This window comes from Staurois parvus, unplaced genomic scaffold, assembly GCF_062004578.1.
Source record: "Staurois parvus isolate SC_StPar_1 unplaced genomic scaffold, SC_StPar_1.0 ptg000332l, whole genome shotgun sequence".
NCBI lineage: Eukaryota > Metazoa > Chordata > Amphibia > Anura > Ranidae > Staurois > Staurois parvus.
The window spans coordinates 70,952-215,130 of record NW_028318128.1 but is presented as its reverse complement, the minus strand read 5'-3'; the positions used below and the strand labels follow the sequence as shown (position 1 = coordinate 215,130).

Below are 144,179 nucleotides of genomic sequence, written 5' to 3'. Positions count from 1 at the left end.
CCCCCCCCCCCCACTAATTCTGACAAGCTCCAAGCATTGATTCTGCAAGAATGGGCTGCCATCAGTCAGGATGTGGCCCAGAAGTTGATTGACCGCATGCTAGGGTGAATTGCAGAGGTCTTGAAAAAGAAGGGTCAGCACTGCAAATATTGATTCTTTGCATAAATGTAATTGTCAATGAAAGCCTTGACACTTATGAAATGCTTGTAATTATACTTCAGTATACCATAGTAACATAGGACAAAAAGATCTAAAAACACTGAAGCAGAAGACTTTGTGAAAATTAATATTTGTGTAATTCTCAAAACTTTTGGGCAGGGCTGTAGTGAGGGACATAGTTAACCCTTTGCCCCTGATGTTAACCCCTTCCTGCCTGATGTCAGTACATTTTATTAGCACTGATCACTGTATTAGTGTCACTGGTCATGGCAGTGTCAGAATGCCCCCCATACCATCACAGTCGTGCTATAAGCCACTGATCACCACCCTCACTAGTACCAAAAATTTTTTTTTTAAATCCAGTATATACACACCATCATTTTGTAATAATTTTCATGTAAACCAATTCATATACTCAATTCATATATTCAAATCCCGTATAATAATAAATATACACTTATTGGGATTTTTTTGTTTCTCCAAAGATGTGGCAGAATACATTTTGGCCTAAATTTATGAAGAAATGTTATATTTAATATTTAAAGCAAAAAAAAATTTATATATATTTATTTTCAAACTTATGTGTCTTTTTTCATTTATAGTGCAAATAATTTTTTAAAAACCCAGTGGTGATCAAATGCCACCAAACGAAAGCTTTACTTTTGTGATGCAAAAAACAATGTAAATTTCATTTGTGTACAATGTTGCATGACCACAGCGCCATATAGCAAAACATGGCTGGGGCATGAAGGGGGTATATCTTCCAGAGGGCAAGTGGATAACTGAAAAGAAGAATGACCAGCATCAAAACACAACACAGGGCTCCCTATAGTGAAAGCTGCACACATTGTATAGCATGTAGTAGCAGGTGTTGCATATAAATGGAGAATTGAGTGATCATTCACGATTTATTGCATGCTACTTATGTAATAATTTATGTAATAATAACCCATTCATTATCTTTGAACTGCTTTTAACAGTTAAGTTCTATCAGTTTTAGTAGAAATGACCAGGGGCGGACTGATAACTCATGGGGCCCCCGGGCAATAGGGGATCATGGGGCCGCTGTGTCCTTGCCCAAAAAAGCCTATGAAAAAGGTACCAGGGGCATCTCATGGGGCCCCCTACTGACCCCAGGCCCTCGGGCAGTGCCCGAGTTTCCAAATGGTCAGTCCGCCCCTGGACATGACCTAAGTGTGGCTCCAGTCTTAGACCAAGAAGAAAAGTATTCACAATGTGACAGCACTCACCTGCATGATCCTTTTTCATCTCTTCGCACTCTTCTGGCCAGAGCCAACACTGAAGTTCATGTACATACTCCAATGAAAGTTGGGCCAAGTTTTGCATTTCAGGAGCACCAGCAAACCATGGATTGTCCTCTCCTGCATCCTCAGTTGGCTGTGATAAACCCTGCTCAGTACAATGTACCAATGATGAGCTGATCAGTAGCAGCAATAGGGTAGTAGTTGTGTGCATGACAGCCATGTGCCTCATCGTAGTTGTGAATTTTAGATTCTATCCAATTCCTGCAGCTCTCTATTTTATGCTTTGCAACTAGGAGCGAGTTTCGTTTCCCAGTGCTAAGCACATCAACCCCCAGCTATTCTCTTTCACTGCTCTTGGATTCCAGGCTTCATTCATCACTCATTGCATCCTGTTCTACAAGGTAGCTTGGCCATGTCCTGCTGTCACTAATTATATTGACTTTTTCCTGTCCCCTCCCTTTGTCACGTCATTCTTTCTCCTCCCTCATACTTCAGGTATTCTAGATTTTCTTTATCTGTCACTAGTGTATGCTGATCAGTGACACTCCCTTGTAGTGACTGTCACTTTCCCACTGCTCAGTCTAGCAGCCGATGGGCAGGGCCTGTGTGTGAGCTCAGACTAGGCTAGTGCGATATTTCTGGATAGATCTGACTCATGGTTTGTTAACCCTGCCCTTATGAAAGCTTGCTGGAGCATATTTAAAGCAGTCACATTTTCCGTTCTTTTGAATGGAATATAATACACATGCTGGGAACAGTTACAACCTGTAAATGTGGGGAAGAACAGATCATTCAGACACTACATTTAAAGAAGCATTAAACCTAAAACAAAAAAAAATTACATTATGTCAAATGTTGAACTGATACAACTCAGAATTCTTTATGCGTGTACCAGGGGCGGACTGACAACTCATGGGGCCCCTGGGCAATAGGGGATCATGGGGCCCCTGTGTCCTCGCCCACACGCAAAAAATCCTATGAAAAAGCCAATGAAAGGTACCAGGGGCATCTCATGGGGCCCCCTACTGACCCTGGGCCCTCGGGCAGTGCCCGAGTGCTTGAATGGTCGGTCCGCCCCTGGTGTGTACCCCCTCTTTTATGTCCATTTATTATGAAACGCTACAGGGAAAGGAATTATAAAAGACACCATGGGAATCTCTCTGGATTGCTGGCTATAGATGACAGAGGTCTCCCTGAGAATGACAGCCTTTGTACACCAAGGGATCCTCACTGCTGTGTGACTTGCAGAAGTGGCACACTTGGGGGCTAAGAATATGCATACATCATACATACTATGGGGGTACAACTGGGGAAAAAGTTCAAAAGAAAATCTGAGAGGGGTTTAAACCTGCTCTATTCAAAGCTGAAACAAAGCTTTAGCTACACTTTAACCTCCCATGGTCTGGGGTCGTCAGTGGTGCGTTGACAAAGTTCCCCACACACGGCTAATGTGTAAGGTAAAGTCTACAGGCTTGGAAAAATCCGTATGTAAATGGATGGAATACGATCTTTTAGCCAGTTTTCTAAGAGTATTGGTTAATGATTCATATTCTGAATGGTCTAGGGTTGTCAGTGGTGTACCCCAAGGTTCAGTGTTGGGATCCTTACTTTTTAATATATTTATAAACAATATAGGGTCTGATATTAAAAATCCCATTTCAGTCTTTGCAGATGACACCAAGCTGTGCAGTGGAATAACGTCCTTACAGGATGTCTCCAACTTACAAGCCGACCTCAATGCACTGTTTAATTGGGCAACTATGTGGCAAATGAGGTTTAATGTTGATTAATGTAAGGTTCTGCACTTGGGGGCTAAGAATATACATGCATCATACATACTAGGGGGGAGTACAACTGGGGGAATCAATGGTGGAGAAGGATCTGGGGGTTCTGGTAGATCACAAGCTTAATAATGGCATGCGATGCCAAGCTGCGGGTTCTAAAGCGAGCAAAATCCTCTCTTGTATTAAAAGAGGTATAGACTCCAGAGAGAGATATCATATTACCCCGGTACAAATCATTAGCAAGACCTCATCTGGAATATGCAGTTCAGTTTTGGGCACCAATTCACAAAAAGAACATTGGGGAACTGGAGAAAGTACAGAGAACGGCAACCAAACTGATAAGAGACATGGAGGAGCTCAGCTATGAGGAAAGATTAGAGGAACTGAATTTATTCTCTCTTGAGAAGAGGAGATTAAGGGGGGATATGATCAACATGTATAAATACATCAGTGGTTCATATAGTGAATTCGGTGTAGAGCTATTCACCCTGAGGTCATCACAGAGGACAAGGGGGCACTCTTTACATCTGGAGGAAAATAAATTTCATCTCCAAACATGGAAAGGTTTCTTCACAGTGAGAGCTGTGAAAATGTGGAATAGACTCCCTCAAGAGTTGGTTCTGGCCAGCTCAGTGGATTGCTTTAAAAAAAGGTCTGGATTCTGCTTGAGTGGTACTGGAGGTTCTGTGAAATACTCCATTAGTGAGTGGATGTTCATATCTGGTGAGTATAACGTTTAGCTGGTATATTTGTATGTGTTAAGCTTTATTGTATTGTTGATACAATTGTTTTAGGCTTGTTTAGTTGTGTGCCAGCAAGTGAAGGGCTGATCACCCTTGGGTAACTGATGTACGGATCTGTATGTTAGAGTTAGTCAATGGTGAAGGAGAAAGGAAAACACTAGTTTGATAGTGTGGTTCTCTTTGTGGGACTAAAAATCCCAGCCTAACTTTGGAGTGTGTGTGTTGTCTCAGCATCTGCTGGTGTGCAGACTGGTAAAGCAACTTTCAGTGTGAACGTAATTAGTATATCAATGGAGGTTGTTGAACATATTCTTAAGAAACATGGCTCTGCTACTTTTAGCAGTTGCGCATAAGATGTGTTGACCCATCAATTTAACCATTTTCCATCCGGCCCATGTCTATAAATGGCCGAATGGGAGCACTGCCGAAGCGGGTTGACGTTTCTAAACGTCACCCGCATTCACTGCCTGTGCATGCTCCCTGGGAACGTGCGGCACCGCGATCTGGTGGACACAGTGGAACGCTGATCGCTGTACGGGGCCTCTCTGTGAGGTCCTGATTCATGTGATCACTGATTGGCCAATCAATGATCACATGAGCAGTAGTAAACAAGATGACACTTCCTGACATCATTGCCTACTACTTGTGAAATCTGTGAATGGTCACAGAGGTCACATGGTACAAGGCTATTCACAACAGCCTTGTACCATGTCACAAGCTGTGACCAATCACAGCGCTCACAGTATTTCTCAATGGTTGCAAGAATGCAGCCAGAGAGAAATAGAAATTATTGCTTTTACAGCCTTTATGGGTGTAAAAGCAATCCGTGTAATAAAAAGAAAAAAAATCTTCATCACCCCCCACAAGATGTACAGTGTCTATGGTGACACTGTATTGCTAGGGTGACACTATGTTAAAAAAAAAATATATATAAAAAAAAAAATAAAAATGTATAAAACTATTTTGATAAATTACAATTTTTGGTTAAACTAATTTTTTTTTTTTTTTATTAAAAAGATAGCTGAATACATTTTGGCCAAGATTTATGAAGAAAGATTATTTATTTGCAAAATTTTATAAGAAAAACACTTTTTTTTCCCCCAAATTTTTGGACATTTTCATTTATATAGCAAAAATATAAAAATCCCATTGGTGAATAAATACCACCAAGATAAAGTTTTATCTGTCTCATAAAAAGCTAAAAAATTAAATATGGTTACAGTGTTGCATGACCGCGCAATTGTCATTCAAAGTGTGATAGCACTGAAAGCTGAAAATTGGCCTGGACAGGAAGGGAGTGAAAGTGTCCAGACTGGAAGTGGTTAATGATTTGTTAAAGCAATGTGAGGTTCAAAATGATAGTATGAAAAGTAAACCGCCATCTAAGAAAGGCAAGAAAACGAGAATGGCGACTGCTGTAAGCATGTTATTGAAAATGAAAGAAATTTCTGAGCGAAAAGAACTGCAATGGTTTGCTGAATGTTTGAGTGTGAGGAACTGAGAAGTGAAACTAAACAATTGGTAACTGAGAATGGAGCATTGGAACAGAAATTGGATGAATTGGAAGAAACATGTAAACTGTGGGAACAATGTATCATATCTTTTAAACAAAGGGAGTCAGAGAATGAGAGTGTTATAGTCATGCTTAGAAGGGAGCTACAGGAGGCCAGGGCTGCCATTATGGCGTTATCCTCCAAGCAGGCGGAGACTGAGCTGTCTCAGTAGTCAGCACAGATAGAGGTTCTAGAGCAGCAATCAGGGGAACATAATGTGGGTATTGCTGTAAGTAATGTTTCTATGGTTGGAATAAAGGTTAGTAATTTGGATGAGAAATATTCAAACAAAAGTGTTGCAACAGCTCATGTAACTGATTCAGGTGTAGAAATGGAACGTGTCTAACCCTTTGGTAAGCACCTCTGATGAATCCATTGTTAGTGACTGCTCCTCATCCACCACAAAATGTTAGGATGATGAACATTCAGGGGGAAAAGTGATACAAGAGAAGTTATAAACGGGCAATATAAGGCTTCTTTATTTTTTGGACAATTTTATTCTAATTCAATTTTAGAAAGACTTTGCCCATCAACAGGACTTGTGTAATGGCATGCCGGAGTCTCTCCAGACATTTATGGACACAACTGTATAATATATGCAAATAAAGTGGATTTTTGGTTAGGAGATGTACATAACCTATCCAATTCTAGAGACAGCAACACAGACATTATACTCCCGATTGCTGCTCTAGAATTGGATAGGTTATGTTCCTCCCCTAACTAAAAATCCACTTTATTTGCATATATTATACACACGTTCCATTTCTACTCCTGAATCAGTTGAGCTATTAAAACACTTTTGTTAGTAATTTGAATGAGGAATATTCAAACCTTTATTCCAACCAGAGAACCATTACTTCAGCAATCAGGGCAGCATAATGTTGGTGTTGCTGCAAGTAATGTTTCTCTGGTTGGAATAAAGGTTAGTAATTTGAATGAGGAATATTCAAACAAAAGTGTTGCAATAGCTCATGTAACTGATTCAGGAGTAGGAATGGAATGTGTCTGACCCTTTGGCAAGCACATCTGATGAATTCATTGATAATGACTGCTCCTCAGACAGTAAAAGTATGAAGTCTGTTGAGTTCAACCTTAGTAATATTATCCAGCAATATGAGTCTCCATTGCCATATGCTCAGAGTAGGGCTTATGCAGTGAGGCCAGCTCTCAGGTGTTTTGCCTGTAAAAAGTTGGGACACATTGCAAGGTATTGTTTTGGTGTTTAATAATAATGTACAAAGAAAGTCTCGGTGCCCTAGAACCACACCAAGGCGTAATGAAGTTTATTCTGCCAGATGGGGAAGCAATCCAAGGCATAGAGCCCATAGTAGTCGGAGCCGGTCCCTTTTAAAACACAAATGCTGCGATTACAATCTGAAACTAGAAAAGCTACAGTTTCTGGGGAAATTGTGTGAAGTGTTCTTGCCTCCACCAGTAGTCTACAACTGGAGTGGGCAAAGTAACTGGGTGGAGTGGCTTGTCACTCTGCTGCCTGCTCACACACCTGGGTTCCTATGGCAGCTCACTCTACAGCAAGGGCAGAGAAGAGCGGTTAAAAACAAACTGCTCCAACTTGCTCACTTCACTGGTGGTTGCCATCTTCAAACGGTTGTAGTTTAAAAATTATAAATCCTACACCGAAGAGCTTTATATTGTGAGAATCACAAGACCCAGACCTACATTTTGATCCATAGTATGTCTCTGAAATATTAAAAATGAAGGCACAGTCACAGTTTAGAAATTGCCCTTCAAATCTAGGTGGCTAGAGTGGAGTTTCAATGAATGTCTATCGGCGGCGTGAGTTGCAAACAAATGGTCATATTGTGAAAACTATCAGGACTATGGCTTAGCTGTGGACATTTTTAGTGGCAGCAGGGATAGCTAAACATTTTGATATAAGATTTGTGTAGGTGGGCTTGAAAATGAGGGAGTGGTGGCAATTTAGAAATCATGTCCTGATTTTTCAGCTCACACTCTAGTTTTGAACATTCCACCATTCATTCCTATGGGACCAATTTCACCACAAAAAGGCCGATATTTCGTGAACCATTCGGCAAAACGTTCCACAAAGTAATAGCACACCAATCGGGAACAATCTGCAGGTTTCGGTGTATTACTGTCTATGTCGTGTAAAATCTGTGGGAGGAGTTAGGGTGGTAAATTTGGCTATAATAATAATATATATGTGAGCTAACAGTAAGTGGTCTTGCCATGCAAGAACACTTAAATAGTCAGTTAAAGCACTAAAGGCATCAGTTTATGGAAGAAATGAATAGACTTAAAATGGATGTAGCCTCTTTTTCACTAAGGTACAACACTGGGGTAAACAAATCTTTTGTTAGCAGCCCCTAGTGAGCTGTATAGAGGGTGAGAATTTTCTGGTTAAAATATCTGTGCTATGGAATAAGGTTTAGATGCGAGTCTCAGAGATTTGGCCTCAGTTTTTGTTATATTATGGAGGACCTTGATACATTTTTAGTAGTTTCAAGGATAAGCCTCTGGATGTTTTTTTTTTTTTGGTTGTATATATATATATATATATATATATATATATATATATATATATATATATAAATAATAATTTTTTTTTCTCCATGTTCAGGTGGAAAAATCCAAATTCATAGGTTTAGTCCACCCGAAAGGGGAGTTATGGGCAATGTCCTAAATTAACAATTTAATCCATTTTGTTTAAGACAGGTGTTGATAGAAAGCCATATTTGCCTCTAGATTTATTGTATTTTTTCTGTTATTTTATTATTCAGGTGGAAAGAAAACCAAATTGATAGGTTTTGTCCAGCTGAAAGGGGAGTTCTTAAACCCTAACCTAACAACTGAATGGTTTAAGATAAAAGTTTGTAAAAGTGGTATTCAGGTCTCATTTTTTTCCTCCTTTCATATAATGGGGATTCATTTTTTTAGTTGGGTTTATCCTAGCAAAATCATTGTGGTTTCAATAGTTTGTAGTCGTAGATGACAGGAAAATTAAGGTCTTGGGCTCCATGGAGGTTCTGTAAGTAAAAAAACAAATTAACGAAGATATTGCAGATAAGAATTTGATTCTGCTTTTGTTCATTTCCAGTATTAATGAAGCGAGAGATTGGCAAAATCTCTGGAAGATGGTCATTTGGTTGGCAGTTCGTTTGTGCCCTGCCACGACAAAAATTTAGGATGATGAACATTCAGGGGAAAAGTGATAAAAGGAAAGGTTAAAGTAATAACGGGCAATATAAGGCTTCTTTATTTTTTGGACAATTTAATTCTAATTCAATTTTAGAAAGACTTTGCCTATCAACAGGACTTGTGTAATGGCATGCCGGAGTCTCTCCAGACATTTATGGACACAACTGTATAATATATGCAAATAAAGTGGATTTTTGGTTAGGGGAGGAACATATCCTATCCAATTCTTCAAAACAAGAACTGTGGGTTTTTCAGTGAGAGAATGGAAAGTATTGGGAAGATGCTCCGCTCTGTGTTCTGCATGGGGAAATCATTGCTGGGAAGGAAGCACCCGTGTATTATTTTGGACATAGAAGAGTTTGCTTCTTTGTCCTAAAGGATACCAATGTAATGCTAGTTATGGAATTAGGGTGTTCCTTGAACCTAACGATAACTAGAGGTGCATGGTGTCCCCCAGGCAATGTCTCAGAAGTCCAGGTGCAGGGATGGAATTATGTGGAACACTATATTGCCAATTTGTCTGCAAACATCAACTATAACCACCCTCTTAATCTGGAAGCCCTGAATCTTGGTATGGGTAGGAAGATACGGGAATGGTTGCCAGATTGGGATAGGGAGGAAAACCTTATGAGGAGACTGCAGCGATAGAGAGCTAATGCTACTATAGTTTGATACATCCCATTGTGGTATTGTTCATTTGTGCTGTGGTCTTGTCATTGGTTCAGGTTTATAGGTGTTTTTTGACCCGACATTTATATAAGAAGGTTTCGCATGTCTATGCAAGTTGAGGGTAGAATTCACAATAAAGTATCTTCATACAAAGTAGAAGCTTTGCTGCCAATTAGGAGTTCTGAACTACAGGATGCATGCAGAAATTGCAATACAGAAGGCCATACGGAGCAGACCTGCCTAATCCCGAGCAGTGTATACAGTGTAGGGTTATAGGAGGTTGGGAGTGTGGTGCTCATTTTGATGGGTCATGTACTGATAGGAACATATATATGTTGGCCCTATCATGATATGTATAGATTAGGAAAATGGGTTGATTTGTGTGCTGCTCTAGTTCAGCATACATTCAAGAGAGCGAGAGAGAGAGAGCGAGAGTGCGTGAGTGCGAGTGTGTGTAAATACATTTCTGCCCATGGTTGCTCTCTTTCTGCCCAGCTAAAGGATACTCAAATTTGAGGACAAACTTACTAAAATTTGAGGACAAACTTACTAAATGTATCATCTTTGCTCTTTTACTTCTGTATGCTCTGTAATATTTGTTTAGATTTCTGTTAGTGTTTTACTTCCTTTGTAAATAAATATGACCTTGCTTCTTTGAACATTGTGTTTATTATAAAAGCTAATATTGTCATTTATTACTTCCATCAATATTGTCATTGCTTAGGTTTACTAATTATAGGGACCGACAAGACTGTACATAATTCAAATATAAATAGGGGGATTCCAGAAAACCACCCCTATATATTTCAGAGGCAAAGCATCATAAATGCTCCCCCAAACACTGGAATGGAATGTATATTTCATATAATCGGTACCATTAGGCCAACCGTCCGAGTAGTAGATAAGATACAAGATACATGTCCCACAGAATGCTTGTACTGGAAATGAATGTGAATTTGTGTTTCCCTCAGACATTGTGCCCATAATGGCATTCGAGGTAACAGTTCTAATGCACATTTGTTGCAGCACATCACAATGCTCAGAAACACTCTACAGTGTGTTGTGGTGTGCTGTATTGCAAAAAATGTGCATTTTTTTTTTTGTTTTTTTAAGATGTTTTGGTGCATTATCATTTGAACAAGCTACCTTAATGCAACATGGGTCAGCAAGTGTGCAAATATGTAACTTACCAGGAAGCCAAAGTATGAATGGGGCCTTAAAGTAGCCATTACCTGAATTGTCAGAAGATAAGGATGTGCAAGCAGATGATCAGAGCTTTCTTAGTATATTTTAGGCTGTAGAAGAACACTGGAGGAAACCCAGCCAAAATAGTTAAGCAGATAGTAATGGAAACCTAATTGGGATGAACTAGCCACCATGCTAACTAAAATGAATGCACCTTTCAACACAACAGAAAACAGATGTCGGATTATAAAAACTGTATGCGACTAAAGAGTTCTTTGCATGGTGGCACTGGTTAACAAGAGATACCATATTTCTTTCTAGAGCCAACTTAAAGCAGTATTAAACTCAAACATGTATTATGTTGCAGCTTATCAATTCTTAGATGTGATGGTTGCATTCATTTTCTTTAGTCTCTTTCCTTTATTTTTATGTGGAGATCCAACTAGTAAGTCTGTTTTTCAACAGAACAAGCTGTCCTGCAAATGTAGCAGTTAAGAGTGTTGAGACAAACCATTTACCACTGATGGGGACTGACAACGCTCAGCTTTTATTTATTCATGTAAAACATTTATCCCAAAAGGGGGGAAAAAAAAAAAAAAAAAAAACCACTGTAGCTGCCTGTGTAACTGCATTGTGAGCTGGTGTTAGTTTATCTTATTCTGCTAGTACATCTAACAAAACACTCTCCTCCCCCTAGACTGACAATGCTGCTGTCCAAAAAGGTGCTCCTTCATCCAGAGTGGAGGCACACTAATACAGGAGGCGTTTTACTGGCCAGATCACCAGACAAAAGTAGGAGAGAAAAAAAAAATGAATGCAGCCATCACATCTAATGACTGGTAAACTGCAATATATTATTACATTTTTGGGCTTAACAGTACTTTAACTTGGCATCAACAAAGTCTGCAGCCAATATTTTTCAAGTAGATAAGAAAAGTAGTAATACCCTCATCAAAAATCATACACAATGGACCTTTATTAAAGTGTCTGAAATAAATCTGTCTGTTGCCTCATAGTATCAAATAAGATTTAAACATGTGCTTAAAGCTGGAGTAGAAATCTGATTGGCTGCTGTAGATCAGTAAAGACAGTGCATATTGACTAACGAAGCCTTCTGTCCCATTTACAAAATAACTGAACAGACAACTACTGACTGTCAATAGTTTTACTCTTACGTTTTCAACCATTAGACATAATTCAAATGCAAAACAACATGTGCAGATCATCTCATCAACTGAGGGTCACAAAATAAAAAAGAAAGTTTGTTTAAATTAGTGATGAAAATAACATTTACAGTGCCAGACTTGTACAATCGACATAAGATCATATACATTTTACCAAGCTCGCAATACAGAGCTTGGACAGAAAATATTGCTCTGTGCCTGCTTCTTCCTATTACAATGGTACGGTTGTAAAGTGTACCTGTTATGTGGACTACCAGTCACAAGAAACCAGGGACTTTATTGTGGCGTGAGGTACAGTGATGTCTGTAGTTCCTTGTGAATTGGCAGGCAGTAGTCACTGAATTACTGGCCCTTACTAGAAAAAGAATACAGTCCAAGTGTGTGCCAGACAGGTCCACTTTAACAATAATTAGTCTTTGTTTGTGAACAGCCCCAAGAAATGAAGCTTTCACAACACTGAACTCTACAACATCTTCTTTTATCTGACACCATGTTCCACTGCCACAGACTTAGATACTATGGGTGCTTTACAGTGATAGCTGTGAAAATGGGCCATAACTGGTGTCAAAGGAGAAAACTGATACAGGTCACAGCTGCATCTATGGGCAGTTTAAAGCAGAACTAAACCCAATTTAACCACTTCCCAAAACAGTTACATTCAAGGCATGGCATGAATGAGAACTGTCACAGTTGCTTGTGCTCCCAACAGCACTGTGAAGCCATCAAATGGCTGATTTCATAACTAATCACATGTTCAGCACCATGGCAACTGCAGATCAGAGACGAAGATGCCAGCTTCTTTGGCTCTAAGGGATAGGAGGGTTCAGTTCCACTTTAAGGAGGTATGGCTCTAGCACTAAAGGGGCGGTCTGCCTGAAATAAAGGCATCAGATGGATGCTTCAAAGCTAATTAACTCACCAATATCAGATCTCTCAGAGACCATCAGGAAGGTTGTGACAATTTAAGTTACCAGCCCCTGCTTATGTCATTAATAAAAATCATTCTTGTTCTCCAATTCATTTACAGTACAAAGGATTCCTTAGGCTAGATTCACATATATGTGGATTGGGGAACATCTGCAAATCGAACACATTCCCCAACCCGCAGACAAAATGCTCTGTTCTTTAACAGATGTGCGGGGCGGAATATTAATTCTTAAAGGCACTGCCACATGACAGAAAAATGCAGCTTTTGTTCTTAGATGCGTGAAACCGCATGGTGCTGCCACAATTTGAAAAAGGGCCCAGGGACTTTTCCCCTGCAGGTACAGCAGCCCATTCAAATAAACAAGCTGCTATGCTTATGCAAATGTGTAACGCAGGAACCGCACAAGTGCAAACCTAGCCTTAGCTTTACTTGAACAGCTGTGGTTTGGGCATTGGAGGAAGAAGTTAGGGTCTTAGAGCTGTGGTTCACCTGTGGCCTGATTAAAAGAAGTAAGGCCAAAGATTTTTTTTTTTTGGTCATACTGCTCTTGTAGGTCAAAGGCTTGCACTTACTTTTTCACTACTGTGACCCAGAATAAGCAGACGCCACAGAGCTGCTCCAGGCTCTGGAAGGATCCCGACCATATTGATGGAATCCACACAGCTGCCTGATTGAAAGTGGTCTCTGGATCTAAGCTGCACCTGCCCCCTCTCCAGCCTGGTGCTCCAGTGAGCGCTGGAGGGGCAGAGCAGAGAGCGGTGACTAAAAGTCACCACTCGCAGTTCATAGATGACTGGGAACTGAGCAAATCAGCAGTCTTGTGATCGCTCAGTTCTCGGTCTCAGAGCTTGCAGGTGATAAATGTAGCATCACACCAATGCTGCAACATAGAGGTTAATATGTATGCATTTTTTTGTATTTTTTTTCACACATCAATCAAAATTAAATTTCTGGTTGCCATGCACAACTGAAAAATCAGTTTTGACCAGACTTTGTAAAAATTGCTGCAAATGGGGGGGTGAAGAACTTGTGGACTATGGACAAAGACATACAGAAGTTCTCTCAGCTATAGGCCTCACAAAAAGAGAAACTAGTTGTAAAAATCTGCAGCTGCCATTAAAAAAAATTCTGGCAGTAACAAGGTCTGCAAATGTTTTAATGCCAGTTTCTAAAGACTAGTTCATCAATTTGTACGTTTCTGTATGATCTGGACTCAGGCAAAGCTGCAGAGATACAAGGATTTACCCTGCTCAAGGTTCCTGTAAAGAATGGCAGTGCCGCCCTGTGGCCACTGTGCAAACTGTACTATTGTAAACCGTAAACCAACACCCTCAAGATTTAAAGGTTAGACAAACCTCTGAGAGAAATAAAAAGAAAAATATTACAACAAGAGAATAAATTATGAGATAAAAGACAAAAATTTGCCATTTTTCTTCTCCATACTTTTAAGTCCTGAGCATCACAGGCTTGTGATGTCCCTTGAGTTCTATAAAAATCATATTTAATGTCCACATCATCCAATTTCTGATGTGGTATAGAGTTCTTCATTCTGTCCCTTGGCCTCTTATCCCTCCAGTGTAACAGGCCATAGTCTCTGGGGGGTGCTGTGCTCTGCTGTGTACTGAAACATATTCACACCAGCTCAGTGTTCTTCCCAAGAACCTCATCTCTTATAGATAGGGCTAGAGTTACACATGAGAAAGGGTCATTCGGTCTTCCACCATCACTACATCGGCGCCAAACTGGTCTAAACACTGCTGGACGGTTGATAAAATACCCTGCAGGCGGCGCTCTAGTGCTTCCAAATGAGGTTCAGCAAGGACAGGGAAAAGAGGGTCATGACTGGTGGCCGAAAGCATAGCAGAACGTAGGGTACCATGTTTCAGGTGGGAAAGCCGATTCCACGTAGAGACACGAATGCTGTCACATTAGAAAAAGAAAATGAAAGACCGGCGTTAAAAACTCAAAAAAGAGTAGAGTAGAGTAGAGGAGTAAAAGGAAACAAAAACACTTACATGCAACACTGGTACAAGGGTGCAAGAATGCTGCGCTCATCTGTTGAGGGGTTCCCGAAGCTGAAAAACAGAACAAATGTCATTGGTACAATGGACAAAAAAAACTTAAATCTAAAATTATTATTATACAGGATTTATATAGCGTCAACAGTTTTCTCAGCGCTTTACAATATAACGGGAGACAATACAGCAACAATACAGTTCAATACAAGAGGGATAGGAGGGCCCCGCTCCTTGGAGCTTACAATCTAGGAGATAAAGGTTGTTGCCCATAGTAACTGTTCAAGCTTTACAATGAATTATCCAAACACTGGGAGAAAAAAAAAAAAAAAAAAAAGAAGGATTGGTTGCCATCAGAAATTCTCCATTCTAAGATTCATCAGCATATTCAATTATTACTTTAATGGCACAATATTTGACGTTTGTGGTGTAACTTGGAAAATTTCATGACACATGTGCGCACAATCCCATGGCCATTACTGAATGACACCACGTAACCCTTGCTCATACTTGCACAGAAACTTCTTATAACCTCACCTCATGGACTTAGTTCTGAAGTGATAGCTAAAGCATCAGATACTCGTATGACTAGATCAAGGAGTACTACACCTACATCAAGATTACATTAATATGTAACCCAGGGATAGTGGAGGGGTGTGTTGCCGTTTCTCCAACGTGATCACCTCTAATATTGTTTGCAGATAAGGTATTTCAAAACCCGAAAATGTCAGCGGAAACCTCATGGAAGAGGTTTTTTTTTTTTTAAATCAGGTATTTTATTAATGGATAGATGTGTTTTATAAAATGGCACAGGGAATGGTATAGCTAGAACATTTTGCCCCATTTTAAAACCTAAACTAATAGTAAATACAGAAAAAGGTGACAAATAGAGGTAGCAGTTGGGCTACAGCATTCTCCATCTTGCTCAGTAGATTGTATTAACATAAATCATTGCATATAGAATGAGTTTGGTACTTTGTATAAGGTTCAGACGTCTCTTTTTTTTTTTGCTGACTTGGGCCATTCGTTATCCTGATTCCAGTGAAAATGACCTTCCACCTACCAGTACAAACTTCATTGTGAAGATTATAGGATAACAGAGATAATATCAGAGGTAACACCAGTATAATCAGTAAAATGAACATATACACTGGACATTTTTGCATGTTTCAGGTCTATACATGGCACAGTGTAACCTTAGTTTTATTTGTAAAGTGGACCTGCACAGCAGTATTACATATGGTTAAAGAGAGTGTTCAGGTGGATTGTTAAAGAGCTGAAATAACTTTTCAAGAGAAATGGTTACTCCAGTGCTGGTCATAAACCTGAAGGTCTGGGCACTTGGTAAATCAGAGTATAGATTGGCAGATGCTTCCCTTTATTAGAGATCACAGGATCCTTCACTAAAAGTGTAGCCAGCACTGAAGGGAGCCTGGAACAGCATTTTCTCCAGAAAAGGTAAGAATTTCAGACTATTACTCACCAAGACTGTAAACATTATTAGCTTTATATTAGCCTTCAGTACACGTCCACTGTAAAGAAATGGGAAAAAAAAAAAAATACTGTGAGGACATTGCCATTGTGCTCCTGACACAGCACAATGGCCAATTTTGTGTTTTAGCTTCAGGAACTACTTCCTTTTTGTGGTTTTGAATCGGGGCAGAATTAAAGCAGAACTCCATGGGTAATCTAATGTTAAAACTTGCATTAGGCTAGCTTGGTTATCAAGAAGTTACATCTGGAGGGTCACTGGGGAAACAAAAAAATTCCTGGTAGTAGTCTGTGCTAAATACTGTCAGTGCTTTACTGTTCTAGATGCTGCTGGAGCAACTTCTCCTTTTGTTACAATGAACTCAGAGTTTATCGCTCAGAACCTTCACTAGGCACTTCCACCAATGAATAAGATGCGTTCTCTGACTGAATGAGGTGGTGATCATGATGTCATCTATTCCTCCACACACCAGCACAGACTACTACCACAGCCATTGTGATGTGTCAGCAACACTGTCCCCAAAAAGTATTTTTTTCCCAGTGAAATTATGTGAAGTTATGGTAGGTGGGTTTATGTTTAGGTATAAATAGAGATCTATGTATTTCTTTACAGTGGACATGTATTTGGATGCTAACATAAAGCTAATATTAACAGTCTTCATGGGATGGATGAAAAAGTAAGTGACATTCTTACCTATTCTAGAGAAAATGTTGTTCCAGGCTCCCTTCAGTGCTGTCTACACCTTTAGTAAAGGATAATGTGATCTCAACTAAAAAGGAAGCATCCATCAATCTATACTCTGATCCTCGGATTCACCCAGTGCTCAGGCCTTCAGATATAGCAGTGGCGTAACCATTTCTCTTGGAAAGTTGTTTCAGCCCTTTACGAAGTCCATCTAAACAACACTCTTTTTATAACCATATGTAATACTGCAGTGCAAGTCCACTTTAAATAGAAAAGACTATACTCTGTGGCATATATAGAAATTAACTATGCAGAAACATTCAGTACATATGTTCATTTTTATTGATGATGCTGGTGTTGCATCTGATATTGTTCTCTTTGTTATACAATCTACAATGAAGTTTGTACTGTTAAGCGGAAGGTAATTCACTGGTGTCTGTAGGTTTAAACATCTAATTTTTTTAGCCACCAGATTTAAAAAAAATAGCCCAGAGTTGGTCTCTTCTTAGAGTACATTTTGGAACTCCTGGATGCATATAGCTAAGGCTGTTAAAGTGATATTAAAGTCTTGTTTATTTATTTATTTTTTTTAAATAAACAAAAAAAAAAACAAAAAACAATGTCATACTTTTCTGCTCTGTGCAGTTTTGCACAGAGCAGCACCGATCCTCCTGGCCCCTCTCTCCTGCTCAGTGCCCCCTGAGCAAGCAGCCTGCTCCGGGAGCACCTAAGCAGGTGCACTTCTGAGCTGTGGCTCTGTGTGTCTATTTACACACAGAGCTGCGGCTCAGCTAGCCCCCTCCCTCTCCTAACTGGCTGCTATTGACTGCAGTGGGAGCCAATGGTTCCCTCTGCTCCTTCAGCCAATCAAGAGTGAGAGCCCCTGGAGAGCAAAGGTTCTTATGAACATCGCTGGATGGAGAAGGGGCTCAGGTAAGAATTAGGGTGGCTTCATAGAATGCATGAAGGTAAAAAAAGCCTTCAGCCTTTAAAACCAATTTAACTGTAAAAGGCAAGAAAAATGTATTGTTTGCCAGCAGGTGAATGTACACTGACCTCTTAGCATTGTCCAGCAGTATAAGCATGCTAGCGCCCTCATCATCCTGGAAGCTCTCATAGTGATGGCGATCTGCATTTCCAATTAGGTAGTCAAAGATGGCTGTATCAATAATGTCGAGGAGCCGGGGACCAGCATCATAAGGGGGAGTCTTCTTCACCGCATCACAATAACTTTCATCATACTCCCACCTGCTAGGAACGTGTACATCTTTAATTTAAGGCATCATGAGAAGATAAACCAGAGTCCCTTACTAAACTCAAAACCTTACCTTGCCAGCTTGCCCTCACGATACGTCCTGCCCCAGGGATGTCTGTGCTTCTGAAGGGGCCACACATCGGGAAGCCAAAGAGTGATCGATCCCTCCATCACTTCCTTGTCTGCACAGGCAGGCTCAGTCTCACGGCAGTAGTAACACTTCCCATAGAAACATGTGTTATTTCCTATAGAGAGCAGATCACCCAGTTAAACCGAACCAGCTTTTGGCAAGCCTGCAAGAGGGCACTATTTTTGAAGACAACTCGTATCTCGGTGCCTCGTTATGATTTATAATTCCAACATATAAACTCTAAAACAGAGAAGCAATACATTTAGGTTACCTTCCCTCTACTGCCTGGTAAATGAACAGTGGAAGTGTAACACCACACTCATGCCTCTGAATTTTCATTGAAGGGCATTGCAGCAGGCAGACTTCCTGTCTGTGCAATGTCCAACCTTGTATGAGTCCCACTGGCCATCACAGACAAGCCACCTGGGCTACAGGGGGTGTCAATCACAGCTGTTGTGTTCTATGTGGTGCAAACGTCCATAGAGCCAGTATCATCTGGATGAGAATAACAGCTGCAGCACCCACATTGCCCCGAGTACATACTGACTCAGGAGTTCCTCTGCAGGAGATAGTTTGCACAGAGTAATGTCTCTCCAGTTGACCCAGACTGCAAATATTTGTAATAGCAATCTGGATGTGAAAGGGTCATCTACGGGAATCCCTTCCTCCACGTAAACAAAAATACTCAAAAACACAAACTCAAACAAAACACAAAAAAAAAAACCAAACAAAAAACACTCACAATGTTGAATGTGAAAATTTGTCTGGAGCCAGCAGTGTACGTTGGTGTGTATTCCATATTGCATTAGGCGATATTGTGTGCAGTAAGGAGAAAGGGATCTCAGACTAGTGTCCTATACAGGTGAAACTCGAAAAATTAGAATATATTAATTATTAGTTTCACCTTTTAAGTTGCATTACTGAAATAAATGAACTTTTGCACGATATTCTAATTTTTTGAGTTTCACCTGTATATTGTACATTGTGATCTGGATTACAAACACTTAGCATTTTGTGTTCCATCATGCTGTTCACATTTACTCAAAATTGTGTGTATTAGCTTAGATAGACATGTTGTCTGCTAAATTTCAATCACCTGACTCCTCCAATCAGCCAGTGCAAAGCAGAATTTAATGAACATGGGCGGTCATGTGACCCTTTTTCCCTTTCCAGTTTTATGGTACAGTGTAAAAATACAGATTGCTGCAATGCAGTTTTTAAAAACTAGCCCTATACGGCAATCAGCATATTTTATGGCAAGACGTGATTGACACCAAGATCAGATTACATGCAGTCTGTTCACTTCATAGATAAAACACACACACACACACACACTGCTGTAAAAATATTAATATGTCCTTTTTAGATAATCACATGCAAAACCATGCCAAATATTTATAAGAATAAAAAATATCAAATAAAAACAAAACTTGAAAAGTAGAATAACATAAAAAATAAATCATAAAAATGGATTTAAATAATTATAATAAAAATCAAGGAAACAAAAATGGACTAGATGGAGGAAATTAGTGTAACTATCATGAGTGTATCCAAGCCCCTGGCCAACATGTGCCCTCTGAAGGCTTCTAAGATTAATATTTTTATTATTATTATACAGTATTTATAAAGCGCCAATAATTCGCTCAGCGCTGTACATTACAATGGGGGACAGAACAGTAACAATACAATGCAAAACATGAGGGGATCGAGGGCCCTGCTCTTTCGAGCTTACAATCTAGGAGGGAGGGGATGGTGGCACAGGAGGAGAAAGCTGTGGGGGATGGAGTGGTAGGAAGAGTGGAGGAGGTTGGCAAGTTAGCAGGGGGTGGGGTAGGCTTCCCTGAAGAGGTGGGTTTTCAGGGTGCACCTAAAGGAGAGGAGAGTAGGTGATGATCTGATGGGTTGCAGATTTGAAATCAGCTCGGTGAGGCTGTTGATGACGAAACGCGTAGGGTGGAGCTTGTTTGGATGTGACGTCAATACATTCCTGAGCCGCTTGCGCATGCGTGTTTGAGGCTGGGATCGTTTTTTTATCTTGAGTACACACCGTCATTGCTGGTGTCGGCTGGGACACCTCTATTTATAAGTGCATTACTTTTTAAATAAAATAGAGGTTTGAAAATACTGCACCATGAGTTCTTGGTTTTTCTATACCCTATTTGGTCTGGATATCTGAGGAAAAGACCTTCCAAGAAATGAATCCATCTTGCTGAGTGGTCCCTGCAGAGTATTGCTCCTTTTGAATAGCCAGAGTCATCAACAGAGTATTACATCCTTCCGCACAACATTGCTCCCAAAGCAGAAAGAGTTTTATGCTGGTTTATAATCTAATCAGCATATTGCTCTGGTGAGTTTATTCATTTTATTTGGTGGTGGATTCACACACGGTGATTATTGTTGAATACAAAATTAATTTCTTCTTTTCAACACAGATTTGGACTTTACTAAAGATTTTTTGTCACTAAATATTATATAGGATTTATATTTTTGTCACTAAGCTTTTTTGTCACAAATATTTTTGTCACTATATATATTTTGTTTGTGATTTATACATTTGGTTTACTTAGCGCAACCTTGTTTATAGTGATTGGCACCTTTTTACAGGTTAGGTTTGCAGCTGATAATTTTTGGCGCTTCCCTAATTATTATTTCCTGGTATGTTGATGCCTTAAGAGTTCCCTTCACTGGAACGAAGGGGCCAAGCCCAACCCCTGAAAAGCAACGCCACACCATAATCCCTCTCCACCAAACTTTACGCTCGGCACAATGCAGTCAGGCAAGTACTGTTCTCCTGGCAACAGCCAAACCCAGACACGTCCATTGGATTAGCAAACAAATGCTCCTGCGCTTGGGGATGGACTCGATGCAGGCTACAACCACATTAAGTGTGTCCTGGAACATGCGCACCTTGCTGCCCTCAAATAGACCAGGGGAATCCAAATATACTGAATGAGGGAAAAAAAAAACAAAAAAAAAAACAAAAAAAAAAAAACAGAGGGAGCACAGGCCTAGTGCATTAAAATGTTTAATAAAAAATAAAGTGGGCGTTGTACTCACAAACGACAATATAGTCAAGGCACATCATAAAAGAACAGCTGGGTCAACACCACGCTGAGTAACAGTCTGCAATAGGGAGTGTAGACATCCAATAGGCTGATGCGTTTCGAGGACTTGCCTCTTCCTCAGAGCCCTTTGGATCCATTGGATTGCCAGACGGAGAAGCGTGACTCGGTTACACCAGAGAACATGTCTCCACTGCTCTAGAGTCCAGTGGCGGCCTGCTTTACACCACTGCATCCAACACTTTGCATTGCACTTGGTGATGTAAGGCTTGGATGCAGCTGCTCGGCCATCAAAACCCATTCCATGAAGCTCTCTACGCACTTTTGTTGTGCTAAATCTGAAGCGTTGACCAAATTATAGATTATGAAATATAAAATATTTCTCTGATATGATTTGGTTAACCTGAATGAGAGTTCTCTGACCAAGACTGAAAGGTTTAACACAACAACCAAAATTTATTAGTGGATAGTAGGGAGATCTAAACTAACATACCACTATCTATTTTACAACAAAAAGGAAAAGAAAAACAAAATGTAAAAGAATAAAACCAATGAATTATAGAAAACTCATATCCTGAACCCACAAACAGCAAGACAACTTATCACGGAACCACGCTTTAATTCACTGAGCTCCTGAAAGAAACCCATTCTTTCACAAATGTTTGTAGAAGCAGTCAGCATGCCTAGGTGCTTGATTTTATACACCTGTGGCCATGGAGGTGATAGGAACACCTGAATCCAAAGATTTGGAGGGCTGGCCCAATACCTTTGTCAACAGTGTGCAGGTTTTAATACTATGAGATAAAACAATTAATATCAAACTCAATATTCATCCCATTCTGGGCCGAAGTGCAAAGCTCATAAATCCATCTTGATTAACTTTGGCTCAAGACATGCACTTTGTTGCTACCTATTCGATTTTTTTTTAATAACTTTCAATCCCACAGAACTGTAATAAAGGAAGGATCCTTATTAAGGTATAAGGAAAAAAGTTTTGAAACACTATGCTTTTATGATATTCTGCACTTTTATTCGTTTCCATAGGAGTCTTTTGGTTTTTCCCACATATTTCTTGGAACATGGGCACTGAAGTACATAAACTACCCCTTCTGTCCTGGAGGAGATAAAATCCTTGATATTATACCGTTTCCCGGCAGATGTCAATGTAAAGCTATCTCTTCTCTTTTTTGTTTGTTTTCATACATGCAAAACATCTACAAATTTTCCTTGATTATTTTTATGATTTATTTTACTAAATACATTTTGCTTTTCTTATTATCGCTTTAGCTTTGTATATGTGGATTTCATACTGACAGCTTGGCGGTTCCTTCTATTGGTAGCTGTTTTATTACAATGAACTAGGTATAATGTGTATTAGATTGCCATCTTGCGGCCTAATTGTAGTATAGGGTCAGCCATTACATTGTATTGTACCAATACAGAAGTTAAACACTTCGGTTCTTATTTAAGCGAGACGATCAGCAGACCCCATCTCTGAAGAAGTCACTTGATCTATGACGCTACGCGTCGAAGGATGGAGCCAGGTGATGTCAGTTCCAGACGCGACCGAGACTGGAAGTGTGGTGTTATATCGTATCTGGAGCACAGAGAAGTGGTTTTCGATTTATTTTAATGTAAGCGGCACCATCTCTTTATTAAATAAATAATTTTATTTTAAAATACTACACTAAGGACAGCTTCCCTGTGTTCTCCCTAATGAGCATTTCATAACACTAAGGGAAAGTACAGAAGGACCCCGTCCCAGTTGGGCCCCAGACAAAAATGGGACAGGAAATGCCTCTTCATGAAGATCAAGTCATATTCAGTGGTGATTTTACCACCGTCTCTAGGACTAAGGACAGGAAAGGTACTGGAGCCAGGCTGGATTGTGACGGCTTTTTTTTTTTTTAAAAACAAAAAGCTAGAGAGGCAGGTCTGGTTGATGTGCACAGTCATTGCTGCCCAGATGACACAGCATTCACTTTTCAGAGGTACTAGTCAGAGTACAATAGATATTTTTTTTTTTTTTAAAAAAGGGGATCTCCGCCTTCTCAGCACCAGCGTGTCAGGCGGTGAAGTTTTCCGATCACTGTATTCTGTCTCACTACGAATAGCCCCGATACACCACCTAGTTGGAGGGGTACCTGGAAGCTGAATTTGGCACTCCTAGACAATGAGAAGTGGAGTCAATCCTTTGAGGATTTTTTCCCAGGCACAGGTATCAATCATGGACTTTTGCAGCAGTAAGTCAGAGTGGTGGGAGCTTACAAAATGAAGGATCATTGGGTTTTTTTAAGGCCATAGGAAGAAATAAACAGCTTGACAAGTATGTCACATACCAGCGACTGCGGAGGAAGCTGGATAGGCTTGTCTCGAATAATGGAGATCAAGGGGCGATCTCTGAGGTTAGACTCTTGTTCAGGAAGTGTCAATATGACAGGCAAGGGATTATGGGAAATATCACTCGCCTGACCCTTATCAGAATTGCAAACAAGGTAGAGCAGTTACGTCAGTTGTAGGCCTGGTTGGCGGTACGGGTTGCTTGACAAAGTCTAAGTTGGGGATCCTGGAAACCTCCAGGTCATATTATGCTGACCTCTTGGGTAGGAAGGACCTCGATCGGGCGAGCATGTCAGGTTTTCTGGACTCTACTCCAGGACTGGGAAATGGCAGTTCTCCTGTGAATTTGACAGAGAACATCAAAGCAGATGAGGTGGTTAAAGCTATTGATAAGCTTGCCATTAAGAAGTCGCCTGGGCCAGGCGGATTGACAGCAGCACTTTAAGGTTACTTTGGCCCCATATTTGGTGGAGGTTTTCAATGGCTGTCTGAGAGAGGGTTTGCTTTCTCCCTCCATGAAACAATCTGCAGTGATTCTTCTGTCAAAGGGTAAAGATTCTATAAGAATTGAGAATTGGCAGCCTATTAGCCTTCTCAATGTTGATAGGAAGATACTGGCAAAGATAATTTTCTGGCATTTATTGTCTGTTGCAGGCAATTTACTTTCTCACCATCAGCACTGTTCGGTTCAGGCTAGAAGAACTTTTTCAGCAGTGTTAACTCTCTGGGAGGCCCTGGAACAGTGCAGGGCTGCAGGCTGGGGAAGGTTACTGCTGGCATTGGATCAGGCCAAAGCGTTTGATCGGGTCAATCATGAATACCTATGGCTGCTTCTTGGCAAGTATGGCCTGGAACAGGGCTTTATTGATTGGCTGAAGATTTTATACAAGGGTGCTGAAAGCTTCATACTTGTAAATGGTTGGATTGGACGGCCCTTTGGGGTTTGCTCAGGTGTGCGTCAGGGGTGTCCTTTGAGTCTTTTGCTATACCCGTTTGCAATCGATCCCTTCATTCGGAGGTTAGAGAGCAGACCGTTGTGTGGAGTTGCTTTGGGCATTCCTGGGGAGCCTCCTCTGAGGGTTGTGGCCTATGCGGATGATGTGTTTGTTTTCATGTCTGGGACACAGGCGGCGGAAGAGGTGGGCTCAGTGATAGAACAGTATGCTGAGGCATTTGGCTCAAAGATCAATCAGGATAAGAGTGAGGTTTTCTGGATGGGAGAGGAAGGCGAAGGCTTTACCCTTCCGGACGCCTACCCAGAGCCCCGGCAGCGAAATTAAAGTTTTAGGCATCACATTTGGTCCCGGTGATTACGGCCTTGCTAATTGGGTAACCAGGCTACAAGATGCCGATGACAAGGTTGCTAGCAGAAAGGATTGGAAACGCTCTTAGAGGGAAAGGATTGACCAGATTAAAAAAAAAAAAAACAAAAAAAAAAACAAACTTACCTGATCCCAGTATTTCTGTATGTCAGCTTTGTTTGTGTTTTTCCAGTCTCTCTCTATGCGAAGATCGACAGTTATTTCTTCCAGCTGTTAAGGGGGAACAAACTGAACCTCATTAAGAGGTCTGTAACCTACCTTCCCAGGCGGATGAGTTGCCTAGGTAGGGTCAACCCAGTGGTTTTGTTTTTTCTGATATTTTTGAAACATAATTTTGGTAGCATGCTGGCAGAGGAACCGCCTGGGTGGGTTGGTATTTTTCAGTCCTGGTTTAGGCCTTTTCTGTGGAGCTGGGAGAATGATGGGCCAGTGAAGAACATGAGGGTCCAACATAGTAAGCTCCCGACTTATGTTACCCTGTGCCTGAAAATGCTTCAATGGCGAATGACGGCGGAGGAAATGAAGTCTTTTCTTAGAAAAGCCCTGAAAAAGGAGGCTTGTTGAATCCGCCTTTAGCAAGCCATTGGCCTTGAGGGATTTCCCAGGCCCTGTTATGAGGGAGGGTCTGCGTTTGATGCATCTGGAGAGAATCCCTTTAAAGTTTCGGGATTTGGCCTGGCTCTCGTTCCATAGCAGACTATGTGAAGCATCGCTTTGTGGAGAACCATGGTTGTTCAAGAGTAGAGTGTGGTGGGGTGGAGGAGCTGATGGACCATTTCTTGCTTCAGAGCCCCTTCAATATAGAAGTCTACAAGCGGGTGGGTGGGGCTCTGTGTATCCTTTTACTTTCCAGCTTGAATTATGCAGAATGGTCTTACGGAGCCTTTCAAACTCACCGGAGCTTTGATTTTAAGATACTTTTTCTAGTTAGCTTAGTAGTCTGTCACTACACATGGAATGCACGGTGTCAGGTTTCCATTCGCAAAAAAGTCCTTTCTGTTGAGGTGGTGGTGCACAACATTCTGGGTGAGGCTGGGATGTTTTGGGGTCTTAGGAATGACAGGTGGTGGCCGGGAGCCTGGACAAAAGGCGTGGAGGAATGTCAGGTCCCGTAACTGCTGTCTGTCAGTCTCTGGGTGTGTGGCGCTCTCTGTCCTTTCACATCTCCTAGATTTTTGTAAGATCTGATTTTTTAAAAATGGCTGCATGCATGGGATAAATGTTTAATCGTTTCTTAGCCTGAGGTTGTGTTTAGGTGGAGTTAGGGTATGTTGAGATACAATATAAAGATAATATTAAAATATATCATTGGTTCTGTTTGTTTTTTTCCCCCGCCAAAAAAAAAAAAAAAAAAGGAAAAGCAGTTTCCTACGCTGAAGATAGATATATATTTTTTTTACATTTATTCTGTATCCATGTAAATAGGTTTATTATGTTTGTAAGATTTTGAATAAAGAATTTACAGAAGGACCCCGTAGGAGAGACATATAGTGTGGAGTGACAGCATCCTAACAACCTGAGGTATGCATTTTTGACCTATATGAGAGTATGGGTCTATCCCAAAGGTAAGCAGCCACTTCTCTGAATTTCTGCTTGAATATCATATTTTTATATGTGGACTTTTTGCATTATATAAGTTTTATTATTATAAATATTTGGCATGTTTTTGCACGCGATTGATTATGTAAATAGGACATATAAATATTTTGACAGCACTGAGGTTTTGGTGCCAATACCCTGATTGGATCTAATTTGCACTATTTAGCAAATTCATTCACTTTCTAAATTTGTATTGTCAGATTATATATGTTCGTGTTGGTTTCTGGATTGCACTGCACCAATGTTATTTTAATTTACTTATTGTGGTGTGTTCCACAATTAAGTGTTATATATATATATATATATATATATATATATATACACACACACACACACACACACTGAAAAAAGTATACCATTTGTCAACCATATTTGTCCAAGAGCTGTAAACAAAAGTACATTACAAATGGCAATAGGCAGCTAGAATAGATTGCTATGCATTCATTAGAAGAATGAAAAATTGAATATTCTTCTAAACTCACACTCACCCTGCTTCAGAAATGTGCTAAGCAGCTGCTCAGTGGCTACTGGTTTAATCTCTGTGATAAGGTTTACATATCGACCAACCACCAAAGGCGCTCGTCTGAAGCCGAGGATCCTGGAGGAGAAAGCACTAGTCAAACTTATGCCACGGAAAGAAGCTGTGAAATACAATGACATACACAATTCTGTATTCAGAATACACACCTATCTAAATGAAAAGCAGCCGCCTCAGCATTGTGACGATCGTATCCCGCATAGGGCTCCCCTTCCACTACATAATCCCGGCTGTATCTGTAACAACATGTAATTCATCAGTACAAAGCAAAGGAAAAAAAAAAAAAAATATATAAAAAAAGAGTCTGCAGCCCACAGACAAAAGAAAGATAAAAGAATGTTTCCTCCAGGAGGTCTGTTATTTCCACCTACAAGTGGCTTTAATTATTCCATAATCTCCCCAATTATTCTATAATCTCACTAATGTTTATGCTATACTGTGTAATCTTAGACAAAATCTTTATTACATAGCATTAATACAAGCCTTGGTTTACACATACTGTGCATCTAAAAGCTTTGATTATTCAGAAGCAGCCAAAGCCTGTATAAAGCAAAGTCGACACAGAAACTCCTGTGACTTGGAGGCTGCTGTGTAATTAGCTTAGCTACCATTATAATCTGTGAGAAGATTCATCAAGTTCGGAAATGGAGTGTGAGGTGTTACAGGATGAAGCTATCAATATTGAAATGCTTTTCTCAGTTGCCATCCTTTAATTCTCTTTAGTTCTCAATACCCTTCGTTGAAAAAATTGCAAAGAAAAACCAAGAGGCCCTCCAAATGTATAACTGCACATATGAAGTAAATACAGAAAAATGCAAGCATCACGCATGTCCAAGCACAAGCCTACAAAACAACTAAAATACCAATACCATTTATGATTCACGTATTATAATTGGTGGTTGCAAAAAAGGAGTGGATCTCCCTTAACACAATCTTGGGCAGTTTGTAGGGGATTTAAAAGCATACTCCATAGGGAAGTCAAAAGACTAAAGCCAATATGTTAAGTGAAGTAACCAATGGCAGCCAGAACAGTGAATGATACGTTCAGATTGGTGGCTAAATTATGCTGGTTCCTAAGAGAATAATTTGGTTATCCTTCCACAATGTTCTCTATCTGCCCCTGGGTGTCTCTTTAGTTGGTAGTGCTAGAACACTTACATCATCTGTAAAAGATGGACCCTAAATAGGTGAAGGAGGGACTCCTTCCCTTCAGATATGCCCCTGCCCAATGAAGTGAGCAATGCTAGGAAAAGGAGCGAAGCAACTGAAAAGAAAAATAAAAAAATGGTAAAGGACCATAGACGCATGATAAAAGCCCACAAAAGTCACAAGTCTACATTAGGGCTCCAGGACATCTCTGCCAAGTAACTGCAGTGCAAGGCTCTTTGTACGGGTGACGCAAGGATTGATTATATACAGTTCACCGAGTTAATGCTGACAATGCAGTCTCGTCTTCTGAGCCTGGTTCTTCTGCATTCAAATGTCATGACATTTTCACAGGGATTCTTTTCAGTATTTCTCAGATTAGAAAACAGTCAGGTACAGATGTAGCCAGGGGGATCTTTGAGACTTTAAAGATCTGTGAAAGGCTGCTTTGAGGATTGCTAAATCATCAACATGCTAAGGCGGACCATGCAGGATAGAGATAAAGAACTGCTGATATGGCAAGGGAGAGAGAAATCCAGATTGGAAAACAGGAAGAGTCAGAGGAGACAAAGCCTTGACAAATAAGACGTGTATTGAAGATTCCCCCAGACCTGGAAATGTATATGTGCCATTCATGGTCTGCCAAGGGCTGAAGTCCTGGTGAAAATGGCAACAAAAAGCAATGTTCCAGGAGGGGTACTGGGGTGGCCAAGTGGTGAAGGGGCCTAACAGAAGGCAGAAGTTCTATTTGCTAGGTTAGCTACAATAAGGAGAACCCAAAGAGGCACAATTTCAGAAAAAATACAGCTCAGAATTATTACCTAAAGTGAATATCTGGATCTGTGGGTCTTGTGTGACCTTGTTGGTTAGTCAACTAAGACTTGGAGTATTTCTGTCAGTGAATCACTTGATCTGGGGTCCCCTTGTGACACCAAGGGAGCCATGGGAGACAGATATACTCCTGTAGCTAGTCCAGATTTGAATAAAATTAAGGGGCAACCCTTCAAGAGCACAGAATTCTCTTTATCTGTAATGCCTGATAAAGAAATAAAAAACAATAACAAAAAAATTAGTTTGTCAATACTGTGACGGCAATAAAAAAAGCAAAGTAGAACTCTACCCCATGAATTTGCCAGTTCGTTAGTGCTGGCTGTGCTCCTAAATGGTAGATTTTTCTTCACCCTCCCACATTATCTTGGGGTCACCAACCCATAGTAAATTCTCCACAGAAAAATATACAGACCTCACTCCTGAAAAAACAGCAAGTGCATGTTCTGACTGACAAAATATGCAGACCACCGTATATCTGACATTCATACGGAGTAGAGCATTAATTAAAGTGAAACACTGCTGTAGCAACCCTTTCCTAGACTCTCACCTTTTTGGTTTGAAGACCACCTTCTGTCCACCCTCCAGGACTAACAAGGCTTTGAGCTGCGTACCTTTGTAGCCCACGTCAGCTCTTATGATCTTCTTTGTAGCCATAGAATGTAGGACTGCTCCCATTTCTGGGGTATCTTCAGGATACACCTCTCTAGGCACCACCCACTGAGATGCTATTTCCCATGGGGACTGTAGCGTATGCTCCAACCGGGAGTCCATGGTCAGCCGTAGGCTGGACATCATGCGCTGGAAGGAAAGCTGGTCCTGCCTCTGTGCAGCAGACGTCTCCAATCTGTCCAGCAATAGAAGTTTAGTGAGGACCAGAATCACCAGTAGTAAAGCCAGCACCACAACCCGCTGCTTCAGCTTCATGATGACCCAAGGTGTAGGTTAGCACTGATAATAGGTAACGTCACACAGACATGGCATAACTGTGCTGGATTCCTGTTGAACCTTTAGAGAAAACACAGATAGAAGGTTTCCAGGTTCAAAGTAATATGCAAAGGGATATACAAAAAGCATATTTGAAATGTTATTTTATATTTCTTCATTAAGCATTTTCAGTGCTACCAGATGAGTTTCTTGTTCAAAGGGATCTTACAATCCAATGTAATTTATAATAGGTGAAAGGTAATTAAATTATCAATAAAAATCAAATGGTTGTTATGGGTTACTTGCATTTCTTTACCCTGTAGGGAGAGAAATACATAGGTTGCCACTGCCGACTTATGCTTCTAGAAATAACTGCCTTGCTGTTGTGCTGAGCAATGGAATCATTACTTTTTGATTCACTGTCCAAGAGTAAGGATGCAACCCTTTTCTTCTGACTTCACTAGCTGAAATTATGGGACAAGAATACAACTAGTATTTACAGAAGGTGGTCAGTAATGGTAACCTATATGTTTATCCCTGGCAAGGTTTTCTTTAAATAAGTCTATATACAATTATGTCCTTCCTTGACTGCTGAAAGCTTCAGAATCCTGGCTATATCTCTGACCTTAAATGTTTTGACCCTGATAGTGGGGATGCTTGGCGCATGATTGAGATTGACATATATATATATATATATATATATATATATATATATATATATGTGTCAAACTGGGACTTTTACACAGGAATGACACTGCTATGGGCTGGGAACCACCATGGCCGGGATCGTCACTGACCGATGTACGGCCATCTTTGAAAGGTTTACACCATTCAAATGTCTTACTGTGGCTGAGGGTCTCAGCAATGTACTGGGCTTGAAGACTTCAGTAGATATCTACATGTTTTACGCCTTAGTTCACAAGTAACTTCATCACCACGCACTGTTCCATGCACACACTAACACTGTTCTCTGCCAACTTGATTAACAGTCTCTAGACTGGCCCGCGACATGTGCATTGCCTATCAGTAATAGGACACACTGGGCACTTACTATGTGTAGTACTGCCATGCTATCATTCCTTTATATACCTGTAAAATTATAAATTCTGGTTTGACTTAAACGCCCCTCGTAGATTTAAAAACCATTGCCATTTATTTTAGACATTTGCAAACACCATATAAACTACACACACACACACACACACACACACACACACACACACACACACACACACACACACACACACCTATCTATACACACACACACTCAAAAGTTTACATACCCTGGCAGAAATTGTGAAATTTTGGCATTGGTATTGCAAATATGACTGATCTTGCCAAAAAATGCTCTTTTATTGAAGGATGATGATCAAATGAAGCCATTTATTATCAAATAGTTGTTTGGCTCCTTTTTAAATCAAAATAACAGAAATCACCCAAATGGCCATGATCAAAAGTTTACATACCCTGGAATGTTTGGCCTTGGTACAAACACACAAGGTGACACACGGGTTAAAATGCCGATTAGAGGTTAATGTCCCACATCTGTTGCTTTTTAAATTTCAATTAGTATCAGTGTATAGTAAATGAGTTTGTTAGCTCTTATGTGGAACCACTGACTAGACTAGATACTGAGCCATGGGGATCAGAAAAGAACTGTCAAAAGTCCTGCGCAACAAGGTAATGGAGATTTTTAAAGATGGAAAAGGACATATAAAGATGTCCAAAGCCTTGAATATGCCAATCAGTACTGTTAAATCACCTATTAAGAAGAAGTGGAAAGTTCGGGGATCTCTTGATACCAAGCCAAGGTCAGGTAGACCGAGAAAGATTGAAGCCATAACTGACAAAAGAATTGTCTGGGATTCAAAGAAAAACCCACAGGCAACCTCAAAAGAAAAACAGGCTGCTCTGGAAAAAGATAGCGTGGTTGTTTTTAAGGATTACAATACGGTGATACTTGAACAAAAATGAGCTGTTTGGTCGAAGTGCCAGAAATAAGCTTTTACTGCACCAATGCCACAAAAAAGCCCGGTTCCAATATGCCTGACAACACCTTGACATGCCTAACCGGGCCTTCTTGTGTCATTGATGCAGTAAAGGCTTCTTTCTGGCGCCTCGACCATGCAGCTCATTTTTGTTTAAGTGTCTTCATATTGTGCTCCTTCAAAACAACCACAATGTCTTTTTCCAGAGCAGCCTGTATTCTTGTGGTTACCTATGGGTTTCCCTTTGTATCCCGAACAATTCTTCTGGCAGTTGTGACTGCAATCTTTCTTGGTCTACCTGACCTTGGCTTGGTATCAAGAGATCCCCGAACTTTCCTCTTCTTAATAGGTGATTTAACAGCACTGATTGGCATATTCAAGGCTTTGGACATCTTTATATGTCCTTTTCCATCTTTATAAAGTTCCATTACCTTGTTACACAGGACTTTTCTGATTCCCATGGCTCAGTATCTAGCCCAGTCAGTGCTTCCACGTAAGAGCTAACAAACTCATTGACTATTTATACACTGACACGAATTGCAATTTAAAAAGCCACAGATGTGGGACATTAACCTCTAATTGGCATTTTAACCCGTGTGTGTCACTTTGTGTGTCTGTACCAAGGCCAAACATTACAAGGTATGTAAACTTTTGATCCGGGCCATTTGGATGATTTCTGTTATCGCAAGACCTCCTGCTCTCTAGCTCCCTTGTCGTCTCCTCCTCCCATGTATGTCTCCAGGACTTCTCCAGAGCTTCTCCCATCTTCAGGAACTCTCTACCCCAATTTATCAGACTATCGCCTACTCTGCTCACTTTTAGGCAATTTCTGAAAACCTCTCTCTTCAGGGAAGCCTATCCTGCCCTCAGCTAATAATGGAATCTTCTACTCTTCCAACCAGTCCATCCCCCACAGTTACTACCTTTTGAACCACTAGCCCTTCCCTTCTAGATTGCAAGCTCTGAGGAGAAGGGCCCTCCTATCCCTCTTGTATTGAACTGTACTGTTGCTGTATTGTCTCCCGTTATATTGTAAAGCGCTGAGCAAACTGTTGGCGCTATATAAATCCTGTATAATAATGATTTAAAAAGGAGCCAAGCAACTATTTAATAATAAATGGCTTCCTATGACCATCACCCTTCAATAAAAGCATTTTTTGGCATGATCAGTCATATTTTCAATATCAATGCCAAAATTTCACAATTTCTGCCAGGGCATGTAATGTATATATATTAATGAGCCCTGAAGCGTGATATGTGCTGAAATTTGAAATGTTCTATATTGTACATGTACTGTACAGCTTTGTTAAATTTTTAAATGTAATAGTAGTAAAATCTATTTTTTCTCACTTTGCTATACAGTTTTTATTCTCCAGGGACACCAGAACTAATGCCCCATGGGAAGATTTCTCTATTCCTCTTTTGGGGACAAGCCAAAATTTGAGATTTTCTTTCACTCTTGCCTTCAGTGATAATGGTAAGTAGGAAAAATATAGAGGGTGAACCTCCCTAATGGGGAAACCAAACCTGACGTGTTCTAATCCCTCGCCACTATATCCAAAAGAAAAAAAAAAAAAGAAATTGCCATTTGCTAAGTGTCCAGTTTTTTTTTTGTACCTGTAGACTTTTTTGTGATTGTAGCACACAGGAAATACACAATTAAGAATCTATGCCCACCCCATTACATATGAATAATCAAGCCTGCTGAAAGGTCAGTACACCAGAGCTCTATCATATTGTATAAAACAGGAAGCAGCTAGAACCGATTTTACAGTTTAGATCCTGTTAAAAAGCATTCGTTCCCATCAATGAGCTATTAGCTGACAATCAATTGAATGTCCTTGGTATGCAGAACAGAAATATATTTCTCCTTCTTTGACCACTAATCTGTTACAAAGAAGCAAATATTGTGAAAAAAAAAAAACAAACAAAAAAAAAAACAGCCTCTAGCTGCTATTTGGGGTTGGCCATGCTTTCCCTATAAACTGGTATTCTCACATTCCGCATTTCATTAAAGATGCAAGCTCCGGGTGTTTCACCCAAATCCTTGTTTCCTAACCAATTTTATGACCTGGCAAATGCAGGTCGGGACTTCTGACTTTACCAGCTGCATGTTTGCTCCAAGACAGGATAGGATTTCTTACATACGCAGTCCAAGCTTATGTAAAGTGATTGTAAAGCTTCTTTTTTCCCCAAAATAAAAAAAACACATTATACTTACCTGCTCTGTGCACTAGTTTTGCACAGAGCAGCCCCGAACCTAATCTTTTGGGGTCCCGTCAGCGATCTTGGTTCCTCCTCTTCTAACTTGTGCAGGCTCAATCCCAATCTGGGTTGTGTGTATCTATAGAAACACGCAGCAGGACCCTGCTCCTTCCTCACAGGATTGGATGGACAGCAACAGGAGCCAACGGCTCTTGCTGTTGCCGAGTCTCCTGTGAGAAAAGAGATAGTGGAGAAAAGCTGCTGCAGATGGGAACAGCACTGGATTGAGACCTGGCTCAGGTGATTAAGAGGGGCTGGGGAGAGAAACTTTTGAAAGGTTTTTTTTTTAAACCTTAATGCAGAGAATGTAAAGTATATGTATTAAAGTATATGTAAACCCTCACTTTCTAAAGATGAGGGCATTCAGTTTAAAAAGGCAGTTATGTATACAAATAAAAAAAACATTATAAATACCTTTCTCCCCTTTTTATAAGTGATCTGTTCTCCCCAAGGAATGGCTGTGTGTGTGGAGGGGGGAGGCTGTCAGCACAAGTCTGATAATTGGAGAACAGTCTGAGTTCTCAGCACAGCTAGATAACGGACCATGGTGTACTCTCAAGCCTAGTATGGTCAGTTTTATTAGGAAATTAGTGGGACTGGCCGGACACAAAGGAAGCAATACAAAGAGAACAGGATACTTTTTCATGCAAGTACATGGCACAGCAGACAAATATCAAGAATATGAAATGTTTGGTTTTGGAACTCTAAGGTAAATAAACCTTTTTTGCCTTTATAGCCACTTTAACACCAGCTTGCAATACCCAGTTATTGCTAGGCAATTTTCAGTGCTGTGATAATTTGCCAGTTAATCATTTAGTTATGCAACACCCAAATTAATTTTATATCATTTTTTAGATGGATAAAAATTCATTTGGTGGTATATAATAACCACGGTTTTTACGGTTTGCTATGTAAAGAAAACTTTTGAAACCAGTTTCAATTACTTTTAAAAACAAAACATATCAAAAAATGTCAATAATGTATGACCACCTCCAAAATGACACATTGTTGGAGAGTAAACACCCCAAGGTGATCCAATTTTTACCACAATTTGTGGGAAATTTAGAAACCTTCTGGTATTGAGGGGATTAAAAAAATGTTTGTTACATACATAGAGGAGGTGGTGAATGGGCTAACATACAAGTCACATACAGTGGGAGGATGAAGAAAGGTTTAATGTACACATGTGCAGGATAAGGGAATTTAAAAGGTTAATATGCAGGCCGAATAAGGCTGAGATATAGAGGAAGGTGGGGGTAATAGGGTTAAAAATCTCAAAACCTTGGGATACCCAGATACTCTGATCTGTAACTAATGAATGATTCATTCATTAGTTCCTCTTTCCTTTGTTGTAAGAGGAAGGGGCAGGCCCTGCAATGTAAACACTGCACTGTTTACATTTGTGATTGCTGTGATTTGTCATAGCATGATACAGAGCTTGATTGGCTCTGTACACTTTGTCTGTGAACCAAGCCATCTGATGACAAACTCAGATTACAGCCATTAATAGGCGCATTGGCTTCCAGAGGGTGGCATGATTTTATAACAGCAAAGCTGTGAACATTTCTTATCCAATTTTAAGCTCCGATCTCTCACTCCTTCTGGAGCGGCTTGCTAAAGATGGAACGCTTTCCACCACAGGGTGGGTGAGCGCCCCTAAATGCATAGTGTTTGCACGGTCTGACATTATGTAACAGCACAATGATAGGCTTTAAAGAATTGGCACCTAATTTTTTTAAAAATCTACAACTCCCCCAAGGGATCAATTGCACTTAGCATTTGGTTCTGTCCTGAAACCATGGCTTCCTTGTGCATCAAAATAGACACACTCTCCCTCTCCACCCCAGGCTGAAGCCCAATTTACGTGTGTTCCTATCAAGGAATCACAGCCACTTATTTTAGGTTTCCAATGTGAACAGTCCTACAACACTGACTTTTCATTCACAAAGTTAGTAAAACGATCTGTCAGCACTGCAGGGCTGTGAGATCCATCTGCTGGCTGCTAGTAAACATACACTGACTGGCAGACAAGCCACACGTCTTGTATTGTGAATGGAGCTTACCTTGGTGTGCTGATGGCGGAGCTCATCTCCAGCATGTCAATCTGCCCTTGTTATGTATTCATCTCCTTGGTTCAGACAGGGGTTGGAGTAGGGGGGGTGAACTGTCCAACAACACTGCCAGCAAGGAGACCAGTACATAGCAAGCAGGACATATCGGAACGGGATCAGGCGCTACATGCACTTGGTCTAGTTTACCATTTAAAAAAAGATTTTTAAAAAAGTAGAGATACTACTTCTTTAATTCTGAGCTCTCACATGTACAACCACCGACCCTTGTTTGTACCAGGATTGCGGTCACTGACAATTCCAGCTCACGGTTTACAATGAACCAGTGTGGCAGCCGATCACAGTGATCACATGACTGGAAGCTAATGTAAAGTGTTTGCTGTTACAAATCTTTAAAGGGCCGGCTGGAAAGGCTAAAGGATAAGTTCACCTTTGTAACAAGTTACATCTGTATTTAGGGTGTAACATGTAACAATAATGCACCTCCCTCATTGTGACAACAGGTGGGGGATCCTCTCCCTGCAACCACTGTCACAATTTGAAACCAATGTGGCTGTGCAGGGCTACGCCGACATAGCCATGTTATTCATTCACACAGATCTGTGAAAGAATGAACTACAAATCCCATCTGCCACCGAAGCAGCCAGTTTGTATTTCTAGATGAACTACGAGGGCGCGGATAAGCATTCTTGTAGTTTGTTGATTCTTCCTGGACTTCAGCAACAGTCTGCCTGTATGGGAGGTATGGGCAGACAGCTGAGAGTCAGCAGGATCCTGGCACTACACCCATGATCTGCTGATTGCAAGTGAAAAGTTTACAGATTGCAGAGTTAAAAAAAAAAATAAATGCACTTGTTTTACCTGCAAAATGATGTGTAATTGTTTATTTTTACAAAAACTGTGAACTTTTTCTTTAAAGTGGAACTAAAGGGAGCAATACTCACCTTTCCTCCAGCGGTCCCTGTCCCTCGCTGGTGCCATATTCTGTGTGCTGGTTTTTGTCCATCTTCATTGAGCAGAGCATAAGCAGGGGTTATTCATCCCAGCACACAGGGATCAGGCGGTGCCGTCAGCTGCACATGCACAGCTCAGTTTCCATGCTGGAGATCGCTGAGAGAATGCAGGTAGGTGCACCTCCTGCAGCAGAGACAGTGCCTGCTCACAGACTATGATAGTGCAACTTTAGTTCTATAAAGCTGGACCGCAACAGATGACAACAAACTTTCCTGACACCTTCATGGCAACTCACATATGGTGGGGGCTCCGCCTCAACTCCAACCGCGCGGCCAATAATTATTGTAGAAACACTTGGGAAGAGGCCGCCCTCCCCATCCTCAGGACCAATGCTGACCTCTGACATTCACCTGCTTTGGCTCCCACCATTCAGGGCCAGGCACTCCTGAACCAGGTCCTACATCTCCAGCTGCTATCCCACCATTAGGATGAGGAGCCCATTATGGTGAGGGTCCTTTCCTCGGGTCAGAGGTGTAATGCCCCCCTATAGTCTGGGGTGATGCTGCTGCATCTCATGTATTCCACATCACACTCCCCCCCGATGTCTCCGTCTGTGTTATGTCACCCAGGTTAATACAATCACCTCTCTGCTCCTGTGTGCTTCCCCCGTGATGCCTTAGCGGGGCGGACGATTCCCCCTGCCTCTTCGTCTCCCCTCCATGTACGAGTGGTTCATCCTGTTGCCGGGTCACTTCCGGCTCTGGGGACGTATGCACACGTAGCACGATGGGACTGCACGTGCGCAGTAAGCATTAAGTCGCCAGCGGCCATATTTGTCAGGGGCACTCGCTACGCCGGATCCGGAAATTGGGACTCTGTTGTCCTCCTACGCATGCGCGTTGGCGCTGATTGATGCTGGCAGCCATGTTGTCATGGAACGACCTATGAGTGTCTTTTATGGGTAGGACTAATAAGGAGGCGGCTTATTTAAAGGCGAATGTGGCGCCAGGATTGAGTGTGTTTTTCCTGCAGGTTTTGGCTTTGTGTACACAGCTGGTTAGTATGAGTCTTGAAGTAGGTGACTCAAAGGATTAAAGGAATACTTTTTAATCAGAGTATAGTATCAAGTCAATTAAACTCCTGAGATATTGGTCTGGTCAGGTAAGTAGCAGAGGGGGCTGTTATTAAGTTTCAGCTGCTTTGATGTTAATGAAATCAACAACAGGTGCATGATACTTACTTTTGTTCTTTCAATAAATATATTTTTAAACGGTAATGCACTAGGTCGGTGCGCCCTTTTTTGCTTCTCCGTTTGCACTAGATGGGCAACAATGAGACAACCCCCAAAACAGGAATGGTTTTACAGGTGGAGGTCACATTTTTTTCTCTACTCATCTTTTCTGACTGTTTTTCACTAGACTTGCATTTGGCTAGGGACAGTGTCACTACTGGTAGCATGAGGCCATACCTGGACCCTACAGAAGTTGCACAGGCAGTCCAAATCCTCCAGGATGTCATATCAATACATGCCATTGCCAGAAGGTTTGCTGTGTCTCCCAGTACAGTCTTAAGAGCATGGAGGAGATTCCAGGAGACAGGCAGTTACTCTAGGAGAGCTGGACAGGGCTGTAAAAGGTCCTTAACCCATCAACAGGACTAGTATCTGCTCCTTTTTGCAAGGAGGAAGAGAATGAGCACTGCCAGAGCCCTACAAAATGACCTCCAGCAGGCCACTGGTGTGAATGTCTCTAACCAAACAGAAACAGATTTCATGAGGGTGGTCTGAGGGCCCGATGTCCTCTAGTGGGCTCTGTGCTCACTGCCGGCACCATAGAGCTTGATTGGCATTTGCCATTGAACACCAGAATTGGCAGATCCGCCACTGGTACCCTGTGCTTTTCACAGATGAGAGCAGGTTCATCCTGAGCACGTGACAGATGTGAAAGGGTCTGGAGAAGTCGTGGAGAATGTTATGCTGCCTGTAACATCGTTCAGCATGAACGTTTTGGTGGTGGGTCAGTGATGGTCTGGTGAGGCATATCCATGGAGGGACACACAGACCTCTACAGGCTAGACCGGGTGTCGGCAACCCGCGGCTCTTTTTCACCTTTCCTGCAGCTCTGGAGCACACTGCCCACCAGGTGACAGGCAATAGGGTCGGCAAGCCGCGGCTCTTTTAATGCAGCTCTTCTATGTGCCGGGCGCCCGCTCCCCTCCCTCCTCCAAACATTGGCTGTCAGGATGTAGGCGGGGCAGCGTGATGAACTCCTCTCCTCTCACAGTCCGCCCTGAAGACCAGAACGGCGCGGGAACACAGCTAGAGGAACGCGCGGAGCAAAGGTAAGTGAATTGACACAGGGGGGATGAATTACTATGGGGGATGTATTACTATATGGGGGATGTATTACTATATGGGGGATGAATTACTATATGGGGGATGAATTACTATGGAGGATGAATTACTATATGGGGGATGAATTACTATAGGGGGGATGTATTTTCAGTTTTAAAAATGTTTCTCTCAAAATAAATTTCAATCGTGGTTTTGGCGAGATTTGGCTCAGTTGAAAAAAAAAGGTTGCCCACCACTGACCTAAGGCTAAGATTGTGATTATGACGATACACTGTGGCCCTGATTAACCCTTTGCTTACTGGGCCCTTAAACCCTCTTCATGACCAGAGCACTTTTCGCAATATATGCAGTGTCGGATTTGTTTTAAATGTTGCAATGGTTTTGCGGCTCCCAGTCTTTTTTTCCCTCTCGGAAACGGGTCCAAGTGGCTCTTTATGTCTTAAAGGTTGCAGACCCCTGGGCTAGACAATGGCACCCTGACTGCCATTAATTAGGTATAGGGATGAAATCCTTGGATCCATTGTCAGACCCTACGCTGGTGCAGTGGGTCCTGGGTTCCTCCTGGTGCACCACAATGCCCAGCCTCATGTGGCGAGAGTATGCAGGCAGTTCCTGGAGGATGAAGGGATTTATACCATTGCATGGTCCCCATGCTTGCCTGACCTAAATCCAATAGAACATCTCTGGGATATCATGTTTTGGTCCATCCTACGCCGCCAGGTTGCCCCTCAGACTGTCCAGGAGCTCAGTGATGCCCTGGTCCAGATCTGGGAGGAAATACGCCAGGACAGTGGTGTATTTAGGTTTTGTGCTGCACTAGGCAACACAAAAATCGGTGCTCCCCCACCTGCAGAGAGAGCTTGATATTGACCAACAATACCCTTGCCCCCCACCCAAGACAGCCTTCCACTATCACTGCCCCCATACACCAGTCACCATCCCCCACGGCGAGAGAGAAAAAGATACTCACCTTCACAGCTGCGGACATCCCCGGAAATGAGAGTCAGACTGTGCATACACTGTCATAAAACCCACAGCCTCTCTCTGAACCCACCAGGTCCCCATGCCACGTGTCCCTTCTTCTGTCCCTTCTTCCGAGGGGCAGTGCTGCCCCCCTGAAAGATGCCGCCCTAGGCAAATGGCTTGTTTGCCTTGTGGAAAATACACCCCTGCCCCAGGACACCATCTGTTGTCTCATTATGAGCATGCCCCGACATTGTCAGGCATGCATACAAGCACGTGGGGGTCATACAAACTATGGAGTACCATTTTGAGTTGCTGCAATGAAATTTCAGTAACATGGACTAGCCTGCTGCATCATTTTTTTCATTTTGATTTTAGGGGTGTCTTTGAATTCAGTCCTCTGCAGGTTGATAATTTTCATTTCCATCAAACGATGGAGCATCCTTACATTCCTAACACATTACCCCATCCATATCAGTATAGATATTCAGCATGAAATTTTCCCCCATTTTTTTGTGCAGTGTACTTAGGTTATTATTTGGGGATTTTGCACTATCACGTTTATTTATCGCTTGCATCATTTATGATTTACTGGTCTTGGAAGTGTGTCATCTGTCTTTAGAAACTTATTTGAACCTTATCCAATCTGGTTCCTGATTCCATCAGGTACAGCCAACTAATTTGGTCATCCTTGCCGAATGTCTGCATCCCTGATCTAACACTGAAGCCATTAACGATCACATCGGCTGCACCTGGGAATTGGGTCTCAGCATTTGCTAGTTGCTGCAAGTTGCTGCAAGTTGCATTCTGAGGAGGTTCTGTATTAAGCACTGCTTGTGACAGAAGTCAGGGGACATTGCTGCCAAATTTTGGAAGACTATGGAACAGTTGTTGGAATACCTCCGTCTGGCTCACTCTCTTGTTGATCAGGGCACAGGTTTGTTCAGAGGAATTCATCCGCTCATTGAAATCTGTGCAGAGTTGGCTTTGTCTAGTATCCCTAAGGGTGTTTGATGACTACTCCCCTCCTTTTAGTGTGTCTCAGGTGGAGTCTCTGGTGCGGCTGTTGGAAAGTGACAAACCTGGAACATTATTCAGTATATTCACTAAAGGCTCTTCTGGATTGTACTATAAACAGAAGGGGAAATGTAAAGAGCTCTGATTGCCTGATCACTTAATAAATGTTGCTGACCAAACCATATACAATTACAAAAAACAAAATAGGTCACACGGGTATATTCACTAAAGGCTCTGCTGGATTGTATCATTGCTGTACATTCTCTAGACAGACAAGGGAATTGTAAATTGAGTTTTGTTCAGCCCCTCCTCCAAGCTTGGACAGATATTTCCTATTCAGCTTTGGTTAACATGCACCATTTCATTTCTTCCTCTAAACACCAGTTTGCTCAGAGATTCTTCCCTCCGTTACCCGTACAAACCACAGCTGCAGTTCAGTATACTTTGCTCCCAGTTGTAGGTCAGTATCCTGTCTCCACTACCTGTATATTTGCTGCATTTAAACCAGTGAAACCCCCCTCCACTACGCCATTGCCTTTGTCAGCCACGCAGAAATGGTCTTCTGTAACTGCTCCTCCTTTCCCACCATCTCTCAGTGCTGCTATTACCCCTCCATCTGCTGCACAATATGTTCTAAGTCCTGCAATAACTTGCAAGATTCCAGTGTCTAAACCTAAAAATACATTTTTCCCAACTCATAAAATTCTGCCTCTGTCCTTTCCTGCCTCAACACATGCTGCTCTGATCCAGTCAACCTCCATGCCAGTAATTCCAGTGCTGCCTGCCACACTGCCAGCTGCTCTGTTCCCGCCTGCCACAATGCAACTTGCTGTGGTTCAGCTTGACATGACACCACCTGCTCTGCTCAAGTCTGCCACCGTACCAGTTGCTCCGGTCAAGCAGTAACCTTGCCAGATTTTTTTTATTTTTTTTTTAAGTCCGCAAATGTACGAAAAACCCGTAAGTGTTCACAAAAAAAGTGCAAGTGCAAAACACCACACGAAAAAGTGCACTTAGGGGTGTGCTTTGTCCTTCCCCCGAAGGGGATGGACCACTACCCTGATCCCCCGGGGCACGAAGCTCCTGACAGGGACACGGTTCCCATTTGGTCCTCCTGGCCAAAAGGCCTGGTGGACCACCGTTCCTTGTGTCCAGCCGAAGCCGGACACCCAGTACTTGGTCAGGGGGCTCTCCCGAAGAGAAAACCCCCTAGGGACAGGGGAGGAAGGAACCAAAAGGCCACACATCCTCCCCCTAGACTTCAGGGCAGGCCCGAGGACCCACACCCTCCATCCTGTGAGAAAAACACACACATAAGTAAAGAAAAAGTGACAAAACATGGGAGCTGTTAAATTGAATAAATAGAAAATAAAAAAATGTTCGTGCCAAATAGTGCACAGACCAGGCCCTGAGGCCTGTAGCAAAAATTGCCCTGGTCCTAGCCAAAAGGCCTGGTCCCAAGGGCGCTGTGCAGAAAAAGTTTGTAAACAAGTGACCATGTGCCATTTTCACACAGTGGGGTCCCACACCCAGGTGCTACTAGTGGCATCCCTGAGGCGACTACTCAGGGGGCACTGGTTTGCGGACTCTCTGCCTTCCCGACCCCTGGCCAGACAAGGTAGATCCGTCCAAATCAGGAGGTACTGGGTCCTTCTGACGTTCCAAAGGGGAATTACTATCAGGCCCCAGCTACGTGTGGGCATCCCGGGTTCTGTTCCCCCCGTAAAAGCCATCTAGACCCCCATCATACCAGCAGGGGTACTATACAAACAGTCATCCCCGCAAAGCTAGAATGACCGTGGAGCACCCCTACTGGACACTGATAAGAACAGATACTACACTTGATCTTAGCCAAAAGACCGAGAAGTAACCTTGCCAGATGCTCCAGTCAAGCCTGTCACGCCAGTCCAGCCCATGTTTGAAATTTCTGCTTCAGACCTCCCTATCACTACCTCAACCATGGGCCAGTCCATTCCTGATTTATTCTCAGTCCTGCCTTCTGCCTTTTCATATCTGGGATTCTCAGCAACCAGGCCTCACCCTATGGCAATTACATCTGCTCAAGCCTGTCTTAAGTCCTGTACACATGATGCAAATATCAGACGATTGATCGTCCATTGTTTTTACATGCTAGGCAGGCCATAGACGGGTCGTTTATTAGCCGAATTTTCGTCCGCACGAAAAATCGGCCGATATTCACGCCGTTAGTGGGGCCAGCCTGTCAGCCGTTTTTCGCAGATCTTCACATTTATTTTTATCGGTCATGCTGGAAAATCCACGAAAAATGGCCGTTTTTCGTGGTCATTGGTGGCAGCATCGGCAACGGGGCCGACCGATTTTTCGTTTATCGGCCGAAAATTCGGCCAATAAATAGCGCGTCTATGGCCGACCGATTTTTCGTTTATCGGCCGAAAATTCGGCCAATAAACAGCGCGTCTATGGCCTGCACTAGTCTCCTATCAAAAGTGAAGAGGTTACTAAAGTTACGAAACCCCCCCCATAGGAACAATATATGGTTCTTTCAATTGACCAAGCCCCAAGCTCCCAGTGCCACGTTTGGCTTTTCACAGCCACAAGACACCATGCTGTCTGCATTCCCTGCTGGGATAACTCTCACCTCCCACCCCCTGCGGGGCACAGGAACTTCAAATTATAAACAAAGCAGACAAGCTGACTGTTGGCCACACGTGTTAACAAAACACAAAAATAAAATAATATTTCTGCTGTCCGTCACACTTCCATGTTGTTATAATATCACTAACAGCTGACTGTGGAATATTTAGTAGCCAGGAAATTTCATGGATGGACTTATTGCACAGGTGACAACCTATCACGGTACCATACTTGAATTCACTGAGCTCCTGAGAGCGACCCATTCTTTCACAAATGTTTGTAGAAGCATTCTGCATGACTACTGGTAGGTGCTTGATTTTATACATCTGTGGCCATGGAGGTGATTGGAACACCTGAATCCAATGATTTGGAGGGGTGTCCCAATACTTTTGGCAATATAGTGTATGTTACATAGTTAGGAATTTAGATTAGGTTGGATGTATCTCTCTTTGCTTTCTTCTAGGGTTCTGGAATGGAGAATGAGTAAAGCATGTCATGCCTATTAGGGACAATGTGTTTTGACTATCAGTGTTAGAGGGAATATGGACTTTTGGGGATACCCTTTAATAACTGAGTAATAGGGTTCTGATAAACTGTGTTGCTGGAGGGCTATCTTCACGAAGACAGTGCTCCAAGACTTTAATATGCTATTTGTGATTGTACATTAAAGTGGTTGTAAAGGCTCAAGGCTTTTTACCCTCATGCATTCTATGCATGAAGATAAAAAACATTCTATTTACAGCAGCCCCCCTAATACTTACGTGAGCTCCATCATAATCCAGTGAGGTGCATGAGAGCATCAGCTGTACAGGGACTCTCCCTCCTCATTGGCTGAGACAGCAGTGGGAGCCATTGACTGGGTGCTTGTCTTGGAGGCTGCCAGCTGCAACAAGCTAGATGAACTCTGGAGACAAAATGTGGAGAAAAGGGGCATCTAAGTACAGCACATCAGAAACATTTATTAAACCAAATAGATAAATAATGAGTAAATGGGTAAATGACAACTTTACAAAATATATAGCTATAGTGTACATATAAAAGCAAAAGATAAAAACATTACACTGAAAATTTGTTTATACCTAATAACCTACGGAACAAGCTAATCTGTATATGTATGTATGCGATAATGTGTTGTGGAACTGGTAGGGGAGGGTATGGCTGATAATTAATATACCCGAGTGTATATGGAGACTAAGGTCAAAGACTCATATTATGCTACTGATTTCTAATCTTTCATTTAGGCCTCCAGGGGTCAGAGTACCTAGGATGTATATCCAATATGTTTCTCACAAAGGCATTTGAACCACTCAGCTGTGGGTAAATTTGGAGATATAGATTCCATGACCCAAACCCTCAGGTCTTGGGAGGATGAATTGTGGCATTCAGTAAAATGTTGGGGGCACTGTGCTGGTCAGAACCATCTTTGACCAGACGCCTGTGTTCCCCAAATCTTTTGCAGAGGGTCTGGATGGTGCGTCCTACATAGAGAAGGCTGCGAGGGTAAGTGAGGCAGTAAATAACAAATTGAGTGGAACATTTGAAAAAAAATCAGGTATGGTATATCATTTCCCTTTGGTCGTAAATCTTTTTGCCGTGGTTGATGTGGTTACAGGTAAGGCATCTCAGTTTTCGGCATTAGAACATGTCCTTCATATTGAGGAAGGTTAAGGAGGTGTGGACTGTAGTTGAGTGCCTTGATTTTACTGGGTGCTATTTTGGACTTGCCTGCCTGTAGGAGCATTTAGGTTTGTCATTTACGGTGGATTTTAAGTATGGGTCTTCCTGTAATATGGGCCAATGTTTATGGAGTATATGCTCCATCCTGCAAAACCGGGTATGAAATTGGGTGGTGAATCTGAGGAGTGGTGGCTCATGTTTAGACGAATCACCATTGTTGGTTGGGGTTTCATGGGTTAGCTAAAAGGAAAAGGCGTAAGCAACCAATGTATTTAGATAACCCTTTTCTACAAATTTAATTTTAAGAAGTTGACTGTGGGTAATGTAATCTTATTCCCTAGTACAGTTACAGTCAGGTCCATAACTATTGGGACATCGACACAATTCTAACATTTTTGGCTCTATACACCACCACAATGGGTTTGAAATGAAATGAACAAGATGTGCTTTAACTGCAGACTGTCAGCTTTAATTTGAGGGTATTTACATCCAAATCAGGTGAACGGTGTAGGAATTACAACAATTTGCATATGTGCCTCCCACTTGTTAAGGGACCAAAAGTAATGGGACAATTGGCTTCTCAGCTGTTCCATGGCCAGGTGTGTGTTATTTCCTCATTATCCCAATTACAATGAGCAGATAAAAGGTCCAGAGTTCATTTCAAGTGTGCTATTTGCATTTGGAATCTGTTGCTGTCAACTCTCAAGATGAGATCCAAAGAGCTGTCACTATCAGTGAAGCAAGCCATCATTAGGCTGAAAAAACAAAACAAACCCATCAGAGAGATAGAAAAAACATTAGGCGTGGCAAAAACAACTGTTTGGAACATTCTTAAAAAGAAGGAATGCACCGGTGAGCTCAGCAACACCAAAAGACCCAGAAGTCCACGGAAAACAACTGTGGTGAATGACCGAAGAATTCTTTCCCTGGTGAAGAAAACACCCTTCACAACAGTTGGCCAGATCAAGAACACTCTCCAGGAGGTAGGTGTATGTGTGTCAAAGTCAACAATCAAGAGAAGACTTCACCAGAGTGAATACAGAGGGTTCACCACAAGATGTAAACCATTGGTGAGCCTCAAAAACAGGAAGGCCAGATTACAGTTTGCCAAACGACATGTAAAAAAGCCTTCACAGTTCTGGAACAACATCCTATGGACAGATGAGACCAAGATCAACTTGTACCAGAGTGATGGGAAGAGAAGAGTATGGAGAAGGAAAGGAACTGCTCATGATCCTAAGCATACCACCTCATCAGTGAAGCATGGTGGTGGTAGCGTCATGGCGTGGGCATGTATGGCTGCCAATGGAACTGGTTCTCTTGTATTTATTGATGATGTGACTGCTGACAAAAGCAGCAGGATGAATTCTGAAGTGTTTCAGGCAATATTATCTGCTCATATTCAGCCAAATGCTTCAGCACTCATTGGACGCCGCTTCACAGTGCAAATAGACAATGACCCAAAGCATACTGCAAAAGCAACCAAAGAGTTTTTTAAGGGAAAGAAGTGGAATGTTATGCAATGGCCAAGTCAATCACCTGACCTGAATCCGATAGAGCATGCATTTCACTTGCTAAAGACAAAACTGAAGGAAAAATGCCCCAAGAACAAGCAGGAACTGAAGACAGTTGCAGTAGAGGCCTGGCAGAGCATCACCAGGGATGAAACCCAGCGTCTGGTGATGTCTATGCGTTCCAGACTTCAGGCTGTAATTGACTGCAAAAGATTTGCAACCAAGTATTAAAAAGTGAAAGTTTGATTTATGATTATTATTCTGTCCTATTACTTTTGGTCCCTTAACAAGTGGGAGGCACATATACAAACTGTTGTAATTCCTTCATCTGAATTGGATGTAAATACCCTCAAATTAAAGCTGACAGTCTGCAGTTAAAGCACATCTTGTTCGTTTCATTTCAAATCCATTGTGGTGGTGTATAGAGCCAAAAATGTTAGAATTGTGTCGATGTCCCAATATTTATGGACCTGACTGTATGTTTTAACCAACAGCATTAGCTGTTGGGGATATTCTCAACCCATCATGGGTGGTGGCAATAACAGGTGCGAAAATGTGGTTCCCTTCATGGCAAAGTTCAAGATCTAAAAAAGGCTGATTTGTCCGGGTCGCAAACAGATGTGAATGACAAACCCATATTGTTGGTATTATAATGTTAAACAAATGCTAGGACCAGTGTAAGGGGGCCACCCCAGATGATAACAACATCATCTATGTAGCACCCATAGAAGACTAGGTGATTTTGTAACGTCATGTACCCAGTTACTCATTTATTTATTTATTTATATCCAGGATCCTTATGGTCTGTTTAAACACATTGAACATCAGTACCAGTAAGTACAATCATTGTCATATTTTAAATTGTATACATTGTAGAAAATATAGGCTTAGGATCATGCTTGTTTAGCGTGAGAAGCGCATCTGTTTGTTTGTTGTTTGGCATTTCCATTGACACAATGAGATCGTGAGGAGTGGTCTCTGCCCTCTCCCTTCCCTTGTCCTCCATAAAAGCCTATACAAAGATGGCCCCCATCCTGGCCTGAAGAGGGAGCACGCATGCTCCAAATGTGTGCCATCCCCCTGCTGCCACTTGACCAGACATTATGTCAGTCTTTTCTTTCTGGTGGACTTGTGTCCAGTGGAAACGCTAGGAGCCACCAGCGCAGCCGCTAGACATCGACCTTATACCCTGGATTGACCACACATCCCAGACCACAGCAGATGACTTGTGCTACACAAGCGCTTTATATCAGCTATATTGTGAGTTGCTTACTTTTGGTTTAATAAATGGTTCTGATGTGCTGCACTTAGATGTTGCCGCCCCTTTTCTTCACATTCTGAGACACACACCTGCATGGCTGTCAAATTGGGACCAGTGGCTGTACAGCTACTACATTTCAATAGACAGGAATGAGACTGCCTGCACGCCGATGCACAGAAATCCTGTGCATCCCTTAGGGCAAACACAGAGAGGTATGCTAAATGCTGGTCTTAACCTCTCACTCTGGCCTCCAGATAAATTTGACCATGCAATGGGAGCCCCTTCCCCCCTAGTGCATGGGTTAAAAGGCCTTTTGGCTAAGGGGAAAAGGAATAAATACAAATACCGTATCCCTCATAGGCTTCTTCCTCTCCGTGCCACTGGTCCCCTGAAGCCACTGTACTTTTCTGCCTGGCCAAATCACAGCTCCCTGACATCACATACAGTGTAGGACTAGCAGTCCTTCATTGTAGGTGATGGCGGTAGAGGACCATTCACAACTCAGTAGCATTGGACACAGGAGGGGAGTGAAAAATAAGGCCCTTTCACACAAGCTATCCGATCAGGTCCGCCTGTCAGTTTTTCAGGTGGACCTGATTGGACGGTCCATGTATCACTATGGATCGGTGGGTGTAAATAAATGTGTGTCCATTTACACCTGCTTACAGCCGATCCACTAAAAACATATGGAGGAATATCCATCCTCTTCTGTGTAAGCTGATCAGATCTGAGGTAGTCAGTAGACTGCATGTCTGTTTACACCCAACCACTCATAGAGCAAAGTTGACTCAGTCTGTGTCCGCTCTGCATAAACTGAGTGGACACAGACCTGTCATCTGCCTGCTCTGCTCAACAGGGGATCAATGGACAGATGACCTGCTGAGCAAGGGTATCTGTCCTGTGTAAACTGGGCCTAATGCAGTTGTACTTATATCTATCCCCACTAGCCAAATGAGCATTTAACCTATGAAATGCATGGGAATAGTATTTATGCTCCTAGATTGTAAGCTCCAAGGAGCAGGGCCCTCGAACCCTCATGTATCACACTGTATTGTCATTGTACTGTCTCATGTATTGTCTCCCATTGTAATGTACAGCGCTGAGTGAACTATTGGCGCTAAATACTGTATAATAATAATATGCATTTATTACACATCAGATTTCTAAGAGAACACACATTTGTACTGTGCCCTAGATTTTATCAATGGTCCCCTTTGCTTATGGAGCCAGTAGCGTTTCCTCTTACATGCTGGCCCTTTCAGAAGTGCACAGCTGAGATTGGTGCCAGGCCTCATTTAAACTGACTCGGCCATGATAATTAGGACTGATGCAATTAGCACTTCATGCTGGATTTCACACTGGTCCTGCTGCATTCTTGCACATGTGAAAATGTAAAAAGAGCTACAAATATATTCCTTCCCTGTGGAGTTTCTATTTATATGTCTTCTAATTCAGCAGTTTATGGAAATGCTTCCCCATAGTAAATTGACTAAATTACTGCATTGAATCATCAAACATTTAGTTTACCGTGTATCTGCAGTTTTTGTGTTACTGAGGTTGAGGACATTTCTAAAACCTGTGCAGGCAAAAATCTTGGCAATTTCAGGACTTTTGGTACATTGTTTGTTTCCGTTAACACAATTCATTATTTTTTTTAAACCTTGACAATATAAATCTACTGCAAAGTTACATATTTCTAGCAACCCGGACAAACTAAAAGCATACCAAAACAATTTATTGCAAGATGTATAAAACAAATACATAAAACATGAAGGAATAATTACTTATTATTCATTACATTTTTAGTGTGTCAACATTTTACAGAAAGAGTAGATACAGGTAATTATACACATAAATAGGATACATTCAAATGGGTGATTAAGGGAGCCCTACTCCTATAGGTCATGTCAAAGTGGTTGTAAACTTCTAAAATTGAACAAAGCATATCCCTCTACAGTGTGTACTTGCCTCAATAAAAAGGACTTACTGTCATTTCTGTCTGCTATCTCCTTCTTTTGCTCTTTGCATGATTTTGACAGTTAATTCGACACCAACAAATCCCAGGAAAGGGTTGCCCCCTCCAGCACACAGCAGGTGATTTCTTCAGCTGTGCATATGTCCTTATGAGAATACATTGAGAGAGGTGGTGTGTCCTCCACTCAGGTCTCAGATTACATGCAGCTCTCCTCTCTATGCTGTGCTGTTAAGTAAAGTTATGTACCTGTATGAGGGTTTCATCTCTGTGTATCACATCAAATGGCCTCTGGAATATCACTTTGTGGTAATATTAGGACTTGGTCTATTACATGACCCCTTGGCCTCATTTACACATGAGCAATTTGTAGGCATAGGTTTTTGAGCATTTGCACAAGTTTTACATGTGTACTTAATCGCTTCCATACCGCTGTATGTATGTACATACGAGCTCATATTGAAGCAGTTATATTGGAATTTAGAGACAAAACTAGAACAATCAGGGCCCTGGTGCAAGAAACCATGAAGCCCTCCCCCGACAACACCCCCTACTCTCCGAGTCCAGGGCTTTTTTTCCCCCCATTGCGCGGTTCTTTATTATGGTCCCGCAGCAGGCCCCCTTCCTACTATCTTGGGTAAGGTTGTCACAGTTTCTTCAAGCCAAACAGAAACCCTCTAGTGGAGCATTGCAAATGTGGTTTTTTTTGTAGTATACCCATGTATTTTGTTATTAAATAACATTTAAAATCATATGGATTAAAATCACAAGAGTCCACAGAGTTCCCCGTTACACCTGAATCCACAGAGTTTCCTCTTACATCTGAATCTGCAGAGTTCCCCTCACATCTAAACTCACAGAGTTCCCATACACTGTAAGGGGCGACTCTGCAGATTCAGATGTAAGGAGGCAACACTGATGTAAGAAGGAACGCTGCAGACTCTGGTGTAAAAGGAACTGTGATATAAGGGGGTCTCTGGTAATCACAGCCCCCACTTACATCAGGGTTCCCAGAGCACCCCTTGCATCAGAGTCTGTCAAATTTCCACTCACACCATAAGGGTGTACTCTGGAATGTAAAGGGGAACTCTGATGTAAGGGGGTCTCTGCTCACCAAACCCGCTTACATTAGAGGTCAAAATGCACTCCTCACATATGAGTCCCCCTTACATTAGTGTACTCAGAGGCAGGAAAGGGGAGGGAAGGGGGCACTTCACTCACAGACAGGGGACTGAGGGTGAGCTCACTCACCCACAATGGAGGATCAGGTATCGGCTATTGGCACCTTTGATCATCCAGCTTCTGGGCTTCACATTTCCAACCCACACATCCCTTTTGTCTGAGGCACAACACTTCTGGGGAGTGTGGGCAGGGCAGGGGGCAGACACAAGAGAGGGCAGGAGGAGCATAACTGTCTCTCTCTCTCCTCTCCCATCAATGCAAATGGCGATTGGGCGGGTCACAATGCGCTTCTGAGGCTCTGCCTCCTTTACAAGCAGGCCCGCCCATTAGGCAAATGAGTATAAATAGGCAGTTAGATAGGAAAGGACCAATTAGAAAGGGAGGTGGGAGGAATATAGAAGCAGGAGAAGGAGGAAAGATCGCAAGGGGATAATGTTTAAAATCTCTAAAGATCTAAGCCAAACTGGATCAAAAGAAAAGGAAAAAGACCGCACAGGGGCAAGAATTAAAAATCAAATTTAAACAAGATCAGTATAGTGACAGTCAAATAGTTCGGAATGTGTTTTGAAATTGATTGGCCGAGGGGATGGGAAAAGGGGGGGGGGGGGGAAGCAATGCAGCTGGATGGTCGAATCTACCTTATATATAATCATAAAGAACAGTATGTATAAAAAACAAATATAAGGAAAATTAATAATAAAAATAATTCTTTAATAAAATGACTGTATAAAAATGACTTAAGATGTGCTCAATGTACCTAGTGAATGGTAAATGAATAATAGAGATAACACTTGACTATTGTAACTCCCTCCTCATTAGCCGACCTCATCGCAGGCTATCACCTCTTCAGTCTATCATGAATGCTGCTGCCAGACTCATCCACCTTACCAACCGTTCTGTATCTGCCATCCCTCTCTGCCAATCCCTCCACTGGCTTCCTATTGCCCAACAGATAAAATTCAAAACATTAACAATAACATATAAAGCCATTTATAACTCTGCCCCAAATTACATCACCAATCTTGTCTCCAAATATCACCCAAACCATCCTCTCCGTTCCTCCCACAACCTCCTGCTCTCTAGCTCCCTTGTCTCTTCCTCCCATGCTCATCTCCAGGACTTCTCCAGAGCTTCCCCCATCCTCTGGAACTCTCTACCCCAATTTATCAGACTATCACCTACTCTGCTCACTTTTAGGCGATCTCTGAAAACCTCTCTCTTCAGGGAAACCTATCCTGCCCTCAACTAATAATGGAATCTTCTACTCTTCCTACCAGTCCATCCCCCACAGTTACTACCTTTTGTACCACTAGCCCCTTCCTCTTAGATTGTAAGCTCCAAGGAGCAGGGCCCTCCTATCCCTCTTGTATTGAACTGTATTGTTACTGTATTGTCTCCCTTTATATTGTAAAGCGCTGAGCAAACTGTTGGCGCTATATAAATCCTGTATAATAATAATAATATGCCCTTTCCTGATAAACTGCAAGTTTGGTCATATTGTATTCAGTGAATATTGTTACTATTTCACTAACCCCTGTGGACTTTTTCATTAGTGCATTAGTATTGAATTAAAATTCAAGGAGGTCCGGTCACTAAAAAATTTTTCCCGCCGAGGTCCAAATAGGGTGTGCCTGTCAGTGTGCCCCCTTTCATAAGGTGTCGCCAGAGTGCTCCTTTACATCAGGTATCCCCATCGCATTGCCACCTTGCATCAGGTATTCCCATCAGAGTGCCCCCTTACACTCAAAGCACTCCTTTCTATCCTATCTCCCCATCAGAGTGCCCCTTTACATCAAATTCCCCATCATATGTGCCCCTTTCCATCACATGTGCCCATTTGTGCCCTCTTAACATAAAATGGGCCCATCAGTGTGCCCCTTAACATAAAATGCATTCATCAGAGTTCCCCTTAACATAAAATAAGGGGAATGCTGATGGGCACATTTTATGTGAAGGGGCACATTCTATGTTGTGCCCATCAGAGTGCCCCTTAAAATGTGCCCAGAGTGCCCCTTAACATAAAATAAGGGGCACTCTGATGGGCACATTTTATGTTAAGGGGCACTCTGATGGGCACATTATATTAAGGGGCACTCTGATGGGCACATGCTATGTTGTGCCCATCAGAGTGCCCTTTAACATTCAATATGCCCATCAGAGTGCCTCTGTAAGCTTACACCCCACCTTGAGGGCAGATAGGAGCTGTGCCGCGATCCTTGCTAGATACTTCTGTACAGGCAGGGAGCGGGAGCCTGAGAGACAGTGAGCTGAAAGGGGCGGGGTGCACGTGATGTTATGTTGCAGTGACGACCACCCTGCTCAGCGGCAGATCTGTCATTGCGGGCTGGGGCCGCCTGCGGAGTGCAGTCCGCCATTTAGTGACCGCTGATCTACACCATATTCCATCATATTGTGAGTGCTGGATATGCTTGTCATTTGTACAAGGTGTTTTATATGCCAGGGTAGGGGGGAAGAACTGTGAGTACTGGCCCTGGACTTTGACAGAGAGACTCTCTCAGCTCAGAGCTCTTGCAGCCACTGAGGAGCCACAGTCCAAACTCTTGGGGGGGGTGGGCCCACAGTGGCAGGACTCCAGGGCCCGGTTGCAAGTGCGACCCTTGTGACCCTGGTAGTACAGCCCTCGCCTTTACTGGGCTCTCTGAAGCAATCAGGGAGCACAGTAAGGATGCACCGGAAGCATCTGCTTACCTGAACAGTTAGAGGAAATGATATTGTTCCTTGCACTATGTGACATCAGAATCCAGAAGCGACAGGGATTTAGTCACTTACAGTTTTGGTTTCTTTGTTTACAAGCTATTTCTGGCTTGGGAAGCAGCTGATCTTGATTTGATCTGCTGCTTTGGAGGCCAGAGGAGAGATATAGGGTCTAATAGACCCCACATCTCTCTATAAGGAGGACCTGTCATTGCCCATGCTATCAGAAGGAATGTTAAAAATATATATATATAAAAATTAAAAAGGTACATTGTAAAAATAAAAAAATAAAGTTTCAGAAATTTTTTTTTAAAGTGCCTCCCGGTCCACCCATGCAAGGGTGAGGGAACAACGTCAGTCCCAAGCGCATATGTAAACGGTGATTACACCACACGTGAGGTATCACTGTGAACATCAGAATGAAAGCAATCATTCTAGCACCAGCCCTTCTGTGTAACTCTAAAACTAGTAACCCGAAAAAAGGCTTTTAACCACTTGCCTACCGGGCACTTATACCCCCTTCCTGCCCAGGCCAATTTTCAGCTTTCAGTGCGGTCACACTTTGAATGACAATTGCGTGGTCATGCAACGCTGTACCCATATGACATTTTTATAATTTTTTTGAGACAGATAGAGCTTTCTTTTGGTGGTATTAAATCACCTCTGGTTTTTTTATTTTTTGCTAAAGAAACCAAAAACAGAAAATTTTAAAAAACAAAGTTTTTTCTTGGTTTCTGTCATAAAATTTTGTAAATAAGTGATTTTTCTCCTTCACTGATGTGCCCAAATGAGGCTGCAGTGATGGCACTGATAGGTGGTACTGATGAGCATTGACAGGCATCACTGATAGGTGGCACTGACTAAAAGCACTGATAGGTGGCACTGAAAGGCAGCTCAGATGGGCACTGATATGTGGTATTGATGTGCATTGGTAGGCACTGGCAATGATGAGCACTGACAGCTGGCATTGATGGACACTCACAGGTGGCACTGATGGGGCTACACTGATCACCAGTGTACATGTCCCCTCTGAGGAATGCTGATTACCGGCTCTCCTCTCCTCACGAGCTGTCAGCGTGACAGCTTGTAAGGAGAGAAATGCCGATAACCAGCATTTCCTATTTACATGCGATCAGCTGATCACGACAGAGCAGACATCTTCGGCTCTTTCCATTGGCTGGTGATCCGCTGTGTCCGAGGGACACAGTACACCACCGATTGCTGCGCACTCACAGCTAAGAGTGGGATGTCGAATGACCTCCTCCCAGAATGCGAGAACCGCCTTGCACCTGTCATTTCCTTATATGACGGGTGGGATGCGGTTAAAGCATCTGGATAAGTTAACGTACTATAGTTCGGGGTAACATCATCTTTTATATTTTACAAAAAAATTGGGTGTTATTCTGTTTTTGTGTTCACTAAAATTCATTATAGTGTTTTTTTTTCCCCAAAATAATTTGCATTTTAAATACTGCTGCAAAATACTGCGTGACATAAAACATTTCAAGAGCCACCATTTTATTCTCTAGGGCTTCTGCTTAAAAAAATATGTTTAAAATGAAAAACAAATGCAGGCCAAGACTCAGGATAATCAAGTATGTTACATGACAGGGTCTTTAACATTTAATAGCTGATTAATGGGCTGTAGAATACCCCTCGGTCTCCATGCTTGCAGATCTGGGTTATTTGTTTTCCCTCTTCACTTAACTACTCAGGAAAACATCTGTGTTTTGCCTTCTCATTTTCTACATACCGTCAGTAGACACAAGTAGCTGGAGCATGTCTCATGTGTAGAGGATTAGAGGCACTGTGAGGTAACCTGTCTCTCAATATATTTTCATGGCCAACACTAAAAACATGGAAGTGCAGCTGCTGTTTTAGACCACAGAAAGATTTATAGGTTGGACAAGAGTTACTGATGACTTAGCAAGGACCGGAAAGAGGAAAATTAGGGCCTACTTTGTAACAGATCAGTAGCTCAGCAACTTGTAAAAACAGACTGTCCAAACAGTTGTTCCAGTTGGGCTGTAAAGTATTCCCTTGTTTGTCCTGGAAGAAGCAAGACATGATCAGTCTGCAGAGAACAATTGCTGAGATCACAAATGGAAATACTCAAGGCTGTTGATTTTCAGCATGCAGGATAAGACAGATGCAGATGAGTGATATGGATTGGACGAAGGGAGACCAGTTTTGTGATGGTCTGGCATTTCCCACTATAAATATTAACAGACAGTTCTTGTGAAAGCCAACAAGGGGACAGAATAGTGTATATGAGTGGATGGGTCTCATCTGACTCATAAATGCTCAGTCACTATTGATCTTCACAAGTACTTGCTGTTTTGTTAGGTGGTAAAGTGGTTGTAAACCATTACAAATACCCAGTGAAGTGATTAGCATCAGGTGATACACAGAGATGAAACAAATCCTCCTACATAAGTTGTACCTGTTTATATACAGTCATCTTTCCCCTACATCCAGAGTGCACAATTTACACAGGATCTCTCAGCATTGAAAATAAGGGGGCGGAGAGCTGAAGTTGTAGTGTGAGAGAGAGTTCTGAGTGCTGATTGGAGAAAATAGACACATTCCCTTCACACAGCTCACAGGAACAGGACTGAGGCTGTCAATCACAGGCTGTGCCCTCTCCTGTCACCATTTTTCTCTTGGTGTCAAGAAAACTTATGAGAAGTGATTCATGCTGATAGCACAGGAACAAGGCAGTAGACAGTAATGACACTTGGTACTCTAGATTGATAAATATCAGAAACAGGCTGCGCTTAGATGTATACAAATAAATATCAACAGAATAAAATATAAATAAAGTCCAGCAAACAAAAAAGTCCAAAGTATTAGTGGTATTCAAATAATCAATTGTGTCCAAAAAAATATACCACCAAGTAAATCCACCACCAAAAACAGTTAAATAAAACTCACCAGAGCAATATGCTGATCATATTATAAACCAGCATATAGCGCTTGTTGCTCTGGGAGCGATGATCTGTGTGGAAACTAATAAGGATGAGCTCCAAGGAGTAATGATCTGCAGGGCTGAATATCCACTTCAAAGGCTTTAGCATCCACACTAAGAGATGTTCAGACCGCCACTCAGAAGAGAAAAATAAAAGCTCATGGTGCAGTATGTAGTAAAATCATCAATTTTTAATTAAAACAAAATCACAAAAAATGGTGCCCAAACCGACACCAGTGTAAACAGCATATTCAATAGACAAGATAACGCAAACCCAGCCTAGCTAGCACATGCGCCGTACAAGCGGGCCAGGGAGAGTGCTGACATCACATCCAAAGGCTCCTCCCTACGCGTTTCGTCGACGTCCTCACGGAGCAGATGGACGTGAGACATCAGCGCTTCATTAAATATTCACTGCACTCAGCGGACAGATGATCTATAATGAGAGTGGATTCCCCGCGCAATCCAATCCCAATAGCCAGCTATCGCATATAACAAATTTATACAAAAGATGGGAAAAGTATAACTATATAGTAGATGGCAAAAAAAACTATAATTGTCAGGCAAAAAGTATGAAAATCTCAGACATTTAAAGAGACAGTATCAAGTGAATATATATAACATTAAAGGGAAACTCTAATGATCACACTGTTTGACTCATAATACATGATGTTACATGGATTCCCCACACACAATCCAATCCCAGTAACCAGCTATCGCATATGACAAGTTCAAACAAAAAATGGGAGAAGTATAATTATATAAAAGATGGCATAAATGACTCTATAATTATCAAGCAAAAGGTAAGTATAAAAATCTCGGACATTTAAAGAGACAGAGTCACAAGAATACATATAACCTTAAAGAGAAACTCTAATGTTCAAACTCTAAGAACCATTGTACATGATATTATATCAATTCAGCAATTGATACGGTCTCTTTAAATGTCCGAGATTTTCATACTTACTTTTTGCCTGACAATTATAGAGTTTTTTATGCCATCTACTATATAGTTATACTTTTCCCATCTTTTGTATGAATTTGTTATATGCGATAGCTGGCTATTGGGATTGGATTGCACGGGGAATCCACTCTCATTATAGATCAGCTGTTCGCAGAGTGCAGTGAATATTTAATGAAGCGCTGACGTCTCACGTCCATCAGCTCCGTGAGGACGTCGATGACGAAACGCGTAGGGCGGAGCCTTTGGATGTGACGTCAGCACGCTACCAGTCCACTTGTACGGCGCATGTGCTAGCTAGGCTGGGTTTGCGTTATCTTGTCTATTGAATATGCTGTTCACACTGGTGTCGGTTTGGGCACCATTCTTTGTAAGTGCATTTTTTTTTATTAAAAATTGATGATTTTACTACATACTGCACCATGAGCTTTTATTTTTCTCTTCTGAGTGGTGGTCTGAACATCTCTTAGTGTGGATGCTAAAGCCTTTGAAGTGGATATTCAGCCCTGCAGATCATTACTCCTTGGAGGTCATCCTTATTAGTTTCAACTATTGCCGTTACCACACAGATCATTGCTCCCACAGCAACAAGCGCTATATGCTGGTTTATTATATGATCAGCATATTGCTCTGGTGAGTTGTATTCAACCATTTTTGGTGGTGAATTCACTTGGTGATATATTTTTTTAGACACAATTGATTATTTGAATACCACTAATGCTTTGGACTTTTTTGTTTGCTGGACTTTATATTTTATTCTGTTTGATATTTATTTGTATACATCTAGGCGCAGCCTGTTTCTGATATTTTGCATATCCTATATATATATATATTATAGGTTAGGTCTTGCAGCTCATTTTTGATTAATATTTTATATACTTATTTGTGGTGCTATTTCTATATACTATATTTACTGTGGATTGATAGTACACACTATAGATGGATAAGCTTTTTTAATATTTCACGTCTGAGGTTTACAACCACTTTAAGCGAAAAAAAAAAAAAAGGGGAAAGGATAGTAAGGAAATGGTATAAAGAACTTCAAAGGGTTAACAGTTTATTCCTTGCAAGGCCTCATTCACAAGGGCGTACTTACATGTACACCTATGTGAGAGCTGTGTCTTGCCCGCACAGGTCTTCTGTGCATCTTGGTGCAGGCAGTCCCATTCATGTAATTTGGGATGCAGCGGTTGCACTGCACAACCGTTGCTCCCAATTTGACAGCCATGTGCGGGTGGACGTACATATACGCACACAGTGTGCATTCAGCGACACGTACCTACACAAACACAGATGTCAAATTGGGAGAAGTAGCTGTGTCCATTCAGTCGCTGCATCCCAATTGGAAGCAATGGAACTGCCTGCACGCAGATTCACAGAACACCTGTGCATCCCATGCAGGCAAAACATGGCCCTTACATGGGTGATGATTAAGTATGCCTATGGAAACGAGGCCTTAAAGATAATCCTGTTTTCATCCTTGAACATTACACATGACTTCCTGTGTTTTCTAAAAATGTAGTCCAGACTGTGTGAAACTTTCTGCAGCTATTGTTCTGCAAAGCAACCATTTTCTCCATTGAACATTGCAAGTATAAATCAGCTATTACCTCTTTCATACTAGAGGGCTGGCTGCCTTCCAGATTGTAGTTATACTTAGTTTTGTAGCTGACAATTATATTATAAAAGTTGTAAACGTAAGTGAGAATTGGTCTATCCCTGTCTAAAAAGGCTAGATCAGGGGTTGGGGTTACTTGGGTTGTGGCAATTTCAGATAAAAGTGTCTTTTCAGTGTAAAAGTCTCTCAACCACTGCCTCCTCCAAGAAGACCCAGGGTGCTCAACTTCTCCTTCCATCTCCATGTTGCTTCGGCAGACCATCTGTCTAGGTCAGTGGTTCTTAACCTTTTTGGAGGTACTGAACCCCACCAGTTTCATATGCGCATTCACCGAACCCTTCTTAATTGGAAAAATAAAATATGATTTTTAAAATTCAAAACATAGGTATATATTTATACATAGGTGCACAAAATGAACAAAACCATTAAGAACAAAGAACAAAACCATTAAAACGTGATTTTCACACAAAAACAAAATAATGAATATTTACCGCAAATCAGTGTGACTTCTGCTGTTGTCTTTCAGAGGCCAGTTCTGAAATGCGCGGCCTTACCTTGGCAAGTGCCACTCTCATGTCATTTTCGCAACAAAGTCTGTTCCTTTTCTTCGTCTTTATGTCCAGCATCCTCGAAAAGGATTGCTCGCAAAGATATGTTGTAACAAACGGTATGAAAATTCATCCCCCATAGTAATTCATCCCCCATATAGTAATTCATCCCCCATATAGTAATTCATCTCCCCATATAGTAATTCATCCCCCCATACAGTAATTCATCCCCCCATACAGTAATTCATCCCCCCATACAGTAATTCATCTCCCCATATAGTAATTCATCCCCCCATACAGTAATTCATCCCCCCATACAGTAATTCATCCCCCATATAGTAATTCATCCCCCATAGTAATACATCCCCCATATAGTAATTCATCCCCCATATAATAATTCATCCCCCATATAGTAATTCATCCCCCATATAGTAATTAATTCCCCATAGTAATTCATCCCCCCTATAGTAATTCATTCCCCATATTAATTCATCCCCCATATTAAGTCCCCCCTGTGTCAATTCACTTACCTTTGCTCTGCGCGTTCCTCTCGCTGTATTCCCGCGCCGTTCCGGTCTTCAGGGCGGACTGTGAGAGGAGCCTAGCTCCTCTCACGTTCGTCACGCTGCCCCGCCTACACACATCCTGACAGCCAATCACTGGCTATCAGGATGTGAGTGGCAGCGAGACTGGCCAATCATTGCATTTGAGTCCCTGCCGCCCGAGAGGAGGGAGGGGAGCGGGCGCCCGGCACACAAGAGCCGCGGCTTGCCGACCACTGGGCATGTCATCACAAATCATGAGTCGGGTGTGGGTCACCTCCGCCGAACCCCCGAGACTGACTCACCGAACCCCTGGGGTTCGATCGAACCCAGGTTAAGAACCACTGGTCTAGGTTTATATATCCAATATGTGATAATAAAATTATACCCACAAATAGTGCTCACAGAATATACTCAATAATATATATAAATAATAATTATAATAATAATATTACTCCACCACCAAACCAAATAAAATGTGTGGAAAAAATATTTAAATTAAATAATAGATCCTTATTAAATGAGGATCTATTATTTAATCTAATTATTTTTTCCACACATTTTATTTGTTTTAGTGGTGGAGTAATAATATTATTATAATTATTATTTATATATATTATTGAGTATATTCTGTGAGCGCTATTATTTGTGGTTATAATTTTATCATATATTGGATATATATTTTTTGGGTTATTGCTGTATAATAGCAGCTCCTGTATCAAATAATTATTTCTTGGTACTACATTCCTAAGGCGCGATGATGTAGACCTTGGAATAGATTGATTTGTTAATATAATTTACCAGGGTTTATATTATTTACATAAAATCTTTATGTCTAGGTTTATAGTCTCAAGGATCGGGTCCCAACCTTTTCTGTCAAGATGCACTGTAATATATCTGCAAATGCTTTTTCAGCATTGGATTTACAAGCCAAGCAAACTGGCTATTTCAAACATTCTTTAAAGTTCTACCAGGTGAAAGTTGCAACCATTAGATGCCATTTTTGAGTGTAAGGTTCTTCAGATGGCTCTTTGAGCTGTAGGCAAAAGCAGTTCTGTTTTTTGGGGCCGGTTAGCATTGGGTTGCTGTGTTCCCCACACCTTAGTTGGGCAGCTTTTTGATTTTCAAAGGTTAAATACTTTGTGTCCCTCAATGGTCAAGTAAGAATATCAAATTTTTCTACTCACCAAAAAATCCTATTTACAGTGTGTACAGAAATCCTATTGTTATAGCAAGTTATTTGCAAAAAAATTTGATTTACAGTAACACATTTAAAATGGAAGCTAGTCATACTGGGGGGGGGAGGGGGGAATTTATTTCTTGTGTTTTACTTCTAGGTTTTGTAAGACGACAATACTATAAAAAAAATTGTTTTACTGGCCCAAAAAACCCCCAATATGAATCATTTTAGTGTAAAGACAAAGTTATTGCTGAACAAATAGGTCTGGAGTCCAAAAACTTTTTTTTTTTTCAGTGAAAGCGATAAAGCAAAGGAAAAACATAAAAAAAAACACCTTACACTCTGATGCACTCACCTAGGTGAGGGTGGTTTCAGTGTGTCTTCTTACATGATCCTGGGAGAACCATTGATCCCAAATCTCACAAGAATACATTCCTTTACAATGCTAAAACATCTTTTCACCAGATTTGGGATCAGCCTTCCAAGATCCTTGTAAGGACCAGCAACATCAGCAGTGCCTACAGGAGGCTACTGGGGATACTGGGGTGTAAGGCGAATAGTTTCAACACTCTCTCTCCAATGTTTTATCTCTATTTTTACATGGTGGGGTGAGGGCTGTAAGAGAAGTTGATCTTCATGCCCTTGCACTGATTAATGCCCAACTCCAGAAAAATGTTTTGTTTTCATTTCCTTTTATAGAATTAGTAAGTGTCAGAACCTTTGCAAACTGTCTTTTTTATTACTGCTATGTCCCTGTTCAAGAGATTAATATCTATTCAATGGGTGTGAGATGGAAGTGAGGGAAAATCCCCCCAAAGGGCACAAAGGCAACAGACAGAAAATCTAGGTCCCCACTCTTTGAAAAGATATAGATTGGATTTTAATTGGAGTTGGGTTATCAACAGAAATCCTGGTATACTTACCCACTGCAGGTCAATGCTAATCAGAGATCATGTGGCTGGTCTATAGCGGGATCCCAGAGCAGCAACCGCAAGAGGAAAGGCAAGTATTTAGCATTTTAAGAAAGGGGAAAGGAGGTCTGCTTTAGAATTAGTTAAAAGATGTTGAAATAGGAAAATGCTCAAGTTGAAAAAAGGAAGCACATGGTGTCATTTTTTTCTTTTAATTTTCATTTTCAGTAGGAAATAAACCCAAGACAGCATATTTTAACATATACACATTCTTAAAAGTGCTCACACACAAATATATTGAAAGAAAATGTGAACCTGGGGACTAGCACATCACTACAAGAGGTCATAATGCAGCATCCCCACATCAAACAGCTGCCAAGGGACACTAACACTTCTGCTCATAAAAGGAATGAATTATGTAAAACGATGGAGGATTTATCCAGACATCAGTGTGCTGCTTGTACATATTTCCCGCTTTTCTTTTAATTGAAAAAATATGACTAATATTAACAGCAATACTTACACATTTCATCACGGCACCATTGTAAGGAGTTCATTTTATAAATTGGTCAGTCCTCCCAAAAATTACCATTTTAGTTTTCTGGGTATACAGGTGGGTTAAAACACATGATTTTTCTGTCTGCAACTCCAGCAGTGAAATTTCTGCCAAGATTTGCCAGTTCAGTTTTCTACTGCAGGTACTATAAAGCTAAGCAACAATATCTAAGTGCTGGTTCACACTAGTGTGACTTCTGATGCAACTTGAGTCGCATGACAAGGGGAAAATATTATTTTCAATGGTGCCCATTCTCATCAATGCAACTTTGGAAAAGGTTCCTGTGCTACTTTGGTGTGGTTTACAGCATGATTTGGCCCCATAGAATATACAAAGTCGCAATACATAATCACACCAAAAAAAAAAATTGCATCAAAAAGGCATCGCGGCAGTGTGAATCAAGCCTTACTCCCCCCTGCTGTATTCCCTGTAATGTACAAACAGTGAAACTGCAACTGTATTCCCCTTTGCAATGGCTATAACAAGTGGAACCGGGAACTCAGATGAAGAAATTGCACTGCTAGAGCCTGAAGAAGAAAAACCTATGAGTTATTAAACCTGCCATCATTTTATATACCAGTTTTGGGTGGACATGCCTATTAGGAGCCAAAATATTTATGGTCTATGTATAATGAAGCAAATTCACCAAATGACTGATGTCACCCTGTACAATAGACTGGTTAAGGCACTGGTGTTAACCAGGTTCCCTCTCACCAAGCAGATGGAGCAAGCTCAATGCTCTATGGCATGGTCACTGCCTGCTCCCAATATGTTTCTATTCTAGCATCAGGTCCCCATCATTACTGTTCCAAAGTAAGTCAGTACACACTCACAGCCCTACACTCTTCTGTCCTTCTATAGGTACACATTCTCTATGAAATTTGTTGCCTTAAACATACACAACACGACCTTTAAGATGAATGCAAGTCATCAGAAAGACCACAATGTTTTCTTAAAATCCATTCTCCTCCAATGCAAGCACTATGATTGAAAAAGAAAAAAATATATCCTTGCACTACGAATTAGACCACATTCTTTTTAGCAGTACCAGCTGCCTGAATCCCAACTGGGGACAAGGAGTGATGGGAAATGTCTCCAACGGGACAAAGACAAAAATACATCTTTTGTAGAATGATGACCTGTTACAACTGTTGAAAAGGTCTTTAAAACTGTTCCCCCCAATGCCCTGGTGTCAGTCAGGAAGTGAGGAAAACACTCTGACATAAATGGAAACTCCGCCCCACTCTATTCAAAACTACAAAACTAAAGAAAAATGGCTGGAGTTGGCCTTTAATTGGTTGGAACTAGTTACCTGAAAATGTTAAAACGTAAGTGTCATATCAACATTGGGACAGTATTAAAAGCTTATGAATGTATTTTTTGTTCCCTGTACTGAAAATGCAATATAAGGGTCAGTTTAATAAAGCATGATTTATGTCAACACCAATTTTTACTTTTAGTTTTTTTTAACTCATAAAATTTAACGTCACAGACATTGCATAATTGTGCATGAAATTTGTATTCATTAGGCCTCGAGCACACTGGGTGTCAAAAAATGCTGCTTTAAAGGGCATTTGACATTTTGTCTGTCTCTAAACAACCTTCCATATTAGCCTAAGTGTCCAAGCACACAAGTGTTTAGAGGCAGAAAACAAAACATCCTTTGCACATTCAGGAGAGGGGCACTTTAGCAGAAAAACTGTCAGACGCACCAAAATGCATCTAAATGCGCCCATGTTAGGTGCGTTTAGCGCTTGAGCATTCATTTCATGGCCAGGATAAATGAATATTGTGGCCAATGAAATGAATAAACACTCAAATGCTTGACAAGCCTAAATGCATTTGTAGAATGCGGCTTTATACTCTTATTTTTTACCCTAGTTTTCTCCTGCCAAAAGAAAAGGTGTTTAGAATAGCTGGGCAATCGCCTAGTGTGCATAAGGCTATAAAGGAGAAGTATGGTCAAAACTTTTTTGGCTCTAGTTCTCCTATGGATCACAGGAGTGCCATTTGTTCCACACTCCTGTGACCAATCTTCAGCTGACAGTGGGGTAGAGCCTGCTGTCAGCCGACTTCAGCTGATCCAGGCTCTGGAATGATCTTTACAGTTGGGATTCACCCAGAAGCCTGCACCGGCAGCTGGCTCAGCCTCTCAACGAGCCACTGAGAACCTGAGCCAGCTGCACCTGCCTCCTCCATAGCCCTTCACTCCAGTGAGCACTGGAGGGGCAGAGCCAAGAGCTGGCATGACAGTCACAGCTCTCTGCTCAAAGTGGAGGGGAGAACTGAGTGATCAGCAGTCTTTGATCGCTCAGTTCTCAATGCAGAGCTGGCAGTGGACAGATGCAGCATCGGATCGATGCTGCATCTGTCCAAGGTGAGTATAATGGGGGGTTTTTCCAAACCCCATACTTCTCTTAAGTTTTTATTGCTCACAAATTGGTATTTTAATTCTTGGATAATTACTTCATCGCTACCTGGAATGGCTCCTCCTGCTGCTGCCCACAATAAATGCCACATATAAAGTCACACCTTTTATTGGTAAGAAGCTAACGGTAATTTTAAGGAACAAGAGCTTAAAGTGGTAGTAAAGTCTTTTTTATGTTTTACCTACAGCTAAGTCTTTAATAAGGATTACCTGTAGGTACTGGAAATATCTCCTAAACGTGCTCTGTTTAGGAGATATTTACTATAGTAGCGCCGATGATGCCACCGGCACATGCGCTCTCAATGAACAGCGTGCCGTCCATTGAGAAAGCCGTGCCGTGGCTTGGCCAGTCAAATGGCCACAGCCGGGGGAACCCAGAAGGAAGACCGGGTGAAGATGGAAGCCCTGGGGAGCCGTGACAGTGCTCCGCTGGAGGGCTTAGTTTTCAGGTACGTTTTTCATAATGTGCTAGTATGCGATGCGGGCAAAACAGTTATGTTTAACGGCTCTGCTATTTATTTCAGTTTCTGTAAATCAGCTCCATGTGCTGGTTATTTGATAAACCTACACAAAACCTCTGCCTAGAGGATAGTTACTGGCATGGTAGGTACCAATACATTGTACAAGGAGTTTTATAGCTTATCCTAGAAAGACTAGATATTGGGGAAAAATTAAATACTACAACTAAGTAATGTCTGTGTTTGCTTCAGTCACACGTTTGCTTAGTAAAATATCTGCAATTATTTACACATATACAATCAAAAGCAATGTGCTCACTTTGTAAACTGATAAATGCAGTGCATCAATGAAGAGTCAGAATGTAAAGCCAGGAAATTGTGGCTTATCGCTCAGGTAAGTACCTCCTGTACTAACACAAGCAATGTACATTAGATAAATTCATGGACAGGTAGTCTGCTTTCATTTATATAGTGCAAAGAACATTATTAACCCTAAAGCAAGATGAAACTGATTTCTGCACACTGGAAAAAATACAGTCTGTCACAAAATCGGTGAAATGTAAATGACTGTGTGTTTTTATTAGATTTTATAAATGTCCCAAGTCGTCTTGGGTATAAAAAAAAAAAAAGTAAAAAATGTAGGTGTGAGCCTCAGCACCCAACTGGATTCTTTTTCTTTCCAAGAACCAGCAGGAAAAGTTATAGATAGAAATCAATTTATTATGGACACCACCGTCACTGCATTTTTTCCTGGTTTGGAAATCCTATTAAATATCTGCAACATAAGGTGAGGTTAACTCTGGTCTTGCAGTATGTTCTGGAGGACTGCTGTACCTCATTCGTATACATCATGTCCTATTTTTAAAATCCTGTGCTGATGCAGAATTTAGTCAGATTGTGCGTTTTAGAGGAAAATGGCGTCAGCTACACTTACCTACTGATGCATTCCTGCTTGCATCGTAAGAGCAGAAATCAAGTTAATGGGAATTGCTCTGATTTTACCAAACATACAGTTCAGCCATAAGCCCTTTTGTCTGACAGGATTGCACATGCAAAAGGACTCGCATGAAAAAGTCTCATGTGACTATCACTGGAATGATCCTGAAAGGACTGGGCCTTTTGGGGCTAACCTATGGGTATAAATTGGCTGCTGTGAATGACAAGGCTGATATTTCCTTTTTCTGCATGGGAAACATTCTTGGGGCTGAGGACCATCCCTGTCTTCTACAAACAATTGCTCCCTGACAGTATACAGTATCCTTCACCTTCCCTAGACCATGAAGAGGGAAAAGAGAGACTGAAGCAAACACAGTTTCTAATGGCACAGCTAATTATATCTCTGTGTCTATTCTATTGAGTTTGTTCAGTTTCTGAAGCCAGAAGGGAAGCAAACATAAAAAAACCCAGGATAATATGTTGTCTCTGAAGATCATTGCCAGTGGTGGAGCAGGCACAGGCACAGACACAGCTCACCTCTCAAATCTCACTGGCTTCCAGCCATTATATGCTGGCTCCCAATTTATGTGCAATGACTATCAGAACAATGGGGTTTGCAGAAATAGTTTTTTTTCTGAAATTGCATTTGAATATTATGTTGTACATTTTGATACAAGTAGAGCTTAGCATGGTTCTTCTTTAACAGAAAAAAACAATATTAAAATCAAAAGAGGAATAAAACAATTTAAAAATAGATAATACTGCTGCTATTGTGTGACTCAGCTAGGTACTAGGCTTGGGCTAGAGCACGTTTTCCACGTAAACACAATTCTTAAAATGTAGTCACCACATAAGTACAGGGGACCATTTTTTGGAGTGGACAAGAGGAGGCAGCCTACCAATTCTAAGGATCATCACTTTACCATGAAGCACACAGCTGGATATTGACTTACAACATATCTGCCTAAATCATCTACAGGTACACTTTAATGGCAAGCTGTTATTTGTACAGCCCAACCAGCTACTGCTGGAAAAACAAACCTACCAAGTGTATTGTGGGTGCTTATATAAAACCAAGTAAACAGCATGTTTATGGCAGCCAGATTGCTGCTCTTACTTTGTAATTTTCCATGAATACATGACAGATGGAAGCGGATTGACAGCGAAGGACAACCCACATTCTTTAGCTTATCTGAGTACCTGCTCGTGTTGCCTTCAACAACTGGTTTCTCTCTTTCAAGTTTCAGATTTATGAAAGGGATGGTTGGCTGGTATTGGCAACACAGGCAGTTTTTCCTTCAGCCATTTCCATATGTGAGGACTATTATGTGTTTTTTCTTTTTGTGTCTCCAGCCGTGGTCTGACGCATCAGCCTATCACATTGATCTAATATTAGAAAGTGATGTCCCCCTTCACCAACACCATCCATTCATATCTCAACCCTACACTACGACATCTCATCCCTAAGTTAACACTGTTCTCGCTACTCAATTTTTTTTTCATTGTTTTGGTTTTCCTAAAGAAAACTCTATTTCTGTGTTTGTATATACATATATAAAAAAACCCCAAAAAAGGGCAACACTTCTTTCCCCGTAACAGTGAGTTTGACAATTAATAAACGCTTAACAAAACATATAGTCACAAAGGACTGTGTAATACACTCGAGTGAATCCACCCAGACTCACACACACACACACAAACATTTACGCACACACTATTTGGTGTTACATTTCAACACTCACATTTTTGTTTTAGTTTGTCTTTAAGGCAGTGGTTCAGTGAACAATTAAAAATAAGAAAAAAGAAAAAAAAAAAAAGAAAATGTCTAGGCCTATGTACATAGGCAATCTCAAAAATGAGGTCCATGGCTGTTCCTGTCCACATCTGCAAGATCATGTTTTGTCCTGCGCAGGATCATTATAGATGTATTGCAAAGAGGTGGATCACGTTCCTTGTCCTCTTCGCTGTCAGTGCTAAAACCTGGATCTGGTTTGTTCATTGCTTTAAGGTGCTGCTGCCCGCAGGTGGTGAGGGAGCTTTACTCTCATCATCGTTCACAAGCCCCTGAGGGACTGACGTACAGTTGAGACAAATCTGTGACAAAAAATGCTGGATAGATCACTCGAAGGTCATCAAGTTGGCAGGAACCTAATAAAACAGAAAAGTCACAGATCCATGTCACTGGATATGATTAAAAAGACAGCATACAGGTAGGCATTAAAGTCATTTTTTTTATTTCCACAACTTTTTCTCCAGTTTGATAAAGAATGTAAAACATTCTAGATACAAATATGATTAGTAATCATTATGTCCACAAGCCTGCAGTCTGTATAGTATCATTCTTGGGCATAGTTTTCTATGTCATGAGAAGGTTTATGTCATAGATAGGTCTGCTTCTAGTTGAGAGTGAGCTGTCACTAACAGCTGCAAGTTACAGATGAACATCAGGAACCAATCAGCATGTTTCCTAATCATGTGACCACCATGATGGCCATTAGTGATCATGGGTCATGAAGGGATTGATAACAAGATACACTTTCCAACTTGCTAGGAAGTCATTCTCTTTCAATTACCTTTTTTTGGAAATGGTGTTGTAATTGTTTTTTCAGGATAAAAGGCAATGATAAAAACCAAATCCACCGATGTTATACAAAACATAATGTAACATATTATTGCAATTTGTCATTTATGATGAATAAAATCTTACGAAAAATCACTGACAGCAATTATTTCTGCTGCTAGAGGCAGGGACTGCATGGTGTTTTAGAACCACCACCATAGATGGTGTGTAACGTTTTGAAGTGTCTCAAGAAAAGATATACCTCAGGTCTGCGCTGTTTCAGAATCATCTTTACTGGGACAGGTATAAATTTAGTATCAGTAGATTATTAAGACTCATCTGTGCCATTTCAGATCAACACACCAGTAGCTACACAAAGATCAAAGTGTCTGAAGTAAGAAATGTTCCCCTTGTCTATTGCAACTAGAAATTGAATGTTACTTTTCTAACGAAAGATAAAGAATGACAGGAGAGACTGTTTTTGCTGAGGACCAGAAAAACAGCATTGCACATATTTTGCCTGTGAGATCCACTGAGGTTTGGGACAGTTTAAAGTGAAGCTAAACTCCATGATACAGTAGGTATAGAAAAGAATCACCTCCCTTTAAAAGAATCACATTTTGTTGCTATGCAGCCTGAAATGAAGACAGACACGGTTTTTGTTTTATCCAGCTGTATTTAGTGCAACTTATAACATCCAAGTGAGAGATACAACACAAACAAAATTCAAAAACAGAATCACTGAGTTGGAAAAAGGATCACCCCTAGATGTGCAAAGTTAGCACTCTTAACTGCTAAAGTTCAGTTAAATTTGATAGTGACTGTCTGTGGACTGCAGTCTTCAAGTCATTCCACAGCTTTTCAATGGGGTTTAAGTCTGGGCTCTAACTAGGGCATGCAAGGACATTCACTTTTTTCTCCTTCAACTACTGTGTGGTCTTTTTTGCTGTGTACTTTGGGTCATTGTCATGTTGAAAGGTAAACTTTCTTCCCATTGAAAACTTTGATTCTTTTCTATACCCACTATATTTAACTCCTGTCAGCGGTCCAATGTTCCTCGCTAACATCTTTTACCCGACTTCTTCTGGGTGCTGGGCTTCAACTGTTCTCATTGGGTGGTGCCGGATGACATCAATCGTGCACATGTGCAGTAATCCCGTCACACAGTGCTGTGCCTGAATGTAAATTGGGCTGCGCTTGTGCAGCTCAGTGCACATTCCACAGAAGACTGCAAACAGGCAGGTAGGATTCTTTTATTTCAGAAGAGATACTGCCTGCCTGTCTGCTCAAAGTTTTCACTAGTGGGACTTTAGTTCTGCTCTCAGCAACAGCAGGATTTATTCAAAATGCCTAGACACAAAATAGTGAGGAAAATTGTAGGGCAACAAACCTTTACATACTATGAAGTGCTGATCAAATTAACTAACATATTTACATTTGGGGAATTCCTGGATGTACACACATCAAGGAGTGAGTCGGTGGCATTTACCTATGAACTGTTTTTACATTTTCAGTTGTACTCAATTAAAGGTTATCTAACCCCACTTGTAATGCAAGTTCTCTTACCTGTTGTCTGTTGCTTTGGCAGGCTGCACTTAGATGTTTGAACCACAACATGGCATTCGAACGGTTCCCAGCCTGAAATTTGTAAGAGTTTCCTGATGGCAAGAAAAAAAAGGTTATTGGTTGTCTACATAAATGAGACCACTATAAAAGAAATACAGGTTAACCTTTCTTGCAGTATATGAGAACATTTTCCACATGTTCTTTGAGCTGTGATAAGTACGTAAAAGCTAATTCCACAGCTCACTCCTGTGACAGTGTATGGGGGTTCTTCTCTCCCACAGCTGCTTTCACTTTTAAAATCAGCATGGCTGAGGGTCTTCACCCGCACAACCATGTCATTAATTCACAGGGATCTATGAATGAAGTAGAAGTTCTGTCTGCCAACAGGTCTACACAAGTGCACTGAACAGTGCGCTTGTAGTCCACTGACATAACTGAAAGTCTGGACAGATGTACAGGCAGAGAGCCAGGATCATATCTTTGCACCCACAATCTGACTAAGCCCATGATTGGATAAAATGTGTTGATGGTGTGTGGTTAGGGAGGGGACAAGCCGAAGCAGATTTGTCTCTCCCAGTGTGCGCTTCCAGTTTTGTTGTATTTACAATTTAAAATGATTAATTCCTGCAGTTTATATTTGACACAGGACTAGCGGCATACCAGTACGTAGCTGGACTTCAAGTGGTTATACCGAGATAATGCCTGCAGCTGTAGGAATAATCCCGGTGCCGTTATAGAGCCAACGATCAGCTCTCTTGTAAAAACCTAACTAGCCACTGGATCTCTTTTACAAGCAGCGGGAGGGATGCACCCCCCCCCCCACTTCTGTGGCATTACCAGGATCTCCCATCCCACCAGGACACCTGATTGACGAGTCGGTGTTTCTGCCAGCAGATCACAGAGACAAACAAAGACCAGAACTGCTCTGTTCGCCTCTATGATACAGGAAACCGGAAGCACTGAGCAAACATCACTTCTGGTTTACCTGGATGTAAACGGCACCATTTTTAAAAATGAAAAGCATCTGATCACACCGATCTTTATGTGATAAAATGCTTTTAAGGGCAGAGATGGGATCTGGGGTCTTACAGACCCCAAACCTCTCCATAAAGTGTATTTGTCACTGCCTATTGCTGTCACGAGGAATGTTTACATTCCTCGTGACAGCAAGTGATTAAATAAAAAAAATTAAAGTGAAGTGTAAAAGAAAAAAAATTAAAGCGACAGTGTAAAAAAAAAAAAAAAAAAAATTTTTTTTAAAGGGCCCCACTGCGCATGTGTTGGTCCTGCATGCATGGAAACAGTGATCATCCCACACGTGTGGTATCACCACAAACATCAGATCATAGGTAGTAATTCTAACACCAGATTCTTCTGTGTAAGCATCATCGGTGGAAAGTAAAATTTAGGTTTGTCGCCGCTGCACACGTGTGTGCAATTTTAAAGCATAACATGTTTGGTATCTATTTACTCAGCGTAACATCATCTTGTATATGTTACCAAAAAATTGGGTTATGTATGGTTTTTTTTTTTGCATTAAAATTCAAAAAAGCGTATTGTTTTCCAAAAAATTGTATTCGAAAAACCGCTATGCTAATTCCCTGTGACAAATTGAAACAACCACCAATTTTTTCTCTAGGGCCTCCGATTTAAAAAAAAATATAGAATGTTTCGGGGTTCTTAGACATTTTTACCAAAAATGATGATTGTTACATGTAAACAAAAAGTGCCAGAAAAGGCTTGGCCTTTAAATGGTTAAAACACAAAGTCATCACAAATTATATTATGGCTGTGGTGTCACAAAGACATAAAACAATCAAATGCATGATCTAAGCAAGACAGCATTCAGCCCAAAATAGATCACAGATTTTGAGTGGACTTGCTTTGTATCCTTGGAAGCTAGCAGTGTCAATCTTCTACAATCACTTTCCTTACACTTCAACACAGTCAGTATATGAGCTTTTCATCAGTGAAGAAAGGCAGGGTTTCCCTTTCTTTCTGAGACCAACTGATTCTCAAATCTTCATGGCCACACTAGTATGACTTACCTTTTTCAGAGTCCGTGAGTAGAAAGAGATCAAGGTGTTCAGGGTCATCAGCCATCATCACCATCCAGCCCACAACTGACACATTTTTTGTAGATGTAGACTTGAACTGAAATGGAAACATTGGCATAAATACTGTAACTTCCTGGCTGGTACTAAATCATCTTGATAACTGGAGCTATTCCGTACATTTCCTCTCTAAGCACAAGCACTATGCTATACTTCTCTACCTAAAAAGCACCAAATCATTCCTTACGTTTAGAAATGTAGAAAAACAAAACTCTCCCCATAACTATAATAAGCCTTTAATTTGCATTTTGAGGAATGCATAGAAAAGACCCTCTCAATAACAGAATTTACGTCTTGCTAGGTGTTCTGGCTCAGCAAAGGCCATGTGATGCCTTAAATCAGTAGTAGGCAGAGCATTTACTTACAGCCCTGGCATGTTAAAAGGTATTACACTGTATTTTATTTAGATATTTTTCCCAGGTAATTTTCCCTACCTATACTTATACTATGACATTACGGCTGTGTTATTTTCAGATTGTGACAGTCCGCAGAGAGATGTTACAAAAGGTGAACTTATCCTTTAACTGTCCAACAGTGGAACACATGAACATTTTCAGTGCAACGGCCTCATCAGGAATTAGAACTGAAGCACCTTTAAACAGGCCACAGATTATTCAACGGAATGAAAGGGGAAAAAAATAAAATATATATATAAATAAATTTCCCCATCAAAACAGTCAGCATTGATGGGGGAATCCCTCCTGCTGCGCTATTGTATATTCTATTAGATCAATAGACTGACTTCAGTACAACCAGCCTGCCCATAGCTGAATAGAAATTTGTCTGGTCCCTGCTGAAGTGGTCAACTCTCAATCTATGGCCGACTCTAGTTTCAGTTGTCAAATGCAGGCCATAGATGGGTCGTTTCTATTCACGCCGTTAGTGGGGCCAGCACGGAGGCCGTTTTTCGCGGATCTTCTCGTTTAGTTTTATCGGTCATGCTGCAAAATGTGTGAAAAACGGGCGTTTTTCGTGGACATTGGTGTCAGAATCGGCAACGGGGCCAACCGATTTTTCGTTTATCGGCCGAAAATTCAGCTGATAAAACGGCCCGTCTACGGCCTGCCTAAGAAAGACACCACAAGAAACACTGGCTTTTGTGTTCAGTATATATTTTGATAACAAACTCCTTACTGTAGGTTGGCAATGTAAGAAGGTAAAAGATAAAAAGTGATGCTGTAAACTCTGTGATGGTAAGTTAACAACGGAGTAAGCTTTGGAAAACACAAGGGGTGAATTTCCCTAAATGTAGTGATAAAAGCAAGAATTTGGAAAAAGCTGCTATATAGGAGTCTTTGTAGCCAATAGCAATAATCCTTCAAGTCATAGTAAAATAACAGTTGTAATTCTGCACAGAATTAGACCAGCACAAGACAGTAGTTGTGTATCCATCTGTTCTCAATAACAATGAAATTTATTGGATCTTAAAAGAGTGACTCACTCATTCTGTACATAAATAAAACTCTACTGTATCAGTAAAATAACCCCATATTTACATGTAAAATCATGGCTGAGTTATGACAGATTATAAAAATCTCATTCTGTTTTGTATTCGGCATATTCACCTATCTGCACAGTATGGACCACAATATAAGAAGGATTTTTTAGCAACTTTGTCAAATACTTGAACATCCAGTTCTGATTATCAAGTTTCTGAATAAATATCAAAGTTACAAGGAGGTTCAATTGGAATGAGTGGCTGAAATGATTTAAAAAAAGGAAGAACTAGGATATCTGTAGTATAAGCTAAAATACTGTCTACAGGAGCCGATCCAGGTTCTAATACATATCTGGTTAGTTTTAGGAAATAAAGAACTAGCCCAGTTTCTGCTACAGTCTTCATTAATCAGCCCGTGCGTCTGCTCCTTGATGTACTGGACATAAGAACTTGCCTGCTGGCTGGTGAACAGAGTAATAAAAAGGGGAGACCTTCAACCATTTCAGTATATCCATTCAAAAAAGGCAGCAGCATGGTTAGATCTTCCAAAAATACAAAAAAGGTTTATTTGCACATCATAGACAATCCGACATAGCAGACCTGTTAACCCGTTTCAGCCACACTGGCCTTAGTCATAACTGTCATAATCTATGACTAAGGCCACGGTAACTGATCAGATTTTACGGATGCAACATTTAAACATTTATAATTTTGGAAAATCTAGCCCTGCTGATGCCTTTTTTGAATGGATCTCTTAATGTATGGCTGAAAGAAGCAACAGCTCCTGCACCAGCATCTCTCATTGTTAGGAATGGGTAGAGAAGCTGAGTGTGGCTAAATATCTATCATTATTTTAGTCTATCCATACCTTTTCATTAATGCTTTTACAAAATCTTATGTTCTCTAGCATAGTCACAGTTACAAGATAGATCCCCAACTGTTTCACTAACTTTACATATCTTAATAATGGTAATACACTATATATGTTAATAATATGTCACTCAGGCTCTGAAATCACCTTTGATAACCTGAATAAAGATGATCAGATGAGAGTCTAAAGCTATACACTGACAGTTTTTTTTTTTTGTTTCATTCAACCAGTGGGTTGATACAAAATAAAAACTGACAGATTCCTGCATCCACACATAAAATGTGGATGTGGGAATCTCCCCTGCCGTGCTATTGTATTCTGACAGCAGGACCACCGGAGTACACAGATCAGCGCTGCAAACATTAGTTGCCTACGCTGATTGAATCTAAATTTGCCTTCCATTAAACAGAGAGAGGGTACACACGGGCCAAAATTCGTCTGGTCCCTGCTGAATAACCAGCTAAAATCAGAGTTGGGTGAGCCATGGCTCTGTAGCTGTAGATGAAATGTAGATTTCACCAAAGGCAGTCACAGAGGAGGATCTCACTGTTTAGCTGTAGAAGAGCCTGCACACAATTGTCTGTAATCCAGCAGAGAATGCAATGTGCCCAAACATATGATTGCATAGTTTACTTTCTTTAATCATTTTCTTTAAACACTCCCACTCATCCCATTCTTTGTTCTCAAACACTGAATGCTTTCATATGAGCTGATTTTATTAACAACAGACTAGTCCAATAATGTAGAAAACAATGGCTTGATACTATGAGGAAGCCAAAGATCACTGCATGGCCAAGAATGGTCAAGAATATGTAAATCATCCAGTTAGGCCTTGTTCACATCGGTGAACAATACTGTATTCCCGAGAGAGGTCCTTGTTTGCCTGCACAGGTGTTCAGTGTATCCCCATTCATGTCAATTGGGATGCAGCGGCTGCATGGACACAGACAGTGTGCATGTGAACAAGGCTTTACAGTGCTGTGAAAGTATCACTCAAATAAGTAGCAACTTAGGGGTTATCAACTCTCCGTTATGCACCGCAGCTTCATGTTACACCCATTCATAAAAATTAGGTGTTCTATCTCTGTTCAATAGAGACGAGAAAGTTCTGGGACTGGAGGAAAGCCCATCATGTTTACAGAATTTTAATTCAGCCCTGCTGCTCTCTGCTCGTTTCAGAGTGCCAAAACTGGTGGAGCACAGAGCAAATATGTAAGTAAAACCACTGAAGTTTATAATTGTGCAGTATTTATTTTATGAGCCCTTTACACCCTAGACTCTTTTGGTAAGTACTACAGAGCTCTTCCATGTCTCATGAATATACCTGGCATTTCATTAAAGCAAAACTTCATGTAAATATTTTTTTCTCCCATGCAGTGGGGCTGTGCCTACACTGCATGGGTTAACTGCTTGTTTTGTCTAGGGGCACAACGAACGGCTATACTTACCCGATCCTTTGGAAAACCATGCTCCCCCATGTTCAGTGGTGGACTGTTCCTGACGTTTTCATGTCCAGAGTTGGTCTATTGGCATGATGATGTCAGGAACAATGCATTCACAAGACCACTAGTGTGCAGGGAGAAGAGAGGGCAGGGAGGGCAGGGGGGGCAGGAGCGGCAGGGACCGGTCTTGTGCTCGGAGGATCAGTGGATTAGGCAAGTATATCTTCACTCTGAAATCCCCTAGACCAGCGGTTCTCAACCTGTGGGTCGTGACCCCTTTGGGGGTCGAACGACCCTTTCACAGGGGTCGCCTAAGATCATCCGAAAACACATATTTCCGATTTTGTCTTAGTAACCGAGACACCGCTCCTCTATCAGTCTCCAGGCGGGTCCACCCACATGCAGATACGCCCACATACGAGTAAGAGAACAGTCAGCAGTGATAACACATGACCCCTCTGCCCCAGCCTATCATCTCCCACAACATCCGCCACTCCCATTGTCTGCACTGCTCCCCCAATCATCGCTGATCGGCGACATCATCTCCAGCTCTAAATGCGGGGCAGGGCTTATCGGGATTGAACTTGAACCAGACGAGGTGATGTGTCAATGGGAAGCGCCAGTGAAAAAGTTTTGACGTCCTCAGATCGGGTGTGGCCTCTGTCAGGGAGCCGGCTAGCTGGGGACTGGGTGAAGGAGGGGGGAGAGCGGATCCATGATGGTGGCGGGGTGGAGGTGAGAGCGGGTCGTGTGTGAAGAGAGCTGGCTGCTCTGTGTGGTGGGGATGGGGGAGGTGTGACGCCTTGTATGGCGGGAATGAGAAGAGCTGCTGTAGTTATGAAGTAGCAACGAAAATAATTTTATGGTTGGGGTCCCCACAACATGAGGAACTGTATTAAAGGGTCGCAGCATTAGGAAGGTTGAGAACCACTGCCCTAGACAAAAACGAGCAGTTAACCCATGCAGTGCGGACACAGCCCATAGGAAAAAATGAAAACAATTCTTGGAATTCTTTTTTTTAACATCACAACTTACACATGGACTCTGTTTAGTTAAATTAAGGAATATGGTGAAGTCCTCCATTTTGCTACACAGAGGTATACTTCCAAATTAACTACAAAAATATATATGAATTATAAAAAAAAAAATCAATAAATATCACAGTAAAAAAAACTCTTATTCATATCAGTGATAAAATAAAATACCCATATACTTCATTTATACCAACAAATATTACCACAGTGATTTTCTTCTATAGACTTAATACAAGTAACTATAAATAAATATAAAATGAACTGTGTAAAGGCAAATTACCCAAGTGCAAAGTTCACTTTATAGAAACAGATTGCCCAAGTTCTTCAAACGTTCACTACTGTGAAAATTCTTATGAAGTGCCTCATCAAGTGAACAACTTTTAACTTCTCCCAAGTTGCCCACTTCACTCCATTACACCACATGATTTACAGGTGTACCCTCACCTTCTTGAGTGGCCCCCACAGTTAGTACGAGATCTAATACAGCTTTAAATCAAGGCTTCAGGGTCCCTTCACAATGGCAGTGATCATCTTCACCTCAACCAGCAAGGGTTAATGCTAATATAAGGAGATATATGCAGAGCACCAATAGTGTAGTATGTTACTAAATTTATTGGCAGCATAAAGGGTTACATCAAAAATCAGGGAAAAAGGAAAGGGGAAATGCTGGGGAGTTCACACACAGTACCTGAGGATAAAAATGAGGTGCCCCCAGCATATCTGGAAGGGTGCTACCTAATCAACTATAAAAATAAAAACAAAAGAAAATAAGCTGCACACCTAATGGGCTAACCTCAAATGAATTTTATTATAAACCAAAAACAATAAATGAACATCGGAGGTATGACCACCAATCCTACATGTCAGAGCACGCTACCCCCTCAGGGGAATCAAGAGGGGGGAGGCCCTCAAAACCGGACCAAGGGATGGAAAAATGTCCACTGGGACTAACCTATCCCAATGATAACCCTGCAAGATTCAACCCCTAACACTATCCACCCCACCGATGACTCCAACCCCCCAAAACCAAAGCCCCCCGAGAGAACCCACAACACTCCCCTCCCCCAGATGGAGAAACCCACCCGTCCCGTCACCCCCTCACAGTAAGGAAAGAGGAGCTGAGGGGAATAACGCCAGTCCACCAACACCCCCAAGCCCCGCTACATGGACAGCTGCGGCAACTACACACACCGGGCCACCTAGATAAATGATGCAGATAGATAGAAATAGTACTAAACAGCAGCCATATAATGCAATAGCGTAAACAATAAAGTATAATGCAATCAAGTAAGGCCAGTGTGACCATGGCCAATGGCCAAAAGAGGTAACGATGTAGAACAAGTCAATATACAGGGCAATAGCCTCAGAGTCCAATCAATGCATGATATTAGTAACCTCTATATGGCCAGTGCCAGATGGAAAGAGGCAATAATGGTGGTAATGTAGAAGGCAATCCATGCAATTGCAGTAGAATAATAAATGACACTAATGTGTATATCACCAAAAGTATCCGCCCTTACTCCACTTAAAGGAATCTCAACTTTTTAATGACAGTCTGTCATCCACTTAACATTAAGCGGATAGGAACATGAAGGGAACACAAACCAAAAATGGAAAAGATTCTATATCATGGCATTACCTTGACCATTAGTCATGAAAAAATGTATATACATCTAAAAATAAGACATGAACACCAGTAAGTATGCATATCTAACCGTCGCCGTTCGTACCAGGTGAAGCCCACGGCAGGAAACAGCAATGCATATAGAGTAAGGGTTGCCATAGTGAATAGTGACCCCACCTCAGCCAACTCATTAAGAAACACTTACACAAGGCTCCCAGCCAAAATTGGCCACATAAATAATATCCCAAATGGTACTTAGAGCGACCGCCTATAAGTCACAAAGTCAAATCAATATAGACAACTGTCCTAATCCCAATATATGAGACATATATTGAGGCGGATCAGAGAAAACATTGCAGGGACAAATCACTATTAAATCCTTTAGTGATAATAGATTCTAACAGAAAGAGCCACATGGCTTCTTTCTGGAGAAGTATCCTGTCTCTATCTCCTCTTCTTTCAGATAACTCTAATTTAAAAATCACCATACATTTGACTCTCCGCCATGTTCATCTCTAAAGTGTATGGCCACTGGTGATTTATCATCAGCAGTGGAGATACTAGTAAGGTATTCACCCATCCATTTTCTGAATTCTCTATGCGTTTTACCAATATAAATTTTGCCACAAGGGCATATAATCTGATATACAACAAAGCTAGAGGAGCAGTTGATAAATGAACAAATTTGATATTTCTGGGTTTTGTTTGAATTTTCAAAGATTTTTGTTTTTACCATATATTTACAAATGCTACAATGTCCACACGGGTACATGCACACTATTGGCTTAAAAAAGATAACCTGGTATTTCTTTTTTTGGTGGGGATGTATTCATTGTGGACCAAGGCATCACCAATAGCTGGAGCTCACCTGGCTATTAAATTAGGTGTTGGACCTAAAATTTTCTTTAGCCTATTGTCCAACAGTAATATATGCCAATATCTACCCAGTAGAAATTGCAACCGATCCCAATGGGTTCCATATGTGGTAACAATACCTATTTTACCTACATCATTCTGTATGGATTTTGAGCGTACACCTTGCTTATTCAGGATATCCTCTCTACTTTGATGCCATCCCTTACTATAAGGTTAGGATACCCTCTGGCTTTGAATCTCTTACCTAAATGGATAGCTTTCTCATGAAATTCCCTAAGATTCAAGCAATTCCTCAGAATCCTAAGGAACTGTCCTGTAGGAAGCCTTCTAATCGGATGCCAGGGGTGATGGCTGATGGCATGAAGAATGTTATTGCCCGCTGTTGGCTTTATGAAGGTTTATGTAGTCAAAGTAGATGTGGATTTGCTAATTAGCAAGTCCAAGAACTCAGTCTGATAGGGATCTACTTTATATGTAAGGAAAATATTTTTATCATTCCTACTGAGTTCAGTAGTAAAATTTTCAAACTGTTCCACAGTATCCTTTCATACCACCAGCATGTCATCAATGTACCAAACCAATAACTGTACATGTAGACCAAAGGCCACTTTAGTGTAGACGTCCTCCCTTTCCCACCATCCTAAATGTAGACATGCGTAAGATGGTGCACTTGCGGCTCCCAGTGCAACTCCTCTAATTTGCCGGAAATACCTCTCATCAAAAATAAAGAAGTTGTTCGTAAGTATCAATTCGAGTAATTCAACAAGAAACTCATATGCGGACCCGCTAATGGATGGCGAATATCAAGCCATTGAGCAACCACATGTATCTCAGTCACATGAGGGATGGAAGAGTAGAGGTATTCGACGTCCACCCAGCCAGAATACAATCCTCTGGAATAGACACATCAGAAAGTCTGCATAGGATATCGGTCGAGTCAAGGACAAAGGAGGGAAGTTCCTTCACAAGAAGTTTAATTCACTGATCAACATATTTAGCTAATCGTTCCAGGGGGCTACCTACCCCAGAGACAATATGTCTTCCCAGCGGTTTTTTAATGTTCTTATGTACTTTAGGGGTAACATAGAACGTCGGGATATTGTATTCCTCCACATCGAGTTACTGATATTCTATTTTAGTGAGCAATCCCACTTCATATGCTCTGTCAATCCGATAGTTGATATCACCAACAAGCCTCGGGAAGGGGTTACTGCTACATTTTTCATAACAGGCTGTATCAAGTAGTTGTCTGTAGATCTCATCCACATAGTCTTTCTCCTGCCACAGAACTACATTACCCCCTTTATCACTAGGTTTAACCAGGTAACTTTGCCAATTCCTTCAGGGCTAGTCGTTCCCCCGACATCAAATTATCTGTAGTTGGTTCAATTGATTCCCAATCCATTGCTCGCATCTCAGCAGTCACTGACTCGAGAAACAATTGAAGATATCTATTTGTACCAAAACTAGGGAATAAAGTGGATTTATTGGCTAGACCTGAAGGAGGTGGGGATTCAAGTAGGTCCGAGTCAATCCAGGTTTTTAATCATTTCTTCCTCATTTAGGCCATAAGCCCCCTCAGGGGGTTGTTGGGTTTTCACAGGGTCTGTCTTTTTGCCAAAGAACATCAATTTAAAGTTCACACGTCTTACAAATAGACAATGTCTTTATAAATCTCAAATTTATTGCCCTTATGACATGGTGAAAAGCCAAGGCCTTTACTGAGTAATGATATATGATTAGGTCCCAGAGGGAAAATCAGTCAAATTAATGACATTTAGGTCTCCTTTTTCCAATTCCTGGTATTCCTTTTGTTGTCCTGGGAAATGTAAGCTTGCATCTTGGATTGACTCTGATCCTTCCCTGCTGTCGTTCCACCTTTTTCTAAATATTTTTCGCTTTCTCTTCTTATTCCTTCCTGTTCCTCTCTGTTCACTCCATCCTGCGATGTCCCTAAAAAGCATAAAGGGTTACACTCACATTGGAATAAATGAAAATTGGCTTCTCAACATAGGATTCACTTTGGTAAACCTTTACATCTCTCTCGCCTGTCACGCTCCAGCATCTGCTCATACTCAGAGTTTCGCCCAGTGTGGTGGCATCATGGCTCCGCTCTATAGGAGCCATATTGTCACCAGTTGGGCAAAACTCTCCGTGAGTACGAGAAGATGGAAGAGAGATGTGAAGGTTTACCAAATCTTATGCTGAGAAGCCGATTTTCTTTTATTCTAATGTTAGTTACTTACAGTGCCTTGAAAACGTATTCACACGCCTTGAAATTTTCCACATTTACATGTACTGAATTGGAAGGAAAATGATAAATGGTTTTCAAAATTTTTTTAGAAATAAATATCTGAAAAGTGTGGCGTGAATTTGTATTCAGCCCCCCCCCCCGAGTCAATACTTTGTAGAACCATCTTTTGCTGCAACTACAGATGCAAGTATTTTTGGGGATGTCTCTACCAGCTTTGTACATCCAGAGAGTGACATTTCTGCCCATTCTTCTTTGCAAAACAGCTCAAGCTCTGTCAGATTGGATGGAGAGCGTCTGTGAACAGCAATTTTCAAGTCTTGCCACAGATTCTCCATTGGATTTATTATATTAAGACTATAGAAGAAAATAACTATGTGGTAATATTTGTTTGTAAAAAGGAAGTATATTGGTATTATATTTTATCATGGATATGAGTAAAAGTTTTTTCAGTGTGATAACATTCATTGATTTTTTTTTATTCATTTATCTTGTTGTAGCTTTGATTGCATTATATTTAGAAGGCAAAAACACTATACTATTGATATTTATCTACAGTATATATTTTTTGCATTGGTGATAAAACAGGGGTGTGAGCAGCTTTTCCAGAGTTTGGAAGTGATCAAAGCAGCGTGGGGATATATCTGTATTTTATATGCTTACAAATGAATTACCTTTAAGTAAAAGGCTATTACTTACATGCTTCCTTTCTGTGGCTTTTATGGATTTTGCTGCATAGTATATAAGCTGTGTACCGCACAGTACTGCCCAGTATTTGGTCCACGATGCCACCTGCATGAAAACATTATATCATGATATGTAGCTTACATTACAATATACACCTAGCTTCTAAAAAGGGACAATATTGCTGAATACGATAGCCATCAGCTAACATTCCTCTATCCACACTGCTTGGCAAAGATGGGGGAACTGATGGTTTTCTCCTATTCAGATCACAAGATTAAGAGAGAAATTTGAAGCATGTAGGGCAGCTTAAGTTGCTTCATGGGGAACATAATGATTCTGTACCTTTAAATAACATAGAAATATGGCATTATTTATGTAATAATAACTTTTAAAAGGACAGTAAAAGGCACATTTGAGCAGTGTCTTGTTTTGCTTGGCTAGCAGGTTTAGCCTGCAGTCTTTGTTAACATTGTCCAATTAATAACAGAAAAGCAAGATTTCTGGAAATTTGGATCATGACACCGAAATACTTTCAGATATGTAAATGTCATCCAATTTTAAAGTGATTTCTCTTTCATTCAGTTCCCATTCCCATTCATTGTTGGCTGATATGTCACAAAGGAGACATACTTTACTAAAGTATTTATTTTCCTAACAAACTATTTAAAAACATTGCTCATGTGCCAGGTACCCATCTGAGGCTATTCTACCCCACTAGATGGCGATGATGTACAAAATGTCATGGCATAACATGTAAGAGGAATAAAAAGGACACATACACAGGTAGAATAGTGGGGACTGTGTACAATACACATACAGACCAAAAAGGCAAATCTGGCATTATAGAGCAACAAATGAGTGCAGGGTATTAATACTGGCATATGTAAATGAGAATTGTGGGCTTAAATCCCTATTTGCTGTGCACCGAATGTGGACTCCAATCATACAGTGAGACTGAATACAGCAGGATTATATAGAAACTTTGGGTTAATAACAGCTTTCCATTGATAAAATATGTTTAAAAAAGCAGTTTGTCCTTCCAATACCGGTAATTTGAGTGTTGTAGATTGAAGGTGAAAGTGGGTAGTAAACATGCTTGCAATCATCAAGAGACGGGGGGGGGGGGGGGTTAAAACTCCTGTCAGGTCTTTACTGCTGTCTGTACATTTGTTACGGAGATTCAACCTATTTGTCTAGTTTATTGTCATCCCTGAAAGTAAGAAAATCCTAAATCTTAGGTTATCTCCAGAAAAGGAATAGAAAGGAAATCTTCCAAATGGGGACACTAGTTATGGAGACCCTGGTGACAAACAGAGATTCCCTCACTTTGGATGGATTTCCTATCTTTTTGGCTATTGGACAGGAAGTGAGGGGAAATCTCCCCAATGGGACACGGATAGCATAAAAAAAAAACCTGTCGGGGATTACATACAACTCTCCCTTACTCTATTCAAAATGAATATGAATAGTTTTTCCTTTAGTTCTACTTTGTTAGGAGTAGTTTAAAGCAGAACTCTTGGATAAGCAAATATTTTCCAAATACAAGAGGAATGTGTATTCTTACTTGAACTTTGTGTACTTTATGCATTTCTTCCAGATCTATGCAGTAATCCACTGTGAAACTGTGTCTGTGCAGGAGCTTCCTGTAATAAAGACCGCTGACTGCTGCTCTCTGTCCTTGTGCAGAGTAGGCTGGTCTTGTATCCGCCCCTCCTGTAGCTTTCTGCAGGCAGTCTGTAGTGGGTGGAGCCTGATGGATCTCTTCCAGAGCTCTGCAGCTTTAGGTATAATGTGCTAAACTAGCTGAAATGAGTGCTGGGTAATTCTGTAATGCTCATAGTATAACCCCTGCCCACCCATGTGCATCCCTTTATTACTAGTTATAAATTGATTTGAGAAGCTACTATATCCATTTTATCTTCCCAATGTAAACATGGCTGGCAATAGAAACCTTCTAGAGGTTTTACCATTACCCACTAAGAAGTTTCGGGTTAATGTCAATTGTCCTATAGCCCCTAACCTAAAACACGAATATTTAACCTAAACACAAACCTAATGCCTAAGCTGGAATAATACTTCAATAGCCCACTAATTGCCACCTATACACCAACTACTAAATCCATCAAATTAAATGAACCCTTAAAAGTGCAGATGTATATTATTGGGCACAGGTACTAGCATGATTGAAAGCACACATTCCTGTGCAAAGATTTCAATGCCAGAAAAAAAACAGTGACTTATTGTATTTGCAAAGGCAGTATAAATATGTTTTATTGATAATTACTTCAATATACAGATACTTACTGTTGGCTTTTTGCCCTCTTTTAATAAAGTCTTCCGTCGTAAGACCCCTTGTATGGTGACTGGTGCAGGATATAAATGCATTGCTAGTTCCGCTGAATCTGCAGAGCTGCAAAGGAACATTACATTCAATCGTCAGAGATTACCCCTTGCAGTAACCGGCATTGAGTGCCCGCATCATGGAGCACAATGCTGCCAGGCTCCTGGGGAATAGTACAAGCTGGCGGAGGGGAATGAAGCTTAATAGGTCACACATCTGCATGAGACAGACATCAAAGGAATGAAGAGGAATTTGATGTGTGTCACAGGCAGCATTTAATACACAGCACACGGGAAACAAATGTCAGATCAGAAAACCAGGCCATAGGGGGTCACATGACATCAGTAAATCTGGGTTCTCACATTCTGCAGGAACAAATAATATTTTAAAGGGACAGTTCATCTAAAATCAGCCATTATTCCTGAATATTTTTCCCCAGACACACCCCTGCTGCTGCATTCTCCATAATGTAATGTAATTTTTTAGCAAGTAGAAGGGCAAAATGTGGAGAAGTTTTATCAAATGTTTAAGGTATTCATTGCAAACCTGAAATTAAAGTGGGATTCATTGATAAATCTAACTAAACTTAAAAATGTGCTCTCCCCCTTCTAACACCTATTCTAACCTGTTCAATAAAGTTGTGTATACTTACCTAGTTTCAGGACACCGCGGTCACGTGATCGGGCTCTCCTGTGTCAGTCAATGGCCGCTGCAGGGGAGAGGAGGGAGTGCGGTTAAGGACGGGCCATAGGAGACTATGGATGATGTCAATGCTCCAGGCTTTACCAGCTGTGATTGAGCGCTCTCCCCTGCAGCTGACACAGGATCGCGTGACTGGACTGGAGTGGCCTGAAAATAAGTATATACATTTTTCTTTCACAGGTTAGTCAGCATCAGTGTTAGGAGGGGTAAGAAGCATTTTTAAGACTACTTAGGTTTAGTCTGAAATGCTACTTTAATGCTGAAACCTGAGTCTGAGGTAATGTTACACCTCTAAAGCGTACAAGTTGTTCTGTAGTCAGTTCTGCAGATCATTTGTGAATTGTGATTTGTTACATCCATTTTCTATAGGTGTTGCATGTGTCACCTGTATGTTAGCAGCTGGAAGGTTAACCAACACTTACTGAATATTACAGGTCATCACAAATGACAACTAGAACTGGGCCATTTTACATGGGATGATGTCAGGTGATCCGCATGGCTCTGGTAGATGAAGGGAAAAATACAAAAGCTCACTCAGTATTAAAGTTTAGCAGGAATACTGTTTTAATGTGTGTTACTAATGAACCAAACACAAAAAGCAGCAAGTCAGAATCTTTTGTTAATGATCACTGTGAATGGGTGCTAATAGAACAAACTTGCCTGGAACTGCGCAGATGTACGCAGCTCCTAGTAAGGGAGGAGATCCGGAGTCTGCGCATAGATAGTGTGTGCGGTCTCCTGAAAAGGAAGGGAGCAAGGACATCTCAGTATGCCCCCCCTTCCATTCATCACAGTGGATATCCAAAGGCTTCATTACAAGAAAAATGCACAACCAAGGAAACCACAGAAAAGTTTGACTTGGCAACATTCTTTATACCTTCTTTTATAACTTCACAACTGCAGTGTGTGTGTCTGTGTGTCTGTGTGTGTGCGCGCGTCTGTGTGTGTGTGCGCGCGTCTGTGTGTGTGTGCGCGCGTCTGTGTGTGTGTGCGCGCGTCTGTGTGTGTGCGCGCGTCTGTGTGTGTGCGCGCGTCTGTGTGTGTGCGCGCGTCTGTGTGTGTGCGCGCGTCTGTGCGTGTGCGTGTCTGCGCGTGTGCGTGTCTGCGCGCGTCTGCGTGTGCGCGCCTGCGCGTCTGCGTGTGCGCGTCTATGTGTGTGTGTGTCTTTCTAGGAACATAATACACTTTCAGAAATTCAGTCTTATGAGCCAGCAATGAGGAAGGTCATTTTAACACTGATCATACAACATCCTTGATAATATCACAGATTATGTGTGCATGCTCTTATCCCTTGCCACCTCTTAAATACTGTATCTCCATTATTCAGTAAGGCCATTGACTACATTAAAGAACCCATGGGGAGGCTGGGAAGGGTAGGGCTCAGCTTAGCTTCAGCTGTCTGCCGATTGGTTTTATTTGCAGTTTTTTTTAATTACACCCAATTCCAACCCAAACTTTTTTTATGTTTTGTTTAGACTTGGAAACATTACCATGTCTTTCAAGTTTTTATTGCTGTCTATGTGTTGATTGGGGAAATTCCACCTTAATTCTCTAGTAACAGCAACATATGAGGAAATGAGGGGAACAGCTGACAAGCTGATGAGGCAGGCAAGGCTTGGTCCCAAAAACACATTGGCTTTTGTTTACAGTCCTTCAATAGATGTTGCAATGCAATACATTTGTATCTGGACTTGACCATCACGTTGTGACATTTAAGTTTCTAGATTCAGTAATAACCTGACAGAGGTTCTAACCCTTCTCCATTTTGCTGAAAATCAGTGTTTTGTTGCCAGCTGTGTTCCCACTGGAGATATCTCTATTTACTTATCTTTATTGAAATAAGGACAAATCTCTCCAAAGTTGTCAGAAATCCTAGTAAGAGCCTGGCAGGGCGTCTATCCCTGTCCCCACTATTTTATGTGCAGAGTTGTAGTACAGAGTTGCTCTGAGTTTTTGGACCTATATTTGGATACAGGGGCACTATCCCACATACATGCATCAGTTACATCCACTTTTCCTATGAGGAAGCAAGGTGATCACAGCTGATGCCAGGTACACATTTTGGATTTGACCCCAGAAGGAATTTATCCTTCTGAGGTGGGAAGAAACAGAACAACAAATATGATATCTAATGACATTTGATCAGCTACAGCTGCATCTGATCATTGCTACCACCTACAATTATTCAGTAATAAGACACATGCATTAAGACACCATTAATAATGTGAAAAACAAAAGGCTGCACAAAGAATTCTGAATAAATAAGTAAAATGATGACAGAAGACTGGATGGGGATACTATGCGACCGCCACACCATTTGTAAAATCAACACTTTGGGTGTATTTGCTATAAATTCAAGGAATAGCTAAAGCTTATTGTGTGAAGAAAAAAATACAGGGCAGCCTCCTTGTATTCAAAGATGTAAATACGTGTCGGGGTGAGCTTTAGTAAATGTTATGGGCAGGTTAAATTTTCTGCTGCTTTAACAGTTGCCGGATCAAACAATCCCTGTGGTAAACAAGGCAACTCACTTCAAAAAGGCAAAGCATAGTGGTTGTGTAAAAAATATATAACAGTAAAGACTAAAAAGGGAAAAAATACTACACACACAAAATATTGCCAAAAGTATTGGGCCAGCCCTCTAAATCATTGGATTCAGGTGTTTCGATCACCTCCATGGCCACAGGTGTATAAAATCAAGCACCTAGGCATGCAGACTGCTTCTACAAACATTTGTGAAAGAATGGGTCGCTCTCAGGAGCTCAGTGAATTCAAGCTTGGTACCCTGATAGGTTGCCACCTGTGCAAAAAGTCCATTTGTGAAATTTCCTGGCTACTAAATATTCCACGATCAACTGTTAGTGGTATTATAACAAAGTGGAAGCAACTGGGAACAACAGCAACTCAGCCACAAAGTGGTAGGCCACGTAAAATGACAGAGCGGGGTCAGCGCAGCGCACAGAAGTCGCCAACTGTCTGCATAGTCAATAGCTAAAGACCTCCAAACCTTGTGTGGCCTTCAGATTAGCACAACAGTGCGTAGAGAGCTTCATGAAATGGGTTTCCATGGCCGAGTTGCTGCATCCAAGCCTTACATCACCAAGTGCAATGCAAAGCGTCGGATGCCATGGTGTAAAGCACGCCGCCACTGGACTCTAGAGCAGTGGAGACGTGTTCTCTGGAGTGACGAATCATGCTTTTCTGTCTGGCAATGCGATGAACATGTCTGGGTTTGGTGGTTGCCAGGAGAACGGTACACGCCTGACTGCACTGTGCCAAGTGTAAAGTTTGGTGGAGGGGGGACTATGGTGTCGGGTTGTTTTTCAGGGGCTGGGCTTGGCCCCTCTGTTCCAGTGAAGGGAACTCTTAAGGCGTCAGCATACCAAGACATTTTGGACAATTTCATGCTCCCAACTTTGTGGGAACAGTTTGAGGATGAACCCTCCTATTCCAACATGACTGCACACCAGTGCACAAAGCAAGGTCCATAAAGACATGGTTGAATGAGTTCGGGGTGGAGGACCTTGACTGGCCTGCACCTGACCTCAACCCAATAGAACGCCTTCGGGATGAATTGGACAAGAAAGCCTGGCTTGCAGTTTCTGCTCTGACATCAGTGCCTGACCTCACAAATGCGCTTCTGGAAGAATGGTCAAACATTCCCATAGACATACTCCTGACCCTTGTGGACGGCCTTCCCAGAAGAGTTGAAGCTGTTATAGCTGTAAAGGGTGGGCCAACTCAATATAGACTGGTGTGCCATTAAAGTTCATGTGCATGTAAAGACAGGTGGCCCAATACTTTTGGAAATGTTTGTGTGTATGTATGCATGTATATACACACACACACACACACACACACACACACACACACACACACACTATACAAAAACTCTACACACCCCTATAAAAATGCCAGACCAAGATAATTACAGAAATTTTCACCTTATATATGTGACCTACAATTAAATTATAAAAACTGAAATAGTTTAGTGGGAAAAAATAAACGAAGGCTGGCCACACAATATGCAATTTTCTTGTACAATTTTCTTTTAGGATAAATTTTTTTTTTTAAATATGAGGTCAGCCCTACACAACACTTTCAATTGTATCCAGTTAAGCAGGCCCTTGTATTACATAGCTGAAGGTAAATCTGAAGGAAATTGTACAGAAAATTGTGTAATGTATGGCCAGCCTAATTGTACACACCCTCTTAGGGATGTGGCTGTGTTCAGAATTAACCAAGAACCCTCAAACTAATGTTAAATAGTAGTCCGTACACACCTGCCCTCAATGAAAGGGACTCTGATCAAGTCCATGTCCAAGTTTAGCTGTTCTAGGATTTTGCTGACAATTACTCAGTTGTCTCTTATAGCAAAAGCCATAGTCTATGAAAAGCTTACAAAGCATTAGAGAGATCTCATTGTTGGAAAGTACAAGAACAATTCCAAGGCATTAAATATACCATGGAATACAGTAAAGTCAGTCAGAAAGTGGAGAAAATATGGCACAACAGTTAACCAAGAACTGGACATTCTTCCAAAACTACTGAAAAAAACAAGAAACTGGGCCAGGAGGCTGCCAGAAGGCCTACAGCAACAGAAGGAATTTCTGGAAAGTACTAGTTGTGTACATGTGACAACACACTTCCCTATTCATATGTCTGGGCTTTGGCAAAACAGAAGCCTTTTCCTATTAAAAAAAACATCCAACCTACAATTTGCAAAAACCTACATCATGTCTGACAAAAGCATGTGGGCAAATGTTATGGTATGATGACCAAGATTGAACTATTTGGCCATAATTCCAAAAATTATGTTTGGCACAAAACCAATACTGCACATCAACAACCCCCCCCCCCCCCCCAAAAAAAAAACCACACCATACCCACAGTGAACCATGGTGCTGACAGCATTATACTTTGGGGCTATTTTTCTTCAGCTGGAGCTGGAGATTTACTCAAGGTGGAGGGACTTATGAACCGTTCCAAATATCAGTCAATTCTGACACAAAGCCTTCAGGCCTTAGCTAAAAAGCTGAAGATGAAGAGGAATTTACCTTTTAGCACAACAACGACCCAAAGCATACCTCCAAATCAACAAAATAATGCATTCACCAGAAGGAAAACAGAGTTTTGTAATGGCCCAGCCAGAGCCTGGAGCTGAATCCAATTTAAAATCTGTGGTGTGACCTGAAGAGGTCTGTGCACGGGAGATGCTCTCGCCATCTGACAGATTTGGAGCACTTTTGTGAGGAAGGATGGGCAGAGATTCCCAAGACAAGAACTGGTTCATCAACAAAATATTAGTTTGAAGGTATGCATATGCATGGTATACAACCATGTTATTGTTAGTTTTTTTATATTTATTTATTCCCACTTTTAACTAAAGGTTTCAGTTTGTTTTTAATTGAATTGCACATATTATACGTCACATTAAAGTGATTCTAAAAGCTTATGTTTGTTTTAAAGAACAAAACATGTTTATACTTACCTGCTGAATGCAGTGGTTTTGCACAGAGCAGCCCAGATCCTCCTCTTCTCGGGTCCCCCATCGGCGCTCTTGGCCCCTCCCTCCCGTCGGGTATCCCCAAAGCAAGCAGCTTGCTGTGGAGGCACCCACTGCTCCGTGTGTCCATTCATGCAGGGAGCAGAGGCTCGGCCCTGCCCCCCCTCTCTTCTCATTGGCTGTGATTGACAGCAGTGGGAGCCAATGAGGAGAGGGAGTCCAGGGATAACCGAGACTTCAGTGCACATCGCTGGATCGAGAGGGGGCTTAGGTGAGTATTAGGGGGTGCTGCTGCACAGAGAAGTTTTTTTCACCTTCATGCATAGAATGAATAATAGAACAAAATAAAAATGGAAAAACTACATGATTTGCAGGTATGAAAGTGACAATGTTTTGCGTTAAATGCAAAGTGATGTAACACTCTGCTGCCGTTGTGCGATGAGACACCTAGCTAACAGGAGAGAAGACTCATTTTCATCAGTCACTGTGTGCGCTGCTGGTAATACAGAGTCATGTCACAGCTTATTGAACTTCAAAGAGGGCAAATTGTTGTGCCCGCTTAGCTGGTGCCTCTGTGACTGTAGTTAGCAATGCATATGCAGTGTCGCGAGGTACAGTATCAACGCCTATAACAGCATCTACAGTTTCCAGGAAACCGTCGTCTGATAAGCATAAGCGTGGTCGACATGGTCAACTGACCAAAAGACAAAAACACTGCTCAAGATTGTGACCCGGAATAGGAAAACCGCTGCAAAAGTGACTGCAAAGCTCAATCTCAGTCTTCATGGGTCCCCACCCACGGCCTGACAGATTCTAACCATTCCCCACCCTGTCCAAAATTTAACTTAAACTGAAGTCTATGTTTCTGGACCACTTATTCTGAGCAACAACATGTTATGGATTAATTGATCACAAGATGGCAGTCCAGAGAGAATGAACAGACTTAAATACTTGAGGCTGAATTTGTAAAGCAGGGATAGAGTGAAAACACTACTTCTACAACCAATATGATTTTGTTTTAAAATAGAACCTATACTGGGTAAATATAGCAAAATATCAGGACTGGGTGGCAAGAATAACACCCTCCAATTTAGCATAGTATTTCATATACCAAAGGATTCGCTTGCCTTCTGCTTACTGACTAGGAGCTTAGAGCTTCAGATATATTATAAAATCATACAACTTTGTAACAGATGTTGCAATAAGTGTAAAAATACCCTTTTGTCAAATAACTTAGGAAAATTAATACAAAAGAATTTAGGCCATGCACTTAATTTTGTTTTTCTTATTCTATGCACAGCTGTTCATTTGCTGTGCAAAACAAATATAAGGTGCAATTATATTGTGCAAAGGAAAAATCATCATCTCTAAAAGCTTATGAACAAACAGAAGATTTAAGTAGGTGGAAATCTGAAAGAATCAGCACACACCAAAAAAAAAAGAACATCCCCAAAAAGCAGAAGAAGAGTGCCCAGCAACCAAGACAGAATAAATTAATATAGCCGGTGCCATAACTCCACCATCACCATTGTGCTGGCATAATACCTGCTGGCATTCAATGGGCCTCGGTAGCCATTCCACGCCCCTCGTGTCATCGGCCCCAGAGAATGGTACAATCTGTTCCTGTTGGATTCCATTACAGATTGGCAGTGTTACATACAGATTGATACCACAACAGGATATAAAGAACAGGCAGAGCACAAGCTGGTCTATTACCACCAAAATGCTCAATTTAACCCCCTTCAGAAAACAAAAATGTTAAGTCTGTAACTAATTTAATTATATACAAAATAATCCTCCATGAATACTAGTAGCATATCTGATGCATACCATTAAATTTGCTCTGTCCCTCTATAAGCAGCAGAGATGGCAAAGTGCAAAGGCAAGTGGGACTTCTGACTTTCTCATAACTAACTAAACTGGTCAAGAGAAAAAAAAAAGAATGAATTTGTTGCTATAGACAACAAGAGCATTCTTCCTTTAGATATCGTCATGCCTGAGGCACACAGATTTCCTTTTCTTTTCTTGGTTATACAGAAATGTATGGCTGGAATTTCCTGTGTGACAGACACAAAGAATGTATTCACTCTTCCACAGTGCTAAGATAACAAGGCCTCTAGGTAGCTGCACTTTTCATGGCCACAAGCGTAGTTACTTTTCATTATAAAGTGTTTTTGGGGACCATCAAGAGCCATCCCTATGACAATCTTATTTTCTGTGATAAGTATCCATGAGAGAAAGAGAAAGGTTACTTTACCTATCGTGATCATACATGCAATTGCATTTGACAACATTCACCTGGTGGTGGGACTTAGGTAGAGTAGTATAACTGAACAGGCCTACAGTATAAAAAGTGGGCTAGACATTTTAGAAATTGTACCTGGCAGTGTGCCTCAGAACAAAGAGCTGGACTCAAATGTATAACTCATCAAAAAGACAACCTGATGGTTTGAGATTGGCAGTCAAAAACCAGAAATCTGCATATAAAAGTAAACCAAAATGAGCACCATGCAATTGTCTTGAGAGTCCACAAATCTCTTATTCTTGTCATAAATAAATGTCACGTCCTGATGATTGGTAGGGGGGGGGGGTCTTCAAGCCCCTGAAACACGTTGGCTGCTTTTGCTTTCCTGTGGTTTGTGAAAAATAAAGGACTTTTTGGATTCTCAAGACAATCGTTTGACACACTCTGTTTCCTAAAACTAAGCTTCACTAGGGCCTATGGATATTGAAAAACATGACACACATCTGGAGAAGAGCAAAATGGACCTGTATTCAGCATGAATGCCCTTATTTGGCCAACTGTAGATTCTTTAGAATGTGGTTACAGTAAATACTTATGAACAAGAAAACAACCCGCACTGCACAATTTTGTATATTGCAAGTATGGCCTTTAGTCACAGGATATGCATCTTCAGTAAATGTGTTGGTAATTGGCATATGGATACTAAACATAATGACTTGTTCAAGGCCTTGTATACATGGACCTAAGCCTGGGTAATATGAGCAGTGTGTACAACAGGTTTTTTTTTTTTTTTTTTGAGAAAGGATTTGCAAAGCTTTCAAACAACTTTCAAGCAGTTTTCGTGAAATTTTTAAAACACCCTTCAGTTATAAAATTTCTAATGCCTTCAAATTTCTAATGCCAATGATGTGAACAGAAACAAACTCATGCTTTATTGTAGCTGTGAGCATTTTTTAAAACAAAAATGTACCCCTGGGATCTGATCTGTATGGAATAAGTGATTGGGGTGGCTGGAGAGGTGCTTGACTACTTCCACAGGCAGAGGTGACAGAACCCAGAAATCTCTATAAACAGAACCTGTCGCCTTCAAAATGCTATCACATGGGGACATGTAAAAATGTAAACATTTTACAGAAAAAAGAAAAACTGAATAAAATAAGCGTTTGTAAAATTTAAAATGCACACTTAAGGTGCACTCACATATGTGAACTCATATTGCACAACATATATTTGTTACCACCGCACAGGTCAGAGTGAGAGGAATTATTCTAGGACCATCACTTCCTCTTAACTCTAATCTGATAGGCTATCGTAACCATCGTCTCAGTAAAATTTTAATTATAGTAGTCTGTTGCTGTTTTGACAGTGTGTTCAATTTTCAGGCCTGACATTTTTGGAAATCTATTTACTTGACACAATTACATATTTTACATTTAACAAACAAAATTGGGATTGTACTTTGCGTGCACTAAAATTAAGCTCAATGTATTTATCACTGAAAATACAGGCTTCATATACAGTTGCACAAATATAACATAATGAGTGCATAAGAAAAAAAAAAAAAAAAAAAGATGAGGCACTTTTTCACCTTCTAGCACTACTTGACATGCTAGCAGTTTGTTGAGATTAGCGGAAAGCATCACAACTTAAAAACCTTTGCTAAATCCGCCATGGGACCAGGGCCATGTGGCACTTGGTCTCATTTTGGTCTGTACTGGGGTTGCAGTCATTCACAACAGCAGGGGGGGGGGTGTTGGCCCATCATGTTTTCAATCCAGGAACTCTGCTAAACGAATAAGAGATGATCTGGTGGATTCAGGATATGTTATACAAGTTTCTCGGGCTGTAGAAAATCACAACTAGACCTAACTCACATATCTGTAAAAAACAGTTACAATCGTTTGGTATTTACGATCTGAATTCAGCTGCGCAATTCAAATGAATGGCCTGAAAACCACTGCACTCAAATCGCACAGGAACACAAGAGTGATTCCTGGTTGAACTGATCTATTTACTGATCATTTGGCAGAAACTTTTGTTTGTTATTTTATTGAAGTGCCTGTGGTCACTTGATGGACAGACTTGATATATGGTAAGAGGGTCTAAATTAAAAAAAGGTGAATTAGCTGAAAGCATAAGCTATTAGCACATATTTCTTACACTCACTGTCAGAAGCGCTCCCTCTGTTGACCCAATTGCTGACTGTGAAAAATTAAACAAATATTCTTCCTTACAGCTAGTACACTGAAGAGAAGAGAGGGGGCAGTGGTTAATGCCAAGCTGTAACTTCCGCATAGGAACACCCATAAATTGGGCTTTAGCTTGGGGGAAAATGACAGCCAGCAAAAAAAAAAAAAAGTCTGGCTATGGATCAGAACACAAACAAGTGTTAGATGCACTTTGCCCCCTCCGGAATTCAGCAATGATTTTTAAGTAAATGTTTAAGGATTTCATAAAAACTGATGGAAGTTTGTGAAAAGATTTGCAAACACTAGAGACTTGCTGTACACATATTTCTTATAAAAGCTGAAGGGCCTGTGTACAAGGAATATTTGTCTTGAGAACAACACATTCATGGTGGATGGCGGAATCCTCCGCACTGCACTATTGTATTCTGACAGCAGGGACTCCTCTGTGGTCAGAATACACTGATCTAGGAAAATTTTTCCAACATTCCCCTTCATTAGAAGTGGATTGAAATTTGGACGTCCCAGCTGAACAAGCTGAATTTCGATCCATCTATGGCCAGATTTAGTCATGCTGCTTCTGTATGCATTTTCCTTTGAACCAAAACAAAGTTGCGTCCAAACAATTAAAGGTTGCTAATGCCTGGCTGTTTCCTCAAAACATCAAATATCTAACCATTTGAAAAATGCTTTAGGCCTCATGCACACAGGACGTTTTGCAAACTCTCCTAGAAGCCTTTCCTCATGGCAATAGTGTTTTGGTAAAAAAAAAAACCTGACGCTTGTAAAAGAGTGTAATGCATTTAAGAACATTTACAGGCGTAAAGTGTTTGTATGTTAATTTTATTGCCCAGAATAATAAGTTATGGCCAATGAAATGAATTAACACAAGCGCTAAACGTGCCTAGTGTTAACACACATTTAGGCGTGTTTACTAGAGTTGTTTCTGCCAAAACGCTGCTTCTCTTGGGCGCACTGTCAGCGGGATTTTTTTCTATCTTTAAAAGCCCCCGCTACTAAAAGCCTAGGATAGGCTTAGAAAGAGGCTAACATGCAGAAGAGTTTAGAGGCAGGAAAAAAAAAGTCCCTAGAGGAAGCTGCAAAAATGTGCAGTGTGCATGAGGCCTTATAGACTAGAATATGGTTTGCAAATGTTTTTATCATCATTTGACTTGCTGGCCTCTTTCTTGAGTCTGTACTGTTCTCCTTTTGTGAGTCATATTGTTAAATGTAAACACATAATTAGGCATTATTGGGCAATATTAAAAAGAATATTTAACAGAAAAGTGCCCGATATTACCCACTCAGCAGCACTGCTGAGTTGTTTATGACGTCTGCAGGAATATTATAAAATTGATTTCTAAAATCAGGTCACACTGTCCTGCTTCCTTTTTCAGAAGATGCAGTCTAGCGTTGTGGATTGTTACAGAGGCTCTTGGTAGCGTGTGATGTAGACACCTGAAGATCTGCTCTGCAAAACACTATGCATAGAGGTGTTGTGTTGTCAATCTACCTCTATAGGCAGAGGTGTAAAAGTACAAATGTTACCATGCCACTAAAACAGCTTACAGAACTATAACTCATATTGGGCCTAAGATATAGTTTCTGGCATCACAAGAATGCTGAAAGGAAAGCAAAAGTTGTAAAAAGCAAAACCTACTGTTTGGGTGGGTGGGGGATTGATACAGAAGAAAAAAAAACAAAAAAAAAACCAACAACCTTGACTTCTCTTTTACCATGATTAAACAGAAAGATATTGAGACACGGGGCAGTAACCGTACAAATACAAAATCCTCCAGTCTGGTGCTCTCTGTGGGGTAAAAAAGAGCATACTTGCTTACCTTTCAAATGCTGGCCATGACATATCCTCACTGAGCTCAGAGCCATCGCTGCTCCCTGCAGATCAAAAGAAATAGAGGGAACAATCAAAATGGAATGCAAGTCAGTGATGAAGAACAGAATTAAAACAAAATCACAATGAGTGGAACAGATTAAAAGGTAAAGTCAATTATGTAAATATGTTTCCTACTTTTCAAAAACATTCCAAGGGCATAACAGAAAAACAGAACAAAATGCAATGGAACAAAATTTAGCTTTCTTCAACGTTAAAGTCCCATTTTATATAGCATTGGATGGATTAGCAAAACAAAGTAAACCTGGCCGACTGAGATTGAATATATGAGAGAAAAATGCATAAGGAGTTTGCTTTCAGTCACAATGATCATGTAATTGCTGCTGTGATGTGGAACTCCAGCCTCACCTGTTTCTGACCTTCTGATCTCCTCCTGATGCTCGATACAAAACTGCTGATTTTTACCTTCCTCCCTTCTCCCCACTGTGTGAATCTGAATTGTCATTGAAGGGCATTGTAGCACACACACCTTCTAAGTGCCTCCCACAAACCCCACGGACCATCAGAAATGTCCCCTGGACTACAGGGGGAGTCAATCACAGCTGCTGTTTGGAACACACACAACTTCCAAAAAGCCAGCTTATCTGTATCAGTAAGGGTTTGTCTACACATGCAGCAGCCCTTGCTGCCCCTGGGGTGGATCCCTTTTTAGAGGATGGTTGACAGGGCAGTTTGGAGGAGAAATGTAATCTCATCACAGTCTAGTTTAACCCTGAACAAAATCTACACCATTGCACTGAATTACACGCAGTTGTGGAATGGCCCTTAAACTTGAATGGGTTGTTTTCACCAGTGCTATTGCTTGCCGAATGCAACGGAATGTATAATTGTTGCTGTGGCATGTGTACAACCTCTTCTGGACACTGTGTAACGTTGAGGAAATAAAACCATGGCTCATCCACCTATTTTACCCCCCCCCACCCCTGGCCAAAGGTGCAAACAAACCCTAAAGGTTAGCTGAAGGCCTGAACATCTCACTGTGCACATTGAATCCCAGGACTCAAATTCCTCTGCTACAGCTGGTATGTTCTCAGACTAGTCTTTGTAGTGTGCTCTAGACTGCATGCATATGAAACAGCATCTTGTTTCATCTGGATGAGAGCGAGTTATCTGCAGATAGCCTCCTCCTCCTACCTGTATACACAAGTGCCAGACATACACATTCCTCTGTAGCTGACCTTGTACTTTATGTTGTGCTGCTTATGTATGAATGCAGTATTTTACATTAGGGGACCATGTGTGCTTCATTATTCACTTACAGCAAGCAGTATGAAAGTGTCTCAGACTAGTGTCTCATGCTGTGAATTGTGATGGACTGCACAACAGAAGACAAAAAAAATGCTTCATATAATGAAGGAAAAGTGCCTCTAAGTGTAGCAGCCAAAAGTTTTATCGAACAAGAAACAGATCAAAAACACTCACAAGCATGTGCTTTAATAGAGCCTATCAGCAGGATAAAACCGCTAGGTGTGTGGTCATCAATTTGACAAAGGAGCAAACAGGGTATGCTTTGAAACGCGTAACTGGCCATTCCATTGTGACTTCACTTCCGGTTTGTGCTCCACGCTGGTCCCGGCAGTTGCCAAGCAGCCATCTTGCCGGCTCATGGATCCAAAGCTGCTGGTCAGCTAAGAGGATTTGGGATACCATTGCTGCTCCTGCCACAGTTGGAGGGCACACTCCTAGCGGTTTTATCCTGCTGATGGGCTCCTATTTCAGCACATGCTTGTGAGTGTTTTTAATCTATTTCTTACTAAATAAAATTTTTGGCTGCCGCACTCTCTTTCATTATATTTCTTCCAGAGTTTACCCTACTCTTGATAAACTGCCCAAGTGCTTTGATGCCTTCTGGCCTATTTATATATATATATATATATATATATATATATATATATATATATTGGTTACATCTTCTTTCTGTAAATATTTTTACTGCACCCTTTTAACCTTTTGGTAATAAATCTTACTTTCTGAAAGTGTTGAACTGTTTCTATAGCTCTTGAATGTAACTTACGAATCCCTGCCACTGAAGGGCGCTACTACGAGTGTTTAACCCTTTGTATAACCTGTCTGTAGAGATAGCGGGATACTGATGATTAACCAATCATTCTAGTGTATTGCTGAGTTTCCTCTTTCTCTGTATAAAAAGGAGGTGGTGGCAGTGTGAAGGGTTAATTGTGTAATTAACTTGACCCAGTAACAATCGCTCAGGCTGCCTGTACGTCGATTGTGGTCCAATTAGCTGGAAAATCGGTGTGCAGGGTGCAGCATTGTTACGCACGTGACATTGCGGTTTTGGATTGGCTAGTCCTTTGGTCACGAGTTTGGTGAGAAGGGCTGGGGTCTGACGCCACGCCCGTCACATCCCCCACAGTGACTACCTACTGTACTACTGTACACAGACTTTATTGTCTCTCACTATAATGTAAGGCGCTGAGCAAACCGTTGGTGCTAGATAAATCCTGTATAATAATAATAATAATCTTTGCTAAAAAAAATCTCAATACATGTAAATTAATTGGTTTACCTGAAAGTTACTGCGTCTACAAATGGCAGTATAAATGCTGGAATTTTAATTATACTAGCAATGGTGGCGATCAGCGACTTATAGTGGGACTGCGGCGGGCATTCTGACACTGGGTGAGAACTGCCACTGACATCCCAATGACACTAATACATTGATCAGTGCTAATAAAAAGCAATGACACTGTACTGACACTGGACAGGAAGGGGTTAACATCTGGGGCAATCAAAGGGTTAACTGCGTGCTGTGTTACATCATGTGCTGTGTGTTTTTTACTAGGGAAACATGCTGCTGTGTATTTCTCTGCTGTGCAGAAAAATACACAGCAGCATGTCCTTGCTGGCAGGAGAGAGACCTGTATGCAAACCCTATCAGTTTTATGCAGCGTTCACCGGCATGGAATCTCCGACCGGGAACCGGTGGTTGACAACCCTAGCTGCCAATGGCAGCGTGGGTAGGGCGGTGTGTGTGCCCCCCCTACCTGGAAATGCAAATCACATATATATATGTGATTCTGTGCAGCCCTGCAGCAGTAGTTCTACTACAGGTTGGCAGGCAAGTGGTTAAAGTGATATTAAAATGAAAAGCAAACATTATATTGCAGCTTACAAATTCTTGGATGTAGTGGCTGCATTAGTTTTCATTTTAAGCTTTCCTTCGTTTAATTTTCACCAGGTGACCTGGCCAGTAAGTCTGTTTTTCAAAAGAACAAGCTCTCTTGCAGATATATCAGTTACAGGGATGAGGCAAATCATTTACCACTGACAGGGGTGCCAACAATGATCAGTTTTTTATGTAAAACCTTTATCCCAAAAGGAAAGAAACTGTTTTCTGTAACTGCTTAGAAAGCATTAACTGGAGTGTGGCTTCATTTTTAATTTTTTTTTTTTTTTTTAATCTGATAGTCCATCTAACAGTCCCCTCCCCCTAGACTGACAATGCTGCTGTCCACAGGTGCCCCCCAGTGCTCCTTCATCCACAGTGGGAGCACTCTAATACAGGATGTGTGTTACTGGCCAGATCACCAGGTGAAAACCGAGGGGAAAAGCCTAAAAAAAAAGAAAACTAATGCAACCACCACATCTAATGATTGGTAAGCTGTAATATAGTACATTTTTGGGTAGGGGTTTTATAATGCTTTCATTTAATGTACCTATAAAAGGACTTTGCTCAGGTCTTCACAACTTCTATATTTCGCAATAATGTGAAGTTGGGGAACTGGGTAATCCAGGCACTGTGAGGCAGCCTTTGAATTAAAAACATCTGTTACTTCATGCTGACACATCTGTTTACCAAAAAATAGTGGTAAGGGGAATTTAATTTACAATTAAGCATGTTTGTGTCTGCACTGTATCTGCAGACCAAAACTAAAAACAAAGATGTCATTGCTCCATACACAAATTTGGCTGACCGTTTTCAGTGCAAGTGGTCACAAATGGTGATTATAATATTGAAATGGACTCAAGTGATTTAAAGTGATAGTAAACACCGCTTGTTCACTTATACCTACAGGTAAACTTATAACGAAAGCTTACCTGTATGTAAAAGGAATATCTCCTAAACCTGCACTGTTTACTACTGCTGCAGCCTTTGACGTCATCGGAGCATGCACACTGCACTCTGAAGGGACAGTAAGCTGTTCCTTCAGAGTGCTGTGCTGTGGTCGTGGCTCTTGTGCCCATGTCTGCGAGTGACACCATTGCGGTTTGGCCCTTCAAACAGCCGGAACCCGCAAACCCGGAAGGAAGAGCAGGTGAAGATGGAAGCCCTGTCAGTGGTGAGGTAAGTCTCTCATATCGTGTTAGTATCTGATGCATACTAGCACATTATGACATTAACTTGCACCCAACAAATAGATCACCCAAAAAATAGATCTCTCATTGCTGAAAAAAGGTATTCCCTTCATGAGTTTAGCAAAGACCTGCCTATCTCCTCCCATCCCTTGAGACTCCAGAAAGCCAACTCTGGAAAGCAAGTTGGACAAAAAGGAACCCCTGATGTAGTCCTTGTATTGGTCTGCAGGAAAGCTGCTCTCTATATTGTACATTTAAGACTGCAGACAGGCTGATTGCAAACAGAGGTTATACTGCTCTGGTTTGTGATGGAGTATGTTTCTCTTGTAGAAGTTTATTGTTGTAGAAAATTTGAACAAGGTGTTGTGTACTAAAAGAAAACTGATTCTTTGACAGCCATAATGGAGGTCATAAGCATATTCATTCAACACAATACAAGATCTCACAGTGCATTCTATACTTTTTGTTCTATATTAACCATTAAAAAAATTCAAAGATTCTAAATACATTGGAAAATATGACCACAGAATACTATTCACAGATATGGTCTTGCAAATCCATTCAAATAAAAACAGTCTGACATGTCTACCTGGAGAACAGGGAAAGTGGCTGTCAAGGCTCAAGGTTTTTTTTTACCTTAATGCATTCTATGCATGAAGGTAAAAAACCTTCTGTGTGAAGCAGTGACCCCAGCCCCCTCAATAATTATCTGAGCCCCTTCATGATCCAACGATGTGCACGACAGTCTCGGCTGTCCCGGGTCTCTAGCTCTTCATTGGCGGAAACAGCAAACTGGCGGAAACAGCAAACGGGAGCCAATGGCTCCTGCTGCTATCAATCACAGCCAGTCAACCAATAAGGAGAGGGGGAAGGGCCAAACCGCAGCTCCGTGTGTGAATGGGTGCCCCCACAGCAAGCTGCTTGCTGTGGGAGCACTCGACAGGAGGGAGGGGCCAGGAGAGTCTGCGGGGGAACCAAGAAGAGGAGGATCCAGGCTGCTCTGTGCAAAACCACTGCATACAGCAGGTAAGTATAGACATGTTATTTTCCAAAAACAAACAAAAAAATTAACCTTTAGACTCACTTGAAATTCAGATTTTCACCAACAAACAGAACACTGGAATTTGTTATAATACACTGAATTAATTCTAAATCTGTTTAAATGGGCATTACAGAAATTTTGCACAGCACAGAGGGGTTGATTTACTAAATACCTAGAGACACTGAGCAAAATGAACACTTCCTGAGATTGGTAAATAAAGTTGTTTTAACTTTGCATTCCCAAATATAGACATGAAAAAAATGAAAAGAAAAACTGTAAATTAGTAAATAAACCTCAGTAAGGCACTGTTGACACCTATGCAACTTTGGACACAAAAAAAATGCAGGAGGGGAGGAGTGAGGGTTTCAGAGGATAGCAGTACAATCGGGCATGGTTTTCTAGCCTACCCGAATGAAGTTCCTCCCAAAACCTAGTCCATGGTAGTGCTTAATTCAGCCTAAACATGTACTGCAATATGGGTGAACTAGAAATCCCTATTTTGCAATGCAAAGTTTGCTGGAAAGGGTAATTAGCAGTGTGTAGAGGGTTATTTCAGCATTTCCAGTGTTAACATGCAGTTATAACCCTTTAGCACCTGATAGATAAATGTATGTACAAGCTATTGGGATTTGAGCACAGGTATATCTCGTTTGTTTGATTCAGGAAAATGTCATGTTATTTGTACGAGTTGCCATTGCTGACCCCCTTCTGAAAATGCTAGTTTTCTGGATGGTATGCAGAAACTCCAGCTTTTGTGTATCTGGACTCCCCTACTCAGAATGAGTATAAAATTTAGGAAAGTCAAAGAATAGTCAACATTCCTTATCTGCATACTTGTTCCAAGTCAGTAACATAACCTACTGAAACAAGAGAGTCAGTACAAAAGCTTGGAAGCCAACAGCAGAGGTCAGTAATGGCAGCTTCCATATTTTATATGATGGCTTTTTTTTTTACTGTATTATCTAAATCCAAAAGTTTTGTTATTTTGTATCATGTACAGTTATTTGCCATCTGTGTCACATGAAGGATATTTCTTGTCAGGCCTATCCTACAGACACAACAGGAAGTGAAAGGAAATCTCTTCAAAGTCTGGGTAATCCCCTAAGGCACTTGTCACTGGAACAAGCATCCCCATTAGAAGATTTCCCCGTGGTGACAACTCAAAATTTTGGATTGTTTTTCACTTTCAAACCCTGTGACCATAAATCTCTCTAGCAAAAACACAAACTGCAGTAAAATCTGACAGGGATTCTACCCCACACATCTAAAACTGAAATATAAACTTTTGCCTTTGGATATGGCTCATTGATCTGGCAGATATTATTTCTAACCAGGAAAAAAAAAAAACTTCTGTACAGTCACTAGGGACAGGCTTATCACTAAAACAGCAAAAAGATTAATAAAGATAATAGCTGCTTCCTTTTAGCTACAAGTTAAAAGCTAACTCCAGCTTTAGCAACATGTTACATTCATATTTAGGGTTTGACAAGTAACATGTTGCTAATTAATCCCCAATTTCTTAGAAATGCAAGTTATGGCGTTTAATGGTAATGTATTTAAAATGCACATAAAACACATCTAAAATGCATTACACAGGTGTTAACTGGGCCTAACTGTGAAGGTTCCAGGAGCTGAACACCTTGACCTTCATAATTTGACAGCAGAACTGTCAAAGATGTTTTGAAAGTACCTCTTTGCTATGCCCCTTACTGTCGGAGCTGGTCTACTACACTCCATACAAGTACTTTTGTAGCTTCATGTAATAATAATAATAAACAGAGGCACAAAAACCATCACTGGTCATTAAAGGGTTAACTACATGTAAATCCAGAACCTTTTGTTCTCACTGGAGATTTCCTTCAATCCCTTATTGCATGACAATTGTAACAGTTTAGAATTTGGACAACAGTCATCAGTACAGTTAAAGAGGGCCTATACCCCTAGCAGAGACACAAAAAATAATTTAAAAAAAGTAATTAAAGCCTGACATGGGTTATAACCCTTCCTTACTCCAACCAAAAAAAAAAAATCTGGTTTTAGATGCACTTCAATACTATACTGTAATGCTGCAGTACAGCACTCAGACTGAGGAAGAACTGAGATATTTAGTGATTAAAAACACGTCAGCCATTATATTTGGCATCTAAGGAATAATTGCAGACATCTTCAGGATGTGATTATTTATTACTCCCTTGAGATGCCAAACATGTGCAGAGCATAAACAGAGAAACATATCACTCGTCAATGCCATGGTGAAATGAGGACAAATGTGTACCATAACCAATATTGGATTGACTTCATCCCTCAAAATCCAGTAACAAATGTTTAACCACTTCTACCTGCATCCATCTATGGATCAGGGAACACCCAGTAACAAATGTTTAACCACTTCTACCTGCATCCATCTATGGATCAGGGAACACCCAGTAACAAATGTTTAACCACTTCTACCTGCATCCATCTATGGATCAGAGCAATGTTTACACTTCTGCTCTGGGTCTAGTTGATTTGGAAATAACTGTTATTGATGACCCATATACAATAAGTAGCAAGTCAGCATTCTTATCAACAATCACTGTGAATGGGTGCTAATAGAACAGACTTGTCTGGAACTGCAGCTATTAGTAAGGAAGGCATTTTGGAGTCTGCACATAGGCAGCGTGTGCAATCTGCTGAACAGGACAGGAGAAAGAAGGTTGTACACTCTCGGAAACGCAGTCTGATGAGTCAGCAATGAGGAAGCTTGCTTTAACATTGATTGTACAACATTCCTGATATATAATTTTTTTTTATTTGCACACTGTCTGTATCCTCAATTGCAGACTATGTGCGTTTGGGGACCCGCACTGATGTCAAATCAGGAGCAGCGGCTGTGCATAGTGACAGCTACTGAGTCCCACCTTTTTGAGTGATGCACTTCTGGTCCGCCCAGATCCCTTTGCACTGCAGGCATTGATTGTGCATTCCAGCGGCTCATGCCTGGGTCGTGGAAGCCGGGGGATCAGTACATTTTATACATGCATAGTGATAATATCTGGTGTGATAGATAGCACGAAGCATGGAATTTGCAGACCCCAGGAGGGATGTATCACATCCTTATGTCTCGAACCGTGTGTGTATATGAATATATATATATATTTAAATCATCACACACATTATATTGCCAAAAGTATTGGGACACCCCTCCATATCATTGGATTCAGGTGTATAAAATCAAGCACCTAGACATGCAGAATGCTTCTAAAAACATTTGTGAAAGAATGGGTCGCTCTCAGGAGCTCAGTGAATTCAAGTGTGGTACCATGATAGGTTGCCACCTGTGCAATAAGTCCATCTGTGAAATTTCCTGGCTACTAAATATTCCACGGTCAACTGTTAGTGGTACTATAATAAAGTGGAAGCAACTGGGAACAACAACTCAGCCAAGAAGTGGTAAGCCACATAAAATGACAGAACGAGGTCAGCACATGCTGAAGCACACAGAGCGCAGAAGCCACCAACTGTCTGCAGAGTCAATAGCTAAACACCTCCAAACTTCATGTGTCCTTCAGATTAGCACAACAGCAGTGCGTAGAGAGCTTCATGGAATGGGTTTCCATGGCTGAGCAGGTAAAACGTATTGAACGTCACAATTTTTCTCAGTAAATATATTTCTGAAGGTGCTATTGACATGAGGTAACCAATGCAATCCATACATACAAAGAAACCTAAACAAATAGGTTCAGAAATTAAGTTACGTGTAGTAAATGGAATGACAGGGAAAAAGTATTGAACAAACGAAGAAAGGGAGGTGCAAAAAAACCATGGAAAGCTAAGACACCAGCTGAAATCTATCAGTAATTAGAAAGCAATCCTGCCCCTTGTCAGTGCAAATTAATATCAGCTGGTTCAGTCTCTTTATAGGCTCTGATAGCCTATACAAAGGTGTCTCATTGCCAAGGTGGGTAAAAGCAAAAAGCTCTCTCAAGACGTTCGCAACCTTATTGTTGCAAAACAAACTGATGGCATTGGTTACAGAAGGATTTCTAAACTTCTCAATGTTCCAGTGAGCACTCTTGGGGCCATAATCCAGAAGTGGAAAGAAAATCATTTCACCACAAACTGAACATGACCAGGTGCTCCTTGCAATATTTCTGACAGAGAAGTGAAAAGAATTATCAGACTGCATTCAACCGCCATAGCCTGTATGCACACACCGCCACGCAAGACTCCATTGCTGAAGAAAAAGCATGTTGAAGCTTGTTTAAAGTTTGCTGCACAACATTTAGACAAGCCTTTGAAATACTGGAAGAATATAGTCCAGTCAGATGAGACCAAAATTGAACTTTTTGGATGCCATAATACACACCATGCTTGGAGGTCAAATGGCACTACACATCACCCCAAAAACACCATACCAACAGTGACGTTTGGCGGTGAGAACATCATGGTGGGGGGCTGCTTTGCAGCCTACAGTACTGGGAAACTTCATGTCATTGAAGGAAGGATGAATGGAAAAATGTACCAAGACATTCTTGATAAAAATCTGCTGCCATCTACCAGGATGATGAAGATGAAACGAGGATGGACATTTCAGCAAAACGATCCCAAACACAAAGCCAAGTAAACTCTCAAAGAAAGTTTCAAAGAAAGAAAATAAAGCTGCTAGAATGGCCCAGATTGGAATCCAATAGAAAATCTATGGAAAAAAACTAAAGATCAGAGTTCATAGAAGAGGCCCAAGGAACCTTCAAGATTTGAAGACTGTATGTGTTGAAGAATGGGCAAAAATCACACCTGAGCAATGCGCGCGACTAGTTTCTCCATACAGGAGGCATCTTGAAACGGTTATGATCAACAAAAGATTTTGTACGAAGTATTAAATAAATTTAATTTAGCATGTTCACTACTTTTTCCCTGTCATTCCATTTTATTACACAAAACTTAATTTTCGAACGTATTTGTTTTGGTTTCTTTGTATGTATGGATTGCATAGGTAGTTACTGACAAGTGGTGAAAATTTCATGTCAGTCGCACCTTTAGAAATATATTTACTGAGAAAATGGTGACATGTTCAATACTTATTTTACCGTGTGTATTTATTTTTTCTGTACAGTGGAGGTGCCATTCATTACGTGTACTTAATGGGAAGCTGTGTTGTTTTAGATTCATTTTTCACATTATTTTTTATGTTGTTTTGATCATGGCTATTGGTCATACAAAGGACTACTTTTTGACAGCTGACCTAATAGCTGATTTATAGTGTTCCAGGCCCTGCCCACTGACTCGTCTTGGAGGAGGGAGGACTTCCTTAGATCTGGAACCTTTTAAATCGTGACTTGGTACGAGGTTGGTTTAGCTCTGAGGAAGGGGGCCAGTCCCAGAAAATGTGTCAGCCTTCCAACCACATGGTCCAAGGATGGTTCACACCACCAACGGCTGAATCATGTGTGTTACATGCCTGATGTTTTTACATGCTTGTGAGTATCCATTTGACTTGGTTGATTTAATAAATTTGTTTACAATAATGCACAAGGAGATTGCGCCATCCTGTGTGTTTTTTTTACCTGCCATTTAATGGTTTGACAGTTTGGTTGAGAACACAAGCAAATGTGACAGTTAGCATTCCCAGCATGCCTGGAATGTACTGTTTTTAGAAACCGTTAAAATCAATGGGTTTAGTTCCGCTTTAACTACACATGTGTGAACAAGGCATAATCGTTAATGGTGAAGGGAGGGAAGGGAGTTAAAAAAAATATGAAAACTCAACATTTCATATTCCTGATAAGTGCCTGCTGTACCATGCACTTGAATGAAAAGTATCTTGTTCTCTTTGTATTGGTTTCTTTGTGTGAAATCCCTGGTATTCCTGCCAGTCCGTCTGCTTTCCTATTAAAACGGACCATACTGGGCAGGAGAACATATTGTGGTCAGTTCTCCAGCTGTGCTGGAAACTATGTATGCTCTCCAATTAATTTTTTTCTTTTTGTCAGGTTCATTTAACTGACTTGTACAGATTGAAGTACATCCTTTTGATAGGCAGATGAATGAGACAGAGATAATGCAAAAGTAACAATGTTACTTTGTACAGTATCTCTCTGTCTCACATTTGAACAGTGATAAATACTGCATCAGATGTTCTGTTGCTTGACAGCAGCAGCTATTACAGCTGCTGTATTTATACAGCAACTCCTGGCCCTCATTTTTACAGTTAATTGCTAGCTAGTGTAGTATGTCCAGTGTCCAGAAATGGTTAAAAGTGATCAAACTATGATGAAAAAAGGACAACTGAGCTTTGCACAAGATCTTTCTTTAGTAAGGCAAGTTCTGTGCATAAAGAAACAATTGTCTTAAAGGAGTTCTATGGTCACAGCGATTTTGATAATCCAATAAAATCTTACTTGCAAAATCTCCTTTCATGTTGTGAGTTCTGCCTGTCTGCTGGCTACCTTTTCCCACAACTTCCTGGATTTGCAGCTTCTTCTCTGCCGTATACTTTTTAATTTTTAGGAACTATATATCCCTCCTGAAACTCCTCTTTTCAGCACTTCTGTAGTTCATAGGGCAGGCTCTGTAAATTCTGTGACACAGCAGTGCCTAGTCACAGAGCATAGTGAATATGTGTCAAAGGGTTTAAGGAAGTAAAAGTGTGGGGATCTTCACAATGAAAGTTTACAAACTACAAGATCGTTCATATTAATGGAAGTCAAATAGAAATAACTGGTTAATCAATACTGAAAATTCAGTTCTTAATGAAAAAAATAAATAAAAATAAAATAATACTACCTCCTGGTCTTTTTTCATATCAAGTGCAACAAGCTAGCTAAATGCAAACAGATTTAATAACTTTCAAAGAAATATAAATGTAGAGTAAAGGTATTCTAAGTTGTACTTTTTGAAACACATGCATCCACATGGAGAATGGAGGGTGACCAGTCAATTGCAGAATTCCAGTCTTACCTATGGATATACCACTGGAAAGAGTAGAGCTTTCTGCTTGCCCTCGGGAAGGTGTATGGGGCTCCATTACACTGTCATCTAATAAGTGCCGTGGTCCTGCATTTGGAAACGTTGCACTTTTAAACTCTGCTGTATTCATTTTATGGATGAAGCTGTAAGGAGAAAAAAAAAAGAAAAAACAGTCACAGTATATATGTTGATCTAGCCATATTCTTAATGTTATCTGCATTTGGCAAATGCTTACAGGGAAACAACAACTGTGCTCATCTTTCTGGCATTAGTACAAGGCAAATGTCAAATATTAATTTCCAATGTAACCAATAAGTGATCAGAATGCATGAAGGCATAAATACCACCATTATGTACATGAACTAAACTCCAAGAAGAAAAGCAGCTTACTTGTATCCCAAACTGTGGCATTTGCGGTGCCCATGAGGGATGAGATTACGAGGTGATGGTGGTGTTGGTGGTAATAACACACCTTCTACTGCAATACTTTTGCGAGAATTCTGAGGTGAAGCTCCTGTTTCAGAACCTGCAAGTCATTAGGTAACATTTAGCATCAGCGTAGTAAAACTTTAGAAAGACATTTTTAATATAGTTTAACATATTAACATAGGATACCGTTTTGTATGCAAAAAACAAGCCTACGCAATATATTAATTCTGCTCCACTACACAGCTACAACATATTGCTACAAAGGTTTACAGATAACTATGAACCAATCACACCAGCCCCTCTCCCCTACCTCGAGTAGCTGTCAATCTAAGGCTGGCAAAAGACTGCTTAAACTTTGGTCAATTCCAGCTAAATCTGCCAGAATTTGAGCCATGGGTGATCTTGCAAGTATCACTCAGCTCAACGAACGTTAATAAAAAGAATTGAGGAATAAGAATGAGGACTGAGCTGGGTGGATAATGATCGGCTGAACAGTGACCAGATGCAGCAAATGCAGGTGTATGTCTACCTTAATACCCAAACACAACAGCCATACAGAGACACATAGAAGTCAGTCCACCTGCCAGTACATTTTGTTTCTTTTAATCATGGTGAACATACAAACTTTTTACAGATAGTTTATCTAGTGAGTATTGAACTTGGGACCCCAGATTATCACACACTTTATGCATTTCTGTGTGGCAGAAGTCAAGGAGATGTACCTGCTTAATATTTCTGCATTCGTGATAGATCTGTCTTTTTGCATACACATCAATTTGTAAATACTAGGAACATATTTACTAGAACTGGGCTGAGTACAGACACCTACAAATCCTCTGAATAGCAGCATTTTACAAAGTTAGGGATACATGGGTGACCGTTGGCTTTTGGTGTGATTATTCAAGGAGGAATGTTGTGTGGAGTCCAAGATTTGTTGATGAGAATAAGGGACAAATTGGATTATTCTAGGACACTGGTGAGGAAACCATACCATAATATTCTGCAGTACCACATTTGCTACAAGAATTATACAATAGAATTCTTTATGTCTCATGCCACATTGATATCTGGCTGCATTATAAATTGGCCTGCCCCACAAAAAAAAAAGCTTCTTCTGTTGGCAAGGGGCATGTTATTAGCATTCTATGCTGACCACAATTTTAAATGGGTATTATAAAACAAAGGGGAGAATTACAGCAAAATGATGGCAATATATATTTATATTAACTAGGAATATCTTGTATTACCAGCTAGATCCTCACGAGACGCTGTAGTGCGCGGAGTGCTGCTGCCAGGCTCAATTTTCAAGGATAACCTAAAGAAGTAAGAACACAACACATACTGTCTTGAGAGAAAGATCACATTCATCAGCACATAATGTAGCCCAGCACTTCTGAAAATGACTTGTTTCCAGCCCTGGAAAACTCTGGAAATGTAAACTGAGTCAATGTGACCAAATCACATTTATCATCACGCTAAATGACTGAGACAGTTAAGGATCCAGAGAAAAGGGAAGCAATGGTCTGGATTCCATTAAATTTAATATTTCTAAAAACCTGGTTGCAGAACTGTTTATAAAGGACAAAAACACAGCTTTTGTTCTATGTTGAGAGAAAACAGACAGTTTCCAGAGAAGCAGCAAATGTGAAAATGTATGGTTGAAACACATGTAACACATTATGCGTAATGTGAAGTTACTTTCTGTACACTAATGTACGCATACACAAATATGCCACCTAAGGTACAAGAATACTGTCTGCTCCTTGTACCAGGTTTAACATAACAAACTAACTACACTGGCCTAGAATAGAGACAATTTTATTTTTAAATTCTTTATTTCCAAAAGACAAAAATGACATTACATCAAAGCTCAGTAAATAATCACGGTACATGGAAACTGAATAAGGGCTGGTTTACACTATCGTTTTTCTTTGAGGAGTAAACCACAATTGGAGTGCTCTTCACAGATCATTTGAAAGGTAGCGAGGAAGCTTTAGCCCCCTTAAACCCTGCACTAGCACGCTGCAACCATTTAGTTAACTGGGTTGAGTCCGGCAGGTGGTACTGGCCATTGAATGCCAAAGCGCAGATAATGTTTGTGCCCCCCATGATGTAAAGCAATGTGCAAATGAAGCCTAACAAAGACAACATACACTCTGTGCACAATTATTAGGCAAGTTGTATTTTTGAGGGTTAATTTCATTATTGAACTACAGTACTCTTGTTCAAACCAAAAAGGTTAATAAACCTCAAACCTGAATATTTAAGAAAGTCACTGAAAATCTGTGTGCACAATTATTGGGCAAATATTAGTGTGCAGAATTATTATGCAACTAAATGAAACACAAAAGATTACCCATCTCACTTGTTTATTTCCATCTTTTAAAGTGGGAATAATAAAACAGCAAAAAATTTACAAATAAACATTTCTGACATTTAAAAAAAAAAAAAAAAAATCAAGTGACCAATATTGCCATCCTTTTCAATAACAGTCATAAGCCTTCTATTCATGGAGTTTGTCAGTTTCTTGATCTGTTGACGGTCAACTTTTTGTGCAGCAGCAACTACAGCCTCCCAGACACTGTTCAGAGAGGTGTTTTACTTCACTGTAAATCTCCCATTTAAGAAGGGCCCACAAGTTCTCAATAGGATTTAAGTCAGATGAGGAAAGGGGCCATGTCATTCTTCTTTAAGGCCTTTACCGTCTAGCCACACAGTGCATGCAATGGAGCACTGAACTGCATAAATATCATTGTCTTCTTGAAAGATGCAGACTTTTTCCTGTACCACTACTTGAAGAAAGCGTCTTCTAAAAACTGGCAGTAGTTTTGGGAGTTAATTTTGAGTCCTTCAACCTGAAAAGGTCCAACTAGTTCATCTTTAACCTCCCTGGCGGTATGATTATTTCAGATTTTTGGTGCTGAAAGCGGTACCATTTTTTTGCATGGAAATATGTATTTTTTTTATTGTAGGCTGTAATATTTAGGAAAAACTCACTGAAATCTGTCCGAACAAGAGTCTAGTAAACATCCCGGGTAGGATGAAATTTGAAACACAAAATCATAAATTATAATTTAATAAATAATCATAAAAATAATATAAAAATAATAAAAAATTTAATTCAATAATATAATCAAACCAAAAACACTGAAATGTGAAATAGAGCGCCAAGTTCGCACATTGCTGAGCTCAGTCGCAAAATCGTTTTCAGTTTCTGATGACGAATTTCCCCCACGAATCATTATCACTCAATTCTGTAAGTGGTTCTGATTTACTATCGCTGTTCTCTAGCTGATCTAAACCGCTTTTGACCTAAAGGGACACTTTTTGGACGCCATGGACATTTCTCAGTTTCCAGGCAGAAAGAACAGACAAAATCCAGGCAGGGCGCAGGACAAAGCACTAGGGACAATATGTATGTGAAATAGGTTAAAACAGCAATGTTTTACTGTGTAAAATGAAAAAAAAAAAAATGACATTTTTTAAAATTTTTAAATTTCCTGCCGCCGGCGGCGCCCGTACGTCCCGACGTCACAGGGACAGGACACAGAAGCCGGATGCCGGCATCGGCCGGAGGAGATGGCCGGGGACGCTGCAGGGTAAGGTAAGTGAAGAACACATGCCGGAGCAGCGCCGCATGGTATTCCCGAGTGTAGCTCGGGGTTACCGCTTTTGGTACTGAAATGTTACCCCGAGCTACACTCGGGAATACCGCCAGGGAGGTTAATAATACCAGCCCATACCAGAACCCCCATTACACTTTGCTGGTGCCCGAGTCGAAGTGAAGCTCTGTGCCCGTTTTACTGATCCAGCCATGTGACCATCCATCTGGTCCATCAAGATTCACACGCATCTCATCAGTCCATAAAACCGTTGAATAATTAGTCTTGATGTTTCAACTTGTGTCCTGTTCAGTGGTTGGGTTTCAGCCTACCTTACCTTGGCCATGTCTCTGAGCACTGGATATCTTGTACTTCTGGACACTCCAGGTAGGTTGCAGTTCTGGAATATGACAGCAGTGGAGGATAATGGGTTCCTGGTAGCTTCACGTTTGATTCTTCACAAATCTTTAGCTCAACACGTTTCTTGCGACTTAGTTAAATATTTGCAACAAAACGTTTGATGGTACTGTGATCACGTCCCGATATCTTAGCAATTTCAAGAGTGCTAAATCCCTCTGAAAGACTTTTTTTTTTTTTTCTACTTTTTAGAGTCAGTTAAATCTCTTTTTTTGGCCTATAATGCCTGAGGAAAAGCAACTGCCTAATAAATTAGGCACACCTTGCTATAAGGTGTTGGCCTCCTTAGGTCACACCCTCCCTCTTTACACAAATACACATGATCTGAGAAGCATTCAAGTTTCTACAGCTTGGAGTTGGACAATATTCTTAAAGAAAATGATGATTTGGTCTAAATACTCACTTGCACACAGTGTTTTGCTATTTTTCATGAACAATGGCTTGCTGTGTACATAATACAGTCTAATAAAGCCCATTTTATATTTAGTTTAGGTTTTTTTGCAATTTATTGCACATGGATAAGGAAAATCTTTCACAATGCCTCTGACTAGGACTGTCTTGTATTACATGATTCACTAAGAAAAAGCTGCAGTGCAGGCACCAGTTAGCTGCCTTTACCTGAGCAGCCAAGCCATGTTTTTTCCTGTACACATCTCCACTCCCCAGTCATGGCTCTGTGCTGAAACTGGAACCTGAGCAAACACAAACCTGTTGACATTTATATGCAAGGCCTTTGTATTCATTCAGTGTAGATATCGGTGGAGAAAGGGGAATAACTAAAGACTATTTCACAGTTACTCCATTAAAAATACATGGTGCATGCACCTGTTTACGTTTATTCCAAACCATTTGTACGTTTGTAATTTATTGTATTGCACTTCCTGGTCTTTAGTGGCACTGGTGATGTAGCCAGGGCCTCACATCTACCCCCGTGGAATGCGATGTCACCAGTATATTACAGACAGACCTAGTTTGCAAACTGCAAGATCCCCAGGAGATTTCAGAGACAAATAATTTTTTAAAAAACAAAAAGGCTTCTGAGTAAAGCAATGAAGGCACAGGTGCGGGAGGTATGGGAGTGACTGGAGAGAGAATCCCCTGCCCTGAAGAACACTTTAAAACAGCAAAAGGTATCGGTCACAACAAAAGCCTGCATTTATGAGTAAAAATGTGTTTAGCTGCCACTTGAAAATGTTTTAAAAGTGGGTTTTATTTTATTATTTGATTATCTAGGAAGGTCCACTTTAAGAATGTGGAAAGCCAGGTACAGACTTACTGATAACATTTTGAAAAATTCAACAGTTAAGAAAAGTTAAGAAGTGTCCACTGAGAAAGTTCTGGAGCAAAACTTTTAGATTTGACTAGAACACCGATAAACATTCTCCCAGAAAATCTGGGAATCATTAAATAGCTTTGAAAGAAGTAGACAAACCCAGACTAGACTGTAAAGAATATCCATTGGAGGGAATAACTTGACATAAATTCTTTATTAGGTTAAAAAAAAAAAAAAAAACACATTTTCAATTTAAAAAAAACTGACAAACAACAGGGACATCTGCTCACAAGCGCTTGATGGGGGATGAAGAAAAGGACAAACTACATGGGTGATTTTCAGCTACAAAAGGTGTCTAATTAAAATCTTCCTCATCTAGATATGTTTGCTATGACTGTACCAAGGCACAGCCTATCTCTGCAGCATTGTGGGCAGATAGTATGCTGTAGTAAACTGGCTTCTATTTACATTTTCCAAACATAATTCTGTAAACTGTTCCCATATCATCTAAATCATTGTTTTAATAAATATTTAAACTGGGAGTAAATGAGACTAGATGAATGAGGATAAGAAAGAGCATCACTATCATCTGGTAGGAATATAACATTGGCACAAAAAGCTTTTCTTAGTGTATTAATCATTGCGTTAATGGACTTTTAAGCAACTACTTTAAATGCATACCATCTAAAACAGATTTTAGTACTATTTGTTTTAAAGGAAATTAATTTGATGCCTCTAGAAATTATCTGGGTTGCACGTGTTACTACAACGCTACCCCTCCTCCTAATTAAAATCCCTAGAAAAATCAATGTGCACACCTATATGATAATTATACCTCTTTAAAGTGCAGTGTTGTAATCCCCCTATTTCATCATCTCCCAAGAAGGTGCAAATATGAATTCATTATGTAATCAAATATAATTAAACCGTTATTTCTTCACATATAAAGTGCATATTATCCAATAAAGCGCAAAGTGACTGATGTTTTCAAGATCGCTGTTGAAAACATCAGTGTATGATGAAAAGCATCGAATGAGATTACAGTACAGTGGCATCATTACACAAGAAGGGGCATGCATGCAAACATGAAAGTGTAGCTTGGGGTTTAAGAAACTCTACATACCTACTCTGTGATCCTTAACACTAGGTGAGCACTTGCTGAATAGGAGTTTTTAATCTGTGATGTTTTGTACATATATTTTAATTGATTACAGTTTAGTGCTATGATGGTCTCCTGTGTTGCACTTACATCACTGGAACTGCTGAGATTGAAGGAGATTGTGAGGACAAAGCTCTCAGGTTTACAAATAAACTTTCATAAGAGAAAAGGCCCGCTTGATAATTTAAGAGGTTAACACTATCTGGTAAGACATATGAAAACTGTCTGGTCAAACATATGAAAAGAGGACCAGGTGGCAGCCTTGCAAATCTGAGAATCAGACACCTGGGGGTTTATTTACTAAAGCTGGAGAGTCCAAAATCAGACTCCCTTCTGCATAGAAACCAATCAGCTTCTAACCTCAGCTTGTTCAATGAAGCTTTGGCAATGAAACCTGGAAGCTGATTGGTTTCTATTCAGAAGGGAGTCTGATTTTGGACTCTCCAGCTTTAGTAAATAAACCCCCTGGTGTCAAGGGCAGATTGACCATTCAGGCACTGCCTGGGGGCCCCATGAGAGGCTCCTAGCAGAGAAAAAACTAGGGCCATCCTGCAGCAAGAGGTGCCAAGGAGACCTATAGTGTAGTAAGTGCAATTTATTGAGATAGAAGCAATAAATATGCACTCACAGATGTGGAGCTAGGCTAGGCATATCTCCATAATGGAAAGTCCAGGACCAGGGTGGGTGGATGGATGGGGTGGCTGTACGACTGCAACCGCTGGCGCAATTGATGCTGTAGGGCAGCTGGGACAGAGATCAACAATGGCTGGAAACTGCCAAAGTTGATGAAGGAAGTAGATTGCTCTTCAAAAATGTGTTCCTAGTTTTATCAAGCCTCTTGGTGGTGCATCCAAGGTGGGGAAGCCGCTCTGATGGTGGTTTCCAGTCATTGATCCCGGTCCCAGCAGCTCTACAGCATAAGTGGTTACATTGCCCAAGCGGCTCTGTATTCTGTGTTCATACAGTCGCCCCATCCATCCATCTCAGCCCTGGAATTTTTATTATGGAGCCATGCCTAGCCCCATATTTGTGAGTGCATATTTATTGCTTTTTAATCTACCTTAAATAACCTGCTCTTACTACACTATAAGGCTCCTTTGGCACCTCTTTCGTGTGTTCTATTGTCTTTCATCTGATTGGTTCCCCATGCCAATTTAGGAAAAGGCAGCCTAGCGTCACCCAGTTTTAGCTTTGCTGTGTCTAGCAGCTAAACCTTCAGGATTACTGTAACTTTCACTATCTTCTTATTGTTACATTTACAGTTATTTTATTGTTATTCAATGTTTTCTTTTACTTTCCAAACAATTTCGTTTATTTGCTATCTGACCTCACCAGTTTCCTGGCTCACTTGCCAGTTAGCAATTACACCTGGCTCATTAGGCTCACTGATATCCCACATTTAACCCCCATCATTCTGGAAAGGGAGAGCGTGCCATAGACATTTTTTCTTTTTTCCATCATGCAGCAATCACAAGGACAGCAATGCTCATAGGAAATTGCAGGGAAGGAAGCTGTGCCTCTGTTGCAAACTGCATATATATATATATATATATATATACACACATACATACATATATACATATACATACACACACATACAGTGAAGGAAATAAGTATTTGATCCCCTGCTGATTTTGAATGTTTGCCCACTCACAAAGGAATGATCAGTCTAAAAATCGAATGGTAGGTGTATTGTAACACTGAGAGACAGAAAAGCAGCTAAAAATTCTAAAGCAATGCATGTCTAACAAATGATGCACTGATTTGCATGTTCATGTGGGAAATAAGTATTTGATCCCCTTCACAAAACATGACTTAGTACTTGGTGGCCAATCCCTTGTTGGCAATCACAGAGGTCAGACGTTTCCTGTAGTTGGCCACCAGGTTTGCACACATCTCAGGAGGGATTTTGGCCCACTCCTCTTGGCAGATCCTCTCCAAGTCATTAAGGTTTGGTGGCTGACGTTTGGCAACTCGAACTTTCAGCTCCCTCCACAGATCTTTCAATCGGATTAAGGTCTGGAGAGTGGCTAGGCCACTCCAGGAGCTTAATGTGCTTCTTCTTGAGCCACTCCTTTGTTGCCTTGGCCGTGTGTTTTTGGTCATTGTCATGCTGGAACACCCATCCACAACCCATTTTAAATGCCCTGGCTGAGGGAAGAAGGTTCTCACCCAAGATTTGATGGTACATTGCCCCGTCCATCGTCCCTTTGAGGTGGTGCAGTTGACCTGTCCCCTTAGTAGAAAAACACCCCCAAAGCAGAATGTTTCCACCACCATGTTTGACAGTTGGGATGGTGTTCTTGGGGTCATAGGCAGCATTCCTCCTCCTCCAAACACGGCAAGTTGAGTTGATGCCAAAGAGCTCGATTTTGGTCTCATCTGACCACAACACTTTCAACCAGTCGTCCTCTGCATCATTCAGATGTTCAGTGGCAAACTTCAGATGGGCCTGGACATGTGCTTTCTTGAGCAGAGGGACCTTGCGGGCCCTGCAGGATTTCAATCCTTGTCGGCGTAGTGTGTTATCAATTGTTTTCTTGGTGACTGTGGTCCCAGCTGCCTGGAGATCATTGATAAGATCCTCACGTGTAGTTCTGGGATGATTCCTCACTGTTCTGATGATCATTAACACTCTACGAGGTGAGATCTTGCATGGTGCATAGTTTGGTAACCCAGTCCAGCCTTGTGTAAGTCTACAATCTTGTCCCTTACATCCTTGGACAGCTCTTTGGTCTTTGCCATGGAGAGTATGGAATATGATTGTTTCATTGCTCCTGTGGACAGGTGTCTCTTATACAGGTAACAAAATGAGATTAACAGCACTCCCTTTAAGAGACTGCTTCTAATCTCAGTTTGTTACCTGCATGAAAGACACCTGGTAGCCAGAAATCCTGCTGAATGATAGGGGGATCAAATATTTCCCTTATGAACATGCAAATTAGTGCATCATTTCTTAGACATGCATTTCTTTTAAAATTTCTGTTGCTATTCTGTCTCTCAGTGTTACAATACACCTACCAATCGATTTTTAGACTGATCATTTCTTTGTGAGTGGGAAAATTACCTGGACACTACAGAGGTTGCACAGGCAATCCAACTCCTCCAGGGTGGAACATGAATGTGTGCCATTGCCAGAAGGTTTGCTGCGTCTCCCAGCACATTCTTAAGAGCATGGAGAAGATTCCAGGAGACAGGCAGTTACTCTAGGAGAGCTGGACAGGGCCGTAGAAGGTCCTTAACCCATCAGCAAGACCGGTATCTGCTCCTTTGTGCAAGGAGGAACAGGATGAGCACTGCCAGAGCCCTACAAAATGACCTCCAGCAGGCCATTGGTGGGAATGTCTCTGATCAAACAATCAGAAACAGACTTCACGAGGGTGGTCTGAGGGCCCAATGTCCTCTAGTGCGCCCTGTGCTCACTGTCCGGCACCATAGAACTCCATTGGCATTTGCCATTAAACACCAGAATTGGCAGCTCCGCCACTGGCGCCCTGTGCTTTTCACAGATGAGAGTAGGTTCACCCTGAGCACATGTGACAGACATGAAAGGGTCTGGAGAAGCTGTGGAGAACGTTATGCTACCTGTAACATCATTCAGCATGACCGTTTTGGTGGTGGGTCAGTGATGGTCTGGGGAGGCATATCCATGGAGGGACGCACAACCACTACAGGTTAGACAATGGCACCCTGACTGCCATTAGGTATTGGAATGAAATCCTTAGACTGATTGTTAGACCCTATGCTGGTGCAGTGGGTCCTGGTTTCCTCCTGGTGCACGCAATGCCTGGCCTCATGTGGTGCGCGTATGCAGGCAGTTCCTGGAGGATAAATAAATTGATACCACTGAATGGCCCCCACACTCGCCTGAACTAAATCTAATAGAACACCTCTGGAATATCATGTTTTGGTCCTTCGACGCCGCCAGGTTGCACCTCAGACTGTCTAGGAGCTCAGTGATGCCCTGGTCCAGATCTGGGAGGAAATACCCCAGGACACCATCTGTTGGGTCATTAAGAGCATGCCCTGATGTTGTCAGGCCTGCATTCGGAGGGTAGGCGGATTAGGTAGTGTGGGCACAGCATGGGAAAAAAAAAAGTTTGCCCATAGTTCTTTAAAGTTTTCTATTCTGCTCTTTCAAATTTTCCTTTCACTGTGGTCAAACACGAATGTCGATCTGATCCCACTAACAATTAGATATTCAAATGAACGTTTTTAAAACAAAAATTTTAAACAAAAAATTTGTTTGTGTATGGCATAAGTGACAGCAGGTGCAAGCAGCTTGTATCCAGTTACCTGTCTATGACAAGGGAGTATTATAGTACAATCCTGTCTAAAAATCTGAAAAACAGTGTTTAAGGTCATTTTGAAAAAAAAAATATTTTTTAACAGCTTCCCACCTGGCCACTGCACTTAAACGGCCAGGTGGGAGCTTTGCTGTTCTGAGTGGACGTTCCCGTACGTCCCTCAGAATGTGGTAGCATGCGTGGCCGCATAGCTGCGCGCTCTCGGTGTGCCTGTGTCCCTGGGACACAGCACAACACCACTTGGCAGAAGGGCTCTGTGATTGGCCCTTCTGATCATGATGGCTGTGTCCAATCACAGCCATCATGTAATGAAAACATGGCCACCAGTCAGCTGATCAGCTCTGCTTCTCCTCACAAAGAGCCCGCCAGCGGGGAGATGCAGAGCACACACACTGATCACCCAGATTGTGTCCCCCACACGTCAGAGTGATCATCTACATCTGTCAGTATACCAATGCCATCTGGCATTTTTTGCTGGCTGATCTCTAAAAAGAGTGGGAAATTTTAGTGGAGAGTGATAAAGTTTTACTTTTGATTAATGGTGCTTGTAGTTTTATTTTCTTCTTTGGGTCTTAGAAAAAGTAATTTAAAAAAGTAAAAGCTTTTAGCATCACTTTTTAAATAGCATTTTTTTTCTCTTCCTTTCCTTGACTTCCTTCAGTCTGATAATTAAGGGGAGGGGTTAATGGGTCAAAGGTGATACAGGTCCTATATACCTTGCTGTAGAGCTCACTCTGAGCTTGCCTGTATTTTGCTTGCCGGACCTTTGACCAAGTGGACATTTGAAAAGTGGAATTAAAAAACCGGAGTGGAAAACAAGAGATTATAACAGGAGTCTACTAATCTTTAAGTGACAACTGATATTTCCTATTAATATGGTAACTGGGATAATGTGTGCTAGCAGTGTGGAAGGTTTTGTGCAGTGCACAGTGTGCCGCATGTATGCAGCAATGGAGCAACAGCTCCAGGATGGAAACCGCTGCGACAGATGTAAGCGGGTTGCCCTTCTGGAAACTCACGTTACAGATCTGGAGGAGTAAGTTGCAACACTGGTCATAATCGACAACCTTAAAAGGGGTCTTCTACTTCTTGAGCAGGTAGCTAATGGGATTGATGTAGAGGGCAGAGGGACTAATCAGGATTATCAGGCAGGAAGATGGGTTACTGTATCGAAAGGGAGTGGTAGGGGCTCACAGAAATTTTTTTTACACCTAATACAGGACAATTTTATGGTACAGTTCATAGAGGCCCCAACTAGGAATGATGCTCTGCTGGACCTGGTTATCTCAAACCATGCAGAGCGTATTACGAATGTCCATATAAGAACATCTGGGTAGCCATGACCAGAACATGATTTCATTTATTGTTAGCTGTAAACAGCGAGCACATATGGGAAAAATAAAAATGCTCAATTTTAAAAGAGCTAATTTTCCAAGGCTGAGAGATGCTCTCCAAGATTTAGATTGGGAGGGAATATTGGCATCAATTAACACAACACAGAAATGGGAATTCTTCAAAAAGACTGCATGTGAACACACTGCAAAATATATTCCCATGGGCAACAAGTTTAAAAGGCTAAAAATCAAACCTATGTGGTTTACGGCCAAATTTAAAAAAGCTATAGATAATAAAGAGCTTTTATTAAATATAAAAAATGAAGGAATGCTATCATTGTTTAAACATTACAAAGAATATAACAGAATATACAAAAAGGAAATAAAGGCCGCAAAAATTGAAAACGATTGCAAAAGATAGGAGGACCAACCCCTAAAAATTCTTCAAATATATTAATAGTAAAAAGGTCCAGTCCGAGCATGTAGGCCCTTTACAAAATAATCTAGAGTGGGTGACTGGGGACAAAAAGAAGGCAAATTTGTGAAATACCTTCTTCAGCTCTGTGTATACAAAGGGGCATGGGGGAGCTCTTGTCCATAATAGGCATGGTATTGGCACAGCTCCAAATGATACACACTGGCTCACAATTGATATGATCCAAAAATATTTAGAGTAAATAAAAGGTGAATAAAGCACCTGCACCAGATGGCATACACCAGGGGTGGGCAACTGTGGCCCTCCAGCTGTTGGTGAACTACAAGACCCATCATACCTCTGCCTTTGGGAGTCATGCTTGTAACTGTCAGTTTTGCAATGCCTCATGGGACTTGTAGTTCTACAACAGCTGGAGGGCCACAGTTGCCCACCCCTGGCATACATCAACGGGTCCTTAAAGAATTGAGCTCTGTCATTTCAAAGCCATTGTTTCTAATGTTTAAGGGACTCTTTAATGACTGGCATAGTACCACTGGATTGGCGTAAGGCCAATGTGGTGCCAATATTTAAAAAGGTAAAAACCTTTACCAAGTAATTATAGTCCTGTTAGTTTAACTTCTATAATTGGGAAGATACTGGAGAGTTTAATAAAAGACCACATGGATGAGTTCTTGCTGGAAAAAAAATATTTTAAGCAACAGACAGCATGGATTCATGAGAGATAGAAGTTGTCAAACAAATCTGATTTCTTTTTATGAGGTGAGCAAAACCTTGGACAGAGGGGTGGCGGTGGACGTGGTATACTTGGATTTTGCAAAAGCGTTTGACACAGTTCCCCACACACGGCTAATGTGTAACGTAAAGTCTATAGGCTTGGAAAAATCCGTATGTAAATGGATAGAAAACTGGCTAAGAGATCGTATTCAGAGTAGTGGTTAATGATTCATACTCTGAATGGTCTAGGGTTGTCAGTGGTGTACCCCAAGTTGTTTGGACCCTTACTCTTTAATATATTTATAAACGATATAGGGTCTGGGATTAAAAATACTGTTTCAGTCTTTGCAGATGACACCAAGCTGTGCAGTGGAATAACGTCCTTACAGGATGTCTTCAACTTACAAGCCGACCTTAATGCACTGTTTAACTGGGCAACTATGTGGCAAATGAAGTTTAATGTTGATAAATGTAAGGTTATGCACTTGGGGACTAAGAATATGCATGCATCATACATACTAGGGGGGTACAACTGGGGGAATCAATGGTGGAGAAGGATCTGGGGGTTCGGGTAGATCACAATCTTAATAATGGTATGCAATGCCAAGCTGCAGTTTATAAAGCAAGCAAAATTTTCTCTTGTATTAAGAGGTATAGACTCCCGAGAAAGAGAGATCATTTCACCCTTGTACAAATCATTAGTAAGACCTCATCTGGAATATGCAGTTCAGTTTTGGGCTCCAATTCACAAAATGAACATTGGGGAACTGGAGAAAGTACAGAGAAGGGCAACCAAACTGATAAGAGGCATGGAGGAGCTCAGCTATGAGAAAAGATTAGAGGAACTGAATTTATTCTCTCTTGAGAAGATGAGATTAAGGGGGGATATGATCAACATGTATAAATACATCAGTGGTTCATATAGTGAACTCGGTGTAGAGTTATTCACCCTGAGGTCATCACAGAGGACAAGGCGGCACTCTTTACGTCTGGAGGAAAAGAAATGTAATCTCCAAACACGGAAAGGTTTCTTTTTCAAAATTTATGAAGAAAAAAACTTATTTGCAAAATTTTATAAAACCATGAAAATGCGTTTTTTCCCCAAATTTTTAAGAACGCAAAAAAATGAAAAACCCAGTGCTAATTAAATACCACTAAAAGAAAGATCTATTTGTGTGAAAAAAGGGAAAAAGTTTCATTTGGGTACAGTGTTGCATGACTAAATAGCATTCAAAGCGTGAAAGCACTGAAAGCTGAAATCTGGTCTGGGGAGGAAGGGGGTGAAAGTGCCCTGTACTGAGGTGGTTACATACAAACTTTGATCTCTGAGTATGAGGATATGTGCCACATTCAACCTCTAATAGTATATACAGTATATCTCTTCTGTCTGTAAATCTCAGAGTAGATTAGATATTTTGTTACCCAACTACATAGGAGGTTATTTATAGTTACCACTGCATATAGATATTCAAGAATACATTACTTTACATGCTGTATTAACTATACACCAAACTTTTGACGTTTTTATTGGATTAATTGAAACAAATGGGCCAACTAGTCAATTTTGAAAATAATCGTTAGTTGCAGCCCTAAATAGACTCCAATGAAAATTATAAATGACATGATTACATGCAGCACATGGCTAAAATGTTTGTTAGAAAAATTACAACTTAAGACAACTGGTAAAGGAGCTTAGTATAATTTAGTTCTGTGCAATTAGCCATGCTGGTTATGTAACCTTTTGGCTGTAGTAGCTTTTACAGAAAACCTACAAAAAACAAAATTATATATAAAAACATATTTACTACATTTTCTGGACTACAGCAGTCATTGAACCACACACATGTACTGTTAAAGCCTGAGGGTCTGTTTACACCATCATGTTTCAGCAACATGCAGCAATGCATGCTAAGGCATCAAACATAGCACAATGACTTGCAGCACCATTTGTTTTTTCTGGCATTCCAAAGTAACTATGAAAAAAATATGTGGTGAACAAATTTAGCACATGATTATTGTGGCCTACCTGAAATCAAGTGCATTGGCGTGTGTGCTACACCACAACCAAGTGTTAACAGGCCAGGCCCTGAAGGTAAACCTGTCACAAACCTGGGCAATCCATGCTAAATTTATAGGAAATCCACCATTGCTGACCACTCCAGAAAAGTGCTAATTGCATGGATTATTTGCCAATTCAATAACTTTAATACTTTTTGAGCTCTGTTTTTTTTTTAAAAAACATCAAGATTGGGAGTTCTGATGTCACCTACTGCATTGTTTGTTGACCAAAAGTATTAAAGACAGAGACTTCCAGGTATCTACTATTAGAAAGAGATGGAGTGGTAGTGTAGATGTTTCTCCACATACTGATGTACTTTACACAGGTGAAATCTGTTCATACATTTTCATCATATATTTACTTTGAAATGTCCACGTTTGACAGCTTAATTTTAATAGCAGTGCTACAGAACCATTTATAGTTAAAGGGCAAGGACATCACCACAAATGCAAATTACATTTATGTTATTTACTTTTACAAATAGTGAGAACCACCTATCTTGCTAGTCTGATCAGTTCAGTCTGTTCACCACATGGAAGTGTAATTGTTTGTTATATGTGCGCCTAAATAGGAAGCAAATGCCCCCCCCTTGTGCCTCCTATGTCCATTACTTCTTCCCATTTTAGTTTTATAAAGCCTATATGCATTTTTTCATTTCCAGGCATCCGTTTACAATTGTACAAATATGACAAATCTTTCCTACTTTCTTTCATGCAAAATAGACATTTTGCAATGCATATACACAATTGATTCCTGACGCACAACATAAGCAGTCAGACACTTTCCGTATGGTATTTTTTTGTCAAGAAAGATCAAGTGGAATGAAGTTGAATGGTAGCAAAGTGAGCACCATGAAGTTCATCAGTGTATGAAATATAAAAATGTATGTCCAGCTAAAACCCCTGTCAGCTTTTTACTATCAGGGACACAATTAGACCGATATACCTCACTTATTTCCCTACTGATGGTGTTTTACCAGACAGGAAGTGAGGGGGAACCTTTTCTGTATCCCTGCTGAAGATTTTCCCTCACTTCCTGTTGAATCCGCTGTCAGCAAGACATGACGTTAGGACAGTGAAAAATATTCTTGGCAGAAATATTAATCCTTCCCCACCCTAACCAAAACAAAAAAAAAAAAAAAAAAAAAGTGGCTTGACCTACACTTTACACAAAACACAGTTATAGTGGTTCTAAAGGCTCAAGGTTTTTTTACCTTCATGTATTCTATGCATGAAAGTGAAAACCCTTTTGTGTCCATCACCCCCCCCCCCAAGCCTAACCTGAGCCCCCTCCAATCCAGCAATGGTCACAATAGCCTCAGCTGTATGGGGACTCTACCGCTTCATTGACTGAGGAGACAGCAGCAGCAGCCCATTAGCTCCTGCTGCTGTCAATTACAGCCAGTGAGCCAATGAGGAGAAAGAGGGGGGAGGGGCTGAGCCATGGCTCTGTGTGTCTTATGGATGCATAGAGCATTGGCTCGGGAGCAAGCATTTAGTAGTGCCCCCAGGGCAAGCAGCTTTTTTGGGGGGGCACTGCTTGAGCCAGAGTACCAGCGGGAGGACCCAAAAATAAGAGGATCGAGGCAGCTGTGTGCAAAATTGCTGCACAAAGTAGGTAAGTATAAATGAAGCTTAAGTATCACTTTAAGCATACATATGAAAGTCTGAATTACTGTGGAAGTGAGATTAGTCCTTCGCTAAATTCAGTTAAAAAGCAAATTGATTTCTACAGAACATGCTTTATCCATAGCACCCAACGTTTTGAAATGATAAAGAGGGACACCTTTTAGCAAACAGAATGTAGGCAAAGGGCATGTCCCTGCCATGGCCCCAGTTGTACAGACCACAAAGGTCTATTATGCACAAAATGATTGGCTAAACCCATGCAAATGTTTTTTGGATTACTATTTTTCCGTTATATGAGCCTTTCAAAATAACACATGTAATATAGAAGATAAAAACATTAGTAAAGCATAACACTTTTGGTAGTAAAATAGTACATTTTGTATGGAAATGTACCCATCAGAACAAAAAAGGACAACTGAGGCTACACAAGGGACAGTCCCTCCAAATGAGGACAGTTGGGTGCTATGCATTACCTACAATAACCATTATTGTCTTTAGCGATGAGGTCTTTTCTCAGCTCTCATTTTTAAGCATAATAAATCGTTCAAAAAATGGAATCTCCCATGCTACCACAGAAAATGTAAAATAATGTAAATATAGAAACATACAGAATTTTTTTTATAAATATATATATATATATATATATACACACACACACACAAAAGCAACACTTTTTAATCAGAGTATAGCATGAGCATTTTTTGGCTGGAAAAACCCCCCAGAAATAGTGGGTTTGTAAAAGTGTTTTTTTAGCAGTAAAAAAGCTCTAACACTGAAAAGCGCCAGAAAATGCAGCAAAATGGCGTTAGGGGCTTTTGTTGAGCAAAAATATTTTTTTTCTGTGTAAAAAAAAAAAAAAAAAAACACTAAATAAATGCTAAAAACTGCAAACATGGAAAAACGCGGCTAAACGCTAATGCAAAAACGCTGAAAAACTCACGTTTGTAACAAGACTTTACACAGCTAACCCTACCAGTGTTATTAGAAACGCTCCGTGTGCATGGAGCCTAAAATGCAAGGACAGTACAGATATCCCCCAAATTACCCCTTTTTGGAAAGTAGAAAGTCTGAGGTATTCAGTAAGAGGCATGGTGAGTTTTTTGACGTTATAATTTGTCATAATTTTTTGGAAAATGAAGAAATTTAAAGGGTTTTTTTTTTCCCCTCACAATTTTTTTTCCCCACATACTGACAACAGTGCAGTACAGCGTCATCATATAACTGGTGTGGGGGTGATCAGGGAAACTGATTGGTGACAGTACAAAAAATAAGATTTGTTTACGATTTTTTTTATAACACACTGTGGCCAGAGTACTATAATGTTACCACAGTAACATTGTGCTACTCTGGGGAAGTGATCAGTATTTTTTTTTTTACGGATTATGATTGCTTATAGCACTGATTTAATTGCTATAAGCAAGCATTTCACTAAATGACATTGATTCAGTTTGTTTTGTGGTGACCACAGCTAAACACATGACACAGATGGGCTGTGATTGGCCCAGTTTGTACCATGTGATCACTGTGACCAATCAAAGCTAGCAACACAATTGTATACAATAAGTGGCATGAGACAAAGCCATCCACTGTTTACAATTGTCATGTGACCTGCTGTGATTGGTCACAGACTTCACATGGTATCGGCAACGGGCCGTTACACAGATCAGTCATCGGCTATGTCAAATGGACACAGCGTGGGCTCTGCACAAGGTGGCGATCCGCGAGGAAGTCATATGATGTCAACCCGGAACAACAAAAGTCCTGCTCACCCATCATTTTACTATAGGCTGGGCAGGAACTGGTTAAACAAGCATTTCCCCCTTAAGGTAAAACTTTGGCTTCCGATTCCTATCCAAGATGGCTGAATTCCGGTTCCACTTAGCGTAATGACGTCGTCCAGCCACACCCTTGATGCATTTCATCATCCAATCATGACTGCTTCAGAAGGCGATGGCCAGGAATGTCCAATTTGGATGATATATATTGATATTTTGTTTGATTGTGCTAAGTTTTATTTTCATTCTCATAATAATAATAATCACTATGTCAAATAAGGAGGGTTATAGTATCAAGATCTTTTACATTATCAGAAACTTCTACAAATGGTTCCTGCCTTAAGCAGAAGCATCCCTCTATACTGAAAAGATGTTCATCAATAGTAGACTTAAAGCTTCCCAGCACTATATTGGTCAACACAGCACAGTGAGGCAGTGGAAGGAGCAAGAAATGTTAAAATAGTAAAAACCCCTTAAACATTGCACTGCACTCTAAAATAAGAACAAACCTCATCAGCCAGAACACATTAAAGCAGAAATAAACCCTCTTATCCTTACAGCCAATGAACCTGCCATCCTAACCTCTGTTTGATCTGCAGTAGCCACGGTGCTATACATGTGATCAGTTTTGATGGCTTGACTGTTTGACAGCAGAAGCAAATGTGACAGTTCTTTACAGTATGCCTTGAATGCAACTGTTTTTGTAATCCGTTTAATCAATGGATTTAGTTCCACTTTTATTTCCTTAAGCACAACACTGTTCACCTTGTTTCTACTTCTTGTTGGAACTTCTGTGTATAAAACACTTCAACATTGCATTATTTGTAACATACCCAAACCTTGCCTGTTCCATGCAAAATACAGTTAAGATGCACCATGTTTACTGTTTAACCCTTTTGTCGCCAGGTCCAAATTTTGTACGGACCTGACAGCAAAGGGTTTTATACAAAATCTGGTGGCTGCAGCCACTGGGATTGTGTATAAAACTGACAGGCAGATTCCTGCCTGTCAAGTGGAAGCAGTAAGGCGGTGCAGCTGCCCGATCACTTCCACAGCCTTTGGTACCAGTGCCCCAAACACCAAACCCCCCCACTTGTGCACTAGTCCGCTCTACTCTCCTTCTGTCTGTGACTCGGAAGGTAACGTGTATGACATCATTTCTGGGTCATGACTGTCACTTTTCCCAGCTAGAATAGCCAGGGATACATGTACTGCAATGCGAAGCTAAGCAGGGTCAGGCCTAGTTAGTACTTGGATAGGAAAATATCATACATTCCATTTTACATCCAAAGTCAGAGGCATCATGGCTTGTGAAAAAAAGAAAAAGGGTATGATGAAAAGACAGATGGCAAATGAAAAGAACCTTACAGTGAAAGCGTAGGTGGGGGAATTATGGTAAACAGGATTAAAAGTATTATTTCATTTATAGAGGCATACTATTCATATTACAATTCCTACACTTCTGTTTTGTCTATGCCCTAGTTTAAATAAATCTGGAAAGAATAAAGAATGAAATATTTGTCAAAGTTAGCATAGAAAATAGCTACAATGAAAAGCACCACATTTTCAGTGGTGCCTGGAGTTCTCTTTTAGGTACATATTGAAGAACAAGTACTACAAAATGTTTCTACTGGCCCATGTGGACCTCTGTCATCCATACTAAGTCTCCAGCAGATTTCAAACATCTATTTGTGGCTTGTGTTAAGAAGGTTCAACAGTTATAATTGCTCATGTCTGTTCAACTATGTCTATTAAAATCTGATGAAACATGATGCATGCAAAACAAAGTATGCTATTCATTAATTAAACCCAATTCTGACTTTGATCAAATCGATCCCATGGGGGATTCTAATTTTCATCTGAAGCTATTACCTCTAAGTCTAATTAGCATAACCAAAAAGTTAGCCATAATATACTTTAAAACCGAGTGAACACAATGATGTATATCAGCCTGTCTTGAAGCAGACGGAATGTCTGTATTTAACTGCAGAAAAAATTATTGAAACAAAGCTTGAAAGTGACGTCATTTTGACTGCAATGTACAACTGCCAAGAAACCAAAGCAGAAATCGAGTGAATTCATACATCATGACAACATTCTTCAGTCTGCTCAAATGAATCATTATTAATGACTGAACATGAATTCCAAAAAACAGACATGAAAACTACTGCAAGTCTACGAAAGGAAAACATTTGCTAGGAAAAAAAGGAAACGGCCAAAAAGATACATCCATAGGCCATTCTAGTCAGGTTGGGCTGTTTTCCATTTAATTTGCATATACTTTAATTTATGCAGATATAAGGTCAAGCAGCTCGTACCTAGACCTTGGATGTCCAACTGGATATGGTGAAAAACATTTGTATGAGAACCACGTCTACGCCAAAAAGCGGTCAAGCAACCAAATTTTATGAATTCTGAATATGAATTGGTCACAAAGACCAAAAGTGCAAAAAATCACCTTCACTGCGTTGGTATAGCATGCTACCAGAAAAACCAACTGAACTACTAATGCTAGTCAGGTAACACTGCACCTGATGTAAAACAAACCATAACTGCTATCCCCATTCTTGAGTAGTGGGTTACACTTACTAATGTGTTACACCAGCAACCCAGTACTAGGAGAGAATCTGGAAAATGATAGAAAATGGCAATTCAGAAAATAAATGGAAATGAGGTTTCCAGTAGTTATTTAAAAACATCTGAAACTGTAAACTTACTTATAATTATCATCCTCCACAAATTTTTGAAGCTCCTCAATGTATCGCACAGAGTTCAGGTATTTCTGTACATGAGGCAATATGGGAATATCTGTGAAAAACAAAAAGGAAAAATCTAAAGTACAACTGCAATGCTTCCAATGTCTACCTAAGTAAACCTGTGCTGGGAGAAGTATGAAGGCTGACACTGCTCACATTTCCTTCTCAAAATGCCTCCTTCCCATCATGTGGCTTCTGTGGCTTGATAGCTTTCTGAATCACTGACCCAAAACAAGTATGCAGATCAGGTGTGTTGACTCTAAGCGGACTTCACTTTCTGCATATTTTTATCTGGGTCGGTGATGCAGCATATTGCAGCCAGGGACAGCTAGACAACATGTATTTTTGTAAGCTGGTCAGCAATGGCTGCCCCCATATTTCTCTTGGCAATTTTTTTCAATTCCTCATTTAAAATGAATTTGACAGCTGTATTATGGATGAGGCGAAGACATTAAATCTTGTAGACCAGGGGTCTCCAAATTATGGCCCTCCAGCTGTTGAAGTACTACAAGTCCCATCCTGCCTCTGCGAGTCTTGCCTGTGGCTGTCAGAGTATTGCATGGCCTTGTGGGACTTGCAGTTCCTCAACACATGGAGGGCCATAGTTTGGAGACCTCTGTTGTAGACCTTCTAAATAGCGGTGGCACACTCAAGTAGGCCATAAACTATTGCACTCCACCGATGCAGTGTTTTTTTTTTTCAATATGCTAAAGCTGGCTATACACATACTGAAATAAATTTCAGTATGTGCATACCACTGTCTGTTCAACAGAAGCCAATCTAATGACCAGCTTCTGTCGAGGGGTCCTGCTGGAAAACCAGCAGTCAATGGCTGCTGACGGTGGATGAGAGGGAAGCCCCGGCTGTCCACTTGTGTGGAAGCAGGGATCTGTCCTATTTTTTTTTTTTCCATTCAACCCTCTAGTGCAGTGGTCGGCAAGCCGCGGCTCTTTACACGCTTTAATGCGGCTCTTGTGTGCCGGGCGCCCGCTCCCCTCCCTCCTCTCGAGCGGCAGGGACTCTGCAGCGTGATCCAAAAAAAAACAGCCAGGGCAGCGCGCTCAAATGCAATGATTGGCCAGTCTCGCTGCCACTCACATCCTGATAGCCAGTGATTGGCTGTCAGGATGTGTGTAGGCGGGGCAGCGTGACGAACGTGAGAGGAGCTAGGCTCCTCTCACAGTCCGCCCTGAAGTCCGGAACGGCGCGGGAACACAGCGAGAGGAACGCGCGGAGCAAAGGTAAGTGAATTGACACAGGGGGGACTTGGCTTACTACTTGCTACTTACTTACTACTACTATATGAGGGATGAATTAATATGGGGGATAAATTACTATAGGGGGGATGCATTACTATAGGGGGGATGAATTACTATAGGGGGGATGAATTACTATAGGGGGGATGAATTACTATAGGGGGGATGAATTACTATAGGGGGGATGAATTACTATATGGGGGATGAATTACTATATGGGGGATGAATTACTATATGGGGGATGAATTACACTATGGGGGATGAATTACTATATGGGGGATGAATTACTATATGGGGGATGAATTACTATATGGGGGATGAATTACTATATGGGGGATTAATTACTATATGGGGGATGAATTACTATGGGGGATGAATTACTATATGGGGGATGAATTACTATAAAAACTTATTGAAACTAAAAACAGTGTACCATCCTATGTATTTTCAGTTTTAAAAATGTGGCTCTCAAAATAAATTTCAATCGTGGTTTTGGCGAGATTTGGCTCAGTTGAAAAAAAAGGTTGCCCACCACTGCTCTAGTGTATACCCTGATTAAGGCTCCACCCAAAAGGGGAAGTTCTGCTTTAAAGTGGAACTGCACTGCATCTGAATACCGCAAACCAAAAATGCTATTTAATTCTTTATTATTGAAAGCAAGCTCACCCATCCATCCATGTCTTTATGCTTTATATTGCTGAAAATTAATTTTGAAAAACTCCCCCTGGTATTTCTGGCAGTGATCATCTTGAGTAAGGGCAGATGATTCATGTAGCATTTACTGTACTTCCTGAAATCCATCTGTCCTTAGCTCAGGCATTGGCTGAGCTGGGAAACCTCCCTCACCTCCTGAAGGCTCCTGGTATGTGTGACATCATTTGACTAGGCACAAAAACCAGGAACTAAAGAAATGTTAAAAAAAATAAATAAAAAAAGCTTATAATAAGTAAATATGATATACTTTCCTGTTTACTAATGCTAGCAGCATTTTTAAGGATTAAAAATAGTCAATGTTTATTGAGAGAGTGAAGTTCCACTAGAAGGCCTCGTCCTCTGCTCCTCGTGAGGAATTGGCACCTTTGGGGGGGGGGGGGTAGTACCTGGCTATGAAGCCTCAAGCTGTCACAGCTGGGTGCCCACACTTAGGATGCCAGGGCGGTGGAGTGAGGACGGCCGGTGACAGGGACTGCAGTGAGTATACAGCTGGTTCATGGGACAGATGAGTGGCTTTTTTTTTTTTTTTTTTTTTTTTTTTTAAGTCAGCAACCAGTTTTTGTAGCTGCTGACTTATTTTTTGTAGGTTTGACTGGAGCTCCACTTTAAGTCCCTTCTCCCTGCCATTAAAAAAAAAAAAAAAATCAGAGTGTCACCAAACAACAAAAGTTTAATGTGACAGACTCCTTGACCTCCCGACTGCGTATCTCTGCTAAACTACAGCTTCCTCCACTCTGGAACCTGAATATAGTGAATTTACCCCAAGCATCAGACAGAACCAATGTTGAAGCCAAACAAAGACTGTTTTTTTATTAACAAACAGCACAGCATTTATACACAAAAACCTTCCCCCTAGATTGGTATGGCCCACATTACAAGTCCCAGGAGAAAATTACATAAACAAATAAACAATCAAACAAACACAAGAAACCAAATGTTCCTACTGAACCAGCCAACATCCGGTGCGTGTTTACCGAGATTAATAGCTGATCTATCCCCATTTTTTTTAACAAAAAAAAAAAGTACACAGTAATCAATTGTGCTATATTACTTAATTTAAAGATGTCTGGAATAACAAACAACTAGTATATAAAGTATATACTTAGAAAGAAACAGATATATTGCATAAATCTTAAAAAGGGATGACAAAAGATATGAGGGCAAAATATGAAAGAAAATTATAAGATCTACACATTTCATAGAAAAGTGCATCTAATGTGTAAATGACATACATCAGACTCATACCATTGAGATCTGTTATCCAAGCAAAGGGGGCCATGCTAGATCTCCTTTCCTCTAGTAATGTGGCCAATCTTCAAGGTTGTGAGACAATAAAACCAACTGAATACACATCAAATGAGGCTACTGTGTGAATGTTCATGATCAGGTAAACCCTGGTGCTGCCAATGCAGTAATTTCCATTATCGCCTTAGACTGTGATGAGGACAGGTAACAGGTTCTTTCTAAATGATCAAGTTTGTCTATGACTAGCAATGCCCATACAAATCCACCAAAGAATCCTTTCAGGGGAAAATACTCACCATATTCACAGGACTGCTGCAAGTCAGAGATTATCCTCAGGATATTGTTCATTAGATTAGATCTCTGCTCATTTTCCAGGATGCTGCCAGTTGATGGATATGCAGAATCTATATAAGTGAGGTCAGAGAGGTAAATACCTGAAAGGAAACACAGGATATAAAAAAAACATTAAAAGACAGGCTCTCTTTGCAACATATGCAAGTCATACATTATTATTGCAACACAGTTTAATCCCATCCTATGGGGATTCATTTGAGCCTTTTGATGTGCGTAACTGTACTCTGCACTGGCTGGAAAGGCTTTCACACATGCGGATAAGTTTATACAAAAACGTCATTCAGATAATGAAAACAGAATTTTGAGTGTGATGCACGCCGCAAGAGCAGACGGGGGACAGAATATGCTCACGGGAGTAACTTGAGATAGGAACACAAGTCTTCATTCATGCATTAATATCTCTTGAACCAATTCTTAGTATTATACAGGGAGATATGTAATTATCTTGCAAATTAAGATTCTCCAAACAAGAGAGGCTCATTTATAAAGATGAGATGTGATTTCTATAGCAGTCAATGAAATAACATTTTTATATAAACATTAGTTAATATATAACTTTAGTTAGCCATCCTCTAAAGCAGTGGTTCTCAACCTTCCTAATGCTGTGACCCTTTCATACAGTTCCTCATGTTGTGGTGACCCCCAACCATAAAATTATTTACCCAGTAATTATAATTCATGAAGTGTCGTTTTACCTCCAATACTGCTGCTTTCAGCACAGTAGCCGCTTTCAGCACAGCAGCCGCTTTCAGCACAGCAGCCGCTTTCTACACAGTAGCTGCGCTTTACACATCAGAAATATGCGTTTTCCAATGGTCTTAGGCGACCCTGTGAAAGGGTCGTTCGACCCCCAAAGGGGTCGCGACCCACAGGTTGAGAACCACTGCTCTAAAGAATTATGTGAGGATCTGGTGCCCAACCTGCACCCTAGGGGCCACATGCAGAGCTGTGGCACTTGTGTGGCCCTTGAGACCCCTACAGACAGTAGTCTATGCTTTTTCTTACTTAGGTGCTTATTCATGCAAGTAAAGGAAAACACATTCTTTAGACAGGCTTCTAGTAGTTAAAATTGCTTGGTTTATTTATTTCACACTTTTTTCTTCGCTATCACTTTTTATGTATTTGTATCCTCTGGCCTTTTTAATATGAATCTTGAGAGAAATTTCAAATGTGGCATAATTCATTTTTAAGGGGCTTCTGTAGTGGGTACAAATGTGGTAGCATTTATTTTATAATGGAATTTATCTTTAACCGGTCCTAGTACAGGTCCTCCTTAGAATCCAGTCAACTGCTTTGTGGTTTGTTTTAGCACCTCAAGAAATGTGATAGGCAGTCAGAAAGTAAAATCTGTGTAAATTCCAATATATATACCATAGTTTGTAAATTCTATAACTTTCACACAAACCAATATAAAGACATGTAGTAGAATACATTTTGTCCCAAATTTATGACTGCGTTTATTGGATTTTTTTTATAACCAAAAGCGAAAAATTTCTTTCTTTTTTTTTTAAATGTTAAAGTGACCTCAGGTAAATTACTGACAGGTTTGGAGTACAAAAAGTAGTGCATAATTGTACCTGACTAAATTAGAATTACTGTACATCTTAGATTTGGGCCACATTTACACTCTGCTTTAGTTAGGGAAAAGGGAGAATCCAGCAGAAGGCTGTCAAATACCTCTCAGCTCAACTCTGAAAGAGATAATAATGGCAACATGAGGGGTTGTAGCTGGGGGACCTAGTTTGGTGGAGCTCCACCCAAAAAGGTGAAGTTTTGCTTTAAAAACTTTTCCCCCACTACTGTTTTCAAAATGGCACTTTTGCGGAAGGGGGGGGGAGGAGAACTCACCTGTCAAAATCAGGTACCCACTCCCTCGCCCCCCCTTCCACAAAAGTGCCATTTTGAAAACAGTAGTGGGGGAAAAGGTTTTAAAGCAAAACTTCCCCTTTTTGGTTGGAACACACAACAGGTCCCAGAAGACTGCAGGACCATTCATAATGAGCAATGTGGCTCGCACATGCACAGTGGGTACCGCAAGCTGTCACAGACAGTTACCCACAGTTAGATGCCAGCGCTGAGGACAGAAGACGGGAGGTAAAAACAGGTGAGTGGCTGTTTAATAAAAGTCAGCAGCTACAGTTTTTGTAGCTGCTGACTGTAATTTTTTTGATGTTTCACCTGTCCCCTGCCACCTCGAAGACCAAGAACTGAGTGATCAAAGGCAGCTAATCACTTGGTCCTTGGTCTTCATTGAGCAGAGAGTTGTGACTGTCAGTCTCTGGCTCTCTGCTATGCCCCTCCAGCACTCACTGGAATACTGGGCTGTGCAGTAGCTCACTGAGCCAGCTGCCAGTCAAGGCATCCGGGTGGATCCAAAATTTAAAGTTGGGATGTCTCCAGAATCTGGACCAACAGTGATGTCAGTTGACAGCGGACTTTAGTCCGCTGTTGTGTGAATACAGGTCAAAGAACTGCAGAACGAAGTTCACCCCTGTGATCCCCAAGAGATGTAGGGCCAAAAGAGCTTTGGCCCTACTTACCCTTTTGTTAATTAGAAAATCTAAGTTTACCTTTCTATTAGTTTTGCATCTATTTATGGAACATTAAAGGAGAAGTAGCCAGCGATTTGGGAGCCAACAAATACATTTGTAATATACATTTCTAACCAGTTACTAAAAATGTAATTTTCAGGGGTACTACACTACAATCCAGATGTCAACTCACAGTTATGGCAAATGCCAGTACTGTATGGCTTATATTTAATGGTCTTGATATAACTGTTAAACATGCTTGTGGTTTCTTTTTAACAGGCCCTCTGCTTGTATAAACCCTTGGCTGCATTTTAGTATTCAGCTGCATAAATATTTGGGTAAAGACCTTAGTATAATGAAAAAAGTATAAAAGAGCTACAGTAACTAAAAAAGGTAAGATTATTTTGCAGTTAAAGGTGTCAAAACTATAAACTGCAGCTAGTACAGGTCAGGTCATTTATGAGTAACTCGTCTCAACTCAAGTACATGTTCTATTGATGGTAGCATACGCCACAAGATGAACAAGTAGCTATAACTACTCTAACACTAATCCTTTAAGCAAAGGCAGCTTCACCATGTTGTAATGACAACCAACCAGTGTATAAAGCTGGCAATAGACACTAGGGGACAATTCGATATCGGAGCATGATGCATCTGTCCTCATGAATCTGTGCATCAACCCTATCATGCAACTGTTAATGTTTAGGTAGAACCAGGCAGTGAAAAAGGTATGGTGTAGGCAGGGAAAGAGGTATGGTGCAAACATCTCCAGTGTCCACTTACCTAGGAGAAAATGATCAGTGTTTTCGAACCTATCCAACAGATGAGCCTTGGACACATTGTTAGCAGCTAGGTTAAAGGCACTGCATCACTGCCTGATCTTGAAAATGATTATCAGTATCAGATACCAAAATCCAATATGGACAACAGTCAAAATAGGTCACAATATGGCTGTGTTGGGAGCAAACATGTATTTGATGGGATTTCAGGGGGTGGGGGTGTTGCTACCATTAACAAACAGAAAACTAGGTACTGTGTCCAGCAACCGTTGATCATGAAGTTGAAACTACAAGATCCTTCATTGTTATAAGCTTCAATTGCACAGATCCTTGGTGCAAATACAGCCCATCAAGGCAGTAACTAGCTTAGGAAAAATTCTAGATCAGAAAAATATATGATTATTATTTTAACACTGTCACTCAAAATTCTTTTTATCCACGAATACTCCAAACTTTTCTATGTGAGTTTTCAGAAGCATGCCGGTTACGACCACGTAAAAAGCTACAATTCTTACCATTAAGGTCAGAAAGAACACTTTGGAATTAAAAAGGTATGAAGAACAAAGCGTTAAGTTTCTCTATATTTTCACAGTAAACTCAGGAGCCACAAGATGTCATGTTTTCATGGCAGGGGCCCAGCAAAAGCTGACCACAAGTCACACTGTCCATTAAAATGTGGTTAATCAACAGCGGAAATATACGCAGAGCCCTGTTTCCTCCGAGCAATTTTCTGGCTAGCTTCTCAATCAATACATCCTTTTCTGTAGATATAAGATGAATTAAACAGATGACAAGAGACCCCAAATCACATCAGAATTGCAGGGGAATATATATATCTACACTGTGGAAATTTACAATGAAATGTATAGAAAATGTAATGTAATTTCTACTTCAATTAACATGTACCATATTTCACGGCGTATAAGGTGACTGGGTATATAAGACGACCCCCTAATTTTCCAGTTAAAACAAAGGTTTTGGGCTATACTCGCCGTATAAGACTACCCCCTTTCTGAGGCAACACCATTTAAAAACATCAGATTTGATTTAAATAATGTTAATTAAAATGGTTATGACTTATCGGTACTTAAAATCCTTCACAATCCTCATCATGTTCATCCTCTGACATCAGTGGCACAGTTATTATGTTTCTTGGCAAAGTTTACAACTTTCAGTTTGAAACTGGCTTCATATTTCCTTCTTGCTGGAGCCATGATGGGGTCTTGTCTACCAGCCATTTCGTTTGAGTACACCCACTAATCTGTCAACCCGCTGGATGTGCGGTAATACTGTATGTACGGTAGCTTCAGCTACATACAGTATAACGCACTGAGCCAATCACGGCGAGCAATGTATTCTATTAATGAATACAAAGCTTGCTCGGATTGGCTAAGTCAGAGAGGCGGGCTGGTGTCACAACCTTTGCCAATCTGTACTAATGGCACTGGATAGGAAGGGGTTAACTTGAGGGGCGATCAATAGGTTGAGCGTGTGCTAGGTGTGTTTTACTATGGGGCTGTGTGTTTGTGCTTCACTGTAATCACACTGCTTTGTATGGGTGTGCTGTGCACAGCCATCCAAAGCAGTGTGCATGAGCTGACGGAGGAGAACTGTGTTGTTTACAAACAGTTCTCCTCCCCGGAGTTGCTTGGCAATCACCGGGCACCAGCGAGTAATCAACGGCCGGGACCCAATGACTGAGCGCCATGAATGGAGGTGCGGGTATGGTGCGCACGTACGCCCTACCCGAAATATATACGTGATTGTGCGCACCCAAGCTGCCCTGTAGCAGTATATCTGCTTTATGGCAGTCGGGAAGCGGTTAATGAATTTTAATGCACAAAAACAAATATCTAATTGTTTGGTAAAATATAAAGATGTCATGTCGTGTAAATAGATACCTAACATGTCATACTTTAAAATTGTGTACGCCTGTGGAATGGCGACAAACTACATTACTTACAAATCTCCATAGATGACATTTTAATAGCCTTTACAGGTTACCAGTTTAGAGTTACACAAGAGGACTGGTGCTAGAATCACTGCTCTCACTATAACTTTTGCGGCGATACCTCACGTGTGGTGCGAACACTAGTTACATGAGTGCCAGACCTATATATGTGTTCACCTTTATGCACAGGCAAGGGGGGGGGCACTATTTCATTATTATGGTTTACCTTTTAATTTTTACATTGTCTTTTAAATTTCTTTTTTAATCACTTAATTGTTATCACAAGGGATGAACAACATCGCTTGTTATAACATGGGCAGTGACAGGTTCTCTTTACGGAGACATTTGAGGTCTATTAGACCCCAGATCTCTCCTCTGCCCTAAATGCATCTGATCAAACCGAGATCGTTTTAATCAGATGCTTTCAAAAGGCAGTAGTTGCAATTTCTTAGAGATGAACGGGAATGTTTCAGTCTTTGGTCATCTCTATGGTAAGCCACTGGACTAGAGAGCCTAAGAAGGGAGGGGAGGGTACCCTCTTCCTCCGAATGTAAAAGCAATCCATCAGCAATTTAGCCGCTCAGATTCCTTTTACAATATTTAGCATTGGCGGCTGAAAAGACTGAGATCGGGGTCATGGCTGAAAATGCAGCCATGGCCCTGGTATAACCACTGAAACGCGAAGATGTACAGGGACATCCTATGGATGGGAAGTGATTAAAGGCATTGTACACTTTCAAATGTTTTCACCATTTTAACTTGGTATTACTGTAGTTAAATCCTCAGTACTGTTTGTTTGCTTAACATTGTAATGGTGGGCTAACATGTTGGGGCTGCAGATTTTAGTGTCATGACTGATCGATTCCCGTGTCCCTAGAGAATTTCTTGTTCAAGGTCATACAGTGCTAAGCGAATGCCTTACCATTTTCTCAGTTACATTACAAATGTGGGAGTGCTAATCTGATGAAACATCTCTTCCTTTTGCTGCTCTGTCAGTTTTTGTGCCTGTTTCAGATCTAATTACTGTTTAGCTCTAACCTGCAAAGCACTAAACTGCAAGGCCCAGGGATTGTGGGAAATAGGAAGGTTTATAATGATGTTAAAATAGTGTATTTGTAGCTTACGTGTATCTACTGCGCTCTGTGCCTTGTGCTTTCCTTTTTTTGAATTTTTCAAAAATGATCCTTCCAACCTTCTAAATACCTTTAATGGACGTTATTTTCACGTGACTGCCACCCATCTCCATTGTTGAGGAATGAAACACGAGGGGGGGAGGGTGAAGTGACACTTGCACCTCTTATTTTCCTTTTTCTGGTTCTGCCACTTCTAACTCTGCCAGTGCATGCATATTATGGTAACCTTGCAAATCACAGGTTTGATTTTTTTTTTGCCTGCATACCCACTTCAAAAAAGATATAAACCTTAATTGGATGACATTTATCTGCTAAATCACTTAATATAAAACAATTGTTACGTCTTTTTCATAAGATACTGCTTTATTTTTTTGCATTTTAATGCTGCTGATCTCCTCAGACATCTGTAAGCCACTTCCTTTCTACCTACCCTTCACACATCATTGGTCATGACCAACTTCCCGACAGTGGACCATGCCAGCTATAGCCTCCACCAGAGGAGCATGTGATAGGGTGACAAAGCTTGGGAGCAACTGGGAAGATGTCACTCCCTAAACAAGAATCTTTATAGCAGTAGCACCAGGTATAATTTTAATGAAAACCAAAGATTTTAAAATATTAAAAATTACGTTTGAAATTACATTATTATGATAAAGTGCAACTTCAGGTTTTAAATAATTTTTTTTATAAAATTATATTTTTAAAAGCACTGAATTTTGAGCATTTCCTCACCCTGAAAAGACATGATTTGTTCACTAGATGTCACTCTTCTGCATTGACTGATGCAGAGTGCATTCAACTCACTTTCTGTGAGCCCAGGTCATTATAGACACATCCTCTTTGGGTGCCTCATTAAGCCAGCCTGGGCTCAGTGTACTACTTCAGAATGGTGCTTACATTCCATTGACAAAAAGTTGAAAGACATGAGACATAAAACAGATGGAAGTCTCCTGGAACTAAGGCTGGCCATACATTATCATAGTATTATATGGGATTTACATAGCGCCAACAGTTTGTGCAGTGCTTTA

General features: G+C 40.9%; 3 protein-coding genes and 1 pseudogene across 4 annotated transcripts in view; all 4 read right to left on the bottom strand.

Annotated features, from left to right (window-relative positions):
* The window catches only part of TOR3A (torsin family 3 member A), a 14,195-nt gene extending 12,203 nt beyond the window's left edge, over positions 1 to 1,992 (bottom strand). Inside the window, exon 1 of the mRNA XM_089683969.1 lies at positions 1,410 to 1,992. Within this exon, the coding sequence (XP_089540095.1) occupies positions 1,410 to 1,653 (244 nt within the window). The 5' untranslated portion in view covers positions 1,654 to 1,992. The remainder of the gene's footprint in view (positions 1 to 1,409) is intronic.
* Positions 1,993 to 11,496: 9,504 nt separating this feature from the next.
* Positions 11,497 to 38,026, bottom strand: FAM20B (FAM20B glycosaminoglycan xylosylkinase). 2 transcript variants are annotated; one of them, XM_089683966.1, is made up of 8 exons: positions 37,908 to 38,026; positions 29,612 to 30,069; positions 27,237 to 27,323; positions 27,038 to 27,147; positions 18,170 to 18,341; positions 17,898 to 18,092; positions 14,666 to 14,725; positions 11,497 to 14,570 (listed from the first exon to the last, which is right to left on the bottom strand). In XM_089683966.1, the coding sequence occupies exons 2-8, from the start codon at positions 29,986 to 29,988 to the stop codon at positions 14,339 to 14,341; spliced, it is 1,233 nt and encodes a 410-aa protein (XP_089540092.1). In that variant the 5' UTR covers positions 29,989 to 30,069; positions 37,908 to 38,026; the 3' UTR covers positions 11,497 to 14,338. The 2 variants fall into 2 exon arrangements, with proteins under 2 accessions (XP_089540092.1, XP_089540094.1); XM_089683968.1 differs by having other exon boundaries at positions 17,898 to 18,089.
* A 5,280-nt stretch (positions 38,027 to 43,306) lies between these two features.
* LOC149457252 (U2 spliceosomal RNA) lies at positions 43,307 to 43,468 on the bottom strand (annotated as a pseudogene).
* A 19,987-nt stretch (positions 43,469 to 63,455) lies between these two features.
* RALGPS2 (Ral GEF with PH domain and SH3 binding motif 2) lies at positions 63,456 to 141,305 on the bottom strand. Its single transcript, XM_089683962.1, has 13 exons — positions 141,206 to 141,305; positions 136,700 to 136,837; positions 133,150 to 133,240; positions 112,976 to 113,043; positions 111,690 to 111,825; positions 111,291 to 111,442; positions 98,922 to 98,976; positions 94,195 to 94,272; positions 86,405 to 86,510; positions 84,113 to 84,205; positions 73,812 to 73,917; positions 71,764 to 71,855; positions 63,456 to 69,785 (listed from the first exon to the last, which is right to left on the bottom strand). Exons 1-13 carry the CDS (start codon positions 141,303 to 141,305, stop codon positions 69,756 to 69,758), a joined length of 1,245 nt encoding a protein of 414 aa, XP_089540088.1. The 3' UTR covers positions 63,456 to 69,755.
* Positions 141,306 to 144,179: the final 2,874 nt, after the last annotated feature.

Bases quoted from the DNA above. Each gene is read 5' to 3' on its own strand.
- FAM20B (XM_089683966.1), bottom strand. From the start codon at position 29,988: ATGAAGCTGAAGCAGCGGGTTGTGGTGCTGGCTTTACTACTGGTGATT. The intron at 18,093-18,169 runs GTAAGGTTTTGA...ACACGTTCCTAG, and splicing joins CGTGAGGGCAAGCTGGCAAG to CAGGTGGGAGTATGATGAAA. The intron at 14,726-17,897 runs GTCAGTGTACAT...TCTGTTTTTCAG, and splicing joins CTGCTGGACAATGCTAAGAG to CTTCGGGAACCCCTCAACAG.
- RALGPS2 (XM_089683962.1), bottom strand. From the start codon at position 141,305: ATGGCTGGTAGACAAGACCCCATCATGGCTCCAGCAAGAAGGAAATAT. The intron at 94,273-98,921 runs GTAAGCAAGTAT...GGAATCCAACAG, and splicing joins TCATGGCCAGCATTTGAAAG to GAACAGATTGTACCATTCTC. The intron at 71,856-73,811 runs GTAAGTCATACT...TCTTGCCATCAG, and splicing joins ACTCACGGACTCTGAAAAAG to GAAACTCTTACAAATTTCAG.